The sequence below is a fragment of the Poecile atricapillus genome, chromosome 5 (genome assembly GCF_030490865.1).
Source record: "Poecile atricapillus isolate bPoeAtr1 chromosome 5, bPoeAtr1.hap1, whole genome shotgun sequence".
NCBI classification, from domain to species: Eukaryota; Metazoa; Chordata; class Aves; order Passeriformes; family Paridae; genus Poecile; species Poecile atricapillus.
The window spans coordinates 28732063-28876241 of record NC_081253.1 but is presented as its reverse complement, the minus strand read 5'-3'; positions in this window follow the sequence as shown (position 1 = coordinate 28876241).

Genomic DNA, 144179 nt, shown 5'->3' with positions numbered 1-144179 from the left:
AAAGAAGGCAGTGCCCACTTCCCACATGCCAGCCAGGCCAAAAGCCAGTGATGAAAGTGGAGGTTTTTTTCTTTTTTATGGATGTACAGTCAGGATACTAATCACAAAATAAAAGTGGGGGAATTTTATTGAGTATGCCTGACAACAAAAAAATATGTAACTCCTTCAGGTTATTGTCTCAGTGGAGGTAAGAGTTAATTTACACCATCGAGACGTCCACTGATTCTATCAAAGCTCTGAAAATTTCTTTGAAAAATTCTAGAGTCTAAGAGAAAAACAAAAATAAAAAAATATGAACTTAATTTAGACAGAAATTAATAAATTGTATTTAGCCTTTTTTATCTTAACTTGCAAAAATTGCACCTTGCTGTAGGTCTACTCTAAGTTGCATGTTCTGCCTATCAAAAATCCTTGGAAACTGATTGCCTAAATGTTGGATGCTGCCCACTGGACAGCGGAGAGTGGTACCAGCCCAGAGACTGTGGAACAGGGCACAGACCAGGGCTGCAGCAACAGGTTTTTCTGTGCTGTTTTGCCCCCAGATCCCACGACATTCTGAATGTGTCCACATGGCTATTCAAGTACACCAGAAGCTAATGGAAACACATTTTTATGTTCTCACTCACATTTTCCATGCCAATAATGGTTGCTTCTCGGTCAAGTAATTGTTGGCAGAGCACCATTATTTTTTACCTTCAGAGTGGAAAACAATAGCAGTACCTGATGGCACCTAAACTTTTAAAACTGATCTTTTTTTCTGGAAGTAAGCGTGGCTTTAAATCCAGTATTTGCAAAGGCTTTTTTTTTTTTTTTTTTTTTTGTTCTAATACCTGAGTTATTTTGGCTCATAGCCCCAACTCATAATTGCATCAGCTTCCACTGCTGATAGGCTGAAGATAACGAACCCTCAGTTGGCATACAGGTTGTCACTAAACAAAATATCTGTTTAGCAAACCACCAGAATTTGTGGATGAGAGGAAGCAGATGTATCATTAAGCACTAAATGGGAATATCATTTACAGTAGATGTCATGTTTCATTTTGATAAACTGCAAAAAAACCCATGTGAAAGATGCAGCCCTGTGTATCCACTGCTGAAAGCAGTATTCTGAAAGGTAACATTAAGATACTCTGCTGGGCTGGCAAAGCTAAGATTTATTGGAGAATATGATATATGACCCAAGCATTACCATAAAAGATAATGAAATGTGATCTGATATATGAGCTGGTATCCCATATAAAATGTGCAGAGAAAAGAAACTATAACAAATACAATCTTCACTTTGTGGAAAAGGCACACATGGAGTGCAGGGGCTTGACCGGGACCACCCAAATGTCATCAGCTATTTGTGGACTTTGGGAGGCTGTGACCCAATCTTCCTTCATAGACACTGACTGTCCTTGTAGCTGAAGAGCATTGTTACTGTCATTTTTCATTGTCTGTAATGATCAAATACATATTAATGTAAATAAGAAGAGACAGTGAAACGTTCTTGAAATGGTTCTGTTGTTGAGGGAAAAAATCCTTCTATTTACCTGTCATAGTCCTGTCACCATCTCTTGAGTGACAATTTACTGCTTTTAATGCATCCATCTCTTTCCCTCATTTTGAATGTTTTCCCTCCTTTCTCCTTTCCCTCCTTTCAATTTAATCTCATTTCTAATGCCAGTCTGCATAGGATGCTCATCTTCTAAATCACAAGTTAGTTGAAAGGAATACTTGGAAATGACATGCTTCTTGGGGCTGTTCTAATTCCTCTTCCTGCAGTTAGTTTTGTTAAGGCTTTTTGCTTCAGATTTCTCCAAAATATTTCTCAACAACTATATTTTTATTTCTTTTTCTGGAATCCCTTTTCTTCATGGATCCTTCCCCCCCACTTCCTATTATGCCTTTTCTTCAGGTATTTGCACTGTCTCCCTTATTATCCATCTGAAATATGTAATATGTATGAAGCAAGTGCAAATCATACTACATTACCATCATAATTAACAGTAAAGCTCCTTCTGCAGTGGCTGATGATTTGCTGCTGGAAAGGCACAGAAAGACACCACTAAAGTGTGATACTGGGATGGGTTATGGTTTTCCAGTGTAATTTTGTGTGGATTGTCTATCCCATTTGCTACTCCATTGAAATAAGGTGAATACAGGCAAGAGCACTGAGGCTCTTCTGAAACATTAGGATGATGCTCATTATTAAGACCAGAGCAAATATTTATGATTTGTCATTACAACTCTGGAAAAAACAAGGATTTATATCAGAAGTACCAAGTACCAGCAAGTTGTTACTTTACAGATGAGGCCATACTCTCCATCTGAAATGTAGCAGTGCAATGTCAGAAAGCAAAGTGACAGGCATGGAAGCAGGAAACCATCTCTTCTCATGTGTATCATGTGAGCAAAGGGGACTCCAGGAGGAAAACAAGGGCATTGAAAACTACTGGGAGTGTGAGGGGAAGTGGCAATACAGCCATGTAGTACAGCAGGTTTCCAGATGGGTCACAACATCTTCCCAACAGGGAACCAACCTTGAGGAGAACAGGCACAGGTCAGTGAAACAAGCGTACCACCAACAATTTCCTGTGGTGGTGAGTATTACCTGAGGCTGCTGGGATTCACCAACCTGCCTGTGGAGCTGAGAGAGATGGACTTGCTGTGCTGATGCTCCTCCCATGCAGCAGAGACTGAGCAGAGGAGTGGATTCTGGCTCATTGCTGTCCTGAACTGCACCTGCAAGGCAGGCACATTCCCTGACTGCCAACACCTCTATATGAAAACAGAAAACACTGATTTTTTCCAATGCCTAATGGTCCTAGCTGATAAAAACTGCTGCCAGAGTGACACGGAAGACAGTGGTGAGGACAGGCATGATTGCTATGGATGGTTCATACGTGCAGAATGAGAGATGTGGCTCACTTTTATTCATTATGTCAAAAAATGCTGGGTCCAGTCTGTGAGCCAACCTCCTTCATGCTCTCAATCCCCTCTGAAGCTCACAGCACAATTAATGATAAATGAATAGCCATCAATTTAATTTCAAGAAAGCAATCGGGGCTCAATAGCAGTACAGTGCAAGTGTGAAACAGTTAACTGCACATGACTAATTATAGTCAAAAAATGGGGTGGTTTAGTTCTGCTGACATTTATAAATGGTTAAGCCTTCATTTTCATAGTTTATGATGTCAGATGAATCCCTGGGGAAACTATTTCCTTCCGAATGATGTCTATAATTCTGTGCTGAGTGCAATTTACCAACAATTGTAGAGCTTTAAAGCGTACAGTAGGCTCCCTTATTTCTGTATCAAGCAACTTGACTTTTAAGATAATTTGTTAACTGCAGGAAAAATATATAAACAATGTAATTTTCTTGTAAACAATTGCCGTGTATGACACACAGTATAATTGGTAACCTCTGCTGAAAGCATGAACAATGAGAGACACTTGTGAATGTGGGTGTACAAAATGAAAAGCGCTACCTTAGGCTGCATCTGTACCGGGTCTGCTCAGCTGGAAAAGTAAAACAAGCTACAAAGCCTGCTGCTGAAAAAGGTGTTTTTTGGAAAGGAAAAAAAGAAAGCCCACATCTTTCCTAAGGCTTGTTCATATTCCTTCTGCCAGGATGTGGCAGAAGCTGGTGAGCTTGTTTGGCACATGTCCCCATCAGGTGGTGATGGCAGCAGTGCTGGGGTTCTACAGTACAGCTATTTGGGACTCTGACCTCTGCTTCCATGGGAAATATGGGTGCAAAACAGCCATTTCTTAATATCAAAATGACTCACTGTGCACTAGAGCTGGTCAGTGCCAGAGCCCTGCTAGTTTCACAGTGACGGAGGGCAACAGAGCTTGGGTCTTTCTTCCCAGGATATCAGCATGGAGGACCCTTAGTTAAGTTCTCAGCAGCTCAGTCTGCTTTTTTTGTGCACAGAAAGACCTCTCTTGTCCCTGGTGACCAAATGGATAAGGATACAGCCCTATGCATCTTGGTGAAGCTGTTCTCACATTCATGGTGGGGTCTGTACTGCACTGTACAGCAACTCACAAAAGCTTTGGTCAATAAAGAGAAAATATACAATTCACTGAAAGCAACACATTCAAAGAATTTGCTTAGAGATGTGTAGTGATAGGATTCTTCCTTAGCAGGAGTTTGGAAGATAAATCATAGTTTTAAAAAATTGCTGGGTGCCTCATAAGCTGCACCACTACAGCACATTCATTAACTCACTGCAATCATTAGTACTCTGAGGGCTCTGGTTCCTGAATAAGCTGCTGGGAGAGGAGAAAGAGGATTTATTCCTGCATGTTGTTCTGAGTGCATCCTTCATCTGGCCAGTGAAAAGATTAATTTTCCTCTCCTATTCATTTTGCTTTCTTGCAGGACTGCCTTTTGTGGAACACCTCCCTGTGCAGGCCCAGAGAGGCCTCTCCTGGGCAATAACCTGGCTGCCAAAAGCCTTCCCCAGCCACGTGCCCTCCCTTATTACAGCAGCTCCCCTTTGTGGATGTCCTCTTTACTTCTGTTTCTCTGGACTCCAAACCAAAAGCTCTGTTTCTCCCGATTCCCAGTGGTGGGAACCTGGCTTTCACAGAAAAGATCTGTTATCTCTGGTTCTGCCAGCTCTCTGCTTCCATACTGCGGCCATCATTCCGAGCGTAAATTATGAATCCTGCCTCTATTCAAATTGTGCTTACAGTATATTTAGAGGTGCGTGGAACATCTGCAAGCACCTTATCTTTATTTTAAAAGAAAATAAAATTTGATTCCCTCCTCAAACACGGTCTTTTAGGGGAATAAGGTTTTACATACTCCTTGTGCATAGTAACAGTGTTGCTAGGGGGCCAGTGTTTCTGCAGAATCTCCTTCAGCTGAGGTTTCATCTTAACATTTGTCAGTGTGTTCAGTGAGAATAAAGCAGGGCATTGAAAAAGAAAACCAACACCCCCCCACACACACACATGCACACACATTATTCACATCACTTTAAATTTTCTCCAGATTCAAGGGTAATGGTAGCAAGGCCTTTGCTCTCCTCTCACTTAGACATGGTGCACACCAGTTTTGTGGTGAAGTGAATGAAATCAGACTACTCTTTTGTCTAAAAAATATGTGCAAATGATGTTTTTGTCTTCATGATCAAGCTTTACCAAGTGGAAAATGCTTGCTTAGCACAGCAGTAATGAAATAAGTTGTTTTGAATGATAGAATTTGGATTTATTCTCATTTGGTCAGAGCTGAGATTTTGTAGAAATTGGGGAGTTTTCCTCACAAGTGACCAAGATTCACCATGCGGGATCCTATCTCACCAATCACCACTCCACAGGCTTGACTATGTGCTCACCTTCGAATGCCCAAGGATCTGTGTAAAAACAAACTTTTATGTATTCAACATACCCAGTCACTACCATCAGGGGGAAACAAGTGATTGCACTGAGTAGTTTTATTTACAAAGTTAATCAGAGTTAGTTTCTCTTTTAACCCCCTCAGAAATATTATGACTACTCGTTAAAACCATGAAAGTCTGATCCTCAGGCATGCAAAATGAGCATGGGAATCGGACACTGGCCAGGGCCTGCTATTTACAGCAAGGAAAGGCAAGGGTGGGAAACCTGCATCATCTCATTGCTTCTTGAAGGCCATGTGATGTTCCTATAGTAGGAACCTTAAACCTTTACCTGTTTAAGCTGGAAAACATCTGTATTACTTTCAGCAAAACCCTGACTGCGTCTCAACAGAGATATGATCTAGTTCAACCAAGGTAATTTTCAAACTACAGTCACAACATTGAATTTACTCTTTTATTTAATTGGTTTAGTAGAAGATAAGATGCTGTTGCTCATAAAAACATTGTTGTTTTGTTTTTCTTTAAAAATCCATTAACTTCTATGCAGGTCTTTAAATATTTATAAGATTTAAACAATCTTTTAAAACATCCTCAGAGAAGACATTGACTCTTTAGTTAAATAGTTCTTATTTCTCTGGTAGGGGAATTGTTTAAGTATTCAGCCAACTAATTCCCCAATTTAATCACAATATTTTTATACTCACATGTCTATTTTGTGTAAGCAAAGAGAAATACAAGAGAAAAAGTTGTTATATTTATGTGTAAACTACTTCCATGATGGGGATATTATGCAGTCATTCTGGAGCTGACTGTAAATTGAAGATGCTTTTAAATAAACACCTCAGGAACTCATGCCCCTCTAAATATTTATATTGTAAGGAAAGTTTTGCCACAAAATATTTCTTATCTTCACCTTTCTTCCTTAGAGCCCTCTGAAGTGTTCAGGCTGTTTGCAATACGTGTGCTGAGGAATAAGCAAAATCACCCACGAAAGGAGCCATGAAGTTTGTGGTGAAAGCCAGAATTAGAGCTAATTCCAGGAATGAGCAATATTCCCACCTTTGTTCATAGCTCATGTGCTGTAAGCATGGTCTACAAAAGCAAAGGTATGCATTGCCAATAATTCACATTTTGTGGAGACTACCTTACACCTGACTTCTTGCAGTTGCAGGAGACACTTCTCCACAGAATATATGTTCTTACCAGAGGTCCCTTGCACAGCAAAAATCTGGGAGGGGAGTGAGGGACTGGAGGAATGTAGAGGATGTCCAGCTGTCTGTCTGTCTGTCTCAGATGCTTTTTATCCCTATGCCTGTATTGCACGGGTGAATGAACAAAGGCTCGTGGGCTACATTTGTCCTTTAGTTGGCTCCTGGTTGGCTTTATTTGGTTTGTTCTTTTGCGAAATAGTTTTGGTTTCTTTGCCTGTTTGTGCTAACAGCAGAAGTGCTACGTCTCTGAAGACTTAAATTAAATGCCAGGCTTAGGATGTCTCCTCAGAACAATTAATTGTTCTTTAGAGATACAGCAAAGGCAGTCTCCAGGATCACACAAGCTCAACAGAGTTTTCCTGCACATTTGGCTTGTGTGGAGCTCCTCAGCTGAAACCAATATTTCTTGGGCATATCTTGCTGTGAAGCAAATCTGCCTTTTGCAGTTGAGCCTTGTTTTGCCTGCCCACTGTATTGCCCCTGGCAGCCACGGCAATCAGGCACCAGCAGAAATCTCCTCTCCAGAGGGAAAATAATTAACGAGAAGAAGCAGAACCATCCATGCACATGGCTGCACCCTAAGAAGATGTTCACAAAAGTGATTCATGATAATATTCTTAAAACAACACAGGCACTCTCTAACAGTAGCCAAAAAGAGTGTAAGCACAGGATATTTTCCAGCATTAGCCTAACCCTGTGGTGATAGCAATAAACGATGCTCTGGTTTTTTTAATCAAGAGACAATATTCTTGCTGGCTGATTGAAGTGTTTTTATTGGAAATAGCTTCCAAAAATGACCTGTCTTGTTAGTACTGTAAATTCTGCAGGCTAAAATCCTTTGATTCTCATTAAATTAACTAATTACTGTCTCACTGGATCGATGGATTTAGGAGCACTGACATAATCTTGCTAGGAAAGGAAAGCTGCCAAATTCCATGACTTTGCTTAAACCTCTTACCCTGGTATCTGTGCACTGAAGGAAATTTATCACCATGTAATTAATGGTCTTAGTTGGTTGATTGTCATATCAGAGGGAGGCAAAGATTTAAGGTTTAAGCTAAGCAAACAAAAAAAGGCACCAGAATAACTGCATATGCAGTTTGCTTATTTAAGGTATTTTTTTACAAATATTAAAAAATATTTACGGGGACAAAACCAACCAACCCACATAAGGTTCTACCCAGCACTAGAAGGCAGATGCTGTTCAGGGTGCTCAGCAGCAGCGCTGAGCTGGCTGTGGGCAGCAAAGGCTCCAGGTGGGCTCCAGGAGCTGCTGGGGTGCTTGTGCTGTCTGGCTCCCACCAGCTCTGGACAGCAGGGGTTTGCACTCTTGGCACCTGTCCCAGGGATGCCTCTGCTTGGCACAGCCAGGCCAATGTCAGGCTGAAAACCCTGTGCACCAAGAGAGGGCCCAGCTGACACTCAGGACCTTCAGCCCCGCAGCTATTACTTGTGGCACCATTAAAATTCCACTTATGCATTTTTTCCCCTAGCTTTGCAATGGACTATTTGGGCTCCTGTCCTACATGAGATGTAAAAAACCAGGATTTTATGGTATTAGCAAGCCAATTAATCTCTAAAACAGTTGATCCATAAGGTAGGAGGACTAAATTTTAGAAAGTTAATGGTGCAAATAGGCAAAGCCCTTTCTCAGCTGCAAGCACTGCATTCTGTCCTACTCCTAGCTTAGCTGTCCAAGTGGGTTTATTATGTTTGCTCAGCTTTAATCTATACATGTTTTAACATACTCTAAGCTGTTTTTAATTTTAAACCAAGAAACCCTGGCAAATCTCTTTCAATATAATTAGAATTTTTCCTTTAGTTTGCTGTTTAGCCATTATTTTCTTATTTCCGCTTTATTTTCTGGTAGATAAATCCTCTTATTCATTTGTTTCAATGAAGCTTGAGTAAAGGTCATTTAAATTGATTCACCTTTCTTATCTCCCTTGCTTTTATTCCATAATCCTGCTTTCCATTGTGTGGAGGAGAATAGCTTTCTTTTCTCTGATTGTTTCTGCTAGAAGAAAAATGGTAAACCTTTATTAAATAAATCTTTGAAAGCTGTGCTCCAAATCCATATTATCACTAGCTTGGGGAAACAAATTATTTCACAAACTTAAGAAAACATACAGCACTTTTAGCAGGTTGCTGTTAGATGGCCTGAGCCTACTGCCTCAAGCCTCCTAAGTGAATGAGGGTAATACTTTGGAATAATACGCAAAAGCAAAAAGAAAATCTCAGGCAGCCAAATTCAATTGTGGAGCCCTGTGGAGGTGCAGAGCAGCAGAGACCTCAGTGGGGCTGGGTGCTGGGGCACAGAGCCACCCAAGCTTTTCCCATTAGTCCCAGACATTTCCATGTCTAGCAGCACTGTCCAGACTCACCAGCTTGTCTCTCAGCTCACAGCTCATCTTCTGGAGCTACACGGGGCTTCAGCTTTGAAGGGAATGTTCCTGTTTTGATTCCTACCCTGAAATGCATACCTCTTCAGGGGATAGAGCAAGTTTAGAGACTCTCTGAAAGATAAGATATGAAAATAATAATGAGTGAGTATTCAGTATGCCTTGAAAAATCACCTGAGTGCATACTGTTATTTTCTGTTTATAGTCAGTTGACAAGAATGTCTGCAGGCTCCTGCACCATTTTCTGACTCTGTTTCAGAGAGATGTGTTTGGTTTTTTTCCTGATCAGGTGATGTTCTGCAATGTAGGACAAATCTTATATGAATAAAATGTGGTATTTTCTAATACTAGAATGTTTAAGGAAGCCATACAATTAGGAAAATAAGAACAACCTAAACCAATCTGTTAGCAATATGTTCACATATGTAAGGGTGTATTTTCCCCATTTTAAGCAACTAAATCAGAATTGCTTTTTATTTTGTTGCCAAGGTTACTGAATTTTGAATAGTCTCTAGAGGGTGGTAGTTTTAACTCCTTGAATGGCATCATTGTTTAATATTAAGAATATTCTGATAAAAGCTATCTGAGCTATGGAAAAATCACTTCTTCCTTCAAAAACACCTAAAATTAAGTTGCCACAAGGCTGGTAGGGATGCTCCAGATGCAGTTCAGGTAACCCTGCAGTGAGCTGGGCAATGCCCTGGCTGGGTTGGGAGGCCAAGGGCAGGTGTGTCAGACACAGTCATTTGGCACAGTCAAGAGCAGGGAAAGTGATGTTCAGAGGAGAAGAAACAATCTTTCAGATCAGTATCACAGGCAGAATACAGGTAAATGAGGGAAGGAACAGAAACTGTTTCCAGGATAGGTGATAGGGATAGGGATACAGTAAAATCTTACCTTGAAATCACTGAAATAGAAGGTGGGGAACCCTGACTGCAGTGCAGAGGCAGCCAACCTCACGGAGCAGATAAAAGCTGACAACAGAGAGAGGAAAAAACACTCAGGACGCAGACTTGATCCTCCGTTCCAAAATGAGACATAGGTACCAACATGGGGCAGGATTCCTCCAGAAAGCTGCCAGGTCCTAGAAAGGCAGTGGGAATGAGATCTCTACTCACACCCTAGTAGTCCCAGGCTGCATATAAGGGACTCACTGCCATTTTGGTTTTTCCTTTTTCCCATCTGCCTGCATGAAATGTATTGCAGCATTACACGTTCCCCCTGTTGAGGCACAAATGTGTGAGAATGGGAGGAAATGGCCTTCCCCCTCAGTGCTGGGGGATAGAAATGCCCTCCTGTGTCTCTCCTTGCTCTTTGACTCTCACACATTCACTTGAATCTAATGAGTCAAACTAAGGCTTTGGCAAAAGAGTTGATAAGGAATTAATATTCAGTTTTGGGTATTGAAATACACTGGTAATACTGTGGTTTACTGCCACCCACTCATCCAAACTACAGCTATATACATTGAAATGTGTTGACATTGATATAAGTAATGATAAAGTAATTTGAATTAAATGCTTAATTGAAATATTAAAAAGTATGCCTGTTTGATGCATAGAATGCTAGAAACATTTTATCTAGCATTTATTAATCTTTAAGTAATCTGCACACAGTTTTACTATCATGGAACTATAAATCACTTGAAAAAATGTTTTATACTGCACTGAGAGTGCAAATAGAGTGATGTGAGGCAGGCAACTGGAAGGTCGCTGGAGTTTTTGGGTATTTGAGAAGTGTCATTTACAGGAGGGATGCTGTAATTTTGCATTGGTATGTGCTTGCTTGATAGGGGTAACCTCAGTGCATGTAGAGTTCCTTCAAGCTCAGGTGGCCTGAGGGAGTCTCCAGGAGATTCCTCTAAAATCTCAGCTCTGCATCTAATTTTTACTCCAAGCTCATTTAGCTGCTAGTTTGTTTTACACCAAAAGATTTTTGGTATCATCAAGTTTGTCACCAACATCTGGAGTAGTCGCAGACCACAGCTGTAGAAGAACAAACCTGATCCTTGCACTGTTTTTCAGCCCACTCTTCTCTGAAATTTGGTGACCAGGCTCTTTGAATCCATTCATTCATCCCACTGTCCCCACTTGCCGTGCGCAGCACTCCTCTGGCAATTGAAAAATACAGGTATGCAGCACCTGCCATCAGACTCTCGAGGCAAAATGCCTTTTTAAAATCTCTAAGAAGACAGACACAAATAAGTTCAAAAATTCTTTTCCCCCTGGTAGCACAATAATGTAGGTGAAAACTTTTTTGGTTTCATTAGGTTTCAGAATATTGCTTTCTCCTGACTGCTGAGCTTCTGCGAGTTTGGCTGTTGAGCGCTGAGTGCCGCTGCTCTAAACTGGAGCCACACTACTGGGTGCTGCTATAATGACCTTCCTCATGAATATGTATGGCCAGATAAGTGAAGCAGAATAAAAGATTAGAAACTTTTAACACTCAAAACTCTCCAGAGCTTCAGCCCTGGAGATTGGAAAGGTATTCTGCTTCTTCAGGAGCAAAGCACTGAGCAAGCTTGGGGGGAATCTTTGTGGTCCATTGTTGTGGTTTCTTGGCCTCTAACAAAAAAGGTAGAATAGAGGACCCATTTGTTGCTCTGTTAAATATTTTCTATACAAAAAGCAGTAACATAAAATGCAATAAGAGTTATGCACAAAATTAAAAAAATTAACCATCAAGGAGTCATAGGCTAATTACCAAGAAAAATCTGATGCCAGGATGCATCTGGGTATTAGGAGTTTGAATTCATTTCAAAATAGATCAAATTTAATTCTGTACAAAATGGATAGTATTTGATATAATCATAATGAGCATTATTATATACTGTGCAGTGAGGGAACTCAGCTGAGCTTGCCAAAATTCACTCCTGAAATCACCGCCAACACACAAAAAATAGCTTCCCCCCACAGGCACAATATTGAGGAGTTTTAAAAATACTTCAGGGTGATTTTAGAGTTATGCTTCAAAAGTACCTATTTAAGTTTAGGAAACTATGCCATGTTACTCATTGCCTGGACCAGGACCATTGACTTTCCAGGATCTCTGATGTTATGACTTTGTGTGGTCATTCAGTGACCATCTGTCACTCATCTTGTTTGGCTCCAAATGCCCTCTGCTCTGTTCATCATCAATTTTATTTTATTTTTTTTTCCAACAAGAGAATCATAAAATAAATGTAGCAATTACTGCATTCAGGTCAGGGGGAAAAAAACCCACCTTTTGTCGCTGTAAATTGTTTATGTTTTTCTAAACTGTTGGTTAGAAGCAGCCAACAAAAGGAGAAATCATTTTATAGGTGCCCTTTCACACTGGGATCATTAAATTCAAGTCCACGGTTTCATTATCAGCTTCTATTTTCAGAGAGGTAAAAGTCATCTGCAAAAATTTCCATGTTAAGTTTTAGTACCACAGAGAAGGCTTGACTTTGCTGCCTCAAGTTCCTCGACCTTTCTGAGCTCCATTTGACTGCTTTGTGGTTCTCACAAAACCTCCAAATTTCCCCTAAAAACCACATTGTCAGCAAGTCAGCTGCTCTTCTCTCCCTTTCAAGGCTGACTTAATCACCTGGCATGGCTCACATGCCAGGTTTTGGGCTCCCAGTCCCATCCAGGGGTCTCTGGTGCAAACCCAGGGAGTGCACCCCAACCCCTGCCCCAGGCTCTGTGGATGGCCCCACACCTGCTGATCACTAAACAGCCTGTTTGTCATGCTGCTTCTCTCCTGTACTCCAGCCAAACGTGTTAAAAATGGCAGCCCTGAATTTTCATCTACTCTTTTGACTAAAAAATATCTTCAAACACCTTGCAAAACCACCTTGAGCATATGCTTTACTTTTTACATCATCCTGTAAATTTCAGGCATAGTAATGTTTCTGTTCATTAACAGCATAGCTACCTCTTGAATAAATTACATTTAGCATGGGTATTAGCATTTCATCAGTAATCAATAATTCCCTTCATCAAGCTAGTTCTAAATCTGGGAGGAAATTTACCTTTATGCAGTTGCCTTCATCTTAAAGCAATCGTACTAAATCCTACCCTGAGGCAAAAAGTCTCAATAAATACCTTAGGTGCAGTGTGTCCTCACCTTGGGGAAATCAAGAACTGACATCTGTCTCAGTGGGATTTTTGAGATGTTGCCCTCAATATTGTGACACCTCAGATCCACAAAACTGAGATTTGTAGCTTGCTGTCCTCGCATGTTGAAGAGGGAGGAACCTGTTAATACACAAAGAGATTTGTTCAGGGCCAGGTTGGATGGGGCCCTGAATAACCTGGTCTGGAGGGTGACATTCCTGCCCAAATTGAATGTCTTTTAAGGTCCCTTCCAACACAGGCCATCCTGGGATTCCGTTTTGCAGCATTCAGAACCATGTACAGACAACTGGGTTTGGAAAACAACATCTAGGGCACCTATGCAATGCTAACAGCTTTCTAATCCACAAAATATTTTGTTATACCACCTACTTTTATTTTTTTCAGCTTTAGTGTGCTAATGGAAGTAGTAGCTCCAAGCACTTCTAAGCTGCTGTGAAAAAATCCTGACTTCATTTTGGTTTTTTGCAAAGACATTTTCCTAAGATAGAAGGTCTCAGGATAATGCATGCAAAAATTACACTCGTCTACAAAAATCCAGCTATTTTTTCCCCCTTTAAAGTCCCTTTAAAGAACCATTAGTATTGTTGTGATCCTACTGTTTTTTAGAGGAAGCCGGTATTTTCTGATGGTTTTAGATTATCACTTTAAAGATTCCAAAACACCCAATTAGCACCCAAGCTGAACTAGTTCTTTTGAATCCATCATTTCTCTAAGAAAACAGAAGAATGAATTCTTGGCTGATGTGATTTCAATTTATGTGATGCCATTTTAACATGTATGAAGTTTTACTGTGAGGGTAGTTAGAAGAGTCTAAACATGCATCTTGTGTGAAGTATGCTGCTTTTCCTCTACTATTCTTGAACATCATGGTGCTTAACTGTGAAAGTAAGTCTTGGAGGAGATAACCCTATCAGCTGTGGAAATATATGAAAAATAAATGCTCTCTGGCAATTCTTTTTGCAATATCCATGATTTCCCAAACTAGTAGTTTCTGGGTTGCTGGCTGATCTCCTTGTAAGATCTTGCCATTGCACAGGACCACACACATTTGAGGACAAAATGGGACCTAGCCATTTTTTTCTACAAAAGTCAGTGTGTCTGCCCTAATTAAAGGATTTTCCTCCGCCCACCTTGCAGACTGCTCTTTAGACTTGCTCTCTCATATTTTCAGGTACCATCTTTTCACTTCCTTTGGCCAGAGGTACAAGTATTTTGCTGGACCTTCTTCCTTTCACCAACGGCTTAAAACCCAAGAGATAGTTAACTGTGTTCTGCCAGCTGTCACACTGAGAAACAGAACCCATCTCAGTGCATTTCTGTGACTTTTCCTCATTTTGTTCAAGACAGGACCTTGCTCAGGTTATTTGCAATTACCTTTGTGTGCAGTGAGTCAGCAGCTGCAGGATTTCCTTTACTTGTCACCGAAACTCTTGGGCTCCCAGACAGCTCCTACTGAGGCTGCTTGGGTGGTGACTCCCCAGAGGAGGCTGAGTGTTTTTTAAGAAAAATTATATGCACAGGTTTACAACTGTGAAGTAATGTGCTAATGGAGGTCTTTATTGGTTTTCTATTCCACTTTGAAATGTTTTGCTTGAAATCTACTTTCAAAGCGTTTTCTTTTCATTTATCTCTGCTCTGCCAGCTTTAAAATGTTCTCTCTCAAACTTCTGGGAATTATAGCTTAGTGTGGTGTGTTTCTTTTTTTTCCCTCGAGTAAAGGTTTGCACTAAGAATGTTATTTGCTTTCCAATATTAGAATGTGTTGAATCCCTAATTACAGAAATCAGACTAGCACCTTGTCACCAGAGCAAAAGATAAAAACAGCTTTGTGTGAGGCTGCCCTGGTATCTATGCAGTCAAAACCTCATTTTAAGAGAAATGTTGTTCTGTCTACAGTTTTGCACAAGCAGTTCTGGACAGGGAAAGTGGTGGGAAACATTTTAATGTGTCAAATTAATTTGAGCTGCAGCTTTTCACAGAAAAAATCTCCACAGCTCCTAAACTACATGGATTTCAAACCACACGTACATTTCCTTGATTGTATCCTATTAAGATTAATTTCTTGGAAAGCATAAAGTACAGGCACAAATTCTAAGCAAGAATCCTTAATTTGGAAACAGCTTCTGATTAAAAAACAGCAAAATATGTTGATGCTTCCAATCACCACAGAAAAACAATTAATTGCATGGCTAGCAGTTTGAGGCTAGAGTTCTTCCAAGAATTGTTGGAGTTTGCAGGAATAAGAAGCTATTTATAAATGTGAATTTTGTGTGTCAGCTATGTCCTAATAGAAATTTATATTCAAGCAAGTAAGCAATAATCAAGAACACTCCTACACACTGAGACTAAGACAAAATCTAAGAGTATAAACTACTGTACAGTTGGTTTTCACATCAAAATTATTTTAAGAGTTATTGTCTTTGAAGGTAATTTAGCAAAAAAATAGTTTGGTTTTGGATTTACAGTGTTACATAGAGAATATCATTTCAGCATGCACATTGCTCTAACAGCACTTACTTGGGGTCTCAGTACTTGTTGCTTTCATATACTGTTTCCTTAATGTAGGGTCTTCTAGCTATTTTGCATATTTTGCTACTGTTTTCTTTAGTAATCCTATAATATTTTTTTTCCTTTAAATACCTTTCTAATTCCAGTCCTAGCAGTGAAAGCAAGTTCTAATCCATGGCTTACACAGATGAAGTGTACTCAGGTTCATAATTTGGTATTTATATTTAAAATATATTCAGTGTACTTGATGCCAGTAAGAGTAGTTTGGGGAACACAAAATTAAGTAAATGACAGGTAAAACACTTCACTATCCCAGCTTCAATATATGAAATAATCTCTGGGCCTGATTCTGACCTCATTTGTGCTAATTTAATATTAGTTAAGCTTAACTGACAGGAGGGGAGTTATTTTCCATTTACTAGAAATTACATGACACCAGAGATTCATTTTTATATATCATGTCTTTACATTTCCTAATACAGGATAATGAAGCTAAGCACCTGCTCAGAAAGTGATTGCTTGTTGTGATGACTCCCATGATGTCAAAACATCCCCTGGGAAAAAAAAGTCATTGTTTCCTTTTAATTAGCAAGTTTAGAAAGCAAATGTCTGTTGAAATGTGCCTTTAATCTTTGTTATATAAGCAGGCATGTGGCATCAAGCTAGTATCTGCCAGGAGGTGCAGAGCTTACCAGGAATAGCTGCAACGTGGCTGCAGTGAGCAGCCCTTTCCCCTCTCCTTTCCTTAAGGCCTCCCTCGCTGTCATGCAATGAGACAGAATGGAAATGGAGAATGTCAGTGCATTCACTGCCTTAGGTTGGATAATAAACCCCATGTTCAAGTTTTTCAAAAGTTACCCCCACCAGAGAGGAAGCAGAAGTGAAAATGCAGGCTCCACCTGCTCATCACACCAAATATCTAATGGGTGCTCTTGGTTTCAAGATCTGTGGATCTTGAAAACCTGATCCTGCTGTTGCTCTGTAAGACTGAAAGGACAAGATAAAAAACTCAGTCTATTCGCAGTATATACTGATAGTCATATTTTTCCTAACCTTTATGAGCTTTGTAGAGAAAATAACATTTTTAAAGTGGAAAACAAGAGAGTTATGTGGGAAATAAGGGAATCAAGAAAAATGAAGTCATAATCTCAGGTTTGGCATGCTACTCAACAGTTCAATATGGGCATGACTTGCCTCATTGTGTAGTTTATATATAGCTTCATTATAAGCAAAAGTACAATTTACCGTAGAATTATTTTCTGGAAAGCCTGTTTTATGCATCATGTACTTTCCTGGCACCTTACAACCATGCTTAACCTGTATAAAATTAACTATATTTATGGGTGGTATCTGAACGAGCCAAACATGATTTTTTTTTTTTTTTTTTTTTTTCTCCAGCTTATTTCCTAAATCAGACACAGTAGCTTAACTCAGAATAAAAGAAACCTGATGAATTTCAGCTTTGGTGAGACATCTACAGCCAGCCCAGTTTCTCTCTTGTAATAAGATGGATCACCCACAGAAATTTCCTTTGGACTTGAAAGTGAGCCCTATGGCTCAGCTGGGTTGTGGCCCATGTCTAAGACTGAAAGGATTTTGTATAAGAGCAGAGTACAAGGAAAAATAGCTTTTACTTATAAAAAAGAAAGAGTGGGTAATTTCACAGGTATTTTACCTCCACTGGAACTACGTTTCTTTATAATGCAAAAGATGAATGATAATAATCAAACAAGTAATGCTACTGTAAGTGGTTAAGGTGGGGAGAGTTTTCTGCTGTGTAGGAAATCAGAAATCTTATCTGTTGTCAAAGTCCATGTGCACTTGTCTTGCAGAATTATGCCTTCAGGTGGTAGCTAACCATCCCAGTGCTCAGTAATTACTCTTTGGCTTACTTATCAGAATGATTGTGTTACTGCCAGCACTTGAAGAGCTCTGTGTAAAAGATGTTCACATGTAGTTCACCTTAAGTCTTCTATGCCATCTATTAGCTGGCACTTCTTCACACCACAGACACTCTTCTTCAGGACACATATTGCCCTGAAGAATAAATAAATAGGCAATTTTATTTCTTTTTCAGGATAAGTATTTATCCTGAAATAGAAGCTATTTTACCTACATCAAATCATGAAAAATGTCAATCAATATACAATACAGGGTCCTGGCTCACTAAGATTCACCTGCATTTTCATTTCAGTTCAAGTCAGACATCTTATTCACTAAGTATCCATTTATACTTAAAAAGGAAGACGTGGGGTATACAAAGTTTTCAATTAGAGGCCATTATATACAGCTTAGAACAACCAAATTTGATTGTTCCTTACGATTGTTATATAATATAATCTTTTAGAGGGCAAAAAAGCAACAAAACAAAACTCTGTTTCTCTATTGTGTGATAAAGACATGGCATGGCTGATGAAGGGAAGGTTCCCTGGCTGCCCACGCTCAAAGATCACAGCCCCTCGCCTGAGATGCTCCCCCCAGCCTCTCCCTGGGGATGGTACTGCACTCTGAGAGAGCTGCTGGGCTTCAGTTCAGGATAAGGAAAACTGGTAATTCATTACCATGTAATGACCTTCCAGAGTGGGAGCACATCTCAATAGCATATTAAAGCAATCCATTCAGGTATAACAGAATGGATAGGCCAAACTAGATCAAAAATCCCTGAGCCATACACTATTTACTGCCAATTGAAAGATAAGCTTCACAGGAGAAGCTACTGTATATTTGCCTTCTGGTATAAAACTATGTTTAAATTTCCAAAGATATATTTAAAAATTCATTCAAAGCCACCTGTCACTCTAAGGTCTGTGGGAAGAATGGACTTCTAGCTCAAATCTTCAAACCCTGTGGACAGCGTTAGTTCTCAGTGTAACATTTCAGGATTTCATATATTGAATTTATATACATGTATAGATATATACATATATAAGATATACATTTGTGTGTATATATATAAGAGATTAGACAGATCAATGGATAGATACAGACATTGTCATGGCAAGAGGACTCATTGATAATAAACTTAAGAAAACTGGGGAACATTTCCCAAAGCAATAAGTAAAAAATTCTCTATTTATTAGTATGGTTTGCTCATAAATAGACATTAGACATTTTTTGGATATATACCCTGTTCCTATTAGCACCTTGGGAAGGCAATAGTTAAACTTAGGACCTGAAGCTATAGTCAGAGGTGAGCAATTAGTCAGGGACAAATAGGCATGAATTAATATAATCCAAATATTTTTTAAAAAAGAAAAGCAAAGCATTTGTGCTGTTTCCTGGAACAAGAGAAAGAGCAAATGGCATAATAGAAGTAGTGGCTGTGCTTATTCACTTGCACGCAGCTCTATGCAAACCAGCCTTCACCTTAGTTCAGAAAAATGATGTATCTGCAAAACATTGTATAGAACTCTCCTGTGTTCCTTCAGCTGAGCCTGCTGCTGGAGATGAGTAACAGAATTTAAAACCAGCTTTTGCATATCCAATCATTATAAAGAGAACTAGAGAGCATTATTTGAATTTGTTTTTGCCTGAAACAAAACAGAGCTTTCTCTCTCATTATATTTTAAAAAATAATTCCACTGGTCTTGTAAAATGTCTTTAGAATTTAGGCACTAAATGACTGGGTGGCATAGAGAAGAACAGGTTGATTAAATGCAGAAATGTGTAGGAATGAATGTCAAAATCCATATTTGTTACAGCTTATATTTTGGGAGACATCCTGCAATTTGCCCATATTGTGTTTGAATGAATAGTCTTAAGGTATAGCATAAATTTTTGGAATATATAGTAGAAAGCTTTGTTCATACAAATTCCCAGCACTTTTAGGCAACACTGCTATCTACTGGGACACTTGTTCAGACCATACTGAAGCCCTTAGAAATGGCAGGGAATAAAACTGTCGTGGCAGCAAACTTGGCAACAAGTCCAAGACAATGCCTGACCCCACAGAGGGCAGCGTACCAGAACCCCCACTGGTAAGTTGTGTGAAAAATCAAACCTCGCACTTGTAGCCAGCCAACAGCTAAAAAACTGCCTGAAGGCAATGGGAACAAATACTTGGAAGGAAGGGGATTTCTCCATGTTCTCCCAACAGTGGTAGCACAAGGGTGCAATCAGTGATAAAAGTTGTAAAACTTGTCTGAACTGAGAAACCAATATACTCCTGGTTTTCAGGTGAAATAATTTCAACAGCAGAGCCAGATTCAGTATATCTAGGAGGTAATTCAGTCTTTCTAGGAGGTAATTTTTTCTGCAAGCCCAAGCTTGCTCAAGATACCTGTGGTGTGATTATTTAGTAAAAATCATAGTTACCTGCAGAAGCAAATCCACTGTTATGGAAAGCTGGACATCTTGTCAACATACCACCAAACAAGTGCTTTCAGAATAACTGTATTCACTTTATAGACAATCATAAAAGTTGGAAGTCTTAAAAGTAGGACCTCTTAAAAAGAATATTGATTAAAATGAAAACTACAAATTCTGTAAATTAAAAGTCTGCTTAAAAGCTCTTTAAATTGCAAACTTAATCTAATTTACAGAGAGGGAGTTCTTGTTCCCTTTCATTTGGGGCTGGGAAGCAGAGTGGGCTTGAGCTGCAGAACTTGCCCATGCATTTTCAATTACTCTAGTGAGTAAACACTAGTACTAGACTGCCTGTATCAAATCAGCTGCAAAACAGTGGATATAAAAGCATCATTCTCTTGCCTAGATGATTATACCTGTTAACACAAAAACTTATTTGATGCATATGTGAAGAATTCCAGCAGATGTCTTTTTGATGTCGAGTATGAAAGGGAATACACCTCATTAAATGGCACATCAAAAGGATGAAAATGCAATCATTAATCTATGTTTTATGACATTCTTCTAACAATGTATTGTAGAAATCTATATCGCATCAAATAGCAGAAGGATCCTGAAAAATTCCTTGAGTGGTAGAAGGACTCTTCACACTCTTCATTTTTTCTGTCTTTTAAATTTCCTAGGCCCTCCATTTTATACCTGAAGATATCCATATTCATCCTCTTCTCACTGGTGCAATTTTGAAGTCTGCACAACAGAGGCAAGGTTAGAAGTGTAAAACATAAACACATGTGCTTAAATCCTTAATCTTGGCAATAAATTGCTGCATTTAATCTATTTGACTCTCTGAGCATACTGAGCTGTTGGTGCAGTGTGCATACCCAGCCAGCCCTAAATTAAAGCAGCCTAATTTCTTCCCTGACTCACCCAACTCCTCCTTCTAATGTACTGAGGAACGCTGCTATGTCTGGTGGCACCACCCCAATGTCAGATTTAAATTGCATTAGATACTCTTTCTAATCAGCAGGGAAATCCATAGCTGGCAAGTAGGGAAGATCTCCATCCTCGCTATCAAGATGAGAAATGAGCTGCAGCTTTGGGTCAGGATCTCCAGCCCTGACTTCAGCAAGAAGTGGTGTAGTTGTGGGCAATTTGCCTGTAGCACTCAGCTGATCATCTCTGCTTCTCGTGGAAAGGAAAAGGAGTTATCTGAAGCTTGAAGGTTTTTGGAAAAAAACTGGCAAAACAGGAAGAAATTCCCCCCAGGTAAAACCGACTCAGGCAGTTAAAACTCTGAGTTAATAGAGTGCTGGACCCCTCACCTGCTTTCCTTGCTCCATCTTTGTGCCAGGTCCAGATGACACACTGGAGGACCTCACTCCCCTGTGCCAACCTGCTGTATCTGCCCACAGATATCCAACCTCCTTTGCAACATCTGGGCATTGCCTGGAGAACATCAGCTTATGTGGAGTTTGTTTTTAAAGAAAGCCCCTATTCATCGAGGGATTGTTCTTAAAAGTTCAAAAATAGGATAATATCTTCCTATGGTTCAATACACTAGAGCAAATAAAACTTCCCTGAATGTTTTGTTAAGTTTTCTGGCAAGGATTTTCACTTAAACAGAAGCTGAAAACAAATATTGTAGGGAGTTCACACAAGATTCCTCCTTCTCTAACCTGTAAATGAGAATATTAAGACTGGAAGTACACTTCCACAGAATAATATTTATCCAATAACAGTAATGTTACCTATTTATGCTATTAAAACCAATCAATATAGTCGTAAGTAAACATGTAGATGTTCATTAGACTAGAGAAGGTACTCTTCTGAAAATATTTTCTTTCTAGCTACTGAAAGCAAATACAAAAGCTGGAAAACCAATCTTAAATATGTGCTGACACAGGAGAATTAAGAGAATTTAAGGTTTCAACCTGCAGAATTTGTCAAAGCAAATTTTGTCATTTAGAAACACTCCTGTATTACCTACTTACAGGGACATACATCATTCAGTCATGAAACAAAAGTGATGTCATATGATTTAACAGGATAATTAGCTATCCATATATCCATTATCGGATGCCAAGAAAAATCATGCAATATTTCTGAGATACCTGTCATAGTTGAAAACTTACAAAGAAAAATGTTAGTAATTCTGAATGAAGGATAAATTCAACATTTCTCTAGTCTTTACATGAGCTTTTGAAGAAGCAAAACACAGTTTTCTATGTAATATATGCTTTTGATAACAATCATTTACATACACTACTACAGACTCAAAAAGTATTCGGCAAAGAGGAATTTTGATGTTTTGATGTTTGAAACATCTGCTCTATGTTTGTAGATGGAAACCAAATGTACAGGTGAAAGGCCTGACCAGAGAGCATCAAGGTCTTTCCAGACTCCTCCTGGTAAGCCTGGGGTTGCTTGACACTGAATTGTCCCCAAGACACAGAGATTCCTTTCCCTCACACCTTCAAGGATTTACTACCCAGCAGGTAACTATAATCTTGCTTTCTGTACTGAATTTGACACCAACTTGAGCCCTGAGCTGTGTTTAAACCTGCAGCTGGCTGCAGACACCCACAGAGCAGTGAGGTGTCTGGAGATGAGAGGAAAGACCGCACTGTCAAGGATCCAGAGGCTTTTGTGATTAAAAAAAGGCAAAATAAAGATAAGGGAGATCCTTAAATTGATGGACTTTTGTGGGAAATGAAATCCCATGGCAACAACTTGAGAATACTTGAGATCTATCAGGGGTTGATCTCCTGCTCAAACGTTTTGGTCCTGGACAAACTATTTTTGGAACCTCAAAGTATTAATTGTATTAATTGTCTGTGGCATAAATAACACAAGTGGGTTTTGTTTCCTTGCTAGGCTGGCAATGAGAAGTGACTTCCTGCCTGCTGTTTTTAATCTGACAGGGCACAGGCAGAGGTGTCTGTCCCAGCACTGTCCTCAGGTGTGCTTCACACACAAGCATCCCAGGAAGCTTTCTCTAGCAGTCAAGTCAGAAGAGCACCAGCATGTTGGTTTCTGTCAGGGCAATGGACATGGGCTCAGATCTTGGTAGCCCTCCACACAAGCCTCAGTGCTCTGTGAAACAGAACCTCACTCCTCATGCAGAAAAATGAGGAATTAAACCCTGATGCATGTACATGTAATAGCAATTTTGTTTATTAAACTCAAGCTGAATTCATCCTACACTGCCTTACTGGAGCAGCTGATGTTAAATCATGTGTGCAGGGTTGCAGTAGCACCTGTATGAACCCACTGCAGTGTCTGTGAGCCACTGCTCCCTTCACTATCACGGCAAATGTGAGCTACCAATTGCCAGGTGCCTTGAGCCGTGTCCAACCCTTGCAGCTTGCTCAGCTTTGCTCCTGCTGCAACCCCCCCACTACTGTTTATTTGCATTCAAAAGCCATGCACATCCGATTAGGCATTAAAACACGATTTGACTCAACTAAAACCCGTTTGAAAGCCTAAGAGGAGTGAGAAGGAGGTTCTTTCCAGTAGCACTTCACAGGCAGGGAAGGATAAGCTTTAATATCCTCTGCCTAGGCTTCACAAAGGTGAGATTTTGTCTGCCTTCACCACAAACTGCTCCCAATCTTTATCTCTCTCCCTATCAGCAAATAGCACAAACAGTAATAGAGCTGTCAACAAACCAGCTGAATTGAAAAAGAATTTTTCTGAGTCACTTCTTAAACAATGGTAATTAAAGAGAAAAGAGTACTTCAAAGTTTGTACTTAGACCTTTCAGCTTTCAGCTACGAAAACATCTCTGAACATCCCCCTTTTCTCTCGGGTTTTTCTCCCTTTACTCTGAAGGTCAAAGGTTTAATTTGTATGCTCGTCACTCTCTTTCACTTTCCAACATATCCCTAATTGAAATTTGACACATATACCCATTAGCAGAATTTATTCTTTTTCCATGCTTCATTAACAATGCTCTTTGCTATATTACAAGGCTAATGCTCATCATAAAATGCTCTCCTATGCAATGTGGCTTACAATGGATGGTGATTGACGGTATCACAGGTAGCATGGAATCTAGAAGGTATAACTTTAGGTGCTGAAATTGCAAGCTGTGGCAGGAATCTCAACAGCTACGGACGGATCCTGACTTTGGAAGGTCTGTTAGAGGGTGTAAAATGTCAATAACTTCCCTGATGCTGCAGCATAAGCCCAGCTAAAGCAGAATCCATCCACACCTATGTTCTCTGAACCCAAGTCTGCCACGATGAACTTCTGGCTGAACTAGATCATAATCTACATTATTCACCTGAAATGCTGAATATAATTTTCACTACTAAATTGTCTACAATTGGGTCTTGTAACTAGAGAAGGAAACTCAAAACCATAAATGTAAATGAGCTTTTCATTTAAAACTGCAATTTCCTTCCTGATGTACTGTACCTCTTGTCCATGAAGTTCTGTCTTTTTCGGAAAATGACATTTTCCTATGGTGTATAAGTTTCATTGGGTTGTCATGGAAACTGGCTCTCTCTTTTTCTTTCTTTCTTACTCTCTGTCTCCAAGCCTTTCACCTTGAGAGCAAAATGGTTGTCATTTAGAGCGCATAATTTTGCAGGTTAAACTTTCTATGATCACTCAGATAGTGATGAAATACCATCCCAGAGCTCAGGGAGAGGGGAAGGGGGAGGATGCTCATGTATTTCCAAAGAAGATAGTCAAATTCTTCAGTGTCTTTTACCCCCATCTTCGCAGCAGGGACAAAGGGTGCGGGTGCAACACGTGGAGTGTGAGCCAGGTTCTGTGCTTTGGGCTTTACACAGCGTGGCAAACAGGCACTGGCTTCTCCTGCCCAGCCCCAATGGGCTGGGCTACACCTGCTCCAGGGCTTGCTGGCCCTCAGCAAACCCACACATCCTCCCAGGAGCCAGCCTGGCCCTGGACACATGGGAACTTGTCCTGCCACAGTCACTCTGAGGACTGAGTACAACACGAGGGCAGGGAGCGCACAAAGAGCCTCAGAGAGCAGAGAAATGCCTTTGTAGCCCAGGAAACCGGGCTCAGTTTCACTTAATGATGGCTGAGGTGAAAGCAAACTCTTGTAAGGCAAGGAGAGAGCATCGCCTCAGGAAACAAAACATCGTTTGGAACACTTGTCTGGGTATTTAGTGCAGCCAAAGGAGCACACCGGAGAAAATGGTGGCTGGAGAGGCACAGGGCTTGTTCTTTTGTTCAGATCTTTAGAACTTTCCCCCTTGCCTGAGACTGCAGGGCTCATGTGCCACAAGCTGTATCCTGCAAGGAAAATATCCATAAGCCAAAAGACCAGCACTGAGTGGAAGCTCTTTCAGTGGCTGCGCTCAAGGGATCAGGAACTTGTGACAGCGTGCACACCCATGGGTGCCTTGCCGTGGCCACATGACACAGCTGCATAAGCAAGTCCAGAATATGATGCCCTAAACCCAGGACCCAAAGTCATTCTCAGTCTGCTATCCATTTAGGTAGATTCTTCACCCATATAATCTGAAATGTATGAAAGAAACATTAGTCTATATAGAAAGTATCTTAAGGAAAACTGGAAGGCAGCAGCACAAACAAAAGACCTGCTGCTTTTTATGGCCAACCTGAAATGATAAAAAATGGCAATCCTCACTGAGCTTTTAGCCAGAGGAGGCTGAGATGAGCTTGGGTAAATTTTGGATAATCATCTGAATCTCTGAATGTTGCCAGCATTATCTGAGGTTTTCCAACCCCTTGCTTTGACCCCTGCAAACCACTTAGCTAATGTGTTTAAATGCTTGAGGAATGATTAGTCAGGTGGAGTCATTTTAGTAGCACATATTTAGCAGGGAGAAAAATGGATGCTAAAAAGGAGGTTATTTAGCAGATGAGTGCTTGAAAGCTAAAAGTAGTAGAAAAAAAAAAAGGTTCACTGGGTGTTTTCTGTTTTCTTTTTTGCACTACCAATTTCACCTATGGGCACCTTATATTCTGTGTTAGAATATTCAGGCCAATAGAAGAGGTTTTTTTCAGCTTTTAATAAATAACACTGCTGTTGATGTATGATGTGAAAAGAAGGGGTTTGAAAAAAGCTTTGCAGGAGCACAATGCAGTTTTACCTGAAGAAGCACATGATAGGTTTTCCAGCTGTTTCCTACAGATGTTATACATATGCTTAAAGGTCACTGTTCTTTTGAGAGCATCCATAGCCCCACTTACATTTAGATAGCAAACATCTCATGCCAAGAAAAAGTGCTTTAAATAAATAACATTACAAAAATAAAATGTTTAATTGTCAGATGAGGAACAAAATCATACCTCTGAAGGAAAGCCTGACTAATATTTTGACTGCTCTCTCAGATTTAGAATGCTGGGACTGGTTCCATGGGAAAAGACCTTGGAGATGGCACATTAGGAGCAGGAGAAGCTGCACTGCCACATGGCTCTTGCTTCTCCAGCCAACCTGACAAAGGTTTTAACCAATAAAACTACCTAAGTGTGTTACCCTGCCAAGGCTGAATGCCTGGCCCCACGCAGCCTGCTCCAAGAAAACAATCAGCCTTGTAGGCTACCATGAAATGGGAAAATAGTCATGCTTCCAGAAGAATAATGAGACTTTGAGACATCAAATTTTAAGATTGCTATGATGTTTGGGGGAGGTGGGGAGGGAAGGGAGTGGAGAGGGAGAAAATAAATCAGATTTGGGATGATTTTTGAATTTCTGAGAAACCTAGAATGCAAAAGGTGCTCAATTCAGTGCTGGTTTCTTTAAGAGACAGGGAAGAGAGATACAGCATAGTCTGGCTCTAACATGCTGTCTGCTCTGAGAATTACTACAGATGATTACAAATAAAGTTATAGGTTTCACTGAGGGATTTTTCTTTAATTATGAAATTTGTCCTCTAATTGATAGAGGTATCTTCTTAAAACACAACAAATAGTTCTTTAGGTTGGCCTCCAAATGGCCCCCAAGAAAATTGGTGAGGAAGGTTATAATTTTAGCAGTCCCACACTAATCACTGAAAACTAAATTGCAACTCACAGGAATTTACCTTGTTGTATTTGGTCTTCATATTCTGGTGCAGCCTATCTGAATCTCCATAGTTAAACTAAATGCAGTTTTCCACGAACCTCTGTGTCTGCCTGTGATGTCTGATCCAGTCACCTACAGACCTGCTCAGGAACAGCTTGTACAAAGACACAACTGAGCAAGTTAAGGTACTTTCATAATAGCCCCTTACCCACCTGGCAGTTTATGAGAGGTTTCATCAACGTATTTACTTCAGGTATTTATTCAAATACTAGGAGTACATTAGCAAGCTGTTGCAGTACTTAAAGGTATCTATCAGCTGCATATAATGAACTGCACATAATTACCATTTCTTTCTTTATGGTGCTTTATTACAAGAAAGTAGCACAAATTGTCCTGAGTTCTGTTGCAGAATACAAATTCTTCTCAATATCCTGGTGAGTTAGTCAGAAATGTTTTACAATTCCAGTCTCTTGGTGCACCCATTAAATATTTTTGGGAATCTTTTTCTTCCCTAAGATATCTAGTTCTCCTTAATGGCTTCTGTTCTTTAGATTAAGTACATTCATTTTTCTGCCCAAATTTGTCCACATATGCACAGACTTGTCTGACCATCATATCTAGGTTATGCTTATAGCCAGCTTTCTACAGTCTCAGGGTGACTTTGGGTTTGTCCTTTCATCTTTCCCTCCCTCACGCAGAGACTCAGATTGTCCAGGCTTTTTGTCACTCCCGAGGTATCACTCTACTGTATTTACAATACAGCTTTCCTTCCTGGGTGTGTTGGTACAGAAAAATGAGACCATCCTCTTAGTTAAAATTCCTCAAAACTAGAAGTTTATCAATGAAGGAACACTGCTGAGTATTGCTCCAAGGGGGGCTAATTGACAAGAATTCCACATTTGAATTCTGGTGCTCCCTCAAACGAGGCTGTGTTGCTTTGTTTTGCCTTTCAAAATAACAACAGGAAACCACAAGCAAGCACTCCAAATGAACAAGCTGCATCTGTGTATTGGTGGAGTTTTCTGCAGTCTCTCTGTCTTAGACAGCAATGCAAGATGTAACCAAGAGTATGTATTCTATCACCCTCTAAAACCAGGTGGGGCAGTGTTCTTTATCTCTTCCATGACCCATCCCTCATAACTCCAGGGGTATCTCTTCTGTTAATGGGTCATTGAGTCTCACTGCATGGCTGATAAAATTACAGCATCCCAGTGTGAGATGCTCCACCCAGGGGGAGGAGCCAAGCATTCCCACCTGGATATAATCTGAGATTTGGAACACCACTGTCAGCCTTTGTCCACTGGATTCCCCAAGGAAGACTGGACACAAGTACACCACCACTAAACCTTCTGAAGAAAATTACACCCTGCTACAAAATCACTACTTCAACAGAACCACATCTGTCACTCCAGGACTGCAGCCAACATTTAATCTGTCTGCTACCAACATTCTGACCAACAGGGTGTCATGTTGTATTCTGACTCTGTCGGTGGTTTTTGTACTACTACATTTTTATTTTAATTTTCCTATTAAGTTATAGGTTTGTTTTATTAATTTATTTATACATACTAGTAAAGAACTGTTATTCCTACTCCCATATCTTTGCCTGAGAGACCCTTAATTTCAAAATTATAGTAATTCAGAAGAAGGGAGTTTACATTTCCCATTTCAAAGGAACCTCCTGCCTTCCTTAGCAAACACCTATCTTTTCAAACCAAAACACCCCCTTTCACTGAGTTGAAGGATGAGGACACAAGGAGTGGTGGGTGTATCCTACCAGCCCAGAGAGATCACTCATGTTCCTGATCTGTTGCTGCCCCAGCAGGGCTCCATCTTTTGATAAAAGTGAATGGAAAGCCGTTTCACATAATTACTACGAGCTGAAAAAAAAGGGATCTTAGACTGGGAGTGAAGTGACAAAATGTCTGAACCTTCTAGTAGTCATAAAGAAAATCAGATAAATGCAGTCAGCCAAGAGAAGATAGGAAAAAGGACACTGAATGTCATGCAAGCGTCTGTAGTTTTGTAATGTATCTCACATGGAGAAGCATTCTTTCAGGTTTGAAGACAAGATTTAGGGAAATGCTGTAAAGTTTCATATTAACTTTTGACTTTAAAATACATATTCAAGGAACAGGGAATATTCACTGGACAGAGGAAATTTTCATAGCTATTTCTGGCTCATCATTTCTCAGAGAAATCCAGCAAAAAAGGAATCCTGACTGAGTTTGTGGACACTGGTGTTGTAGTGCAGTACCTACTACCAGCTCTTTGGTACCCTGAAGCAAACTGGAGCATCAGTCTGCCTGAAGAATGAACATGGGGTGCTGGGTTAGTAGAGCTCCCTTTGTCTTCTGCATCGATCCTGAACCTGCATCAGGGGAAAGGCAATTGAGTAGGCCATTCCTTCAGGCTGCCTGCAGACCATATCAATCAGCCTCGTTCACATGAAGCACAGTAAATATTGTGATAACTGCCAAAGTCACTGCACTGGTTTCTGCTGTTCTTCCATACTGAGCTGCAACACCGTGAGATGAAAGGATAAATGAATGGAGACATTAGCTCTGCTTGAGCTATCAACCCCATGTACAGGGTGATTAAATTTTCAATGAGAAAGCACTGTCCATTTGCAAAATTACCTTGACTTGTATTTTAAAAATGCACTCTAGTCACACAGCTGTAATTCTTGGTGGCTTTCCCTTCAAAAGCACCTCTCTGTGGGCATGGTGAGCTAATAAACCATAAAACAAAGGTTTAATTACAGGGAAAAAAAAAAGTTGGCTATGACTGTGAGGCTTATATAACTAATGTGTTCATTTTGGTGTTGTCCACATGCTATTGATCCTACTACTCTCTCCACCTTAATTCAGTTGTGTTTGTAGAGTTAGGCGGTGGTGCCCAGGCCATGGAGTTTATCTTCACTCCAAATCAAACTGAAATCTGTTCCCAGTTTTGGTCACTGTAAATTGATGCTGGAGACTCCCCTTCTCTTGTGAATACACAAATATTTGACCCATACTGTGATTACGATTCTCTGCGTTTGTAGAGAATCTGTAGAGAAAATGGAACATACCCATTGCAATTCCATAAACAGTAAATGTTCGTTTTTAGAATGCTTTTGGAAGAGTTTGTAGAGTGCTTTTGGAAGTGTTTTGTTTACTGCATTCAAAAACATTTTGAATATGGCAAGAAGTGAGTATCTTGGCAAGAATATTTCCAAGCCGCAAAGTTCTTGCTAAATACTCAGAGTCAAGGATAAAACAATGACTGAAATTGTCATTATTTGATTACCTCTAGCTCCATTTTTAGGGTTACACAGCAGTTTAGCAGAAGTGCTCCCCTTCTCCTAACAAACAGTTAAGACATTTGCTTGGGGTGTAGGCAAGGAAACTTTGGGACTTGTCTGAGGACGAGGCAAGGCACAAAAGCTAAGCCACAGCAGCAGGGAGCTGACAAGCCAGGACTGTACATGCTTAAACAAGTTTGACTTATTAAAACAAAAAGGTAAGCTCCTTTCCTGTGGCTTGTACTGCACAGAGCCCTGTGAATACATGGTGTGCCAGTGTACCCTAATCTCCTCCAGCAGAAGGAAGCAGGTCAGCAGAACAAGTGGCCCCAGAGCAGTGTGCAGCCTCCACAGCTGGAATTCCTCACGTGACGCCTGCAGATTGCTTGAGCTTTAGGCACAGGGAAGACAGGCTCTCACCACAGTGTAAAGGAAAGCTGGATCTGAGATACCTCCCAACAAAATTCCAAGCAACTATGACTACTGCTCACAAAACAAATTGTTCTATCTTTTTTCACCACCCATAGCCCACAGCTGTGGGTACTGAAATGTACGGGCATAGTTATGGAGATATTTATTTGTCCTCATCTCCAGTGAAGTAACAAATATCTGAATTTCATTACACTCCTGCTTTTAATACTCAAAATCACATACGTAGCTTAGAATAGGCAAGGAGAAAGCCAGTGGATATTCTTGTATTGAAGATATGACAGTTGAGAAACACAGGAAGGCACAGGAGTGAAAATTTGGAGTAACAACATGAAAACAGGAAATAATATGGAAGTGCAAACTAGTAGATAGAGGAAAAACAGATTGCTCAATGGCTAAAAGCCAGCTAAGGCATGATAATTTGAGTGGGAAAGGAGACTTTCATGATCTCGTAATTAAAAAGAGAAATAATTTTTTATATGGCAAAAACTGATAAGAAAAGGGGAAAAGGAAATTTTCAGCATTCTCTTTAGACTTTTGTTGCAACTTTATATATATATAAAAAATCCTCCTCTTCTAACTTCTTGTAGGGTAATTATGGTAACTAAAGATCCCTACCTCTGATAGCCTTGAGATAAGGAAAACAATCATATTAGTTGGATCTATCTTCTATTAAGCAAATAGCCCAGAAGAAATGTTGGTGCTTTGGTGCCTTCCAGATGGCCCCTCTCACTGAAGGAAGAATATTAAATATGTTAGTGACTTTCATTATGCTGAAAGAGTTCATGGTTGCTGTCAAACCTATGTCTTCACATGGAACCAGAGTTCCCTGAGGCTGATGAGCACACTGGCTGCCTGTCAGTCATGCTAAAATGAAAAAGGCAATTCTGCTCCTAGAATGGCTATGACATGTATGGCTCCTTAAACTAGAGGAGATACTCGCCAGGGTATGAGACCTTTGCAGACAGACATTGACTCAGGTTTCAGAGTGCTGGGTGCTCCCAATCACACGAGGAGAATAGGGTCCATTTTTCTTCTCTGAGCTAGTTTCTGAGGCAGGGGGCTGACAATCACACCTGTGAAAGGTGCAGCTGAGAGGTGCTCCTGTGTGCAGTACTGGGAAGTGGCACACACCCCTTTAGGCTGGTGATGAGTGGGCTGCAGTAAAGCACCAGCCAGGCCCTGAAGGCTGCATGGAAGAGGGAGACAGGGTTACAACTGCACTATTGATGTACTCCTGACAGAGACAATCTAAAATGCTTTGAAAACAGGGAGACATAAAGGAAGGCTATGTCTAAAATAATAATGAGAAGAAATATAAAATGTGGGAATAGAGGAAGTGTGTGAGCAGAGAAAACAAGTGGAATCATCAGAGTAAAAGGAGACCAACCAGAACTTTTCTTTGGAAGCTGTCCCATCAGGATATCTTTGTACCATCCAATAATAAAGTGGAGTCCAGTTGCTTAATTATTTCTTATGATCTCGATGTAAACCATTCCTAATCCTTTCCTAGTTGACCTGGCACTTTTATTTCTTATGTTTAAGCAGGTAATACATCAGAATTCCTGTATTATTATTATAATACTATTATTATTACCAAGACTTCAAACTCCTTGACAATGAAAGAGAAATATTTGCCACCACCCAGAAAGGCTTTCGTACCTTGCAGAATTAGTCCCTCTGTTAATTGCTAAGAGGCAGAAGGTTGCAGAAGTTAACTACTAATGCTTTCTCAGTCTGCTTAATCAGAAAAGGGTCATACTACAGCTGAAATAAGATGTCTTTCTCATTAAGGCAATAAAGTTCAGACCCAGATTAAACTATTGATCTAGGCACAGATCTGTCACAGAGGGCAAATCAATTAAAATTTCTGTTACCCACCAGTAAATTAGATAATTATTTGTTCTCCAGACCTTTTTGTATTTGCCAATTAACCCATGTTTATGTAGCCTACAAGCTCTTGAGGAGAATGCCTGCGCTTAGCCTGAGCACATCTATGATGTTGGGGCCTTTGCGTGCCATTCAAGATTGAACCATAGTTAATGCTTTTAGAATGTGCCAGACAGCAGCACAATATTCAAGCAAAATTAATGTTCTCAGCTATTCCTCATTATATTTATAAAAGCTAAAGAACAGGAATCAGGCTAATTATGGGGCAAAGCAAATCAGAAATAAAGGTAATATTTTACTGATGACTCATGTCAGTGCTCTAGATTATAACTGTAACTATAACGGGCACATGAAAAGAACAGAAACCAATTAATTTTTAATCTGTTTCCTGTTAAATTGTTAAACTATTTCTTAAAACCAGATTTCATTATTGAATTAGACCAAGAAAAGGATAATGACAAGATAAAACAAATACACAGTCTCTAATTTGAGTTCAATAATCTGACATCATCTCAGTAGTGAAAACATGGAAGAGTTTTTAAAAAGGATGTCACAAAACTACTGAGTTTAATACAGAAGGCAAAATCTTTCACTGCAGATCCAGGTTCTGTGTCAAAGCTGAAAGAAGGTAAATTCTCCTAATCAAAGGTATAAAAAATTGACCTAATTAATTTTATAATTAACCTTGATAATTGAAAGGAAAAAGGGTCACCTTCACTGAGTTTGTTCAGTGTTTAGTTTCAGACTATAAGCAAACTCATTCCTGTTAATAAGGGTACTACTCCCAAATGTTGATGTAATAAAGTAGAAATTAATTAGCACATGCAAATGAAGAGTACTTTTATTATAATGTATCATAGTTCCAAATGCATTATTCCAAAACATACAGCTATTTTAATATCAATTTTTGAAAATTCTGTGTCTTAGTCATGTACAAGAAGTAGACTTGTATGAGAAAGCCTAAATAAAGAAATTTCTAATGAGATTAGTATTTACTTGGAACGTGTTTCATACAAAATTAGGGATGCCCTATTTTTATTTGCCAAAGCTGGGAACCATTGTTACTCAAAACACAATATATAATATGCTTTGGCTTTCCTGAAAGGTGGGGAGCAGCTTCTGCTTTCCTGTTAAAACCAACTGGAATAGGAGAAGCTGGCACTTTACCTGTTTAAATCCTTCTTAAACCACAAAGGTGGTAGCTTATTTACTTTATCAGCAAAATTGCTCACAACATTCACAACATTCCCTCAATGTCACTCAACTGGGTAAAGTTCTCTCAGCTAGTGACACCCTGGGAGTTGGAAGTTCAGTTTTATTCTTAATATTGCATAATACTATTTTGACTTCCCACAATAACGAGTTTCACACAAAGACCTCAAAGTCTCTGAGCAACCTTTAATGTAGATAAATACAACTGCATCTATAGAGTGGAAGCTCAGAGGGATTTGCTCAACACACAGGGAAAACTTGCCTGTGATCACTTAAAATTTATTTTATCATTACGCTGGCCAGCTGCAGTAGTGCACCTTTACAGGCTCTATAAACCAGGGAGGTTTTACTATTTCCTGAGACTGTAACTGAACATATTCTATGTATTTTTTTCCTTTACACCCTGCGTACCAATTACAATACCCACACAGAATTCATTACATTTTCTTTAATTCTCCAGTACAAGGGATCACAGAGAAAAGCTGTATCAAATCTGGTAGTATTGTGTCAAGGACCTGTGCAATTTTCTTGGTTAGACTGCTCAGGGAATTATCTTGGCTTGTGCTATAGAAATTTAGAATTATCCTCTAGCTTTTTCAAAAATACTTTAAAATTATCTAGCTACAGCCAACAGCTGGTTCCCAACGTGACTGCCAGCTTCAATGAAGAATCTCTTGAACACCCTGCAGAACCCATTTCTGATATCACTACATCCAGCTTTACTGAAGCAAGTGCAATAGTTTTAAAATATATGTCTGTTCATCACTGAAGGCTCATGGAACAAGAAAAAGGAAAGTGCAGTACATTTCACCTCGTGCACAACAGCAATACCTATCCTATCTATGAAGAACCTGGAGACCTGCTCCTTATTTCAGTTTATAGTCTATTTTAGCTCTTCCTCTGTTACCTTTGAAAGAAAAGAAACTATAACTCATGATTAGCTGTAATAGTGAGAGACTTCACAAGTCACAAACCCCATCCTTTGAAAACTGAATGCCCCGTTCCTTCCAATGACTCCTTCCCAAAACACTTGGCAAACTCATTCCCTTCAGGCACCATCTGATGGGCAGCCCAGGATCCAGGAGCAGAGCACAGGCTCCTGGTCCTGCCAGCTGGCCAGCAGCTGTCTGCAGCCTGTGTCTGCTCCAGGACTGGCACAATGACCCTGGCTTACCTTGCTGCCAGAGGAATAAGTCACAGGGAGTAAAATTCCCATTAGCAAGACCCAAAAGAAGCAGAAGCGTAGAAGGGTTTAATGCTGTTTTATTTCATTTCTGCCAGAGTTTCACTCCTTTTGCATGATCCTGATTTTACTCTCTAGTTTAGCAAGGAGCTGGTGTGGCCAGCTGTGCTCTGTTCTCTTTAACAGGGACTTGTGATGGCAAGAGGGATTACCTGTGAGGGAGCCAATCTCTTCAGCACTCATCTGACAGGTTGCTGCAGAACTGGTATGACTTCTGAGCTCAAAATCACGCTGAGCAATGGATTAAAATAAAGTAACAGAAATTATTTGACTGCACTCATTAATTAATGGTTGGAAATTACTGAGGAAGCAGAATTAATGAAAATAGGAAGCTGGTTCTTTTATTTATCATACAGGAGTGAGAAGTAAATGTTTTAACTCTACAAAGAATCATAATATGGTGATCTATAAAAAGGAGAGTGATCAACATGAAAAGAGACTTTATAAACTACTAGTGGCAAGAAACAAAAGAAGCTTCAAGGAAGGTAGAGAATTAAGGAGATGCTTTAATTAAGCTGAAATATCTTTCTGTTAAAACTATGGGGATGATTCAAAGGATTTCTCAAGCTCATAGCAATTTCATCAAATGAATACATAACATAAACAGAGAGGTAAAAATACCTTACATGTTTTGAGTACAAGAGTCTGGATGTTGTACAACCCCTTTTGCTGGTGTTTTCAAGTCACTTTGGAAAATTTTTGTTCATCTGGGGTTGTACAACATCCTAACCCTTATCCCAAATTTTTTGGAGTCCCAGGCCCAAATTTTTGGTGTTCTCATCCCAAATATTTGGGGTCCCAGGCCCAAATTTTTCAGTTCCTACCCTAACCCTCATCATCCCAAATTTTTGGGGTTCTCGTCCCAAATTTTTGGTGTTCTCGGCCCAAATTTTTGGGGTTCCAGGCCCAAATTTTTGGGTTCCTACCCTAACCCTTCTCATCCCAAATTTTTTGGGTTCCAGGCACAAGTTTTTAGGGTTCCAGGCTCAAGTTTTTAGACTTCCTACCCTAAACCTTCTCATCCCATCTTTCTGGGGTTCCAGGCCCAAATATTTGGGGCTCTCATCCCAAATTTTTGGGGTTCCTACCCTAACCCATCTCATCCCAAATTTTTGGGGTTCTAGGCCCAAATTTTTAGGGTTCTCATCCCAAATTTTTGGGGTTCCTACCCTAACCCTTCTCATCCTAAATTTTTGGGGTTCCAGGCATAAGTTTTTAGGGTTCCAGGCTCAAGTTTTTGGGGTTCCTGCCCTAACCCTTCTCATCCCAAATTTTTAGGGCTCCCATCCCAGATTTTGGGGTTCTCATCCCAAATTGGATGCCGCCAAAGCCCTTGGAGCCACCATTCCCAGCGGCGCGAGCTCGGGAAGCTCGGCCTGAGCACAAAGGCATGGATACAGCCCCGGGAATGCCATCAGGATCCCGGGAAAATGGGGAGAGGAGACAGGAAAAGGGAATCGGGGACCCTGGGACAGAGGGAAAGGGATGAGGGAACGGGAGAGGGGATGGGAAGAGATTCCTGCTGCAACCGGGGGGAAATCCATTGAAATTCCCTCTGAAATGGGGGAAATCAGTGAAATTCCCACTGAAATGGGGGAAATCCAGAGAAATTCCCAGTGAAATGGGGAAAATCCATTGAAATTCCTCCCAGCATTTGGACATCGCTTCTTTGGACTTCCAAAAATTCCCCGAAAAGCCCAGCGGGGTTTGGGATCTCGGGCTGTGCCGGGCAGAGGGAGGAGGAATTCCCGGGATTGCTCCAGGTAGGATCCAGCAGATTTCCAGCTGCCACCGCTGGAATCCCAAATCCTGGGAATTCCAGGGATCCCGGCCCTTTCCCACCCCACAAATCCCGGGATATGCAGCTGGGCTGTGCCCGCAGCTGGGGCCGGATCCCAGGAATCGGGAGATTCCCTCTGGAATTCAGCTCCAATTCCCTCAGCTCCAGCCCGGGACTGGGAAAAGGGAGGAAAAACTTCCCCAAATCCATGAAATCCGCGGGAGAGGATGGAAACCTCCAAAGCCATGACACCACCAGCCTGGAAGAGCTCAGCCTCACCCGTGTCCCACCCCCGGGATTAATGAATTAATTAATAGGATTAATTAGCCGGATTACTCACAACTGAGGCAGCGCTGGGACCGATCCCGTTTTTCACCTGGAAAATCCATCCCTGCCTTTATCCCAGCACTGCTCGGGGGGGAGGAAAATTTCTTTTCCAGCCCAGAAAATTCCATATTTTTCCCACGGAATTGGGGTTTTTCCCTGTCCTGCTGGGGGCTCCTGTCCCCCCCAGAGGGTGCCCGGGATTTGGATGTTTTTCCCCAAGAAAATTCCCAAGATTTTCCCTGAATTCCCAGCTCAGGGAGCCACCAGGCCTCGGACAGATGTTTTCCATAAATAACCAAACAAGGAGCACACGGCAACAGGGAAAGCAGATCCAATTAGGCCGAAGGAATTCTCTGGAAAAGGGCTGCGCTTTCATTATCAAAATACCAGATTTTACCTCTGGATTCCAGGGGTTTTTTCCCAGAAAAAATCTGGCAGGGAGCGCGTCCCTCTCTCCCTAAATCCCGGACCAATCTCCTCATCCCAACCCCTCAGAAAAGAGATAGGGAACAACTGAGCCAAAAAAAATAAACAAAATAAAAGCAGGGAGAAAAGGCTTTTGCCAAGGGGAGGGGAAAAGCTCCGCAATTCACTGGATTTATTTCCTTCCTTCCTTCCTTCCTTCCTTCCTTCCTTCCTTCCTTCCTTCCTTCCTTCCTTCCTTCCTTCCTTCCTTCCTTCCTTCCTTCCTTCCTTCCTTCCTTCCTTCCTTCCTTCCTTCCTTCCTTCCTTCCTTCCGCCACTTCCTTCCGCCACTTCCTTCCTTCCTTCCGCCACTTCCTTCCTTCCGCCACTTCCTTCCTTCCGCCACTTCCTTCCTTCCGCCACTTCCTTCCTTCCTTCCGCCACTTCCTTCCGCCACTTCCTTCCGCCACTTCCTTCCTTCCTTCCTTCCTTCCTTCCTTCCTTCCTTCCTTCCTTCCTTCCTTCCTTCCTTCCTTCCTTCCTTCCTTCCTTCCTTCCTTCCTTCCTTCCTTCCTTCCTTCCTTCCTTCCTTCCTTCCTTCCTTCCTTCCTTCCTTCCTTCCTTCCGCCGCTTCCTTCCTTCCTTCCGCCACTTCCTTCCTTCCGCCACTTCCTTCCGCCACTTCCTTCCGCCACTTCCACCACTTCCTTCCTTCCTTCCGCCACTTCCCTCCTTCCTTCCTTCCTTCCTTCCTTCCTTCCTTCCGCCACTTCCTTCCTTCCTTCCTTCCGCCACTTCCTTCCTTCCGCCACTTCCTTCCTTCCTTCCGCCACTTCCTTCCTTCCTTCCGCCGCTTCCTTCCTTCCGCCGCTTCCTTCCTCCCTTCCGCCGCTTCCTTCCTTCCTTCCTTCCGCCGCTTCCTTCCTTCCTTCCGCCACTTCCTTCCTTCCGCCAATTCCTTCCGCCACTTCCTCCCTTCCGCCACTTCCTTCCTTCCTTCCTTCCTTCCTTCCTTCCTTCCTTCCTTCCTTCCTTCCTTCCTTCCTTCCTTCCTTCCGCCACTTCCTTCCTTCCGCCACTTCCTTCCTTCCTCCCTCCCTCCCTCCCTCCCTCCCTCCCTTCCTCCCTTCCTCCCTTCCCTCCCTCCCTCCCTCCCCCCTTCCACTCTTCTCTAGTTTTTGGGGTTCTAGACTCTGTTTTGAGGTTCCAGGCCCAAATCTTTGGGGTTCTCTACCTGTCGTGGTTTAAACCAGTAATTAACAAAAAAGGGGGAAAAAGAATTACTTATTTCTTGCTGTGAGATATGGATTAAAACAAGAGCAAATCAGGCATAAAATTTTTAAAAGGAATAAAGTTTATTGACAAACTACAGGAATAAGAACACCAGAATAAACTTCCAGAAAAACCTTTTCATTTCTTACTGCCCACTATTCTTTTGTTCACATGACAACAGAGACAGAAACTTTAGCACTTTGATGGTTTAAACAGTTCCAATTCTTTCTACAGTCTTTTCATCAGTCTCTGTAGAGAAACAGAAGTTCCTTTCTGTTAATTTATGGAGTTTCTCACAAGAAAACTGTTTTTGTTATAGTTTTCCGTTTCTCTGATATCAGCTGCCCAGAGCTGCTGTTATCAAAGCCCACCCCTCCCATTTCACATCACACTGAAATGTGTTATGCGTCATGAGTTTGGGGATAGCATTTTTAAGGAGAAGTTATTCAAAGGCAAAAAGTATTCTTCATCTGTTTCTGTGAGCTTCACTAGAAAACAGTTTTCTCATTGCCTCTCAAGGCTTCAAATCTCCCAGCACTTCACTAGACCATAATTACTCCACTTTTTACTCAAATTTACACTTTGAACACTCTAGTCCTCCCCATACTCTATCATGAATTAAAGGAGTTCTTTTCAGGACTTCATTGTCCATCCCCATAGTTTTAACAGAAAGATATTTCAGCTTAATTAAAGCATCTCCTTAATTCTCTACCTTCCTTGAAGCTTCTTTTCTTTCTTGCCACTAGTAGTTTATAAAGTCTCTTTTCATGTTGATCACTCTCCTTTTCTCTCTCTGGATAAAAAGATTAATCCGCAAGTCTCATCTGGATAAGAAAGAGTTAAAATCCTGCCCAAGCTTTTGTAGATGGTTCGGTGATCTCTGCTGAACAGGAGCTGGAGCCGTCTGCGATGGAAAGTTCTTCATAGCTGCTCTGGAGAGCGTGGTCACCGTCTCTGCTTGCTGCAGGCCCAGAGCTTCTCTCCTTCTTTACTCGGCAGTTTCTGGTGAATTCCATCCCAGCAAAACCTGCAGCCAAGCCAGGAACCGGCCTGGCCCGGCTTGGCTCGGAGCAAGCCCCCGCAGGCCCCATCTCCCGGCCGGGAGAACGGCAGGCCCAGCCCGGCCCCCGCCCGGCCGCATGGGCTGGGCAGGGAACCGGAGGCCAGCCGGAGCTCTGCTACCTTTCACAGCCAGGAAACAAAGAGAACAAGAGAGTTCTGGCTTTTTTACTTTAAGGTAGGGTTCACAAGTTGATCCCACTTTTCAATGGCTAAAACTGCTGTCAATTCTCAGCAATGACCGATAATTGGTCATGAGAAAGACTCCAGGCAGTCCCCAGCAACTCCAACTTTCCTTAAAGGTAAAGTAACTCCATGACAACAGCTCTCCATGAAAGAGCTTTGGGGCTCTCAGCTGGACAGAAATGATCTGGCTCAGACCCGTGCTCAGAGGGGGGGATCACACCCTGCCGCAGGTGCTTGGCTTGGTCTGCACAGGTCCAGGCAGATGCCAGAGCTGCCCTTCACGGCCTTCCCCCTTCCCACACCCTCCTGCCAAGTACAGCGGGCCTCAAGGACTGAAAGGAGCACAGGGAGCCAAAGGGAGACAGCTGCACCTGCCTCACGGGGGGCTCCTGGGGAAACACTTTCCTGGAGAAGCAAGGCCCTCTCCTCCAAAGGCGTTTCTCCCAGTTCTGTACATTTCCTGGGGAACACCAAGCCACACTTAAGAAACCCTGGCAAGGCTGAATTACTTCTGATCCTTGCAACACAGGCACTCCGGCTCGAGCGCCTCTTTCTTTCTCCCAAGTCTGTTTCCCCATGTCGCTTTTGCTGCACAGCCCCACGTCCCCTGCAAACACGAGCTGCCCGCTGCCTCTTCACGTGCCTGAACTCCTGCCTGCGGTCTCGGCAGCAAATCCAGGCTGTTCCCAGCCAGAGAGCAGAGCCCTGTTCCCGCAGGAGCTTCTCGTGAGCACCTTCCAGGCTGCTCCACTGTGCACACAGCACTTCCCGTGCCCGCCCAGAACGCTCTGGGGACAACAGAGCACCAGCTGGCCGCCCCTGGGCTCAGCACACCCCAAACACAGGCGCAGGAAGACGCAGTGGTGTTTTGCAGCCATGGCCAAGAGAGATGGGAAGGCTCCCCAGCCTCTGCTCTCACTTGGCTGGGTTTCTGACTGGCTCTGAGGCAGGGGCTGCAATTCCTCACTTGTGGGGAGAGCTGAACCGCCAGAACCACACCCAGCATGGTCGCACCTCGGAGTCTCAGCCACTCTGCTGCTGCTGCTGCTTCATTTGCTTTTAGGAACACCCAAAGCTCACCGTTAGGCCACCATGGCCTCTGGTTCTGCCCTCTTCCTGTGTCTGTGTAGGAATGGAGCATTGCTGTGCTCGGAGGAAGCTCTTTGTGAAAACTTCCAACCCTGCAAGCTCCTTTGCCCTCCATCAATGCTCGCCATGGAATCCCTCACGACTGGGATCAGAGCATACTCAGGTTGGCTCTTCTAAAAGCCAGGGTCCTTGTCCCCTGCAGCGTGCTCAGCATGACCTTGAACTCCACGATATTGTGCTGCTGCACCTGCAGGACAGGGACCTTTGCAGCCTCAGCTCGTTCCTCTGTGTCCGTGCACAAAACACAGCGCGGAAGAGAACGGCAGCAGGGCCCTGTGTGTCCCAGGGCTCAGGTTTTGTGCTACTTCAGCTCCAGAGAGACGTGGGTAAAATGAAAAAACCAAAGTGTTTATTAGGGGAAGGCAAAGCTGGGAGGGGAAAAAAAGTGATGGGCAGGGCCCAAGGGCTGGAGGGAGGGAGCTGCCAACGGGAAAGAGATGCAGGAGCTGCTGGAGCTTCCAACAGGTTCAGCTGGGACCAGCAGCATCAGCTGTATCTGGAGCTGGAGCTGGTCCCCTCTGCTCTGCAGGTGCTCCCATCTTCAATGGGAACTGGAGGTCGCCGAAGGACACTGGTTCAACTGATCCAGCAGACGAAGTTGAGCAGATCTTCTGTCAAAGGTCTGCTGGACAACCTGGCTCATTAAGGAGGGGCTCTCATCTTCCCTGAGGGCTTGAAGGGCTGGGAGAGAGAGGAACAGAGCCACGGTCAGAGGCCGGGTTGTGGGAGTCCAAGGAAAGCCTCCTGGCCAGCTCTTGCCATGGCAGGAGGGAGCGGGAGACAAGGGCATCGGCCGGAAGGTGCTGGCCACGGCTCCGCCGTGTCCCTGCGAGCTGTCCGTGCTCCGCGCACGGGCCCTCGGCCGCACGGGGAGCCGAGCCCCCCCCCAGAGCCCGGGCAGGGACTGGAGCTCCGTGCCCGGCATTGGCAGCTGCCCTCCCTCACTCACCCTCGCTCAGGACCTGGAGCTCCTCCTTGTGCCCCATCGTGAGCACCCCGGCGACCCCTGCCAACACAGAGCGTGTGGCGGCACCAGGCGGCACGGCTGCCCCGCACGGGCGCTGCCAGCCCTCGGCCACACGGCCTCGTCCCCCGGCGGGGCTCAGCGCGGGCCCCCGCCGCATCCTGACGCCCAAGGGCACGGCTGCGGGAGGCCGGCGGCAGCCCCGAGGGCAGGCGGGGCTGCAGCGGCCCGGGCCCGGCTCCCGCTGCCGGGGCAGCGGGCGGGCAGAGAGGCAGGGAGGGACGGCGGGCCCGTGGCTCACCGATGAACCTGATGGCCGCTTCTCGCAGGCTCCTCTGTGGGCTCTGCAGGCACGGCAGGGCCCAGCGCACGTGTTCGGCCGCTCGGCTCTCGTCCTCCAGCAGCTGCGGAGAGCGCCAGCAGGGAAGGCTCGGCGCGGGCTCTGCCCCTCGGCCGGGCACTCCCCGCGTCCAGCACTGGCCTGCCCGGCCCGCACAGCCCCGAGGCCGGGCCGGGACTCCGTGGGCACCCGGCTCAGCGCCGGAGCAGCCCGGGCAAGAGCCCGCGGGCCCAGGGAAGGGAGCGGCGTGTGGGGCGCAGGCCGGCACCCCTGGGTGTAGCGCCGAGCAGGGGGCCGGCTGCCACCCCAGACACTGAGCACCGCGGGCAGGGGGCTTCTCCAGGCCGTGGCTGGGGCTTCCAGACCGTCCTTACCAGGCACTCGGCGAACTTCATCCGCTGCTGCTTCGTCAGCCGCTCCTCGAGATCGCTCCTCCTCAGGAACCGTGCCGCACAAAGCAGTGTTTGGCGAGATGCCTGGAGAGCAGCAGAGAGCCGCAGGTGGCACCAGGGCACGGGACCCGCGTCCCTGTGCCAAGGCCAGGGGGAGGCTGGAGCCCGCGAGGTGCCAGGGCAGGAGGCTGCCGAGCCCCCTGCCAGGGATGCAGCAGCAGCAGCAGCGTCACACAAAAGCTCACCTTCGCCACACGCCAGTTCTCGTCATGCCAGCGCAAGAAGAGAGGGAGCAGGCTCTGGCTCACGATTGTCGTGAGAGGCTTTTTCCCCTCTTCCTTCACCTGCTCCATCACCTTGCAGAAGAGCTGAATGGCGAGCAGCTGCACATGGCTGTTGTCCTGGAGGAAAGGAGAAGACCTCAGCAGCAGCAGCTACTCCAGGCCTACCGGGGCAAAGGCCTAAAACGGCGCACGGCACAAAGTTTGTGGACAGCGTCCAGTGCCCGTGGCTGGGGCACAGAGCCTTACGTTCTCAAAGTGTGGCAGGAGTGGCTCAGCCAGCTTTTGGGCGGTGGCGCTGGGTATCTTGAGGTCTTTCTCCTGGAGCATATGCAGGAGCACCGAGAGGGTCATCGTGACCATCTCTCCGTCGGGGTCAGCCAGCTGCTCCACCAGGTGCTGATACAGGCCGCGTATTCCTGCGCTCTGTGTGCAAGACAAGGCTGTGCTGTGAAGCCGTGAACCGCTGCAGCACCAAGAGCGCCCTGGCCCTGCAGCCCCACCCAGCTGCTGCAGGGCCCCGAGGCCAAAGGCCTGTTTGAGGTAGTTGGACAGCTGAAGTGGGAGGCAGGAGAGCTGGGAGCAGCTGCCTCAGCTCCTGAAGCCCAGCCAAGCCCAAGGGGCTGCGTCCCACAGCCCCAGCTGCCAGCGCGGCTTCAGCCGCTGCCCCCTTTCTCACCATCGAGGGCTCCTTGCTGAGCACCACGAGGCCTCTGAGCTCCAGGCGCAGCCTGTCCCTGCACTCACTTGGCAGGTGCCTGGACATGACCATCATGGCACTTTCACCGTGTTTGCTTAAGTCCAGACACTCCAGGACCTGAAAGGCACAGGGCAGTGACAGGGGACGTGGCCGGCAGGAGCCCGGAAGCGCACAGGGCCGGGCACAGGCAGCAGCACCGAGCGTGGGCACCGTCCCAGGCGGCTGCAGCTCCGAGAGGCCAGAGAGCTGGGAGGCAGCTCAGCGAGGCAGCGCTGGCCCTCAGGCTCACCTCCACAAAGAATGCCAGGGCAGGCAGATCCCAGCGTGGCTTCCTCCCAATGAGCAGGCTGAGCAGGTGCAAGGCAATGCGGGAACACAAGGGGGTCAAGCCACGGCGCATCTCCCTGGCAGGGGGAAAAAGGCAGCAAGGCCATGAGCCGGGTGGGCAAACCTCTCCCGGGACTGAGTCACAGAGGACCGACCTTTTCCCAGCACCCTGCGAGGGGACACGGGCCCTTTGGGAGGCGGCTGCTCCAGGGCACCCTCATCTCCCTGCCTTTTCCAGTCTGCTTGGCCGTCCCTCGGTGATAAGGCTCTCTTGCCCACAACCACGGGGACTGTGCAGGGCAGCCCAGGCACAGGGCACAAATGCTGGCAGTGGCGGGGAGAAGGGTGACTCACCTGGCCAGCAGACCCGCTGCATAGTGCTGGGTGTCGGCACAGAGCAGCGTGTCCCAGACCCGCTTGCGCTCCAGAGCCACCAGCTCCTTCTGCCCGCTCAGTTGGCAGAGCAGAGCCTTCATGGTCTGCACTGCAAACCTGTGTGCCGAGCAAAGGCCAGGTCACGCTGGGAGCCCTGGCCCTGGCCACAGGGGCATGGGAGGGACAGGACAACTGAGACCTGCTGGGGTTGGTGGGAAGGCGGTGTTCCTCCTGGCACATTCTCCAGAAGTTCTCAACATCCTCTGGTATCTGCTGTGTGGTGCTGAAAATTTGGAAGAGCAGAGCCACGAAGAGGTGAGCGGAATGAAGGACGATTGCCTCGTGCCACTCGGGCTCATGAGCAATCACCCACAGCACCACAGTTGCCTGCAAAAGACAAAGCGCCCTGAGGCAGCGCTCACTGCCGAGGTGTCCCTGTGCAGGGACCGAGGGGAGAGGCAGGGGGAGCGCCCGGCCTGCTGCCCCTGAGCCTGCCCCCAGCCCAGCTTTGAGCCCAGCGCCTGAGGCAGGGAGCTGCAGGGCAGGGAGAGCATGGGGAGCTGCTGGAAGGGTGTCCTGGAGGGCGAGCAAAGGCCAACTGCAGAAACTCACAGCCAGGGAAAAGACAGCCTTGTTGTCCACAATGGAGAAGAGCATGCAGTGTAGTGGCCTGCTCTCCATCACAGAGAGCAGTTCTGGAAGCACCTTCTCCATTGCTGGTTCTGACGAGCCGATGGCTCTCCACATCAGTGCGGCAGCTCTGTGGGACAAGAGCTGTGCATCAGTACCGTGCCCTGTGCAGCTGCACGGTGGGGCCGGGTGACAAGAGTCCCAGTGCCCTGAGGACCAGGCAGGGAGCGTGGCAGCAGGCTGAGGAAACAGAGGGGCCTGAGGGGCCCGGAGTGCTCTGCCTGGCCAGCAGAGCCCGCTGGACAGGCTGTACAGGGCGATGGGCCCTGCAGGCCAGTGAGCCCCGAGCTCACGAGGCACTTGTGGCCCGTACCCGTCGCACGATGGGGCACAGCGCAGGAGGCTCATCACCACATGGGCAGGATGTTCTTCAGCCAGCGTCAGAATCTCCGTTCGCAGCCCGGCATCCACAGAGACACAGGACACGAGTCTCTGGTGAATGTCCCTCACCATGGCTGGCACCTGGAGGAGACATGGGCAACATTTGGAGTGCTGTCCATGGAAGCAACTTTCCCAGCTCCCCCCAGGAAGGGCTTGCCTTCCCACCGCACTGTGCTGCCTTCAAAGGCTGAGGGAGGCCCAGTGGATGTGGCTTGAGGGGCCACACGATCCTGGGAGGCCTTCAGCCCTGGCCCCAGGCTGGGTACCTGCTGCGGATAAGAAGCACCCTTCTCCTGGAGAAAATCCACACCTGGTGGAGCGGGTGTGGCATGGGTCTTGGAGATGCCGTGTGTGTGGGTGTTTGTGGTGGCCGTGCCCTCAGTCAGGGCCATGTCAGCCTTCACCCTGCCCTCAGCCATTACCTGGGCAGAGTTGGCTGCGCGCTCAGCGGACGCTGTGCGGGCATCAGGCTTTGCCTGTAGTTTGGTCAGCCTGGAGTCGGGCTGGGCTGAGCCCTTGGTTGGAGCAGCGCTGGTCTTCCTACGCCGAATGCGCAGGAACCCCCGCAACGTCTGCAGCAGAAGGAAGGGCGGGAAGAGAGGGACGCTGCATGCAACGCTCCAAGCGCAGAGCTCGGCCGAGCAGCGACAGCAGGCCCGGCCCGGGTGGGGATGGCCGCAGGTACCTGCAGTGCTCTGCGGAAGCGGCCACGGGTGGCTTCCTGCTCCTGTGTCCGGCCCTTCCCTGCATCTGGCAAAGAGCAAGCGCAGCCAGGGCTGAGGGGCTGCGCGAGAGGCCGGAGAACACAGCCCAGCCCTGCGCTCCGCGGGCAGGGACAGCCCCCGGACACCCAGGGGACAGAGCACGGCCGGCCCCTGTTCAGTCCTGTCTGTGGGCATCTCCTCAGGGGCTGGGCTATGGGGCCAAGCCGGCTGCAGGCCCCAGCCCTGCGGCCCAACTCTGCCACTCACCATCCTGCAGCGGCTGCAGCTGCTCCGGCTCTTCAGGCTGCTGTGCCGGGGCTGCTGCTGGGCCTTTCTTCTTTTTGCCCCGAAGCACCTTGAACAGGCTGAACACTCTGCCCGCCATCCTGCTTTCTGGCCTTGAGGGCACCTTCCAGACAGATGCCTCGGGCCAGTCAAGGAGTGCCGCAGTCGTGCCTTCAAGGCACCTGCGACACAGAAGCCTCAGCAGAGCTGCAGGACAGCAAGTCCTGCACTCTGGTCCCGAGGGCTCCTGCCACAATGACAGGACGCTCCTCGTGAACGACTGAGGCCACCAAGTCCCACGGCCTGGCTACGAGGGCACCGGCCGCAGGGATGGGAGATGCCTCAGAAAGCTCCGAGGCACCAAGTCCCGCGGCGTGGCCGCAAGGCCAGCCGCAGGAGCAACGCCTCGGAAAGCTTTGAGGCACCAAGTCCCGCAGCGTGGCCGCAAGGCCAGCCGCAGGAGCAACGCCTCGGAAAGCTCCGAGTCACAAAGTCCTGCAGCGTGGCCGCAAGGCCAGCCGCAGGAGTAGCGCCTCGGAAAGGCTCCGGGTCGGCGACGAACGAGCTGGCTGTGTGAGGGCTCCGCACAGCACCGCTCTCTCCCGTCCTGTCCCGTCGCAAGCACCGAGCGCTATGGCGTGGCCGCGTCGCCGCGTCGCCGCCAGCACCTGTGTGAGCGCGTGTCACAAAGGGTTGCTTGGACACCCCGTCCCACTGCGTTCCACGGTGACCGTGCTGCCCCGTGTCACCAAGGGCCCTTGGAAACGCTGCCATGTGCCCTGGGGCCACCCCCACCCCACCCAAAGTGCCCCAGGTTGGAAGGAATCCACTGGCCCAAGTGTATAAGACAACCCGGGACACACCAAGACCGCCCAAGTGCTCAGGGAAGGCCTCTGCACGGTGCCTGGCCCGCACTGCCCAGCTCGGGGCTGGCCCTGGAGCAGAGCAGCTTCCAGCAAGCAAAAGGCATACTTCCCACGAAATAAAACACACCAGATAGGGAAGATGGCATTAGTGTGCACGTAAAGGCCTTTGAATTCACAGCTGTCGTGGTTTTAAACCGGTAATTAACAAAAAAGGGGAAAAAGAATTACTTATTTCTTGCTGTGAGATATGGATTAAAACAAGAGCAAATCAGGCATAAAATTTTTAAAAGGAATAAAGAAAGTTTATTGACAAATAAACAAGAATAAACAAAATAACAAGAATAAGAACACCAGAATAAACTTCCAGAAAAACCTTTTCATTTCTTACTGCCCACTATTCTTTTGTTCACATGACAACAGAGACAGAAACTTTAGCACTTTGATGGTTTAAACAGTTCCAATTCTTTCTACAGTCTTTTCATCAGTCTCTGTAGAGAAACAGAAGTTCCTTTCTGTTAATTTATGGAGTTTCTCACAAGAAAACTGTTTTTGTTATAGTTTTCCGTTTCTCTGATATCAGCTGCCCAGAGCTGCTGTTATCAAAGCCCACCCCTCCCATTTCACATCACACTGAAATGTGTTATGCGTCATGAGTTTGGGGATAGCATTTTTAAGGAGAAGTTATTCAAAGGCAAAAAGTATTCTTCATCTGTTTCTGTGAGCTTCACTAGAAAACAGTTTTCTCATTGCCTCTCAAGGCTTCAAATCTCCCAGCACTTCACTAGACCATAATTACTCCACTTTTTACTCAAATTTACACTTTGAACACTCTAGTCCTCCCCATACTCTATCATGAATTAAAGGAGTTCTTTTCAGGACTTCATTGTCCATCCCCATAGTTTTAACAGAAAGATATTTCAGCTTAATTAAAGCATCTCCTTAATTCTCTACCTTCCTTGAAGCTTCTTTTCTTTCTTGCCACTAGTAGTTTATAAAGTCTCTTTTCATGTTGATCACTCTCCTTTTCTCTCTCTGGATAAAAAGATTAATCCGCAAGTCTCATCTGGATAAGAAAGAGTTAAAATCCTGCCCAAGCTTTTGTAGATGGTTCGGTGATCTCTGCTGAACAGGAGCTGGAGCCGTCTGCGATGGAAAGTTCTTCATAGCTGCTCTGGAGAGCGTGGTCACCGTCTCTGCTTGCTGCAGGCCCAGAGCTTCTCTCCTTCTTTACTCGGCAGTTTCTGGTGAATTCCATCCCAGCAAAACCTGCAGCCAAGCCAGGAACCGGCCTGGCCCGGCTTGGCTCGGAGCAAGCCCCCGCAGGCCCCATCTCCCGGCCGGGAGAACGGCAGGCCCAGCCCGGCCCCCGCCCGGCCGCATGGGCTGGGCAGGGAACCGGAGGCCAGCCGGAGCTCTGCTACCTTTCACAGCCAGGAAACAAAGAGAACAAGAGAGTTCTGGCTTTTTTACTTTAAGGTAGGGTTCACAAGTTGATCCCACTTTTCAATGGCTAAAACTGCTGTCAATTCTCAGCAATGACCGATAATTGGTCATGAGAAAGACTCCAGGCAGTCCCCAGCAACTCCAACTTTCCTTAAAGGTAAAGTAACTCCATGACAACAGCTCTCCATGAAAGAGCTTTGGGGCTCTCAGCTGGACAGAGATGATCTGGCTCAGACCCGTGCTCAGAGGGGGGGATCACACCCTGCCGCAGGTGCTTGGCTTGGTCTGCACAGGTCCAGGCAGATGCCAGAGCTGCCCTTCACGGCCTTCCCCCTTCCCACACCCTCCTGCCAAGTACAGCGGGCCTCAAGGACTGAAAGGAGCACAGGGAGCCAAAGGGAGCTGCACCTGCCTCACGGGGGGCTCCTGGGGAAACACTTTCCTGGAGAAGCAAGGCCCTCTCCTCCAAAGGCGTTTCTCCCAGTTCTGTACATTTCCTGGGGAACACCAAGCCACACTTAAGAAACCCTGGCAAGGCTGAATTACTTCTGATCCTTGCAACACAGGCACTCCGGCTCGAGCGCCTCTTTCTTTCTCCCAAGTCTGTTTCCCCATGTCGCTTTTGCTGCACAGCCCCACGTCCCCTGCAAACACGAGCTGCCCGCTGCCTCTTCACGTGCCTGAACTCCTGCCTGCGGTCTCGGCAGCAAATCCAGGCTGTTCCCAGCCAGAGAGCAGAGCCCTGTTCCCGCAGGAGCTTCTCGTGAGCACCTTCCAGGCTGCTCCACTGTGCACACAGCACTTCCCGTGCCCGCCCAGAACGCTCTGGGGACAACAGAGCACCAGCTGGCCGCCCCTGGGCTCAGCACACCCCAAACACAGGCGCAGGAAGACGCAGTGGTGTTTTGCAGCCATGGCCAAGAGAGATGGGAAGGCTCCCCAGCCTCTGCTCTCACTTGGCTGGGTTTCTGACTGGCTCTGGGGCAGGGGCTGCAATTCCTCGCTTGTGGGGAGAGCTGAACCGCCAGAACCACACCCAGCATGGTCGCACCTCGGAGTCTCAGCCACTCTGCTGCTGCTGCTGCTTCATTTGCTTTTAGGAACACCCAAAGCTCACCGTTAGGTCACCATGGCCTCTGGTTCTGCCCTCTTCCTGTGTCTGTGTAGGAATGGAGCATTGCTGTGCTCGGAGGAAGCTCTTTGTGAAAACTTCCAACCCTGCAAGCTCCTTTGCCCTCCATCAATGCTCGCCATGGAATCCCTCACGACTGGGATCAGAGCATACTCAGGTTGGCTCTTCTAAAAGCCAGGGTCCTTGTCCCCTGCAGCGTGCTCAGCATGACCTTGAACTCCACGATATTGTGCTGCTGCACCTGCAGGACAGGGACCTTTGCAGCCTCAGCTCGTTCCTCTGTGTCCGTGCACAAAACACAGCGCGGAAGAGAACGGCAGCAGGGCCCTGTGTGTCCCAGGGCTCAGGTTTTGTGCTACTTCAGCTCCACAGAGACGTGGGTAAAATGAAAAAACCAAAGTGTTTATTAGGGGAAGGCAAAGCTGGGAGGGAAAAAAAGTGATGGGCAGGGCCCAAGGGCTGGAGGGAGGGAGCTGCCAACGGGAAAGAGATGCAGGAGCTGCTGGAGCTTCCAACAGGTTCAGCTGGGACCAGCAGCATCAGCTGTATCTGGAGCTGGAGCTGGTCCCCTCTGCTCTGCAGGTGCTCCCATCTTCAATGGGAACTGGAGGTCGCCGAAGGACACTGGTTCAACTGATCCAGCAGACGAAGTTGAGCAGATCTTCTGTCAAAGGTCTGCTGGACAACCTGGCTCATTAAGGAGGGGCTCTCATCTTCCCTGAGGGCTTGAAGGGCTGGGAGAGAGAGGAACAGAGCCACGGTCAGAGGCCGGGTTGTGGGAGTCCAAGGAAAGCCTCCTGGCCAGCTCTTGCCATGGCAGGAGGGAGCGGGAGACAAGGGCATCGGCCGGAAGGTGCTGGCCACGGCTCCGCCGTGTCCCTGCGAGCTGTCCGTGCTCCGCGCACGGGCCCTCGGCCGCACGGGGAGCCGAGCCCCCCCCCAGAGCCCGGGCAGGGACTGGAGCTCCGTGCCCGGCATTGGCAGCTGCCCTCCCTCACTCACCCTCACTCAGGACCTGGAGCTCCTCCTTGTGCCCCATCGTGAGCACCCCGGCGACCCCTGCCAACACAGAGCGTGTCGCGGCACCAGGCGGCACGGCTGCCCCGCACGGGCGCTGCCAGCCCTCGGCCACACGGCCTCGTCCCCCGGCGGGGCTCAGCGCGGGCCCCCGCCGCATCCTGACGCCCAAGGCCACGGCTGCGGGAGGCCGGCGGCAGCCCCGAGGGCAGGCGGGGCTGCAGCGGCCCGGGCCCGGCTCCCGCTGCCGGGGCAGCGGGCGGGCAGAGAGGCAGGGAGGGACGGCGGGCCCGTGGCTCACCGATGAACCTGACGGCCGCTTCTCGCAGGCTCCTCTGTGGGCTCTGCAGGCACGGCAGGGCCCAGCGCACGTGTTCGGCCGCTCGGCTCTCGTCCTCCAGCAGCTGCGGAGAGCGCCAGCAGGGAAGGCTCGGCGCGGGCTCTGCCCCTCGGCCGGGCACTCCCCGCGTCCAGCACCGGCCTGCCCGGCCCGCACAGCCCCGAGGCCGGGCCGGGACTCCGTGGGCACCCGGCTCGGCGCCGGAGCAGCCCGGGCAAGAGCCCGCGGGCCCAGGGAAGGGAGCGGCGTGTGGGGCGCAGGCCGGCACCCCTGGGTGTAGCGCCGAGCAGGGGGCCGCCTGCCACCCCAGACACTGAGCACCGCGGGCAGGGGGCTTCTCCAGGCCGTGGCTGGGGCTTCCAGACCGTCCTTACCAGGCACTCGGCGAACTTCATCCGCTGCTGCTTCGTCAGCCGCTCCTCGAGATCGCTTCTCCTCAGGAACCGTGCCGCGCAAAGCAGTGTTTGGCGAGATGCCTGGAGAGCAGCAGAGAGCCGCAGGTGGCACCAGGGCACGGGACCCGCGTCCCTGTGCCAAGGCCAGGGGGAGGCTGGAGCCCGCGAGGTGCCAGGGCAGGAGGCAGCCGAGCCCCCTGCCAGGGATGCAGCAGCAGCAGCAGCCTCACACAAAAGCTCACCTTCGCCACGCGCCAGTTCTCGTCATGCCAGCGCAAGAAGAGAGGGAGCAGGCTCTGGCTCACGATTGTCGTGAGAGGCTTTTTCCCCTCTTCCTTCACCTGCTCCATCACCTTGCAGAAGAGCTGAATGGCGAGCAGCTGCACATGGCTGTTGTCCTGGAGGAAAGGAGAAGACCTCAGCAGCAGCAGCTACTCCAGGCCTACCGGGGCAAAGGCCCAAAACGGCGCACGGCACAAAGTTTGTGGACAGCGTCCAGTGCCCGTGGCTGGGGCACAGAGCCTTACGTTCTCAAAGTGTGGCAGGAGTGGCTCAGCCAGCTTTTGGGCGGTGGCGCTGGGTATCTTGAGGTCTTTCTCCTGGAGCATATGCAGGAGCACCGAGAGGGTCATCGTGACCATCTCTCCGTCGGGGTCAGCCAGCTGCTCCACCAGGTGCTGATACAGGCCGCGTATTCCTGCGCTCTGTGTGCAAGACAAGGCTGTGCTGTGAAGCCGTGAACCGCTGCAGCACCAAGAGCGCCCTGGCCCTGCAGCCCCACCCAGCTGCTGCAGGGCCCCGAGGCCAAAGGCCTGTTTGAGGTAGTTGGACAGCTGAAGCGGGAGGCAGGAGAGCTGGGAGCAGCTGCCTCAGCTCCTGAAGCCCAGCCAAGCCCAAGGGGCTGCGTCCCACAGCCCCAGCTGCCAGCGCGGCTTCAGCCGCTGCCCCCTTTCTCACCATCGAGGGCTCCTTGCTGAGCACCACGAGGCCTCTGAGCTCCAGGCGCAGCCTGTCCCTGCACTCACTTGGCAGGTGCCTGGACATGACCATCATGGCACTTTCACCGTGTTTGCTTAAGTCCAGACACTCCAGGACCTGAAAGGCACAGGGCAGTGACAGGGGACGTGGCCGGCAGGAGCCCAGAAGCGCACAGGGCCGGGCACAGGCAGCAGCACCGAGCGTGGGCACCGTCCCAGGCGGCTGCAGCTCCGAGAGGCCAGAGAGCTGGGAGGCAGCTCAGCGAGGCAGCGCTGGCCCTCAGGCTCACCTCCACAAAGAATGCCAGGGCAGGCAGATCCCAGCGTGGCTTCCTCCCAATGAGCAGGCTGAGCAGGTGCAAGGCAATGCGGGAACACAAGGGGGTCAAGCCACGGCGCATCTCCCTGGCAGGGGGAAAAAGGCAGCAAGGCCATGAGTCCTCTCCCGGGACTGAGTCACAGAGGACCGACCTTTTCCCAGCACCCTGCGAGGGGACACGGGCCCTTTGGGAGGCAGCTGCTCCTGGGCACCCTCATCTCCCTGCCTTTTCCAGTCTGCTTGGCCGTCCCTCGGTGACAAGGCTCTCTTGCCCACAACCACGGGGACTGTGCAGGGCAGCCCAGGCACAGGGCACAAATGCTGGCAGTGGCGGGGAGAAGGGTGACTCACCTGGCCAGCAGACCCGCTGCATAGTGCTGGGTGTCGGCACAGAGCAGCGTGTCCCAGACCCGCTTGCGCTCCAGAGCCACCAGCTCCTTCTGCCCGCTCAGTTGGCAGAGCAGAGCCTTCATGGTCTGCACTGCAAACCTGTGTGCCGAGCAAAGGCCAGGTCACGCTGGGAGCCCTGGCCCTGGCCACAGGGGCATGGGAGGGACAGGACAACTGAGACCTGCTGGGGTTGGTGGGAAGGCGGTGTTCCTCCTGGCACATTCTCCAGAAGTTCTCAACATCCTCTGGTATCTGCTGTGTGGTGCTGAAAATTTGGAAGAGCAGAGCCACGAAGAGGTGAGCGGAATGAAGGACGATTGCCTCGTGCCACTCGGGCTCATGAGCAATCACCCACAGCACCACAGTTGCCTGCAAAAGACAAAGCGCCCTGAGGCAGCGCTCACTGCCGAGGTGTCCCTGTGCAGGGACCGAGGGGAGAGGCAGGGGGAGCGCCCGGCCTGCTGCCCCTGAGCCTGCCCCCAGCCCAGCTTTGAGCCCAGCGCCTGAGGCAGGGAGCTGCAGGGCAGGGAGAGCATGGGGAGCTGCTGGAAGGGTGTCCTGGAGGGCGAGCAAAGGCCAACTGCAGAAACTCACAGCCAGGGAAAAGACAGCCTTGTTGTCCACAATGGAGAAGAGCATGCAGTGTAGTGGCCTGCTCTCCATCACAGAGAGCAGTTCTGGAAGCACCTTCTCCATTGCTGGTTCTGACGAGCCGATGGCTCTCCACATCAGTGCGGCAGCTCTGTGGGACAAGAGCTGTGCATCAGTACCGTGCCCTGTGCAGCTGCACGGTGGGGCCGGGTGACAAGAGTCCCAGTGCCCTGAGGACCAGGCAGGGAGCGTGGCAGCAGGCTGAGGAAACAGAGGGGCCTGAGGGGCCCGGAGTGCTCTGCCTGGCCAGCAGAGCCCGCTGGACAGGCTGTACAGAGCAATGGGCCCTTGCAGGCCAGTGAGCCCCGAGCTCACGAGGCACTTGTGGCCCGTACCCGTCGCACGATGGGGCACAGCGCAGGAGGCTCATCACCACATGGGCAGGATGTTCTTCAGCCAGCGTCAGAATCTCCGTTCGCAGCCCGGCATCCACAGAGACACAGGACACGAGTCTCTGGTGAATGTCCCTCACCATGGCTGGCACCTGGAGGAGACATGGGCAACATTTGGAGTGCTGTCCATGGAAGCAACTTTCCCAGCTCCCCCCAGGAAGGGCTTGCCTTCCCACCGCACTGTGCTGCCTTCAAAGGCTGAGGGAGGCCCAGTGGATGTGGCTTGAGGGGCCACACGATCCTGGGAGGCCTTCAGCCCTGGCCCCAGGCTGGGTACCTGCTGCGGATAAGAAGCACCCTTCTCCTGGAGAAAATCCACACCTGGTGGAGCGGGTGTGGCATGGGTCTTGGAGATGCCGTGTGTGTGGGTGTTTGTGGTGGCCGTGCCCTCAGTCAGGGCCATGTCAGCCTTCACCCTGCCCTCAGCCATTACCTGGGCAGAGTTGGCTGCGCGCTCAGCGGACGCTGTGCGGGCATCAGGCTTTGCCTGTAGTTTGGTCAGCCTGGAGTCGGGCTGGGCTGAGCCCTTGGTTGGAGCAGCGCTGGTCTTCCTACGCCGAATGCGCAGGAACCCCCGCAACGTCTGCAGCAGAAGGAAGGGCGGGAAGAGAGGGACGCTGCATGCAACGCTCCAAGCGCAGAGCTCGGCCGAGCAGCGACAGCAGGCCCGGCCCGGGTGGGGATGGCCGCAGGTACCTGCAGTGCTCTGCGGAAGCGGCCACGGGTGGCTTCCTGCTCCTGTGTCCGGCCCTTCCCTGCATCTGGCAAAGAGCAAGCGCAGCCAGGGCTGAGGGGCTGCGGGAGAGGCCAGAGAACACAGCCCAGCCCTGCGCTCCATGGGCAGGGACAGCCCCCGGACACCCAGGGGACAGAGCACGGCCGGCCCCTGTTCAGTCCTGTCTGTGGGCATCTCCTCAGGGGCTGGGCTATGGGGCCAAGCCGGCTGCAGGCCCCAGCCCTGCGGCCCAACTCTGCCACTCACCATCCTGCAGCGGCTGCAGCTGCTCCGGCTCTTCAGGCTGCTGTGCCGGGGCTGCTGCTGGGCCTTTCTTCTTTTTGCCCCGAAGCACCTTGAACAGGCTGAACACTCTGCCCGCCATCCTGCTTTCTGGCCTTGAGGGCACCTTCCAGACAGATGCCTCGGGCCAGTCAAGGAGTGCCGCAGTCGTGCCTTCAAGGCACCTGCGACACAGAGGCCTCAGCAGAGCTGCAGGACAGCAAGTCCTGCACTCTGGTCCCGAGGGCTCCTGCCACAATGACAGGACGCTCCTCGTGAACCACTGAGGCCACCAAGTCCCACGGCCTGGCTACGAGGGCACCGGCCGCAGGGATGGGAGATGCCTCAGAAAGCTCCGAGGCACCAAGTCCCGCGGCGTGGCCGCAAGGCCAGCCGCAGGAGCAACGCCTCGGAAAGCTTTGAGGCACCAAGTCCCGCAGCGTGGCCGCAAGGCCAGCCGCAGGAGCAACACCTCGGAAAGCTCCGAGTCACAAAGTCCTGCAGCGTGGCCGCAAGGCCAGCCGCAGGAGTAGCGCTTCGGAAAGGCTCCGGGTCAGCAACGAACGAGCTGGCTGTGTGAGGGCTCCGCACAGCACCGCTCTCTCCCGTCCTGTCCCGTCGCAAGCACCGAGCGCTATGGCGTGGCCGCGTCGCCGCGTCGCCGCCAGCACCTGTGTGAGCGCGTGTCACAAAGGGTTGCTTGGACACCCCGTCCCACTGCGTTCCACGGTGACCGTGCTGCCCCGTGTCACCAAGGGCCCTTGGAAACGCTGCCATGTGCCCTGGGGCCACCCCCACCCCACCCAAAGTGCCCCAGGTTGGAAGGAATCCACTGGCCCAAGTGTATAAGACAACCCGGGACACACCAAGACCGCCCAAGTGCTCAGGGAAGGCCTCTGCACGGTGCCTGGCCCGCACTGCCCAGCTCGGGGCTGGCCCTGGAGCAGAGCAGCTTCCAGCAAGCAAAAGGCATACTTCCCACGAAATAAAACACACCAGATAGGGAAGATGGCATTAGTGTGCACGTAAAGGCCTTTGAATTCACAGCTGTCGTGGTTTTAAACCGGTAATTAACAAAAAAGGGGAAAAAGAATTACTTATTTCTTGCTGTGAGATATGGATTAAAACAAGAGCAAATCAGGCATAAAATTTTTAAAAGGAATAAAGAAAGTTTATTGACAAATAAACAAGAATAAACAAAATAACAAGAATAAGAACACCAGAATAAACTTCCAGAAAAACCTTTTCATTTCTTACTGCCCACTATTCTTTTGTTCACATGACAACAGAGACAGAAACTTTAGCACTTTGATGGTTTAAACAGTTCCAATTCTTTCTACAGTCTTTTCATCAGTCTCTGTAGAGAAACAGAAGTTCCTTTCTGTTAATTTATGGAGTTTCTCACAAGAAAACTGTTTTTGTTATAGTTTTCCGTTTCTCTGATATCAGCTGCCCAGAGCTGCTGTTATCAAAGCCCACCCCTCCCATTTCACATCACACTGAAATGTGTTATGGGTCATGAGTTTGGGGATAGCATTTTTAAGGAGAAGTTATTCAAAGGCAAAAAGTATTCTTCATCTGTTTCTGTGAGCTTCACTAGAAAACAGTTTTCTCATTGCCTCTCAAGGCTTCAAATCTCCCAGCACTTCACTAGACCATAATTACTCCACTTTTTACTCAAATTTACACTTTGAACACTCTAATCCTCCCCATACTCTATCATGAATTAAAGGAGTTCTTTTCAGGACTTCATTGTCCATCCCCATAGTTTTAACAGAAAGATATTTCAGCTTAATTAAAGCATCTCCTTAATTCTCTACCTTCCTTGAAGCTTCTTTTCTTTCTTGCCACTAGTAGTTTATAAAGTCTCTTTTCATGTTGATCACTCTCCTTTTCTCTCTCTGGATAAAAAGATTAATCCGCAAGTCTCATCTGGATAAGAAAGAGTTAAAATCCTGCCCAAGCTTTTGTAGATGGTTCGGTGATCTCTGCTGAACAGGAGCTGGAGCCGTCTGCGATGGAAAGTTCTTCATAGCTGCTCTGGAGAGCGTGGTCACCGTCTCTGCTTGCTGCAGGCCCAGAGCTTCTCTCCTTCTTTACTCGGCAGTTTCTGGTGAATTCCATCCCAGCAAAACCTGCAGCCAAGCCAGGAACCAGCCCGGCCCGGCTTGGCTCGGGGCAAGCCCCCGCAGGCCCCATCTCCCGGCCGGGAGAACGGCAGGCCCAGCCCGGCCCCCGCCCGGCCGCATGGGCTGGGCAGGGAACCGGAGGCCAGCCGGAGCTCTGCTACCTTTCACAGCCAGGAAACAAAGAGAACAAGAGAGTTCTGGCTTTTTTACTTTAAGGTAGGGTTCACAAGTTGATCCCACTTTTCAATGGCTAAAACTGCTGTCAATTCTCAGCAATGACCGATAATTGGTCATGAGAAAGACTCCAGGCAGTCCCCAGCAACTCCAACTTTCCTTAAAGGTAAAGTAACTCCATGACACTACCCTACCCTTCTCATCCCAAATTTTTGGAGTTCCAGGGCTAAATTTTTGGGGTTCCTACCCTAACCCTTCTCATCCCAAATTTTTGGGGTTCTCATCCCAATTTTATTATTCTTTGGTCCAAGTCAGCATTTGTTTTTCTGAGTTTGAATTATATATGTACCTAATTTTAAAGCATTCAGAAATTCAAGAAAATGCAAGAACATGCTTGAAGAATGGCCAAAAATAAATACCAAGAATGGGAGCCACTGATCAACTTACTCATATTTAGGAGTTCAGTTGAATACAGTGGTCTTTAGATTTCGGACATTAAAAATATATTTACTGACTCCTGCCAGATTTTTGTAAAATATTTTTTCATCCAGGACTGGCTGTGTATCTCACTAAAGAGGAACAGCAGATTTGCTTTCAATAGCACAGATGTATGGAAATGGAAAGCTGGAATAGGTGCACTGTGTTATGAATGGGGTTGCTCTTCTTTACCACAAATCCCACACATGAAGGAAAGGGTAAAAGCTCTTCAATAAATCTGCAGTCTGGGACTTGCTGTATTCCAGAAGGCAGTGCCACTGCATGTGACTGGGACTGGCTTGTACAACCCATTTACAAGTTAAAATCCTCTACCAGACTTGTTGATTCCTTTAGAACTCAGTCTGCAGGATTGCAGTGTCAATTGTGATTGCAATTGTGTCAACACAATTCATGAGCTGGCATTGAAATGATATAAATATACATTCATTTATTACTATCTCTTAATTATTTAACAAAAATCTCCGGGACATTTGAAAACATTTTCTTTTAATAAAAATAACTTTTTAAGAATAGGAAAACTGGAGGATGCAATGGGAGATGAATGGGGGAACATGACAACTTATAAAAAATGTTTGCATCAAGAATACATTTTTAATTGAAGAAACATGACTCATCTATAGCAGATATATCTTCACAAATATTGATACATTTTTATCTATATATCATAGGAATTGCCTTGCGTCAAAATCATATAAATCATCATTTATGGAAAACCCTCGAGGGAATTACTTCCTGTTATTTAAAATTCATCTCCAGAGCAAAGAAATGCCATAAGAAATTTGCTCAAGATTTTCTCTCCAGTACATATGCAAATATCCATACACTCATTTTTCTCTCTTTACTTGACATTTGCTTTGCTCACATCCATGATATGGCCCTTCCTTCTCTGTTGGAGAGGGAGGATATGAAGCCCAACAAGTTAACAGTTTATGCTCCTAGTCTGTAGTTCTTGCACATTTTTCCATTTATGATCAGTGTTTATATTTACATGGGAAGGAAATGGCCTGTCAAGCTCAGCACAGTACTAAATATCCTAAATCTTTCAAAATAATTGTTTTGGCTACTCTCTTGGACAAACAGAAGGAACACAAGCTCTGGGTTATGAGTCTCCTTATGCAAAGTTTGGGTTTCTACTGCTAAACAATTGTCCCTAGCTGAGAACCAACCAGAAAAGTCCTGGGAAATTAAAATTCTCATCCTTAGAAGGCAGCATAACACCCAAGAGTCTAAAGAGTATTCCAGCTTGTTATTGCCTCCCCCAACATCAGCTTTCACTCCGGAGAGTTACTCAGTGCAAGAAGGCAGCCAACAGGATAACAAAGTGTTATGGGTCCAGGCAGTAAAAAGGAAATGCTGCCCCAGATCTATCTCATATAATTTTTCACACACTCAGAAGCACCACACACCCCCCACAAATCCCTTCAAGTGGCTCACAGTCCTCATAACATGCTGGTTAGGAGAGGCAGACTTTCCAATACTTGATGAATCGGTATTTAAAACACCAATTTTAACACCTGCAAAGGTGTTTAGAGCAAAATTTGAATTTCTATTTTAAGATAAACGCAATTTTATGACACAATAAAAGGCAGCAGTAATGTCTTCAGAAGCAGTACACATGGATAAGTATTCAGGATTTAAATGAGATTGCATGCTTATGCAACTTAAAACAACTACAAAACTGCGATGGAAGTACAGTCTACATAGATCATGTGGTTTTGCCCTTCCCCTACCTGCATCTTGTATAAAATTGATCTGATGGCAGTGCCATTGGCAGTGGCTGGATTCCTTACTGAGGGAAGGGGAGCATCTTTGTTTGCATGCAGCCACACACACCCATCCAACCCAGCACACCACCTCAGCACTGGGCAGCACTATCCCTCCAAACAGCACATTCATGGAGGGTTTCAAAAGGGAGACAAAATTCCCACCGTGCTCCCCTGTCCCCTCTTTCACAGCACATCCAGGAAGAAATCTCTGGTTAAAAGCATGCTCTTGGCATATGTGTAGAACTCCTTCCAAGAATTGTGATTATTGGTGCACAGTTCAAGAGGAAAGGGAGAGCAGCTGAAGGGAAACAGGAGATATATCGTGGATCGAAGCTGCAGCAGACACAATTCACTGCAGGAGGCTGGAGGCTATGCCAAAGCACCAGCAATAGAACAGAGAATTTTCTAGTGTGAGCTGTAGCAAAATACTCTTTAAAAAAAAAAAAAATCAGACCTGAAAGTGAATAGGCAGGAAACTGATGTAAAAACCTGATTCACTAAGGACATGGGCTCAGAAGCAGCCCTTTGGTTTATTTTTCACCACTTACTGCTCACAAAGAGCAGGGAACATACCAACATAACTGATAACAGAGCTCATAAAAAGGAATCCAGGAACTGTATGCTTTGAAGGAATTGCTTTAGAAAAATGGAGGCACTGACCAAAAAGCTTACAGCTGCCAATGTGCCTTTTTCACTTGCAGGTTGGTCTCTCCAATGCCAGCAGATGAAAGGATATTCAGTTCATGCTCTGAGCAGCATTTTCATTTCCCCTGGGTCTTGTGGAGCTCCTGCTGTTGACCAACTCATTTTGCAGCCATGCCCCCACATCTTTTGGCATCCCAGACACCTACAGGTCAGTGGATTATGGAATATTCTTTGATGCAAGTTGTTGTTGTTGGTTTTCTATCATACACCAGCCTTTTTTCTAAATGGTGGGGATTGCAGCATTCCTTACACCCCCTTTAGGGTCTGTGAAATGGGACTCAAAGAGTGGTACTGTAGGCGAGGACTAAAATGTGACTCAGTAGCAGCTACTGCAGCCATCCCATAGTATTTTGCATCAGCACTTTACCCAAATTCCCTGGTATCTTTGGTGTGATAGAGCAATTAACTCCATGGTGTTTCAGAGACCTTTTAGAACATTTGGCCAGGCAAGGTAGACCTTCACTGTGTCAGTTTTGTGTGGCCTGGTTCTTAGTACTGGGGAGAGCCATAGAAGTGCTATTTTCCCCTTTGGTAACACTTTTCTTTCTGAGACCATGTCAGAGTTACCTGGAAATACAGTTGTACATTACCCAAAAACATGCCATCACTCTTTTTTTTCCCCTTTGATACAGAAAAGGAAACTCATTAACATCTCATGAGGTTACATGGCTCTGAGCAGTGTTTCCCATCTCATTACAAAAGCTAGCATTTGTGAATCAAGAGCTCAAAGACTGATAAATGGTCAACTGGAAATTAGCTTTTTTTCATAGAAGCTGGTGCCAAACTTTTGAGCTTCCTTATCGTTAGAATGAGTGCTACCTCAGTTGCTACCTTATTTGCAACCTTTATCATCATACTAAGCAGATCAAGATATCCTGAACTCTGTAGAACTTAAAATCCAAGTCCAAATCCAAATATCACACTTCTGCCTGTCTCTGTTTCCTGTGAGTTTGAAGCCATCGGCGTTTGAGATAATTTTTCATGGCAGTGCCAAAGTGAAGCATCAGAGCTGGCCTTTGCAGGAAAACAGAACAGATCTGACTACAGCCAGTGGAGGCTGGCAGAAGTGCTAAGGAGGGACCATCACAGCTCACAGCGTCTGCTGGGACAGATAAAGCAAACCCACTTGCATGAGAACGTGGAGAGGGAGGAAGGGAGGGAGGGAGGGAGACATAAGAAAAGGATTAAAAACTAAGCAGAAGTATATTTATACATATACGAATAAGCTGGCATGTGCAATGCACATATGAAAGCTAACAATACTGAATTTAAACATTTTGTTAAAAGATTTGGGGAGGTCAACTCAGGTCACAGAGCAGAGATATTGTGAGCACAGAATGGAGAAGAAAAGCTCGTAGGAAAGGGAAAGAGGGCATTTAACTTTTTGGGGTAGGAATTCTTAAAAGAGATGGATAAGATAAGAAAACTAATGCAACCTGACTTCTTCATTTCTTATTAATGTGGAGCAAAAAGTGTAATGAGGATATGTGAGAGATTACAACATATTGCAGGGGCACCTAGGAGAGAGAGAAAATCCCTGAATCACTTGCCAAGTAGATAAGGAAGCTTTGATATAAAAATAGCAATGACTATCAGCTACAGATGCTTAGTACCTTTGTTCCTCTACCAAAGAAAAGCCCGTCAAGTGAGAGCTGATATTTCCAGTTTCATGTCTGATAACAGATCTACCTCAAAAGGAGACCTCAGGCACTGGGGCACAGCTCACTGTTCAGGATTTTTCCAGCGCTCCCAGCCTTCATTTTAATACCCTACACTTTAATAGCTGCAGAATCAAATAAAAGCCTCTCAAATGGGAAGTTAAAAAAAAGAAACTCAGGTCAAAAATTCTGGTTTTGGCAATGTTCTTCAGCAGTGGCCACATGCCAAAAGGAATAATCCCTAGGATGCTGTGCTGGGGTGGCAGTGCTTGGCAGGAGCAGAGGGCAGAGCAGGACTGCTCTGTTTGTGACAGCCTGGGACACCCAGGGCTCCATCCCAGCTCACAGAGAAACCCAGGAAAGACCAAGAGAGAAACTGCCAGCAGACAGAAGAGAAAAGCTCTTGGGGGTTTTTGCAGTAACAGCAATCTCCTCTGGACTGTCCCAGGGGCACTGATCTGACCTCCAGCTTCCCACATCTTTAGCAGTGCCAGCCTGTCCCCTCCAGGAATCTCCATGGCTGGCCAAGAGGAGGAGGAGGAGGGAGCGCAGGGTGCTCCAGCAGCCATGGGGTGCCTCTGACCTCTCTGGCAGCCCACGCTGCAGAATCCAACTGTCCCCATGGTGCTGCCGTGTCAAAATGAGAGGGAATCATCTGGAACTGCTCCTGCAGCCGTGTTACCCTGGAAAAAGCCAACAACAAGCTTCTGCTGGGTTCAACACAAAGGTGCTGAGCCTTGAGATCATGAGTGATATGGCATTAGCATTTCCATGAGGCGTTTTCAGAACTTTCACTTTAATAAAACAACATCATCCCCAGAGCACAAGACAACAATTTTCAAGCCAAAGAGAATTAATGAGGCTGAGTAATGTTTGCATCTTGCAATATCCTAAATCCTTTGAGCAGATATGTTTATGTTCAGCAACCTGAATACTACAGAAAACATTAATTTTTACCATATCACTTCAGCTGAGCTTGAGTTAAAGACTAAAAGTTGCTTTACTATAACTAATACTACAGCTGGAAAAGAACCTTAGTTTCATGTTCCCGATTTCTTCATTTTTGTGCACTTTTAAACACATATGCATGTGCCAGCATATTTCACAGGCCTTTTGATGTTTTATTATCTCTGTATGTGGGCGGTTTGTTTCCAGCTATAGCTTGAAGTGCAAATTTCCCTCTCAGTTTTCCTATGTGAAGGTTAAAAATACAATCATGAAATATCTGCCACATATTTTCTTTCCTGGGTTTCCAAAGAAGAAATCTAAAACAAGGTACTTCTCTTCAAATATTTGCATTATTTAAAAATGCAATATAAATATAAATATTTTTAAAATACTCCAACAAATAAATAAATAACAATCAGCTGTTAAATAAACCTAAAGAGATCCAAGGCCCACTGTCCCTAGTTATTTCTCCATATCCCTGAAGAATTAACTGTAATGCCTGCCCTGATAAAAATCTCCTGGGAGCAACAAGCATAGCAGCAAAAGGAATCACAACGGGTTGGAGATTAACTCAGCATCTGCTGTTTGCAGCCCACTGTGTGCTTCTGGGGCTTTGCATCTTATTGTGACTCATATGGAAATGAGGAGATGGATCCCAAACAGAGCTTTGCTTTCAAAATCAGACTTAAAATCATCTATTTCTTAAATGAGCACTTCCCTCTGACAAACTGAAAATGAACATGAAAGTGTTAGCTATGAGTTATTTTTCATTTTTTATATAGTGTTCTTGCAAAGCAGGACAGCATCTTCCCAAATCTGTCGGTCCATTGGTCAATGGGAGCAGCAAAACACTATGACATGGCTCCTGGGAATCTTGCTGTCTAGAGGAGGAGGCAGCAAGTTAAGTATTTTGCTCTCTATGTCTGAAAGCAGGAGTGTTTTCTATGGAAATTGATGTTTAAAAGTAATTGCAGCACCCTCAAGCTTTAAGTGCTGCCACAGATTAGAAAGGGCCAAAGGGAGCTGGCTGACTTTTGAGATTAACACTTTTTTCAAAAGACAAAAAGTTGCATAAGGGTCTTCCCAGCAAGCAGGTCTGAGCAGGGCGGCGCTGCCCCTGTGCCAGCTGGGCTGAGCCAGCCTGCAGCAGCCTGGCAGAAACACTGCAGAGCAGCAGGGAGCAGTCACTTCTGCCTGGCAAAGGGCAGCAGGGAGAAAAGTGGGGTTTGCTCAGACACATTTTCTCCCTATAGCAACCTTGAGGTGCTTTGTGCCCTTTATTACCGCAGCAGCCTTGTGAAGGACTTATGCCTCCCATTGAAACAGTCAGACATTGAGAGAAAATAACTAAAAGGTCGATTTTTAATTCTCAATTTCTTTAACTTCGAGACTATCAAAGGGATCCCTTTTAAGTTTCATGAGAACAGATGGAAATGTGATTTTCAGGTTGTGGATGCTCCTTTTAATGATGCCAGCAGAAGAGAGCTGAAGCAGCAGCTGCAAAGGTGTGGTTCTGAGTGACCCAGCACTACTGACATGCTGCTCCTTTTCCAGGAGGTGGCTGCTCTGCATAAGCAAAATAGGTGCAGTACTGGTGATGATAAGGTGGGGTTTCTTTAATCCATGCTGGCCAATGGTCATAGGATTCTTAATCCACCAAATGCTATGGTGACAGAAGTGAATTCAGTCTGAAGATTGGTCTTTCCTCTACACTTTTGGATTCATTTTGCTTTGTTAATATTCTTAACACTTTCCCCACAGACAGATTTTCTTTTCCAGTTTTGTGGCTGCCTTTCCTTTCCTGTGACTTTCCGGATCCTTTAGCCACTGTTCTGGAGCTAATTTATTGACACCTTCTTCCTCTCTCCCTTCTCTACCCTCCCTTTCAGCATGGTGTGAACTGTGCCAACTAGGCCTAGAACTGTAAGAGTGTGTCTTTTCATTTGTGGGAGAGATGAAATATTAAAACAAACATTTCCCTGCTTCACTCTCAGTAAGAGCTTAAAGGAGCTATTACAGGGATTATTTTTCCTCTACTTACTGGAAAACAAAGATAAAAATGTAGCTTTCAAGTAGGTCATTTAATCTTGGAACATTTAATTGTGAGGTTGCCAGCCATGATTTGATTTCTCATCTTCTATTATTCCAAGGTTACAAACCTTCCAATTCATTTATATTTATAAACAATGTTCCCACTATATTACATGCATGGATTATTAGGAACACCTCCCAGTAGAGTACTGTCAACTTTTTGTACATAATTAATTAGAAGCCTCAAAGCTGCCTTTTATCAAACTTTCACAGAGGTTTAGCATATCAGAAATCTCAAAATGAAAGAACTCTGTTTAGACTAAAGGACTATCCAGCTTACCCAAGTAAGGAAATACTTTGTATTTCATGGGATTAAAAAAAAAAATTAAAAATAATTAAAACCAAAGTGTAAGTCACCTAGGGAAGAATGTGGTTGCAGTGATAACAGAATTATATTTCACAGTAAAGGGAACCAAACCCTGGCTCCAATTAACAGTCCAGTTGAGATAAAATGAGTCAAAGGAGAAAACAGCCTGACCAAAACGATGATCCTACCTTCGAGTAAAAATTGACCCTTAACAGTTAAACTGCTTATAAATCATCCACAAGGTGGGAAAAGACAACAAATGAAGCCCTCTGCCTATTTGCATGGCTTCTGATTTTTATAGTAGCTCCTCAGAAGCAAATTGAGCCTTTCAGCTTCAAATTAACTTGCAAAACTTTGGCTGGGAGGCCAGGTCAATCTCACACAGGCCGTGTGCACATGGGAGCCCACACATTATCATCCTAATTTCGTACTTGCCACATGCAGCATGTGTGAGTAGGTCTGGGATAGCTCTGCAGCACCAGGGGTGAGCTGGCTGAGAGGAGAAATACTCATTTTTCTTTGCATGCCCAGTTCCTTGCCATCCTAGCACATTCTGGATCACTAACTGCGAGCTCCCTGCCAGGGGAAGTGCCATGGTGAACGTGATTTATAGGCAGCAAACATCCCTTTGATTCGAACCATCACCGGCACGTAAAAATCAAACACAAATTTCTCAAATTTCTCAAGAGCTTGTTCTAATGTTTGGCATTTTACTGGGAGTTTTGGGGCTGGACTTTTCGCCTGTAAGAGCAATTATTACTTTGCATAAATTTTGCTATGGAAGTTAAAATGTTTGTGGAACTTGACAACTTATTCCTCTCCTTTCCCTTACCACAGATTACCCTGGGAACCAAGGTGGCAGTGCAACAGGGGGTACTGCTCATGATTTCACAAACTGGGCCCTTTCACAGAGCTGGATTATCTGGAACACAACCAATGGTTACATTCCTGCCATTCTCTCTGATGGCCAGGAGATAACACGAGCTCTGCGTGTGAGACAAGCAAATCCTTGAGCCACACTGCCACCCCTTATTATTTTTAACAGCAGATTGGAACCATTTCCCAGGATCAACAACTTTCTGCTTTTCAAATGCTATTTAAAGCAGCTTGGCAGCAAGGCTAGGAGCTGTATTTTCCTTCTCCTGTTAGGTCACTGCTGGTGCAGCAGCACTTTAACTGAACAGACAGCTTCTCCCCAGAGAAAGTCGTATATTTAGTGTCCCAAATGGTAGGTTAGATGTCAGATTTAATTTGAAACCTGAGATGTTGTAATTCCAGAGAAACTGTTGGCAAAATGTTTGTGTTTAAACAAGAGGACATTGGTTAAATTGAGTTCTCTCATTCTTCTTGGTATTAATTATATTTAATGAGTAGCAATTTACATTAACCTAAAAAAAAAATAAAATTAAAAAGTCAAAGACTAGCAGGCTGCAGAGAAAGTTCCCTGTGGTACTAAAAGACAGTAAAATTCAAAGATCCTGTCAATAGAATCTTTATTCTTATCTGTCCTCTTAACACTGCCCAGGGTACCATTACCCTGGCTACAACAAAGAAAATGTCCTCTTCCCAGGGACTGAAACTGGAATTTTGATTTAATAAGATAGGAATGCAAATAACACACCTTGCAGTGTTCTGAATGAGTAATTTACTAGGTGAACTTTGAACACAGTGATGCATTTCTTACCGCACTTATCCTAAAATGTCTCTGCATCTCTTCTACACGCAAAAGCCAAAATCCACATGACTGTTCTAACAGAAATATCTTGGCCAGCTTAGGCTCTTATCCTTGCTTTACTTCAGTGCATCAGCTCACCATATTTTACACATTCCCATTATATACTTCTATAACTAGGGTCCTCATCCTAGGCCTCACCTATATTCAGAGGAGATCAGTAATTGAGTCTAGAACACAGGCTAAAATCCTTTAACTGTTAGTTATCTATAGCCTTCCATCAAAGCAGTGAAAATTTTCTATCTGTGTAAGTAGCAGAAGGAACTAGAAAAGGCTTGAACCTTGCCAACTTCCTTAGTAATTTTTATAAAACATTGAGATTGTCTGAACTGCAGTAAAAAAAAAGCACTGATTGCGACTTCAAGGCTTGTAGTTGAAAGCAGAGGACATTGCTGTCCTTCTTTGTCCTGTGTAATGACTTGCAGAAATTCTGTAAACCCACTTTCTTAAAGAAAAAAAAAAAATCATTACCATTAGTGTCTTTAGGGACACCTCCCATAAATAGTTAAAATTGCCCTGCTTTACTCAGTTTAATTATTTATTTGGAGAATAATTACTTTAGATGTCAGTTCCATTATCATGGAAGTTGTAAATGATCCTGAAACTGAAACAAATACTCTCTTTTTGAGATCAGTAATCTTAGCATTACAGACACTATTTTAATTGTTGTTTCATTGCAGAACTTATATAGAATATGAATGAATGTGACTCTCAGACTGTCCTAAGATTTATTCTAGAAGAGTTAACAAAACCTGCAGATAACAAGAGGTAAAGTATTTCCCGTTGCAGATGCTTCTCTGTGCCTGTCAAAGTCTTGTATAAAATAATATATCCCTCAGCAGCAGTGGAATAGGTAAAAGAAATAGCATTAATGAGCAGTCAGCATAAAATGTGAATATATTATGATAGAATATTTATATTGAGGCTAGAGTCAATGAGTTTGAATTACTTTTTTTCCATCAAAACCTAATCCTTTCCTATATATGTGTGCAAAGTACATGCCTACCAAAACCAACACTGAAAATGCTCCTATTAATTAAAGAAAGGTAAACTTATTTATTAAATTTATTATATACTCAATTGATTTCCTAAGAGTTTGCACACATCTGCCCAGTTCTGTGAAACATCAACCTTGCCCACCTCCCAGAAGGACACCAAAGTTTTCACTGAACATATCATTGCTGTTAAAGACTTTCACAACATTCATCTCCTGTCAGTGAACAGGAGAAAATGTGGACTGGGTCAGCCCCAGGATCTCTCCAAGCCAGCAGCCAATCTCCAGCAGCAGCTGAAGGCAGATGGCCAGGGGAGAAAATTAAGACCATGGCACAAAGTCTGACACTTGCCCTCGCAGTCCCTCAGCTGCCAATCACCCACAGCCCAGGGGCTGCTGGAGCTGGGTGGGCTGTCTTTGCTCTTAATCACAAACCCTGCACATCCCACAATGTGCTGTCTTCCCCTCCCAGCAAGCTGTGGAAACATTCAGGTCTTTCAGCCCAACACATTCCATGTAGACCCATCTTCTCCAGCCTCTCTGCAGAGGAGCTGGCAGTAATTGTATTCTGTCCAGACAGATTTTCCAGTTGTGACTATTTAACCACTGCAGCCTTCATTTCTAATTCTGTGCCACCCTTCCTTGTCACATCCCCCTCCATACGCGGCATATTTGCACTCATGAATTTATGCTTTGTTATTGTGTTGTCTGGTTTTGTATTTTGGTGCTTATGAACTCGGAGTGGCTCTTTATTCCTGGAATACTAACTCAGAACTGCTGAATTGAAAGTGTCCAAGCATAAAACTGGTTTGTTCCATAGGCTTAAAGCAGGTGTATATACATATGGTATATAAATACCATAAAGCAGGTATTTGCCTGTACCCAGAAAATCAACATTGCCACTGTCTCAATATTATTCCTCAAAAGATGCTTCTATAACACAGAGATTAAGAAGGATACTTTTAGGTACAAACTAAGGGGTTTATTTTGTTACTCAGCAAAGAGCCTACTATCTGCCCTCACTTATGTAAGGTTCACTTCCACACCTACCCTGAGTATCTTTAGCTCAGTTTGGCAGATTAAAACATTTAAGGCCAGGTTTTGTGATATTTCTGTCAGATGCCAACTTTCTAATTTCTGAACATATAAAGTGTTGTTTTTTCAACCATCTTTCAAGACTTACTATATTGGATTTGAAATCTTCTCTACTCATTTACTATATGCCATTTTTCTTTGATTGCAACCACAATACCATCTGTGCTGAGATTTGTTACATGAGGTTTTAGCTTTGGATATCAACTATTTCTATAAAATATCACTTAAATTACATTAGTCACTTTGGACAAAAAGATAAACTAAACAGTTACATCTATCTTCCTATGCCTTTTTTTCCCTTTAGCTTTACGGTATTTTGAGAAACACCAGATTTACTTGATGAACACTTGCCTACTTAATGAAAAAAGATAAAAATTCTGGGAAAAAAAATACAGGGGAAAAATAAATCTCTCTGCTCATCATCATAATCCCAAATGAAAGGAAATATCCTGAAGCTTGGACTAGTGACTAACACTCATCTCTCCATCTGTCTGTGAGGGTGGTGTCAGCCACAGGACGATGACTGATGAGGGTCCCATCCCATTCTGCAAGCTGGTCTGGGGGGCAGGCCCAGATCCCAGCCAGGAGAAGCTCCTGCTGCAGGGATGAGAACAAAGTTACAGACACAGCTGAGCCGAGGGGGAGAACTGGGGAGGTAGCTCAGGGTCTGCATTTGTATTCAGGCAGGAATACAAATTACAGAGTCCAAATACAAGCCTTTTCCTTAAATCAAGTTAGAGATTGTCTTTTCTCTCTGCTGCCAACCTAAATGTTAAAAAATCATAAATCAGGACACCAAGCATGACAAGTCTGACTTCAAAAATCAGGAACTTAAAAGTATTGACCATCTTTGACCCTGAACACCATCACAATAAGGTTTCTGAAGCCCTCAGGAGCATCAGCACTACATGACTGAACTCCTATGGCTGCAACAGCTACAGATTTCATTGGAATTCATCTGGGGTTTTTTACACACATATTATTGGACATATCCACAAGGTGAGCCTTTAATATCACACAATGCCTTGCCACCAGACTCCCAGGGACCCCAGTGACATTAGACAGCCATTCTAGGGTCTGTGGGCTTCTTTGACCTTCACTGGCTATGAAATTATCCAAGGAACACTCCCCCCTCTCCTCCTCCCGAAAACATCTCCATAAACTCCCTGTTAAGATTTACTCAGGGTTGGATATTGCCTGTATGTAAAATGAGAGTTCCATGTGCATACTCACAATCTGATTAATCTCGTTTAAGCATGGATAGCTACTAGGAGGGGAGCTCCAACCTGCCAAGTCCTGGCCCATGTGCAGAGCAGACATTGTGGCTGCAGAGGCAGCTGGGCCAGGGAAGTGGTCTGGTTGAAAAAGTGACCTGACAAAAAATTACCAGATCATTTACAGCACTGGCTCTGTGAGGTGGATCCCTGTACAATGCTTCAGCTATTAAAGCCAGCACAAAGGAGAGCTCAGGGACACAGGGACATCCCTTTAGTCTGCACTTAGACACAGTTAAATTGCAGTCGCGGAGAAAAACATAAATTCCCTGAGGTCATTTGACAGTCCTGCAAGTTTTGCTGCTGTGGTTAGAGCTCAAGCTGTTTTTAAAGAGACCACAAATATGGGATGGGGAAATATGGATATTACACCTTTTTCTTTCATGTTTTTTCAGTTAGATCTTCAGATTACCAAACCTTCAGGGCAGGGCTCACCCATCTTCCTGCCTCTTCAGAAAGAGCCTTACATGGCTTTTCAAAGAAACACTCTGGGTAAGATGAAAAACAGAAGGAGAGGATGGTGTTGCTGCCATCTCTGGCAGAGGTCCAAATAAATTTGCTCCTCTTATAATAGTGAATAACTGCATTTTCCACAAATGGGGGCTAGAAATGGCCCTTTTTAACCCATGGACAATTATACACAGTGAATCCAAAACCACACCTGTTAGCAATCGTAAAGGATCCTTCCTGACTAAATCAGCTTAATCTCACTGTCCCCTGACAGAAAGTTTGTGTAGCCTGCAGGTCACCCTGCATGCTGGTTCTTCTTTCTCCCTGAGTACATGCAGTTTAGACCACTGATATGAACTTAACAGGATTCCAGATTTTAGGGCATACCACTAAAAGTATGGAGTAAAGTAAAAGTAAAGTAAAAGTAAGTATTTGGGAAGTAAAAGAACAAGCCTTGCTGTTAAACAGTTGAAATTCACCTGTTAATTCTCAAAAATCACAAACAGTTGCCCTGAAAAAGTAGAGTCCCAAACAAAGCACACTCTGTGGACCAGCTTTTACTAAATGCCCAGAAAGCAATGATGTAATTTTAAGCAACATGGTGCACATAATGAAACAAAACCTAACTTTAAAATGTTTTTTCTTGAAATCTGACAGAAGATGTCAAGACAGAGTTTTAGTGAGAAGGCCTCGGTCTTGGGTTTTCCCAGCACGTTGTTTTAAGCCACTAAGTATGAATGTAAGGAAATTGCAGCCTCATCTGGGTCCCCCTTGGTCATCCCAAAGTGCCCCAGGCAGAGCCAGAGCAGGGTGTCCTCACAGCCATTGTGCACCATGGCCTGTCCACAGGTGCATCACCTTTCCTTTAGGCAAATATCTGGATCTGTACTTCATGACCAAAGCAAATCAGCAGAGGTCTCAATCACCAAGCCTGTGTTAGTTACTTTTTGCTAGACACCTTACATAAATGAAGATTAAAATTTCTTATGGAGCCTCGAAGCTTAGGCCTTCATTTCAGAGCAACACGAGGTCATACTTTGAAAAATAACTCAATAATTTAAGATTAATTAAATGGTTAGAAGTATCTTAGTAAATGTTTTTCTTGAGAAATCTCTCCAAGTGGCATCTACTCACAAAAGCAGCACAATGTAACCACGTCTTTATTGCTGCTACTACTGAGCAGCTTGGCTTGCCCCGTGCTTTTATTTTATAGTAGCTTTGATTACACTTTTCCGAATAAAGTCTGCATCTGACAGCATGGAACACATTTATCTCAAATATGGAAAGAAGTAACAGTAATAGGATCTCCTGCTTGTATGTGAGAAAGTCAATGAGAACATAACAAATTCACCTACACCATTATCTCTCTGAGCAAAGCCAGAATTTCAGCTGCAGTGACCTTGCGGTCACAAAGATCACAAATCTCAACACAGAAGATGTGGAAAGAAAAGGGCTTTAGTTAGACAGGTGTACATTGTTACAATACATCCTGCAGTTGTTATATATCCAAAACTAGCTCTCTTAAAACAGAAATCAGGCTTCCCCTTATGTTGCTCAATAATTTACAAAATACAGCTGACAATAACTCACATTTTTGTTCAATAGCAGTAAGGGAATTATTATCTCTTCATTTGAAGACCTAGAAGCCAGGAAGAAAATAAAGAAAGTGCCAAAAATACAGACATTACAAACTTGCCCAGATGAATCTGGCACAGCCCTGCACGACATACAAGAGAAGTCTTTTTTAAGGGAGTGGCAGCTGAAGTCCAACAGAATTTAGTAATATTAACAGTAATGTTGTGGCAAACTTGATTGTAAGAAAAATCAAGATTCTAACACATTTAGAGAAATATGCTTTGTGAACTAAACTAATGGAAAATTTCCTATATAACAAATTAGTAATACATCCAATTTTATTTGCTTTTGTCATTATAAACCAAGTTATACTCTGTCTGGACTGAGCTGTGTGAGACCTAAAAGAGATCCCTGTGTTGCAGGGATTCCGAAGCTCCAAAAGAGATCACAACCACATTTAGGTTCTTTCCAGTCTGTAAAGGCACAGATATATCCCCATAGTTTTGAAACTCACAGCTCAGAGCTCCAGCTCATGGAATATCATGTAGTCATCAGCACTACCAGAACTAAAAGTATATAGCTCTTCTCTGAACACCAGTCCAGATCTGTGCTGCTCTTCACATCCAACTTTTTATGCCACCTTGTTAAGGACTATGTGAGTACATAATGTAATTTAGAAGAGCTTTCCTGTTCATAAAGCTATGGCATCTCTTGAGGAGATAATATTTGTTCTGGGGATCAACAGACACTATAACTGAAATTAAAGATGACTTTTTCATCTAAAAAATCCTTCTTAAGCCTCATTGACTTAGTGTCCTATACAAAATCTAGAGTTTGGAGCAAAAACAGAGAACACAGAGCCATGGTGCTGCTGACAGGAAAAGACAGTTATTGGAGGGTTTTATCCAATTTGATCCTACTCACAGTATATATATCTCAATTTCACACCATGTTTTAATAAAAGTAAGCTTTTATGAATATCCACTACAACTTACTGTAATAGATCCTAGGACTGAGAAACCTTCATGCTAAGAAGTAGGACCTAGGTGTTAAAATAATTCTCATTAAGCAACATAAAATTCAGGGAAATATATTTCAAGGCCCACTGAGTGAAAAGAGCTAGAACACAGTATCAGCAGCTAGGAATTTATTAATTTCCCTTAGGTAACAACAGCCACTTTCATGAACAGGTTACAAAGAATATAATTTTGCAGATCAGCCAGATGTATAGGCTCCATGTCATTTGGCCATTTAAGCATCAGAAGTGCCATGAACAGTGTAAAAACTGATACCAAAGTGGGAAGGCATCAGTCATCTTCATGCTGTGCCCTGCCTCTCCCAGGAATTTTGATGTTGGCTATTTTGAATGGTAAGTTTTTCGAAAGCCTCCAGGTCCCACTGCTGTGTTTCATTTCCCTGAGGACATTAGACTGAGGGAAAGTCCAAAACACAGGACTTCTTACTAAACTTGCCTTTATGCAACTTCATATTTCAAAGAAATAATAAACAATGCCAAAAGCTCTATTATAAGAATAAGAAAAGTGTCTCGGGAAGTCTTTTTCCTTTGCAAGGTTAATAAATACAATATTTTAGGTATGCTATCCAGAACACAATCCCATACTATGCTGAAAGGAAGGAAAGAATCATGAAAGGTAGAATGGTGTTTTTATTACATTTTAACTCTTTCAAATAGTTTAACTGTTTAACTTTTTTGGGTTTATTGTTTTGTTTTGTTTTGGGTTTGGGGTTTTTTTTTTGTGATATGGTTTACAGTCCAAATCTCATAAATCAGAATATAATTATATAGTACAGGAATCATCACTACAAACCTAACCAAGAAGACAGGTTTTTTTCGGGGATTATTTCTCAGCAAAGGATCAAAATCCCAGACCCATTAAATTAGGGGGAAATTCATTGTGTGAAAGTGAGGAGGGCTGGATTTTTCTGGCCCATACAATACTGCAAACATGACCACAACCGCTGAGTGCCTGCCTTGGGATGAAAAAAGATTGAGTTTACAAAAGCTACCTATCTTCTTGCAAAAGCAAATACCACAAAGGCTGCTCCACTCCACTATTCACTGTTGAATGTTTTAACTCACGTGGGCTCTGGCTCTCTGTTGTCACTCCTTCACACATGTGCTTAATTTGACATACAGAGCCAAAGATTAGTTCCACTGAAGTCCTGTGATTTGCTTAACGGTAGGATGAGAAAACTCCCTCTGGCTTCAAGTGTGAAAGATCAGACACTGAAGGATCAAACTTTATAGCAAGTAGGGTCAAGCAGCAAGCTCCCAATCCACAATATGAGCACTGGTTTTTATTATCTATTGCTGCTCTGCTCTGAAGGACTCTTTCCAGCGTGACAGTTCCTCGTTTTTTTCTGAATGGCTGTTATCAGATCACAGCTTTACGCTGAAGCTGTTTATAAATGTTCCTTATGACATTGCCTTTTTCTTTTTTTTTTTTTCCAAGCCATTTTTCCACCATGAAACAGGACATTTATTGTTCATATATAAGAGGCAATGAACCTGCAAAAGCAGTGTTCATAAAACCTGGAAACCTCCTCAACAAGCAGAATGAATAACTGTGATGGACACTCATAAATCACTCCATATCATTCCTCATAATTCCTGAAGTTTCATTAATTCCTAGAGGAAGACATAAATCTTATGTGCATCTTAAGGAGCCAGCAGGCTGGCTTGCTCTCCAGGCATAAAATAAATATGATGCTCTCCTCCTTACTGAGGAGATGCAGATTTTGCATGTGTGCACAGCAGGAAATCGATGTCACTCAAAATGTGGGGAAATCCTGGGCAGCCCTACAGGAATCGCTTTGTTTACAGAATGTGCAAATGTTCCATCTTAATCCTGCCCCCACTGAACTCAGTGAACCTTTATCCTATAAGGCTCTGGCAGAACTATATGTATAAAGCCTTTGATCTACCTCTGCTTTTGGACAATCAGGGTAAGAGTGCAGATTTGATTTCCAGAACTGAGAGGCCACCAGAGCCTGGGCCAGTGCTGCAGATATCCTCTAGGAAAGGTCCTGAGCAGCTACACAGGATCTGGCTAACCTCTAACAGCTTGGAGATCACATAACAGCTAGCAGAATCCATCAAAAAAGGACAGCAACAAAATCTTTACTTTTAAAGCAGGCAAGCTGATATAAACAGAAAAAGGAACCTTTACAGCAAAGTCTGGTGCTATGCAAATTGCTCCCTGAAAATGCTAAAGCAAGTTTGACATCCTGTGGCCAGAGTCAGCATGGGAACAACTCACCTTTTCAAACCCCGGGCTTGATCACTCAGGAGATTATCCTGCTCCTGAGGGCATATATTTTTGTCTGAGGTGGGTATGACAGTCTTGTGAGTGAGTGTCCTGGAGGAAAGAATACAAATGTGTGCACTAAATATTTCTGTCAGGGGATGACTAGGGGCTGAAAGAGAGCAATATCACTTGAAAGCCCACAGGATATCAGAGGGTAAACACAGGGTGGGTCCCAGAAAGTCTGGGTGACTCCTCTGCTTGAAGTTATCCCCAGCCCTCGAAGAGGGAGATAAATGGGGGACCAGAGACTGGGGGAAGAAAAACAAAAGAAAATAAACTAGAGCATGGGAAAACTAGTTTCTCCTAAGAAAAATGGGTGCAGTCTGAAATGTAAATATCTCTGAAAAGATAATTTTGTCATAATCATAAAGTCTGTTTAAAAGTCTGCTGCTTTTATTTTTTCCAGCCCACATTTTCCAAAAGAAAGAAAAGCTGTCTTTAAAATATCTCTGCTAATTGTTATGAAACAATCACATGTAGCAATCTTGGCTTATTGATGCACATCCAACGCACCACATCAATCTCTGTAAGCCTTTCCTAAGGTTTGTGCCTGTAGTTCGGAAGAACTGATTGTACAGCAAAGATAACAAGGCAATTTGTTAGAACTTAATTTGTAACAAATTATTTCTGTGGAAAGAGCAAATGATAACGAAAGGATAACTCTAGATTTATGGAATTGAGGTAAGACCCAGCATTCCAGCTGCACAATATCTTGGGATAAGTCATGTCTACACAATTTTTAGAAGATTGGCTTTGAACTTTCAAGATCATTGGCATACATTTTACATAGAATAGATTTATTGATAGGTTTATTAAGATGGAATGAATATTTATATACTCTTCTTTTCTTTTCCAGAGCAAACAAAATTCATAAAAGATATCCAAGGTATAGTATATGCTCAACCGTGACAAGCTTTTCAGGTTACACAAACAGCCTTTGAATCAGGCTAAAAAACGGTTATGTAGGTAAAATAACCCATTTTCTCATAATCTTCAAAATATTCACCCACTGTCAGCTGCTTTCTAGTGCCTATGCTGGGGGCAGATATAAATCTCCTACCATTTTTGAATGTCAGTGAGTTTGATTTTACAAAGCAATTATTTTTATTTTTCAACAACCATTATTTCAACCTTTTAAAAACACTATATTTTATTCTCCCCTAGAATATGCAGAAAGCAGCTAAAAATAAGAGATAAATTCCAATAGTGAGGACACAAGGCAATGAAGCCCTTTGAGGACTGGACTACTGTATCATGTAAGTAGGTCTTGTGGGGTTGTTTATTTGTTTGTTTGTTTGTTTGTTTGTTTGCCTGTTGTGTTTTTTTCCAGTTGATTTCAGAATATCGTGGGTCTGTTCATCTTGTTCTTATCACTCTCTACGACTTCCTGAAAGGTGGGTCTCAGTCTCCTCTCTCAGGACTAGCAACAGGACAAGAGGAAATGGCCTCAAGCTCTGCTAGAGGAGGTTCAGGCTGGACATCAGGAAGAATTTCTTCACTGAAAGGGTGGTCAGGGATTAAAATAGGCTGGACAGGGAGCTGGTGGAATCATCCCTGGAAGTGTTCAAGGAACACTTGGTGCTTTGTGGCACTTGGTGCTGTGGCTTAGTTGACAAGCTGGTGTTTGGTCAAGGGTTGGACAGGACAAACCTTGAGGTCTTTTCTCCAACCTTAATGATTTTGATGTTCAGCCCAAAGCAAATTCCTAACTGGACGTTTTAACTGTCAGAATAAAAAGTCATTAAGGATAGGAAAGAACCTGATCAACTCTATTCCAGGTCAGCATAAAATAGAGTGGCTTTAACTCTTCACAAGGAAGACAGAAGAACAGCACAACTCTTTGTGCTTAGTTTACTCATTGAAACAATACATTCAATAGGGCATTAATCTACACAAAAACATCTAATATATGCTAACTAAAGACAGAGAGATACTCCAGATGTAACAACACTTGTGAAAACGTCTGCTTCTTTGTAAGGTTTTTCACTTATTTTTTTTAATAATTTTTAATTATTTCATATTAGAAAATTATTATGTGCACATCCATACCATTATCCCTACAGTTGAAAATATAGATTAGGGTAATCAGTGGAGACAGGTGAGTCTTGTTTTACCCAGCAATGCTCAGTCACTGTTACTCCAGCTTGTGCAATGATGAATTATTTTGACCCTCTGTAGTTGAAGTAGAGCTTCAGCAGTGCAGTTGGAAATCAGACCACTGTCAGAGCCTGGGTTTCTTTATCAGGTGTGCAAACACACAGGCACACTCTTTACTTTGCAATGGTAGTTGGTGGCAATTACAATCAGAGAGGGGATTGCTGTGCCACTCCAAATTTGTGAGCTGTTATTCATCAATACTTGCAGCAGGAAACATTAGATTATTCTGCAAGATGCTGAAAGTTCCTGTTGATTGAAATTATTTAAGGGTGCCAAATCAAGGCTTTTCTCTCTGCTGTACCACACCTGTTCAATTTCTCTTTCATTGTTATCATAACTGCAACAAAATAAGCACATCATGTACAAAAGGCCCCACTAACACTTTCAGATGAGAATTTGGTTTGCAAACTACCTTGATTTGTGGAGTAAAAATCTCAAGGGTACTTACATGTAACTTTCAAACAGAACCTTAGAACCACCTTAGACAGCTGAAGGACAGCTTAGAACCAAAATTTTGTGCAGGAATGCAGGCAAAATTTTAGGTGAACCGAGATCTTTAAGAAGCAGCCTTGCATCAAATACATGTTCAAATATGCGACCATAAAAGCCACATTTTCTAAAAGGTCACAGTCCTATTGCATGCCATTGTCATTCCTCCTCTCATGACATTCACATTCCCTCTAAAGCCTTGCCCCTCCAGCCTTCCATGCTGAGCATGTCTGGCAGACATTGGCGCTACCTTTGCCACCGAGCACATGCACTGGCTGGTGCCTTTCTCATCCGACGCCTTTCCCCATGACAAAAAAATCCATGGGCAGCAGCTGCTGGACAAGCCAGCTAGCAAAACTGGATGTGAGGGAAGTGGGGTGGACTGAGGGGTCTGTTTTGGAGGGCAATACTCTTGTAGCTCTAGTGGTTATGGTTTAAGTATCTCCTGTAGGAGTACAAAGACCTTTTAAGGCATAATCCAGCCTGTGTCCATTTTGAGAGGCTTGGCTTTATCTATGCACAGAGCTATGCTTGTTTATGGATGTTTAGCTTGTGAGAGACTGCTTCTGCTCCCTGGCTGGGTGACTGAAGTTTTATAATGAGACTGGTGATCACATCCAGCATAAATAACAAAGACCTCTCCAGATGCATACTGAGGCCTGCACGCATTTATGCAATCAAAGCAAAGCATTGAGGGGGAAAAAAAAATCAATAAAAGCTTAGGAACAGTGAAAAACCTGGGCTCCAAATAAACAGAACCATTGCTGTACTAATAGATATTTTCCAGGAGGTCGAATCTTGCTATTATATCATACCCAAAATACAGCAGGAATTGTTTCATGTGCTGACATCTGGCTGTAACAGCATGACCTCTGATACCATGCAGTACATAACCTCAGTGCAGGCTCGGAAGAAATTAGGAACATGACTCCACAGAAAATAGGACTAATATTCATTGGCTTATAGAATGGGAGTGAAGGCTGATTTAAATGCAAAATATCAGCAGTGAAATTTTGGTGTATTTAGAGTTGGCCTATTTAGCTATTTAACTGACAGCTGGTGATTAATGTAGATATAAAACTTTGAAATGTCTTTCTCTTGGAATACAAAGTTGATAGTGGTTTATGTTTCAGTTTTTTTGGTTGCTTTCTCAAATGAATTTCTAGAAGCTGAAGACCATGAATGAGAATGCTGAAATACAGCAGTTTTAAAAGATTTCAGAATAGTCATGATAAGTGGTTTTAGACTTTAATTGAATCAATAGTAACAGTGAGGAACAATTGTTTTGATTTGTTATTCACCATGTTTTGGACAACTTCTGTAACTGAATGATGGATTTGAGTACATTTTTAAAAGTTAATTACCTGTTATCTCCATGATGCCACATATTCTAAATTTTATTTTATTTTATTTTATTTTATTTTATTTTATTTATTTATTTTTAATTTTTTTTATTATTTTATTTTATTTTATTTATTTTCCAGCACCTAGTACAGTTTTCTAATTTAACCACTGTGTCTCTTATTCAAATCACTATTTTTAATTACTGAAACATAGAAAACCAAATATGATGCTTCAGCAATAAATTAGCATCACATTAAAGGGAAATAATCTGAACATGTTCACTGAGATGTTGTTAGTTGATGACTTCCTAACACGACTTCAATCTGAACAATTATGGCTGTTGAAATAACCAGTCCAGGTTTTCCAGCAGTTTGCAGGCAAGTTCAACAATAAACAAAGAAAGGTGGCCAAACAGTCTAAGATGAGAATTGGTCTCCTTTCAGGATCCAGCCCAATGCTCATTTAGGCAAGAGGGCATTTCATTTGTGCTTCCACAGGCAATGGATCAGGGCCTTACTGAGAGATTTAAAGGAGGGAGAAGCCATCCTTTTCTTGGTCATTGAAAGAACTTCCAGTGGAGAACAATAAGGATGATGGCATTGTTTAAATCTGTGAGAAGTTACAGGATATACTGAAAATAAAGCAAAAATACTAGGCTGGAGACACATTGATTGCGTGCATGCTTCTGAACCTTGCCCAAAAAAGCCAGCATCAGGGCTAATCTCCCCACTGATAAACAGGCAGAGCCAGGTTACTGACTGGCACACAACTTTTAGGGCAGGCTACCTGCACAGCTTTTAAAATACTGACCATTCTTTTCTAGAGAGATTAAGGGGATATAAAAGAATTAGGAGATGGGCAGACAGGCTTTGACCTCAGCAGAGCAGACACCAGCTCAGCTGGAATAAAAGGGGGAAATGGGCCAGGGTCTTTCAGTGCTGCAGGTACTAACAAGCACAAGCTCCTGCTGCTGCTGGGTGCCAGCAATGAGGGCTTACACACAACACTGCACAGAGTCAAGACCTTTATCAACTTGCTAAGATAAAACCCTTGAAAAGCATTTGCTGTGTATGATAACACAATTCAAGTTCGTGTGCTCTCTCATATTACAGCCAAACTCTCAGAAAGATGATACATCAGAGCATAATATACAGGGACATCCACTGAAAATGAGGCCTCATGAAATATGCAGGTCTTTGCTGTGTGTTTTGTTCTCCATGCCATCTATTCCCTCTCCTAAGAAATTGCTCTGCTTCTGTTTGTGGGGATGTGAAATGCAGATATCCTGTTTAGCACAGAGCCACTCCGCCTTAGCAGGATATCATGGGTGGCAGCTGAGAGCTGTGCCAGGACACTCCCCTGATCTGCCAGGACCCTGATGCAGCTGCAGGCTTGGTAGGTCAACACTTTTGCAGCCACTGTGAGATGGAAGTTTTAATCTGTTCCAACTCAAATATTCATGTTTTCTCCCCATGCTTTTCAATCATAAACAATTATCTATGAAAAAACAAATTAGGTATGAGATTTCTCTCACCCTTCTGCAGTGTTTTGAAATTCCTTCTGCATTGTCTTTTGGTTTTCTGCTCCATCTTCTGCTCTTCCAACTGCTGCTTGGCAACACAGATTGCTGTGCAAAATATGAGCTCCTGAAGATTGCTCACTTCAATAAAATTTTAACCAGAGGCAAGAATGCAAAGTAATTGAAATGCAGTGTTTCAATAGCATAATTGTGGGTTTGGTTTGATTTTTCCATTGCAAGTGAAGGATTCTGTCTCATTAAAACAACACGGCTTCTGCCCAAGTGGACCAAGCCAGGCATGTGCAAGAACATGCAAGATGAAAGCCTTGCTGTTCTGGGGACTGCTGTGACATCTCCATTGCAAAAGGACACAATTCAGTGTTTGCCTTGCACACTGGCTCCTAAATCCCACCCAGCACCCTGCATGATGTTAACTCACACTGTTTAATGCTAAGCATAGGGGGTGTAGAGGACTTTAGTTAAGAGCTAAAAGTCAGGATACATGAACTGTCCCCTGCAATACTCCTGGCAAATTAATTTGGCCAAGGGAAATTTTTGTCACCATTAGAGAACACAAAATGTGTTGGTTTCAAAGAGTCTTCACTACTCCTTCTGTTATACAAGGTTTTTCCCTTTGCATGATCAGCTTTTTTTTTTCCCCCCCTAAGAAATCAGTTTTTCATTCCATCTAATGAATTACTTTCCAGAAAAAAAGCTGGTTTTCTACTTCTTTTTATTATATAATTTGCCTTTCAGATAGAGCTGGCATTAAAAAATAACCAGGCTTCATATGGGATAAAATAGCTGAGATGTTTTTTTCTTAGATTTTTACATTTTTTCTCCACATATTCTTGTATATTCAACACATTCCTCATTTTGTTTTTTTACAGACTTTATTTTCCACATTCTCAAATTAGCTTACGTCTTCCTTCTGATGTTTTTATATTGTTGCTGTGAGCTCTACAATACAGTGTATGCTAACAGGACCCCAAGAAGGTGAACTGTACTTTCCAGGTTGGAGTTATGAGAGGGTTTCTAGCAGAGTCTCTCTCCCTCCCTTGCCTCTCTCTCTCTTTTTATTAATCTTTGATAACCCTCTTTTTGATCTGCCCACTACACCCTTCTAATTTACGGATGCTTTTAAACCTCAGGCATGGGATTACTTCATTTGATTCATGGAAGACCATGAGCAGTTCAAATTAACCTTTTGCTTCCTTGGGGGAAAAAAAAATTTACTTTGGGGATTTGGCTCACCTGTTGAGAAAGCAGCTGTCTCTTCTTATTTACTGAGATTGCCTCAGCACCACGAAGATGACTCATGCATACCCTGAAGGGTTTAGGTGGCACCATAAATTCACTGCTGGGCACCATGGACCCTGTCCAGAGCAAACTGAGGTCAGAAAAATCATTCCTGTTGACTCCAGTGCCAAACCTACAGTACACTGAGTGCACTTTGTTCCCATGGGAATTAATGGAAGATGGTGTTTGGTGTATCAAAGAACCATCAAAAGGTGGCACCTTATTGGTTCGGCTACAGAAAAACAACAGCATAAAGTGACATCATCACAAGATGATGACAATTGTATCCCCTGACTTTTCCATATCTGTTTACCATCATTTTTTTCAAAAAGCTGCCCAGAAAGAGATGAGATCCGTGTCTAAAATATGTGTTAGCCCTGCTTTTCTACCAGCCCAGTGAGCAGGAACAAAATTTACTGCAGTAAAATAAGTAAAAGGATAACTCCCTAAAGGAAAAAGGCATAGAGACCTCTTGAACAGAAAAGTTACCCAGGACGGCAGGTAAAGATCTACAGGATTGATCTGTTTCTCACTCACTTCTAAGAGTGCAAGGGACTACTTTGTTGGGGTCTGCAGAAAACAGCTAAGGAGAGAATTCACACAAATATCGCTGAAAAGCTGAAAGAGTTTGACCATGAGCAAAACCAATATGGTGACTTCATTTCCTGATACATATATCAAAATTGGTATCAGCCTGCAAGCTCTCAAGCACTGGATGTGCTTGCTGTGTTTGAGAAACAGCTAAATCAGAGGTTTTTCGTCCCTGTCTCTGTCTGTCTTACCATAGTGCTGACAAAATAAAAAAAGGCAAGGGGTGAAAGAAGAGCAAACACTGAATTTTGTTTCTGCTTTTCTAAGCATTTTACAACAAGAACATGGCAATTAGAAAATGAACCCAGAAACTGGGTTAGTATTAGCTTAACACTATTTCTTTCTTCATGAGTTTCTCCTCTGTTCCCTTTAGCATTCAGAGACAAATCTGATTCTTTATATCTGGTCCAGAGCGCTGGCCTAATTGCTTGACTGCAAACTATTTTACATAGCTTGATTGTATTGTTCAAAAACTATCCCTGTGCATACCATTTTACAAGCCTGTAAAAAAAAGCCACAGACCTATGAGGGCAACATCACTTTGTAAGGGTTTAATACAATGCCACATTGTGTGCACCCAGCAGGGCAGATCAGGGCCGTAGCAGAAGCTCTTTCTTTTACAGCTTTTCCACTCAGACCATCCATTTTCTGCTTCCCATAACATAGGTTTCCACTACATTAAAAAAAATCTGAAAGCATGAGAAATGTCAGGATGAATGTTGTCTTTTCATCTTCACAGAAGCTGCTTCCAGGCATTAAATTTGAGTTCTATCCCCTGCATGGCTTACCCTACTGGATTGCTGTGGCCTACCTGCCTCTGCCTCTTAATGAATCAGGACTCAATAAATCCTGGCTCAGTCCATTGTACTTCTTCACTTGTAGCTAATGATAATACACAGGGAACACCTTCACCTGGGGCTTGTTGTGCCAAGGCACAGTGCAGATGAGTAGCTCATCCAAGACTATATAAGATATTTGGGTTATCTCTATTTTCTTGCTCTTGATCCCCCAGGGTGTGGGTGTTCTGCAGCAGGGGGTGTTAAGGTTGAAGCAATAAAGCCTCTGAGGCTTTGTGGAGGACAACTCAATGCTATTTATTAGAGTTGGAGCAATTAGCATAGAAAATCTTGTGTCCTTCTAGACAGTAGGAACCACAAGCAGTTAAACACCCATGGGGCCTCTGCTGTATGTGAAGCACACCTTGTCCATAAAAGAGATTCTACCCTTTGTCATTCAACTTCTTGTGTGACTTCCCTCCACGAAAGTGACTCTATTCATCCCTTCCAGTGTCAAACAGCAAGGGTGCTCTCATGACAGCTCCTTTCTGCACTCCTGGCTAAAGACAAGGCCATGGAGGTGAGGCAGGGTGGAGCAGAGCAGACTCTGCTCGCTGAGCTGGGAGTGTTCATCCTGGGGCTGAGAGGTTTGTGCAGCACAGGCCTGAGGGTCACACTGGCTGTGCACAGCAGAGCACAGCAATACTGGCAATCCACAGACTGCAATTGCATTGGCTCTTTCACATTCAGAGCTGTCTGGGACACAGATCCAGGCCTCTTCCTCCCTTGCTTCCTTCTGCTTTGATACTCTGCAGAAGCCAAATGCCCTCATAAATCAGTCTGCGCAAGTTCTTCAGGAAATGACTCAAATTGCCAAAGGGACTGAAGATACAGCAGCAACCAGTGACACCAAAAGCCACACCTGGACCTGTGCTAGCAGCAAAACGTGCAAGATTTATAGACATTACTGAGCCAATGCAGAAAACACAGCTGAAGTCATCAGCCCTGGGTGAAGCAAACTTACTGTGCTGTGGCACTGGTGGAAGATTTTTCTTCAAGGTCAAATGATCCCAGAGGTTCCAGAGTTTTTAAAAGAAGATGTCTGTAATATAAATGTACAGTCCTAGTTCTATGCTGCTCTTTATCTCCCTACCAGCCCCGTGAATTCCCAGTGAATTAGTGTGTTGAGACATATGAATGGATTATACACAGCCTTAAACTGCCAAACACTTGACTGCAATGAAGAGCATAAAATTTCAGCATGGTGTAGAATGGATGTAAGAAGAAAAAGAAAAAAGAGGGGAAAGAACAAGGTGTAAGAATGGCTCATTCTCTTCTGCAAAATTTGAGTGACTACAGAAGAAGTGTGTTCTACTGTCACCTTTGCTACTTACATTGCCTCTTTAGGTTTAATGTGCATCCCAGCCAGCAAAATCAAGCTCAAGGCCAGTGCAGTTAAAGAAGTGGAGCAGAGTTGAGATGGCCTCCATATTCACAGTCAGATACATTAAAGAAGATGTACAGGTGTTCATTTGTTCCTAGCAAAAGTAGAACACACCAGATGTCTGGTATAAAAGTATTTAGTTGTGGCTGACCTCCCTTACAAAATGCTACACAGCTATGGTTTATGGGGTAGCTGTGGTTCAGCCTTGTGATTCATGACTTTGTTCATTTTTGATGAACAACTGTTGTCTTTTCAAAAATTATTTCAGGAAATGGAAGAACACCATGTCTCTTACAATCCGAAAGCAGACAGTAGTGGCAGTCACATGTAGTCTTATTTTACAGTAAATAGACCAGAAAATAGGAAATAATAACATGAATACTGCCATGTGCACACATAGAAAATTTCTCTTTCTCAGAATTGTGCAACATTGCTAGAGAAATCAAGGCCAGAATGATATAAATCCTCAAAATTTCCAGTAATTTAATCTTACCACTTTCTTAGAACAGTGTGACATTATATGCAGGTGTCCTAGCAGGAGAGACAAAGCAGCAAGACAAGTAAGCTGCTAGTGAGCAGAACTGCCTTTATCATCCACTTAAATGACATTTAGCAATGAACAAGTCAAATTGCCTCTGTTTGACTTCACTGGCAGTGTGCAAACACTAGCACAAGCTGAACAAGAAATGGACTCTGTTGCAGTATTTACAGCACTTAGCACAAGCTGCTTTGCATGAGCACTTATTAATTGCCTGCAAAATCAGGGGAATATGTTCTGTGTGTGTCAGCTCAGCATATATTGTACATAATTGCACATTTGAGCCACACAGTTGTTTATGTCACTTTGTAATCACACTAATAATTACCAAACAACCAAGTAATTCAATGAACAGTAAATGTAACATTTAATTACTTTATTAATTTCCACATAACGCAGAAGAAGGAAAATGACCGGCTCAATCTATAATTTCACTGTGCTCACAAACCTTATCTTCATGCAGATATATGGGAGAAATTATCAAAACACAGCACAGGAGATGCACAAACATAACTCAGCATTTCTTGATGTTTTTCATGTTGGCATCCCTCCTGCATGGAGCTTTGAAAATTTATCCTATAATGTCAGGCAACTTCAAGGCATCCTAAACTTCGAAAATTAAAAGAAAAAAAAAAATCTGTACTGAGATACAAATCCCACCTTCTGTCAGGAACTTACTGATTAAAAAACTCTTTATAGGTTAAGCCAACCATTACATTTTTATGTTGCTATATATTTCACAACATAAAAAATAAAATATTTTCTCCATAAAACCTTTCAAAACCGTAAATACTAGCACACTCCACAGCTCCAGACGAAGTTGCAATTTATTATTTATCTGTTTTTATATTCTGCTATGGTATCTTTTCCTTTTATAAGCCTGGCAAGTTTCCCACAGAAGTTTCTTCGTCAGCAGTTATTTTAAACTATGGCCCTTCATACTCCATGCTGCTCTTATGCTGAACCAGTCCTCAAGAACTAAGTAGTTTTTAGCAGCAACATGTCTTGGTTTGGGGAGACACAACAAACTCTCTGCACTTAATGAGCATTAAGCTCTTTAAAATTCAGGTGCATCATTCTGAACCACACCGGAATTCGTGCTGAGCGTGACGTTTTCACAAACGTTTCCTCATTCACACTGCATTTGGTAAATATAGACCAGGCTCACAAGACCAAGCTCCAGCTTTCAGGGGCAGATTTTGCCAGACAGTTGCATCCACTCTCAGAGGAGAGCATCTCTACCTGGAGTCTCTCTAATCTAGAACAGGAGCCAAGGAGTGGACTATGACTTTTCAAATGCAGAATTACATTTGAAATCTCTGTAGCATGGAAACACAGAAGCAGCTCCTAATGTCCTTAAGGCTGGTCCTGCAAGGAAGTTCCCCTGGAGGTACCTGAGCCCTGCCAGAACACACAGTTTTTCCTGGTGTCAGCTGCCCATCTCCAATCAGTCACCACATCATGTGTTTGACTGTCAGTGACAATGGCAAAAGGCCCAGCCAGCTCGCACAGACAATGGGCTGGGATGGTCAAAGGAGTCAACCAAACTCTCCTTTGTCCTGGCCTGCAAGGATCAGGAAAGAACTGACTTCTTGTGCTTTCTGGAAATTGCATAAATGTAATCTTTTACTGGGGTTGCTATTTAATAACAGGGCAAACAGGAAGGGGTTAACACCTCCTAAACTACAGCCTAGACCTACTGTGAGAATGACACACCCCAGATCAGAGCTGAGGCCCACCTGTGCCCACACCAGAAAAGTTACTGCAGATAAGCCTGGAAGCTATCTCCTCTCAAAATAGAATTAATATAAATAGAATTAATATAAAAAAGGCTTTAGTGTAAAGTGCTTTGATTTGTCCTTGATGCTTCATACTCATATCTTTTAGCTCATCTACTTTATTTATTATACTTTCACCTTATCCTTCACATTTACTCTGGCACTCAGAAATTCTTAGTTCAGAGGATATAGTGCAATGCAAAGGGGTATGAACATAAAAAATGCATTATAGAAAAATGTAAATGCTCAGCTTTTTCTTGATATTTAATACTCATGCCTCTCAATTTATCCAGTGTATTTGTTAGACCTCCATCTTATCCCTCACCATTGCTTTGACAGTAAAAACTTCTTGTTCATCAAGAGGTATAACTGTGCTGAGTATTGAATCCCATTCATGCTGGAATTGCTTAACTTACCATGGGGCTTGGAGCTGGAGAAACTGCTTCTGAGGGAAGAATCAGGATTTTGTGCTGTTACCAGCAACCATTCAGCTGACTTTAGGTTTTAAGAGCTAATTTTCAAGGTTCTTTGATAATGTATGTAAAGATACTTTATTACTGATCTAAAACCAAAGCTGAAACAAAAATCCCACTAATTTCCTGAAAGAGAGAACAAGAAGGGTCCCTAGGACTGAGACAGTTAATAATAAGTACTGCTACTCCTATGAAAAAGAAAAAGTAATGAAAAGATAATAACTTGACTAAGACAGGGTGTTGAAATGTTGATAGAAATCTAACTTACATAATACAAAGACAAATGCAAAGGATTAAAATACCATATAATTTTGAAACCATTACAATATGCCTGAGTGATTCTTTATTAGGGAGCCTCAAAAAAGCATGTAATTTCATCTCCCACAAAAGCTGTAATCTCTCTGCTGGGTGTGTTAAAAATGGCATTTCAACCTCCCCTGTGAAAGTCTTTGATTTTGTGAGTTTCTGTCAGGCTGGTCTCATTACTTTAATGCATTTTGTGTATATTGTAATAACATAAATGTTTTAATGCATTTCTTCTCAGATCAATCTGGACAGTTATCTTTAAATCAGTCTTGTGTAACGTTAGGTAAAGAAGTTATAATTGGATCAAGGGGAACTATTGGTAATGAAGAAGCATTAAACTTTATTTTGTTCATTTCCCTGTAGAAGAACTTGTAGTAATAGACTTCTGAAAACTACTCCTAGTTATATTTTTTAGTTCTTGACTTTTAGAAAACACTTATGTGAGATAAATGAATTTGGAAATGAACATGAAGTGCAAGCTATAATGCATATCTCACTCACAAATCACTTGCAAACCATTTTTATAAAATGCAATTAGCCATGTACAATGATGGCAAGAGACATACTTTTGAACAACTGGAAGCCATTATACTCAACCTGTCAAGAAATAGCCTCCAGAGAGCATGGAGCTGCAGAAGAGAAACCTCACTGCTCTTTAAAAACTGAGGCTGATTTCCTAGAATTATTAGAATGAGGAATTTTGTTTGACAGGTGGCATTACCACCCTTTGTACAAAATTTCTAACTCAGTATGAAGGGCTTGAATCTAGGCAGAAAGATAAAACTCTGTGAGGTCTTGGGAAGCCTCAAACCTGCAAATTTTTGTCATCAAAGCCTGGTCCCCTCCACTGAGGTAGCAAAAATATGTCACTGAGTACCAGAGCACAGTGTTGCAAGCGTGACTTGGGTCCTGAAAACAACTCATCCAGCACAATGTCCATGTCACCAGCAAGCCATTAGCTCTGCTTGGGAGCAAATATCACCCTTCCAAGGGTCTCTCCAATTCATATATACTCTTATATATAAAGGTGATGATGACCCAGCAATATTTAACCTTCTATTTTGAGAATATAATTGAAGGTATAATAATAAATTACTGAATATAAGAAGGATATCTTGAAGTACCATTATAACCACTCACATGCCATTTTACTGCCATGTGAAAACTCTACTTCTGTAAGCTTACCATCATTCTAATGAAATAAATAGCTTATTCATTAGAGAAGAATAAAAGCTTGAAGCTTTTAGACTTCAGCTGGGCATAATTTACTGATAGCAGCAAAAAAAAACAGAAAAGGTCAAATTTTCTACTTAAGCAAAACCATCATTTTTTACTTAGTGGTGCATCAAACAATAGCACCACCATTGTCTCCAGAAACAGAAGGGTTTACAAGTTTGTATGTATTAGCTAACACCCTTAAATTGGGTTGAAGATGTAAAAACAGAGTTATGGGTTTGACCCTTGGTCGTTTCAGAAGCTCCTTATTCCAATGGCCACCACCTGCAGGGCTGTAATGAGCTGAATACTCAAATCTGAATTTAGACCCCTGAATGCTCGATGCTCACCCACACCAAGTTCCTTTTTGTGTTTTTTTGCCAGTCGTTTATGTAACCCCTTGAGTGCACCCTGAAAGGTTCTGGGATTAATGCTGATCAATAACCATAAAAGGACTTTTAAAGAGATAACACTATCACTGTCTCAGAGCTGGCAGAGAAAGCCAACACACACCAAGGCCAGTGTTCAACCTGATCTAACCACAGTAATTAGACACTTCAGCTGTGAGCTGAATGCCTGTGACCTCCTGCCCAGTAAGGACAAGTTTAGCCTTTGGCTTAACCTCTGGCTAAAATCAATCTGAAAACTGTCATTTAATTCCATAGATTCATATTTCCTATCCTTAGGGATATGCTGTATAATTTACAGGAAGTATCACTTGCTGAATCTCTGTAGTTCTGACTTTAGGAGTTTTCTCATGTTGCCAAAGAAGTCTTTCTTTGCCTGGGGGCTGGCAATAGGTTATCAAACAAGAGTCCTTTTGGATCCACTATTTAGCTCTGATGACTTGGCCATCTACACCATTTATCAGAACAAGGAACTGGCTTTTCCTTCACTTGAAAATTGGTTTATCCAAGATAAAATTTGTACTATGGGCGCAAATGGACTCCTGCCCAGTTCTATTGCATTAAATGTACCAATCCTAATTGGGAAAAATCATTATGTGATACCTGTGGAGCCAAAGAAGAAAAAAACTACCAGAAACCATACTTCAATATCAATGAGACAAAATCAAGAAAAAAATTTTAGTGTGTTTGTGGCATTTATTATTGTTGTAAAATAAAAGATATCAGGCTTGCAATGGCAGGCTTCAGACTGAGCTGAAGGAGCTCAATGCTTAAAATGCCAGGATAGTCTAGGAGATGCACAAATACAGGCAGATGCACAGGGAATCAAGTACCTTTAATGCACAATTTAAGCAACTGAGCTGCTCAGCAGAAAATTGTTTTAAAGACTAGGTAAAAGATTTTTTTAAATTTTAAAAAGAGGGGGTAAAAAGAAGGGGGCTGGAATACACAGTCTGCTTCTTATCTCTTTCTTTAAGACAAGAGTGTCAGGTAAAAACTATAAATTGTCTGGGAGCAGCTGTGTGTGTGGTGCTCAGAGCTGGGCAGGAATGATTGACCCATCCAAATCTGCTGGAGTCAGCACCTGATCTGCTGGGGACCTTTCAAAGCACCTTTTCCAAATTACCACATATTGATGCATCTGGCCACTTTTTGACTCGGAAAAAGTCTACCTAAAACTTTTGAAAATGGAAGCCAGCTCCTAAAACATTAACATCCTTGAGTGAGCAAAGTTTTACTTTCCTTTGTGTTGCTGAACACAAAAGATTTGCCTTTGTAGTGTGCCTACTACATCCATAGGTTCTCTGCCCAAAATCAAGCTAAAATTACTTCTGGACAGAAAGCTTTTTCTTCTTGTTGTATCTTATACTTAGCCAAGATTATGACTCCTTTATATATGTGCTTTTATTTGTACAGCTGCTGGCATAGCAGGGAATCTGCAGCCACTGCTGGTTTGTTGGTACATTTTCATGTACATTGTACCAATTTCATGTTCATGTAACAATCCACAGGGGAGAAGATAATGGTTTTGGAGTTACATCACTTCTCTCTTCCATTTCTAATATGAATTGAAGTGAATTCATTGGAGAGAAACTGGGCTCAGAGCAATAAGTTATGGATCAGCAGAGCCAAGGGCCTAAAAGCAGAAGATCAAACTGGGGAGAGTAGCCCATATAGAAGTTTTTATTTTCTTTTCTAAGCTAGAGCATTTCCTAGATCTCCCTGGATGGCAGAGATGCTGGAGGTGAAGAGGAAGAGAAGACTTTAGCAGATCCCTTAAATCATCCATGAAACTATGGTCTTAATTTTGCTGAGTGTTTAAAAGGAAAAGATGTGATTGAACGTGGAAGGAGGAAACATCACAGATTCTTTGTGTGCACTTCCACAAGAAAGTGGATACATGTATAAGTGAGATATTTTTTTCTTTTAATATTTACATCAATTAATAAAAAGAGCACTCTGGATCCTACCAGCTTGCTAGGCAAAACATTTTTCCTTTTGCCATGGATTAAACTGTAGCTTTACACACCTAGGGAATTTTTTCATTTTGCTGTATTTCACAAATAGTTTAAGAGTAAGCACACATTACTATCCTTGAAGAATAGAGATTGTAATTACAAGAAATTTGAAGAGTCCTACTTGACCTTTAAAAAGTGCACACTTAACAGACATAATTATGACTGCAGACACATCAAAAATTCTACACCTTGCAGGTATTTATGAAAACTGTGATCACACCAAAAACCTTTTATTTCTTTCTGCTCTAAATTGGGACAATGCCTAAGAGTGTGTGTGGGCATTGCAAGATATGAACACTTTGCCTGGTTTCTTTTGAAGTGTCAATGTATCCTGCTACTAAAACATAAGCAACTAAGATTATCAGTATGTAAGGCAGCTGTTAGTGCTAGTTAAAAGAGAAAGGTGGGAGTTTGGACAGATTTTTCTAACTTTCTTAGCCAACAAACCTTCCTGCAGGGAAAGTGGGGGGGAAGAAACCCCTGTGTCAATTCCCTGAGCATAAGCTCATTCAGTCCATGCTATCTATTCCTTGAGCAAATCAGCAACACTGACTCCTGGGACAAAGTGGTGGACCTTGGCAAAGTCCAATCCCTGTCCAACTGCAACGTTCAAACTTTGGGACACAGAACTGCACCGAGCAGTGGATGTGTATTTTCAGTCTTCTCAGCAACACAGAAGACTCTTTCGTCATGCATTAAAATGCTGACGTTGGCATAAATCCAGGATGAAAATTGAAGCACAAAAGGGAGATGTTTCATAAAGCTATAAGTGATTGAAAACAGGGAATTACAATGCTAACTACTTTTGGATGTTAATTATAGAAGCTGCTACCAGGCACATTCTATATATACCCACCCTCTTTTCTAGAAGTAACAAGAGCACTTTCTGTGATCCTGTTATCACACTGAAACAGGAATTTGCCTCATTTTGCATTGTTAACTGTATTTTGATACAGAAATTTGTCTCACATAGGGAGCATTTACAATTCAACAGACCAGAAGGGGCTTTTTCTCTTCATGACTGCATAATATATCTGTATTGTAAATATAGCAGTGTTTTACTTATTTGACCACCTCTTGACAGCCAAAACTGGAACTAGTTATCTTTCTTGCACCACTTACCCACAAAACACCAAAACTTGGGAAGCTGCACACATTTAAACTAATGTTTTTTTCTGACTTTGGGGACATTGCTTGAGCACAATTTCATATTTTGATATAAAGAGAAAATTGCATTCTACATAAGCACAAGGACCCAGCAGCAGAACAAGAATACCAGCACACAGAGGTGGTACCCATGTTGGTGTCAGACCACAGGCAGGGCTCTGAACTATCTAGACTGAGTTTTCCTCTTTTTCTTTGCAGCCTTGGGCAGCTGGTTCATCAGAATTTGAATATTCACTCAGGATGAGTGAATCCCTGCTAGGATCACATCCAGGTGTGCTGTGGCGCCAAGGGTGTGAGGGCAGCCCGTGGCCTTCACAATACAACATTTTTCATTATTCTAGAAGCCCAAATGGCCAGTTCAATCCATGAATTTCACAAATCAGGAAAATAATATTTTGTATGCTCTTGTTTTGTATTTCCAAGCACTTGGAATTATAAACATGGAAGAGTAATTTAGGAAAATGAAATTTTGATGGTGTACTGGTAAGTTCAGTTTAAAAAGTATGAAGAAGAAATATTAAGCTTACAGTAGAACTTCACTCTCTAATCTTTAGCAAGAGAGTCTGAGGTAAGTTATTTAACAGCTATCTTATTTAGACTCTTAATGAAAGCTCTATAGTCTGCTTGTTGAGTATATTCTCATTTTTCCGCCTTCCTTCATACAATCCATTCAGTGTGATATATGTTGGCTGTAAATATCTTAATGTCTTGCTACCAATGGAAAAACTTACATAAGGGTGATTGATCAAAAACTGATAACCATTTCAGTCTGAAGACATGTTCTTTTCCCTCCCCCTATCATAAAAATCTTATATTTACTTTCCTTAAAACAGTAAGTGTGGTGGCTCCCATTGAGTTGGAGAACCCTATTTGAAAAAGTCATTATTAAATAAGTGAACCCTTCTCACATTGCACTCTAAAAATGTCAAGAGATATTTCTGATCAGCTCATAATTGGTCTTTCACATATTTCCTATGTCAAACATTTATAACTAGCATAAAGCTCTTTTGGAGACTATTTCTGCCAGAATTAATATCACACTTTTGAAGCACCATAGCATAAAAACAAGATCTGTTTTTTACTGTATATTCTAATCTTACATAGCACAGAGGGGGAAAAAAATCACTTTGAATTGCTGTGATTTAATGAAAAGGTATTGACACATACACAAAAAGTAAAAGTCAGCATGAATTATGTTCTTAAGCCTCTTTATAGCTTTTTTAAGTTTTATTCTCAACATGTAACTGTGTTACTGGAAAAATGTTAATAGCAACATGCTCTGAGAAACCTGCAGCTCTGGGATGTTGGACACAATCTCCCTGATGGGTATCAAAGATCTGACTAGAAATCAAAGCATGTGCATATACTTTAAGTTTAAATATCAGTTAAAAACAAGGTTAATTGCTGTATCAGGCTTCTCATGAGGTGGGAGGTTAACCAGAATTGAACTAATTTTGTTTCATGAAGGGTTCACTTTTTAAGGGATTTATTAGAATGTGGTTCTCAGGATACATATGAGAACAGTTTTCTGGTTGGACTTCCATTGCAGGTGATGGTTTCTCAACTTCAAAATTCACTGCTTTGAACAAAGCAATGACTTTTTTTCTTCACAGGGGTGATTAAATGTGACCTAAAATTATTAGAACCCCCAAAATGTGGCATTTTTGAAATGTCAGTGAAAGAATACACACACTGTATCATGGAGAACTTTCATGTTGTTTCCTTCTCCCCTTTCTAACTACCATCCTTTTACATAAAGAATTTTGTGGTTTCCATTTCCAAAAGGAGATAGTAGGGATGCACCTGTTCGTGTTCCCAAAATTTTACTTTTTGAGCATTTCCATATACTCATAAAACTGAGAAGATGATAGAGTTAAAGTTACTGTATACTACCAGAATAATCCCCAAAACCTATTTTAAATCAATGTCTGTTCTGATTTCTCCCTAATCAGATATTTTTTTCCCTTTAACTTTAGGCTGTAGATCCATGAAGAAAAACATTAGCAATTGCTCCCTGGGGTTAATACAATGCTTTAAAGATGGAGCATTTAATTCCCATAAGTAGAGAGATGATTTAAAGAAATCCTGTAAATGATGAGCTGAAAAGAAAGAAGCATTTAACAGTGCAGAAATAACAGGTTTCATTGTTCTGGCACCAAGAAATTGTGCTGTGCAGTCTGGAGCTCCATCTCCTGGTGCTTGTCAAAGAATTAAAATAATTTCCAAGCATCTCTAATCCAAACAGTGGCACCTCAGTGCACCTCAGGGAAATTGTGAGGTCCCTCACCCCACAGCAAATCCAGATTTAGGTTTGTAAACCCTGTGGCCACAGAAACACAGATTTGAGAATGCTTTTCCAGGCAACTCCCGACCCATAGGAGCAGTTCACCAGCTCCTTAACTGTGGGCTGTGCTTAAATAGAATTATCCTGCATTCAGTGAAAATAGGGGAGTTTGTGCACATCACCTCACTCACAAGTTTTGGGGCGGTGGAGATTGCAACTATGCCGAGCACTGTGCAAAACAATAAAATTTAAGCACTCTGAGGTATTTCTTTAGTTCTTCATTTGTGAGACGCTGAAGGAACTGTCATTTGAGGATCAGAGTTTTGTCTAGTAAATTAATATCTGAATTTCTCAGTTAAATTTCTTACTTAACATCCTTTTTAAAATATATGTAGATAGATATATAAATATGTATTATTGTATAATTCTACTTGCCGGTTTTACCAAAGTTGTCAAAACATGATTGCTACTTTATAAAACATCATGTGGCATAGAGAAACACCATACAGGTGAGCCAAATATACAATAAACAAGTGAATGTTATACAGGAGGGAACAGATGGGTCAAGGTTAGGATATCATTTGGAACAATGTCACAAGTGGAGGTTAAGTTAATTAATTTTTTCTTTGCATCACCCACAAAAGCATCTTTAATAGGAAAAACATTTCTAACAATTCATTTCATTTCAGGAATATTTCTGAATAGGAAAATTGACATTATTATGAGTATTGCTTATTGCTTATACCCTTCCTCTGTCATCTGGCTGGTAAATGTACCCATTCTTGTTATAGTTGTATTAATTTTTCCTCATGAATAGATTCAGAAGTGAATATCTCATCATTTCATAAGAAGGATCATTATGTAAGTCACTTAGGATGTTTTCGTTTCTATTTAAGTATTTACAAGTAAATAAGCTATTTTATTCAGCCATCAAAAAATCCTGTAACTAAAATACGTTGCTGCTGCTGTATGGTAGCTGGATCATTAATTTAATATAATGGCTTCATTTTAGAGACAGGCTTTTTATCAGCAAGCCTAGTCAATCCAATAGTAAAGGTCACAACTCATCTGTTTTTGTTTTATTGCTTCACCATTTGCCAGCTTACAGGACTACATGGAAAGCTAAATCTGTTCAAGAGAAGACTCTCATGAGAGAAAAAGAACGTACAATGTGGGGTGGAGGTTTCTTTGGGAATGAGTGGTAGCTGTGAGCTGCCTTTAGCTCAAGTACCTGTCACATGTGCACTGCTGACCACATGCACATTGCCCTTCCCATTTCATTTGCTGTGACAAATTATTGAATTCCAGTAATTCTGCTTTGTTGTCCCAATGCAAAAAGATATTAACATAACCAATTTGCGCCAGTTTACTCTAGATTTATCCCACTGTAAGAACAGACATTAACCTGTAATTTGGTGTAGCTGCACCCAGCTGCTCAGTACAGTAAGGTGCATCCATTTCTCTTTCAGAAGCTACTCTTAAATTTCATTGACTTAATAACACATATGTTAAACATAGAGAGGAAAGAGTAAATATGAAGGGAAATATGAGGGGAAAATAATAAAACCATGAACAAATATTATTAAAAAGCTTTTGAATTATTTCTTTAGAGTGGGAGTAGCATGCACTTGTATCTACTCAAGTTTAATCACATGTAGTCTTGATCCTAAAAAGACAGATAAGAAATTATTTGGGATTATAAATTGCCTTTCTTGTGCATCATTATACAGCAAATTCCCACATGTCCATCCTCCCACATGGAGCAGAAAATACTAGAAATCACTGGCACTATGTATGTGTCAATTCTCTAAGAAACCATCATTGTTACCCAAATTATTGCAGATTCTTGTAACAAGGCACATGCTGATGCCTTAAGTTTTAGATTTCATATTTTCATATACTGCCTTAGTGTGTAACTCTGAACTTCATATACAGTGTTAGCAAGCTGTCTTCACAGGGTAATTGGACAAAATAACTCCTTTTCCAGATTGAGAACCAAGGACACCGTTACAGCTTCAGGCTCATAAAGTATAAACAGCAAATTGAGGAGAGCAATCTGGGAGGATGGGACTTCATAACCTGGAGCTGTAATTGGACAGTTGACCCCAATATGGAAATGGACCAAAACTCATAGAAGTGTGAAAACTCATGACCCATTGTCCATCTTGTATCTGTCTTGGATCTATCTTGGGCAGTGCCCCAGCCAGGCTCCTGTACTGCCCAGGGTGTATCCTTGGAAAACCTTTTAATAAATACCTGCTTTATTCCTCTAACTCTGTCCAGCCTCTGTTCCAGGTCACCTCTTTAGGCATCAATGCCTGATCAATAGCAAGCTTTTATTACTTCCCTTACCAACCTTTCAACATATTAGACATGACTGATAGTGTAACTTAAAACTTCTCAGGAACAATGCTGAAAATACTCAAAGCATGGGTTTGAGTGGGAAAATCCACGTAGCTGTGCTTTTCTGTTCTTTTCTTGGAGCAGTCTGACAATACTTTAATGAACTCTGGCCTCAGACTCCAACGGCACACCAAAACATAATAATTCTTGAGGCTGAGCTTGCAATTCCACCCTAATATTTCTGGAGGCATTTGTCTCTGTGACTTTGCATGCATCAAATTTAGCCCAGGTACTCACAGATGCAGGTGACAGAGCAGGATGGTTGATCTCTATCAGGTTAGTTACACAACCTGTAATGATTTTCTCATGTGAGGGTATAATTACAATTTATGATTATTTTTGTAAATTAATTATTGCACAGCCTATATTATTTTGCCTGTTGGTGCAGCTGTGAGAGAAATACAAAAGGTTTCAGATTTCCAGCTGTGATTTCCTACATCTCAGCAATGCAATTGAGGAATGCAATGAGCTGGACCTGAAGGTCATTAGGCCTGCATCCTAAAAGTGAGAGGAGAGGGCTGGCTCTCTGTTCTTATTGAAGGAGGGTCTGCTGGTGCAGCTAGGGCTGTGTGTGCCTGGTTCCCAGCAAGGGTGTGTTGATTCTTACAGTGGTAGCTTGTGCCTATTTTAAAATAACTTTGTGCTTCAAAATACTAGAGCCAAAGCCCTTCTAGGTGTTTTTGGTCCTGAACTTTTCTGCAGTGCAAACACCAAACTGAGCAGTCCTGAATGACACAATCATTTTGCTAAACTTTCTCTAGGATGGACAGAAAAGCCTTTCATAATACAGGATCCCCTAAGCGTATTCCTTACCCTCTTCATGTTTACTTCCCATTTCAATGAAGATTTCCAACTACACATCATGAGCAATTTCAATAGCATGTTCTCATTTTCTGTCACATAATTGATGAAAATATTGACTGATATCTAATGCCAGGTCAACATTTTCATTAATAAGTGACTTATCATTACCTTCCCAGTAGCCAGAATATTACCTTCCTTACTATCCTTGTGATGTTCTTCAGCTTAAACCACACAATCTCATGAGATGGATCAGTTTCATTTGTAAGACATAGAGAAATTAGGCCTGTCATTTCCCCTAAGCCCATAGAACAGTTCTTCTGCCCAAAGAAAGGCAGTGGCATGTTTTGCCACTACTGCCCTTGGTGAATCAATTGTGTACTCCATTAATCATATTTCAATGCTTCTAATTAATCATTCATTGAAACTGCTTTAAATCTATATGGTATTGAGTAAGACTCAATTCATATATCAGTACATTCACTGATGCTAAAAACCCTCCAACCGTTCTTTCTTTTAGGTTCAAACTTCCAATGTCAGACTTGGGGAGAACCTAGAATTTCTACTAAGTATGCAGTTCACCTGCAGACTTAACAAAATAAGTTTGTGTTGTGGGTTTTCTTCTAGTTCCTGTTAAATTGGCCTTCTGAAGACTAAGGGCTTGTGAGCTTTGCATGTTAAAGGCCAAACTCTTGTTATAGTGAAACTGATTTTTTAAAGGCTTGAGGGAGTTTGAAGGGAAATTGAAAAGGAGCGCCATGGAGTCCTTGTGCAAGTCATTCACCTTGTAGAGCTCTAGGCTGAGAGAGCTCAAATGCCACTCTACTTAACAAGCTCAAAACCAACTCATTTGAATAACAAGCACAAACTCCACTTGGGATCCACACCGAGGCATTTGTGCATTGTGCAGCCTGAGCTCCCAAACAACATTATTTGAAGAAAAAGAAAGGAGTAATTCCTTTTTTATAGTGGTAATTCAGGGATCAAGTCTCAAAAGCATTTGAACATTTCAAGGACTATTGCTATACTAAATTGTTCTTAACTACAAGTATTAAACTTTAAAAGGAACAGAATACTGTTTTCAAATTCAAATTATTAGCTTCATGTCTCACAAGGATAATAAATCTATGCATATTCTTGTCACTTCAGCAGAAAGTACAATATTTGTGCTTTAAACCTGGAAAGTTAATTCTTGCTAACGAGTGATGGAGAAGATGTTTTGATGGCTCAGAAAAGATACACAAGAGCAAAACCTAAAACTCCTATATCCAATACTGACCTAGTAAAAATATTTTGCAGAGTTAATACTCAAATTTCATGGACAAAGGTACAACATGAATTGTTAACAAAAAATTATCACATCTTGCCAGTGAAGTCCTTTGGTTCAGACCTTTGCTAATTGGAATGCCCCTCCAAGTGCTGCTATATATTTGTTCTATTATTATAACTTTCTCAGGTCTTTGAAAATGTTGTAGTTAAATTTCAGTGGAAGTGTTTGCAGCTTGTTTGGACATCACTTCATATTTCAAAAGTTTATCATTACTAAAAACCAATGTATTTTCAACAATGTGAAAGAATATTTGCTAATGTTCACAGAACTTTGCACTTTGAACAAAAAATATTTTTTCATAAGACCATTTAACCTCCTGTTAGAAATTCAGGTATTTCACCTGATCACCGTCAAGTTTGAAGATTTTTAGTTCACAGAAAAAAGCAAGATGTTAATTTTTTCTTATTTAAAATGAAGAAAAATACATACTTTAGAATGTATCCTGTGGCCTCTAAGATGACAAATTTTACAAATGTCTCTCTTTTAAGTCGAGTTCATAATTTTGTTTGTTTTAGTAGAGTTTTTATTGATTCAAAAATGATTTTAAAATCTGTTTTTAGATCTTAACGGTATTCTTGCTCAAAAACTAGATCAAATTCAAGAAACAAAATCTGAGAAAGATCCCCAGGGATATCTTAGCTCCTATGATGACTTTTAGAGCAGTTATGTTAAACTGAAATTTCATTAAGTTAGAACTAGGCACCTCCTTTTTAGCTGCTATACAACGATGAATGTTGCAGGAAATATGTGCAGCTGTAGTGCAAGTATATGACTTAAGGCAGAAGCAATAGGTAAGAACTGAAATGTCTGTTTTCAAACTCAGCTTCAGCACAGTGTAATTTTTTTCTTATTAGTTTTTCAAACTAGTTTTGAGACAAGTCCAACAATTCATATACAGTTAAAGCTCCCAATCAGGCAATGGGAACTCTGCCCACTTCCAGGAGCACAAGCTGCAGCACTTGGCCCTAAGAATTTAATATAGCTGTAATGACTCATTATTGAATGTTTAGTTTAATAACAACTGCTTATTAAGTGTATTAATCTCAGCTGATGAAAGCAAAATTATTTAGTGAAAAGCTGGTTTTCTTTACATTAGCGTGCAATTATTTAACTGAAAGTTTCAAAGAGACACATCTAATTGCAGTGCTGCTTTAAAAGTATTTAAGCATCAGTTATTAAAATATCATTTGAAATACGCTTATGGACCTCCTGTAGGGTTGTTAAAAAGCAAAATTCTGGTTTCAGATTATTTATTACTTACAATAGGTTTCCTTTCAATACTTTCCAATTTCTTACAAAATCTGCTTAATGTACAGGATTGAACTGTTTTCTGTAAAACAGAACAAGATGCAAGAATTTTTGTGTGTGCAGAATGTATATGTCTATGCTCAGGCTGAGATTACTGACTGAAAATCAAAATTAGTGATGCACATTTACAAACTAAGAATCTCTTTGCTGAATTAGCATTTATGCAGAAAGCATCTATTAATACTAAAAGAAGGCAGCCAGTCAGTTCTCTGTAATTAAATAAAGACATTTATATGTAGAAAAATTACTTCTGCTTGCCATTTAGCATCTTCAAATATTTGTCCTCAAACTACACCTACTTGCCTATAAGAAAGTATCAAAATTATCTTGAGTGTTTACTTGTGTTTTAGTCACTGGGGTTTTTTTAGGGATACTTGTTCTTCCACCACGTGTTTCCAGCAGTTTATGGATGACATATAAGCAGTGCTCAGGAATCCCTGCCAAGCTCTGTACACCTGGCAAGTATGAAAAGAGCACAGAAGGTATCTTTGGTGAGTAATGTAGCATGTCAAAAGCCTACTAAAACTCTGGTTGGTCAAAGACACGTTAAGATATTTGGATAAAAGCAGGCAAAGCCCTGAACAGGCATGTGGATGAGAAGAGCCAGGTACTTTTCCAGCAGCTTTATCCTGCAAAGAAAGGGTGATATGATAGAGGTGTTCATCTGCTGAACCTGTGCAGGGACTGTAGGAGTCTGACAGTTCCCAGCCTCTGAAAAAATTCTCAGCCCTATGCCTTAGACACATAATGACTGTCCTTGCTGAACCATTGAAGTACAGCTTTTCAGTCTTTCACGCATCAAGACATTGACTGCGCCACTCTGTGCCATGCAGGCTCAGCCAGTCCTTCCCTAGGCTGGAAAGTTCTGACCCCAGGGATGCTCCCTGCTCCTGCCATGGCTGTGGCTTGTGCAGGTGTCTGCAGGGCTACTGTGCTGGAGCTGCTGTGATGGGAGGGCATCCTGAGCTTGACATCTTTTATACCTTCAGGAAGAGGAATTTTCCTGCTCTGATGCCCCTTCCTGCAAACCCACTCTTCAACTCCCCCACACCCACCCAGAGGACTCATGGTCACATAGTCAAATGGGCCTCCCTTCCTCCCTTCCTCCCTTCCTCCCTTCCTCCCTTCCTTCCCCCCTCTTGGTATTAACGTTATCATTCTTTCTGACTCACACAGTAATCCTGTCACTTTTTATCCTTCTCCACCCTCAGCTCCTTATTTCTCCTGGGGAGATGCCTGTCCTCCTTGCTCAGGGCTCATGTTGTGTACCTGTGTGCCTCCAAGGTCAGTTCATACCCTGGTTGCTCCAAATACCGACAGGAGAGTTGCAGACAAGGAGGGAATGCAGGATGGCTGCAGGATGGCTGGGGTACTTTGAGTTAATTAGCCATAAACCTCCCTGGACTGCTCAGCCCGGGGACAGGCCATCGGCTTGTTCTTTAAGATCTCTTGTCATGCTGTCAGCTTTGTGTGAGTAATGACTAAACTGCAGAAGCTCTGAGATTGTTCACAAACTGTCTCCTTGATTCACTTTGCTCTATCCTCCATTTTTGCAGCCATTTGTTTTTCCCTGCTGTAGGGAGGAATGTGGATTGCATTTTGTCCTGTGTTTGTATTGCTCCACCAGAATCTGGGCATCAGGCTCTGACAAGTATCAGAGTTTATCAGTGGGGCTGTGGGTTGCTCCTTCTGAAGAGAAAAGCAATGATGTGTCACAGCATTCATCTTTTACTTTACCAGGATCAGCATCTCTGGAGCAAGACCCCCTCCAATGACAGGTGAAATTCTCAGCTACACACACATGACATTTTGGACTTAGTTTCCCCAAGTAGAATAGTCATAATACAAACACACAAAGTATTAAATATCACATGTGAAAATTTCAGTGTTAATTTTCCAGTCAAATAATAGCAGAGCAGAAATACAGATCCTTTTCTGTGCAGGAGAGCTAATACAAAAGTGGTGACCGGTGCAGGAGGCTCTAAAATTCATTGTGGCCCAAAGGCTTTTGTGGCTTTAGCACAGGCATTCTGGATTCTAAGACATTATCATATCAATTTAAAAGTAAACCTCCCTAGTTTGTGATATAATTGTAGATTTATTGGATTTCCAAACCTACAGCTGTATCACTAGGCCTGGAGAAGGTTTCTTTGAATAAAAAAGAAACACAGAAAAAACAAAACAAAAAAATAAACAAACCAAAAAACACAGAACTAAGTTTTTAGTAAAATCATTGTAACACTTGCTTTCCCAGTAAATAATTGTTAGCCTTCTGCTCAAGGTTGCCAGGGGAAGAGCAGTTGATGTTGAGGCAGCTCCATGGCAGGTGTGCTTGGGAGCCAGCTGTCAGACTAGAACCACAGTTGCATTCTATTTTCTTCCTCCCAAATGTATCTAGATACACGAATGCTGTACTTCAAAAGTTACCAGATGCTAGTTTGCAAGAGATGTGTCAAACATAGCCCATAGCATAGCGCAAATTCAGAATTACGGGGGTGTGAATTCCACGCTTGCTTTGCCAAAGAGGCCTTTCTGATTCCTCGCCTTTTGTCTCCTGGTTCTGCCTTCGGCACAAAAGGACTCAGAGAGCCCTTTCTTCTCTCTCAAGAGACAGAGAGATCCTTCCTCACCTGGGAATGGTGAGAGACTTGCAGTCTCCTATAAAAATCCCAGGCTAAGCGGAGCGCTGGTGCCTGCCAGGACCCCTGCAGCAGGATGGAAGGGGCTCTGGGAGGTGATGATGGGCAGCCCCTCCACGGGAGGAGCAGGGCAGCAGCAGGAGCCCTGCTCCCTGCTGTGAGACCTAAGCAGGCCTAGCACAGCTATCAGAGTCTCTGCATGGCAACCCAGCAGGGGAATGGCAACAGCTCTTCAACCCCTCCACAGGACATTAGAGATGAGTACTAAAAAATACTAGGAAATCACGCAGGAGTACTTAAATATGACTTGATCATTAACATAGTAATTACATCAGTGCTGCTCCTGCCTGATGCCATAATTTAAGAGGTCTCAGCATTTTCATTATAATCAGTAGCAGTTATTTCCTGTGGTTCATTGCCCATAAAATGTTAACCATAGGGGAAAAAAAAGGAGACAGAGACTTTGCCATGATGGCAATTAACATCCACTGTGGTGCTTGTGCCTCCCTGAGCTACAAATCACTCTGGTGGGTGCTTCATCAGGCTTCAGGGGGCCACACAAGGCACTTTTGTTCCTAAAAGTTTTAATGGAGGCTTTTAACTAAGATTTTTAATGGAACCTGTTCTAAGGAAGTAGGATGCCTTTCAAGTAGGCCTATGTCTATTTTTCTTTTTCTCTACGTTTCTTGTTTTACCAGTATTTTAAAGACAAAGTTCTGTATTTAGTGGGCTATGTGGGATATGCAGTAATGCTTCTACAATAACGTAGACTCAGCTACTGTGCAAAATGCATTTCTTAAGAGGCTATAATTTCTGACCTAAACATATAGAAAATGAACTATCAAGTTCTAGTGCCATCAAAATGAAACTTCAAAAAAGTTATCGCATATGAATTTATCTAACAAGCTCTCACACATTTTGCAAATGGGAATGTAAATGATGGTTCCTATATACCAACCAGATTGCCTGATTAATTAATGCATTACAAGGGAAAAAAGTTTTATGTTTAAAGCAAGACTGGGTGACTACCTCAGTGCATTAGTTTTTATGGTTTTGATCTGATCTGGGCAAAGAATTACGTTCAATCAACTTGAACTGTTTGTATTGATCTTCATAGAAGATTGGGGGGGAAAAGATATATTGTCTCACTATAAACTTTTTCCTGGTTTTATTTGCTTTACAAGAGAGCAATATTTTTCTGTGCACAGATTGAGTGCAATGGCTCCATAAAACTGCCCAGGAGGCTTCTACAGCACCATTAGAAGTGCCTTGTCTCTGCTCAGAAGCTGCTGAGAAATACTGTTGAGGAAATGGGGTCCCCTGGAGTATTATTCCTAGAGCTGCCATGATGTACAAGCACTTTAAATTCACTTGAAATAATTCTGGGATGTGGTGACTAACATAGAAGTGTAGTGAATTTCTCCCCTAAAACATGCCTTGCTACATGTATGACTGCTTTACAAATTAAATATATTGGAAAATCACTTGAGAGAATTAACATTAGGATTATTATTCTTTGGTTTCAATTTCATTACATACTGGGGGTATTTTTTTCCCTTTTTCTCCCTTTTTTTTCTGTCTCTTTCTTTCTGGGCTCCAGTTTTCCACAGCCATATTGTGGTTGCCTTGAATTCATCTGTTAAGTGAAATTACCCTCCAATCACTGAAAGGAGCTGTTGGACTCAACACAGATACGTGCTGTGGCACACAAGGAGATCATTTGGGAGGAAACTGTGACTTAGGCTACAGTTCCTCCTGCTCTCCCTTCACTCACATGAGCTCGGGAAGAGGTGGGATGCAAAGTGCATTCTCTCACTCATTCTCAGGATGAAGCTGGCCCAGGCTACCTTAGCAGACTGGGTTCCTTTGTCCTGATTTGAAGAGAGTTTCAGTAGATAGAAAAGATCATGTTAGTGAGAGATAGGCCTAGCATGGAACTAAATCTGTCGCAGTCGCCACAGAAAGCCCAAGCAGTGAGAATTCACAGGCCATTTATGCAACCCTCTTTGCATAAGAGCAGAGGTGAGCCTTCCCAAGAGTATGAAGGAATCTCCCCTCAAATTAATCCATGCCATCGAACTGCTGTAACTGAGAAGGCTGTTTGTTCCCAGCTGTTTAACTTTGCCACATTTTGTACCACCTGCAATGACATTTCATTACTGTGGAGTGACAGCAGCAGAACCGCCATGCAGCTATCAGCAGGAAAGGAAATTAGTGATGTTATGATTAACAAAATAGCTTTGACTTAGCCAATGCTGAGAGGACAAGCTCCAAAGGAATCAAATACTGCAAGTATCAGGAATGAACTATCAGCACCACCCTGTGGTTCCCTTGCTCTCTTTCCTCCTGGTGTGGGTCAAAAGGGAAAGGATGAGGCCAGGCAAACTCAAAAGGAAGAGCTTCTGGATTTTGGCCTCTCCTGTTTCATATGACTGATATTAAAAACTTACCCTCCTGCCCTCATGACATGAAAGAAGCCCAAAAAGATATTCAGAAAAGAAGGGTGGTTTTGTGGGATTGGAGGCGATGATAAATATGTCCATAATGCCAAGGCTGTGGGTTTGATCCCAGAATGGTCCATTCACTTAAGACTTGGACTCCATGGTCTTTGTGGGTCCCTTCCCGCTCAGAATATTCTGGTATTCTATAACATCCTCATCTGCAGCCAACATTCTGCCCAGTCTTCTTCATGTCTGCAGCTCTTTAAATTGTTCCCACAGGACACTGCAGTCTGATGGAAAGCTTACGGAAACAACTGAAATTTAATCATGGCTCTGTCATAGCTTTTACAGGTTTCCTTGTTCTTATAATCTCTGATTCAGGTAATTAACTGAAAAATGGATGTAAGTGTGGAAGAAAACCTCTCCTGTGAAATTCAACATATGCACCAAGTCCTGTCAAAATTAGAGTGGTTTGGTTGTGCAAAGCAATACACAAATGCTCTCCTTATTTTAGCAGAGTCTTCATTAAGGTATCAAATTAAGAAAAGAATTATACTAGTTGCATATCCTTATAGTGTAATTTTCTCTGATACAGTGACTGCTGATGGAATTTCACCTAAATTAATGGACTCATATGAAAACAATAAATGCCATTCAAGATGATATTTATGAGGCATCAACAGATGTGAGGCTATCTGTGCCTCCCCCTATACAGTTGATCAGTTAAAACAATCAACAAAATACAGACTGAGCTTCCATACTGGACATTTTTGTTTATAAAGAGGAAAAATCCCTGTATATATTGGCCACTAAAGTAAATTCAAATGTTCTTTCATTAACAAGTCTTTCAAGGATTTGACTTATTTCTGTATGACATTCTGTTGATTTTGGAAAACATCAGGATGATGAAATTTATCACCAAAATGTGTGTTACCACTTTACTAGTTTAATATGAGAGTAATGAAGGAATTCATGACACCATGTGGAAATGCAACTACCACTTTCCCTTGATTACAAGATGCTGACTGATATTTGAGGCTTGTTTTTATAGCAAACTGGTTATGTATATCAAAACCAGTAATGTCCTTCTTATTTTATTTACACATTTTAAGCTCTACATTGCTTCCTTCAAACTACTGCAGATCAGCTTTTGAAGTGCAGTAAAAAGAAATAAAAAATGTAGTAAAAAGGAATAATTAGCAGTTAATCTAGAAAAAATACATCTAGAAAAATAAATTCAGCTCAAGGTTTACATTTTTCCATGCCTTCTAACCTTAAATTTGTGGAGAGAAAATTAATGATTTCTTGTTGCTATAAGTTTATTTTAATGTGTATAGAAAACATCTGGCTGTTCAATGACATCTATTTTATGCCTTCAGAAAACCTCCTGGGTATTTTGAGTGCAGGTGTAAGTAAGTAACTGGAAATGCAGAGGCTGAGCATGACCCTTTCTGTATTTGTCAGAAGCATGGAATTTGGGGATGTAACCAGATCCCTTATTAGGACAGAAAAAGTATAACAATTTATAAAATAAAAGTATAACAATTTAAAAGTATAACAATTACATCAGAAGTAGTTTTACAATTAATTTCATCATAGAACTGGGTGTATTTATAAAACCATATAAATTATGTGTAGGAAAATAACTTATGTACATTCACTCCTAAGGCTTACACAATTTAATGCCATATCAAAACCAGCCACTCAAATCTGAGGAGAAAAAATGGACATAAATACTTAAAAAGAGAAAATACTCTAGTCCATGGTGCTGTATTCTACACACAACTTATTCTTTAAGTGAAAAACACTAGAGTGTCTCAGTTTCTCCTTCAAGGAAAATTCCAATATAACCTGTGAGAGTTCTAGCCACCTAAAAGACAAAGAACTGAGTAGATGTGAGCCACATACAGAGCTTTTTGTCATCAAAAATTGGTCAGTTTAGTTGAATTGGCTCAAGAACCCCAGTGGAAATAGCAGATCAAGTTGTCCTCTGGGCAGAGAAAATCATCCATCACCTCTTTAAACTGGTCACAATCCTGAGTTTAAGGAGGGTCTTTATCCCTCTGTTTTGTTCTCATTATTCTCACCTTTGGAGAAATTGTCTACTGTATTTCCCATTCCATGGAGCTACACCATGGTTAAAGGATGGGGTGCTACAGGAGCATGCAGGTCTATAGAGCCCTAAGCTTGCATTTATCCATTTCCTTGCTGTATGATTCAGCTTATTACAAAAACTCTTCCTTTAAAAAAAAGTTCTTTTTCTCTATTCCCCCTCTTCTTTCCCTTGATGTATTCCATGTGTTTAGGAATGGTGCCACATTCCTGCCCTGTACACACGGTGCTGTGTCTACAGTGAGAGCAGACTTTTGATTATGCCCAAAAGTAATCTTTTCAGTAATTATTTCACACATCTATGCATATGGTTATCTAGCCAGCTGAAACCCTGTTCTGATCAGCATTATTCTTCTTTCTCTGGCCATAATGGAAAGATGGAAGGAAGCAGCTTTCGACTGACTTTCAGAAACGAGTTAAACTTACAAGGAATTAGTGTTCTGCTGAATTTTGCCAACAGGGCTGATGAAGTTTGAAGAACATGAGATGCTACAAAGCAGACAGAAGAAGCATGTCAAGGCAAAAGGTGGTGGGGGCCTCGTCTAGTCTGGTGTGATTTTCAGCAGGTACATAATATTTTGAATGGAGGGGTTTGTATCATTCAGACACATTTGCACTGGTTCCCTCTGGAGCTGAAAACAGAAACAACCAACCAAAATATCAGTCAAGAGCTAATCAATTCCTGTGTTTGGGAAGCCTGGCTATAATCTTGAAAAGGTTTATTTTAGAGCTGTTTATGCCCAAATCCCAGTAAGGAGGATGGTGCCATTTGATGAGTGCTATACACCAGATGGGAGCCCCAGGTTCAGTCTCAGGGTTTGTTCTGAAAGCTCCCTCTCCCTTAACAGATTTGAAGGACTCAAGTATTGCCACACTCCAGGGACAGAATGAAATCTGAATCTTTTGAATCTTCACCTGCCACTGGACCAAACGCATTAGTGGAGTACTTTGACTCCAGCAGCTCCTGGTGCTTGCACTTTCAGAGAGAGGAGATTATTTCCTTCACAGAAAGCAAGAGTTTATTGAGCACTCCTGAATTAAGCTGGAAGTCCAGCCCAGGCTTGGTGCTGCTGAGGGGTGCTAAGGAAACACCAGGCTCTGTAAAGTGGCTGGGCTCTCCTTCCAGCTGTCTGGCACCAGCGCCAGGGAATGCTCAGCAGGCAGGAAAGCAGCACAATTCCATTCAGCCTGTACTCAGGGCCACCCTGTACCCTCAAGAGGCAAACAGCACTGACAGTGCCTGGCCATGTGTGGTTCAGAATCACTTCATTCCTTTAGATAAACAGAGATTTAAAGGAATTACCTATTTCTCAACATAACTAAGCTAAGCCTACCATACTCTCTGCTTTCCAGAGACATGACAGCAAGTTTCCCTAAACCAGAAACACGGAAGTATGTGCAATGTCATAATGGTAACTTCCACTGTTATCCATCAGTCTGAGACTCCCAGACCCATTTCCCATTTAGTGAGAAAAAGCAAAGAACCAACGCTTCACTTTGTTCTCCCCTTCTCACCTAATTTTCTTTTAAATTTCATTTTCAAGCCTTTCTGCATTGCCAAGAAGTATGTGTCAACAGACCAGAATTAAAAAGGTGACAAACTGTGAAGAATTAAAACTTCTAATTTAACAGATGAGCAACTGCAAATAACAAAATCTCAGACAAACACAATTTTAATGAAAGGTGACATGCTGGAGACAGAAGTTTTCCCCCTCTCTCTTCATCATGTAACAGCAAATTAGTTTAGGAACCCATACAATAATGCTGTGAATGCAATAACAAATTCATATCCTGTGCTGTTAGTTTTGTTTGCTTGTTTGCTTTCTGAAACCATATATGACACTTCTTTCGTAATAGTATATTTTCTTCATACTAAATGTGTCAACATTTGTTCATGTCTGGACTCGCTCTCATTCTTATTACGATCAGGTACAGCTCGTATTCTTCACCTCCTCAGTGGAGCTTTACATTTCAGCTGCTGAGGGATGAGGGGAGGGCTGGCACTGCAGCATCCTTTCTGGAGTTTTCTAGCACCTTGTGATGTAGAAAAGTGATGGAATACATGTTTCCCTCTTGCTTCTAATGAAATTTTCCACTGTGATAAACACCAGAAGGAAAAGTAAACATGGATATAGATGAACATACTGAACAACACTCCTTTACTGCTTTTAGGAGGGCTATGTCCAGGCCAATCATTCAGGGAGTGAGTTCCCTGAAATCAACCATATCCAATGTAAAGTAACAAACTTTTGTAGAACTTATTGAGTAGCCGCACTGATTTATGTCAGTTTGGGATTTTGGCCCAGTCAAATGCATTCTACCTATCTAATAGATGAATGCAGTACTCTGAGTACAGCCAGCAGTGGTTTAAAAAGCCAGCAGAGTGTTAAAAACTCCTTTTAACTAAATATCACGGCTTCCTTTACTCCAAGGGTGTAATTAGATCAAGGGGTTTTATAGGCAGTTCACCTAGTGTTGGTGAGCATCACTCAGCTGCCTCCCTGAGGATCACACTGGAGTAAGTTTTCAGATGTATGCAATTAACCTCAAGTAAGCACAAAGAGAGGCTGAATAACTTCAAATGACTTCTTAACAAAGTAGTGTTTGCTCCACAGCAGGTGGTCACTACGTGTAGTCTTAGGAAGGGCCTAACTGAGAATGCATTCTCATATTCAAGGTCACTGAAACAGCTCTTTTTACTGTGCTTGAAAGAATAAAGAATATCAAGGATTTTCTCAAGTTATTGTTATTATGTGAACCAAATAACAAAAATTTTTATCCAGATTCCATGAATGAGTTTTCCAGCCCAGTGCCTGGGAGTCTTCCCCCAAGAGTTCAAAACATGTGTGGCATAAATTCCCCTAGATAGCAGAGTACTCTAATTTTTGCCTTTCCTCTACTCATGTACTTAAAAATAACTCTTTCCTTTATTTCCATACCCGTGGCAGGTGCCACAGTAAATCAACCAGTGGGAATCTCTCCTATGCACCTCTGCCTTACTGGGTATTAATGAGGTTTTCCATTTGACTTCCATTAGGGAATGATTTCAAGAATTCAGCATATGGGACTTTCTGTTTAAACTGTTTACAAGTGACACTTTGGCTCTGGAAATATAAAGTATAAATGACAATGGGGGCTGTTTCCCCATGTAACCCATCTGTGATTAATTGTGTATTTTATGCAATCATCTGAATTTAAAGCAAAAACTACAACTTACATTTTTCTCTCTTGAGGCATAAAATATGTTACAGAATAAACCAGCTGCATGTTTTTTGACTGCAGTGAAATTTCATCATGTTAGTCTGTTTTATGTATGTTTGGGGAAAAAGGACCTTAACAGTTAACAACATCATAGAATAAATAATGGAACTGGGGGGTCATTTTGCTTATATTATACCTGACAATTGAAATTCCAGAAAGCATTAGCGAGCAAATATTGGAAATTATTAGAAGAAAAAGCTTAGAGGGGTCCAATGTAAAAAAAAGGAAAATTATCACTTACAGCTTCACATTAAGTCAAATAGCAGCCATTCTTTTTATATCACAGTTGAACTAAGCACAAATATTTCTCACAGCAGTGGGAGCCAGTGGTCTGGACTGTTACCTCATTGTGCTGACTTGGTACAAACACAAATCAGAGAGAGAAACACTTCTCTAATAATTACATAAAAGAGAATTAATGATTTGGAGGAGAACATGAGAACTTTACAGTTCTATTTTAATCAGCAAGATAGGCAGCTGTCTTTGCACCCAGGGAAAAATAATGTCAGGACCTTTCTTTAAGAAATTAACTATGACACTGCCTTTGTCAGAAAGAAGAAAAGGATAGATATCCCACTTGTTGCAGCTTCCTTCTGTTGCACAATATATTAAATAATAAACCTGAGTATTAATTCAACTGGGACAAAATGTAATGCAGAAATGATGTAGAAATTAATACATTCATTTAAATTTAGCAAAAAAAAGATACTATGATGCAGAACCATCTGTACTGTGCCATATGTCAGGTAGAAGGACAAATAAAAATCAAGTAAGATCATTAATAATCTTTCTGGGAATAGTTAAATATTTTCAGCATATTAAATTACAGAGATCATTACATTTTTTAAACAGGTACATACTGTTGCCATTATTTATGTGTGAGACACAGACTTAATGGGGAATATGTCACATAATTAACTTAAATAATATTTCAGTATTTTATTAAACCTTCCCTATTATTTAGAAAATTTATAAGCCTGAGGACAAGCTATCCAATTTCCTAACTCTCTTAACTTTGACCTAAAGGGGAGATAGGAGCCCAAGTGCAATTTAGGATATGGAATTCTTGTAGATGATGTTTCTCAACTCAAAAATTCTAAAGGTAAAGGGAGAAGCAAGGTTGTGAGTCATATAAGCCATGAGGATTTCTCTGTGTTGGTTCTGTGGACTCACAGAAAGCTTGGAAGCAAGCAAGATCTTCCTGCACAAAACCTTCCTAAAAATCAGGTCTGTTCACTATAGCTAAAAATAGAAAGTGCCTTCATTTTGATAAGGAAATCCTCAGAGAACCTGAACAAGGCAGTCAGGCTGCACAAGTTTCCAAAAAGTGTTTTGGGAAGAAACCATGAAAAATGGTTTACAAGCACCTGCAGAAGATAAGATAGAATCACCAATGAGACCTTTTCCAGCCCAGGCCCTTGCCTGCCTCAACAAGGCTCTAAAAAGCAGTGTAAAATACCCAGTGAGGAAAAACTTTGTTTTAAATTTTCTGCATTGTCGTTAATATGAGGTTTCCATTGATTACTTTACTTCCTAACTGATACATCTTAATGTACTGGAGACTTTCCCAACAATTTACTCTTAATCACAATTATTCTTTTATAAAAGAACTGTTCCTGTTTTGTTCATGCACATTCAGCATTACTAGTTTCTTGCCTCTCAAATAAACCATGTTTCCATATTTTACTTTTCATCTTAAGTAAATCCCTCCAACTATAATAATGACTCTATGGCTCATCTTTGATCTTCACTTAATTTGCCCAGACATTTATCTCCAATGAAGATATCCCTACATCTAAAAAGCCACAGAAAAGAACCTTATTTTTTTTTGCTCCATGACATAATGACTCTGCATGCTTCCCTAACTTTGCACTGCTAAGCTGCAAAATCATGTCTAATTTCTGATCTGTTATCTCCCTGAACATTGGTAGTGCTGTGCTGTCCTAGATCTCTCCCTCCTACTGAATTTCTTTTCTGTTAATTTCCTCTAGATATATTTTAATTTTCAATGGCTCTAAGGCTTCTAAGGCTTGCCTGTTATTTTTGGTCTATACTTTAAGCTCTTTTTAATTTGGTTTGGTTCTCTGATATTTGCAATTCATCAAAAGTTAATGTCATCTATGGATTTCATTAATTTTATCTTTTTGTCATTAAGTTTATTTCCCGCTCTTTTTAAAAGTATAAAAAAATGACACAAGTATCCTCTAAGATGAGATTAAACACAAGAAGCATTCCTGTGGCAGCCTGTACACCGCCACTTTATCATTCAGGAATTCATCCTTCTTCAGGATTCTAATGTATATTGCACGTCCACACACAAAGCAATTGCTGTGGGGACACATTTTCAGATCTATGAAGAATTAATGTAATTCATATTATACCCATCACACTCTCCCCAGTGCCTAATGCTGTTATATGTTTGCAAGGACAGCACTGGAGTTGGAGCAGCGATCCTCTGTGAACCCAAATCACTTCTTGTTTATGTCTCTAGATCATCAAGGGCTTCCATCACTATCCTATAGAAATTCACTGTGGAATGGCTAATTCACGGTGACATTCAGAGCTGACTGCGAGATCAGGACCAGAGTCAGATGCTCTGAAGACAAAGACAGCAGGAAGTTCAGCCACAGAAAAATGGGTATTGGCTGTTGAGCACATCACAGGATCAATCCTGCAAACATCTGCACCTGGGACATGGAGAGACAGCAAAACTCTAAAAGCTGAGTTGGGCATTTGGAATATCCCCACCTGATGAAATTGTCTAAAGAGCAAATTGCTTCCTAGTAGATTTTCAGAGCAGTCCTAGAACCTACTTTCCCTGTCTTTTTAGCCAGGTAGATAAGGCCACAAAAACTTGTGGTTAAAAGCAGCTGACAAAACATAAGCCCACAAGGGAGTTTTCAGCTCTGGAACATCAGATGCTGGACTAGCATCCATTTCCCATCTCCTGCAGAAATAAGAGACGAGGGGAGTTACAAATACAGGAGTTCCCCAGGAACTGGTCACTACTGATGAGCACAGTGAGTTCAGCACCCCAGCCTGAGGCTCCAGCTCTCAGCCTTGCAGCAGCACCCCAGTTCCCATGTGCACTCACACTTTGGGGGCTCTTGGTTCTTCCCACCCACCTTGATCCTGCTGGGAGAGAGGAGCTGCTGTCCTTGGCAAGAGCTGTGGGACAAGGTCTCAGTTTCTGAAACAAGAATCAGGATAGAGCTGTGGAAGTGAAGACTTCCTGCTTATTACATTCCTGGATATTTCATGAAGTCCTGCGAATAGAGATATTTTAGAATTTAAAGTGTGAGTCTCAAAGATTCACTCCATCTATGTAGTTTCTCCCTAGTGTTTATTTTATCTAGCTTGGAAAAGCAATTTTGTGTTTTCCCTCTGAATGTATATACCTGTGTATGTGTGTGTATATATAAAAAATGCACATATTTATAAAATACATATATACTACTTCCCTCAGTTTCAAAATGTCATTCCCTGTGGCCTTACCTCTATTACACACATCATTCATTAGATTATGAAAACCATTAATGTCAGGCAGCAGAACCAAAGGAATTCACTTAGGGAGCACCATTAGCATATCAAGTAGCTATTTCTCAGCTAAATATTCCTGACAGCCCTCATTACATATGATGGATGGGCTTTATAAGAGGTAGTATTTCCAGAAGAAAATAAAATCTCAGCATTCTACCACATGTGGCCCAATAACTAGATATCATTTTTTGACTGTCTGTTTGTGTTTCTTTCTTTTTTTTTTATCCTCTCAGAATGAAAGAGTCGTAAAACTCACAAATGGATTAACCACATAATTCAAAATTCATTAAAAATTGTGAGCCTAATTTAGCCTGGTTTCTGAATTCTGCACGTGCTTTAGTCATGGGATCAAACACTGTGTGTCATCCTAGCTGGATTGCCAGCAGCCTGTCAGAAATAAAAATATACATAACTGAAAAAACAAGTAAGGCTGGCTTTTAAAAGACCTTGTAACGCCAAAACTTTTTATGAGTTGAAAGCCAACATTTTCTGAGGTAAGAAATGCAATTTTAAAAGAAAAAAATTACTGTAGCCATGTCTTCAGGTGACAAAGAATAGTTCTTTCAGCACCTCGAGGAATGGGCACAAGGAGCCACAAAGAGGAGCAGTGGGCACACACGTGGCACCTGACAATGCCCTGGTGGGGGAATGCAGACCCAGAACTTCTTTAACATGGCACAGGAAATAGTTTCAAATTTTCTGCTGTGCACTTTTCTGTAAGTGTCACTAGTGGAGCCCCTGTACCAACAACAAATTTACTCCCTGCACCTCTTGTGGTTCTCTCATGCACTGATTTAAGTTTGGGGTTTTTTTTCTAAATACAGCAATACAATTTGTCTAGCATGATTTATTATCAATACTGCTAAAATTTCATGGTTCTCTGACCCTCTAAATCTGAAGTGATTTGACTTCAATGAGGCAGTGCACTCATTGAAAACTAAATTATAAAACAGCAGGGTATTAATTTTATTATTATTCAGAAATGAGCTTTATTGCACAATCAGGAAATTGACTGGACACCTACTGCACAATGATCTCCAGCACCACATGCTGATGAGGCAGGAGGATATTTTCAGCCAGTTTCTTTTCCCAAATTTCCCTTCTTCCTGTTCAGTTGTTAGTTCCCACTTGTTAACCTGTTGCAGGGGTTTTTTTCCCCCACTTTTATTTAGAGGAAGAGTTTCACCAGTAAGGGAAAGAGGTTCATTATACAAGTAATTTAAAAACAGAGAGGCAGAGAAGCCATTCCTTAGAAAATTGCTAAAATCACTCAAATAACATTTTTTTAACTCCCCCAAGAAACTTTCTTCCTACCACATCCCTTCTAATTCAGCATATTCTGAGACTCTGTGATCCTGTATAATTCTTTAGCATTTGAATGCACGAGTTCTGAGGTGTTAATAACACTCTTGTGGTACTTCCAACCAATCCAGAAAAGAGACAGAAGGTTTTATGAATGTCTCAGCATTTTAAGAACTACTTTTGTGGGGTTTATTGGTGTTCAAACTCTATGAAGTGTGTGATACTTAATGTGTGATACTTCAGAAATGCAGAGTGCTCATGTCTTGAAAATAAGTGCTCTAAAACAAATTAAATTTGCCACACAGATATTAAAGGTCCCAAAATAAATTCTCACCTTTGCCAACTCTGTCTGATGCAATTATAACCAATTATAAAACTATTGGAAACCAGTTAGTTAGCATTTTCAACACTGTAGGAGGACTCCTGGCCAAGATGTGTATTGAGATATCTTAGATTTTAATGGAGTTGTAATGAAATATAATGACAGTAATACTTACTGCCTATGAAAGCCTTGAAATGCTCACCATTACCTTTCTCACACAATTAATTTCAACATGATATTAACACAATGCTGGTATTTATTATACAAAAATAAAACTGTAAGGGCATATTTTCAAGACATGCTCTGAATATTACTCTTCAGACTACTTCACATTTATTCTAGTATCAACAGTTAGATTTAAATGAAAATGAGCAATTACTCATAGAATGTCAATGCAAGAAAATCAACCCTGCCATGTGTACTTTCTCAAATGTTAGTTTAAATATTCAGTTCTCATCAACAGCGTGAACAATAAATCACAGCACACTTCATGGATGATGTAAACTGTCAAGGGTAAATGTATTCATTGTTTCAGCTTCAATAATTATCTCTATGTCCTATTAATATATAATAATATATTAATTCTTGTAACTCTCATCACCCAGACAATTTTTTAAGCAGGAGTTTATATACAAAGATATTATATATCCTGAGAATTTAGAGTTGAGAATTCATTCAATAAAGCTAAAACCTTAGTGTTCCCTAGCTAGGTATTACTTCAGAAGACATTCCACTGAACTTTAGGAGTCAATAGATCTGGGGCAGAAGGTGCATAAGATACACCAGAGCATTGGCCTAGTTCCTCCACTGGAAGGAATTTCATGTGCTCTTCTTTGTGGTATTTCATTTATCATTTCATTTCCCTATCTACAAAAGAGGGACCCTAATGCTGTCTTCTTTTGAAAAATGTTGTCAGGATTACATGCAAGAAAAATATTAAAGTCAAATCCAGAAATAGTTATAGATTAGTAGATAGATAGATTCATTTTTGCAAATCTTGAAGAGCAGAAGAATAGCAGTTGTTCTGTATTATTAGAAAGAAAAAAAAAAGAGAGATCTGACTTGTTTCTTCTCTTTATAAGTTTCTGTATATCTTTCCACAAGGAGTGGCTGATGATTCAGTCATCACCATGCTTCTGGACCTCAGTCTTGACAAATGTCATTCACCCTGTATTTCATTCACAAGAATGTCAGAAAATATTTGGACATTTTTAATATATAGGCATTTCTGCAGCACATCTCCAGACTGTAGACAGAGAAACGTACAATACCACTGAGATAGACCTGGGAGTATAAAATGGCTCACAGAATATTTTCAGTGTGGTTTACAAATATTCTCAGGTTGTAGTGTATTGTTTTAAAATTAACACATTAATAAGAAGCAATAACTGCAGGGTCCTTGATTTCACAGGGTGTAAGTCAGCAGGCAGAACACCTTACTTCCATCTTGGGCTGCTTCCTCTCCCAGACCTCTGCACACACACAGGAGCAGTGGATGTGAGCAGGAGCACGCAGCCTCAGTGGGGCACTCCCTTTTGCTTTTATTGAAGACAGGCTGGAAGCAGGGCAGTGTTTGCAGGTCCCCTGGGCCCCTCCATCTCCCCACTGCACCGACAGCCAGTGGGCTCTGCAGACACACAGCAGCATCCTAGAAAATGTTTGGTGGCAGTGCTGCCAGTGGTACTTCACATGGATTTACACCTGCACAGTGAATAAAAACAAGAGCAGTTCAGGTATAAGTGGCACGTTTGCACATTAAAGCAGCAGGAGCCTGTAACACATGAGCAGACTACCTTCAAGCCAGCCCTGATCATCGTGGTGCTTGCAGTGAAGATCTTCAGGAGATGCTGTTGCCTGCTCGCTCTGACTTTTACCGGCCCCCTGCCATTAAATCCCAACTGAATCCTTCCCCACTCGTAGGACTGACTACTTCGTGCTCAGGTCAACAGACCAACACAATCTGCATTTCACTGCCATAGGGGGTAGTGGCAGGAAAAAGCAACAGAAGCAGATATTAAATGTCTTATTCTTACCTTCATCTGCATTCGGGAAAACATGCAGTGCAGCTCCAGAACACATAATTTCCTTCAAACATAGGTCATTGTCTGGGTCAGAATTGTTCTCAGCTTATTCCAATGTCTCTTTTACAGGTGAGAGTGTACCTGGCAATGTCAGGCTGTGATATCTTGACATGGTATCTGCTTTGTGGGTGGATATGTAAAACAGGAGTCTCTGCTGTGAGTTCTCCCCTGTTGAGAAAATGACTAACAATTTTCTGTACATCTCTGTGTTGCTTTCTCTCTCTCAAGTTTATAAAAAGCAGACATGTATTAGGGCCCTCAGAAGCACTGCTTTTTAGGAGATTCCTATTTCTTGGTGAAGTTTTTCACACTGGCAGTTAGGAGGAAAAGTAAAGAGCAGCATAAAGGTACTTCTAGGAAGAAAGTAAAGGAGGTAAGAGATAAATGTGAAGGAAGGAATGGGGGAATGATAAAAAACCTGGAAAACAGAGAAAGACAGTGACAAATCCTGGTAGGGATTCATAAGGAAAAGTTGAAAACTTATATGGAGGAGAAGAATGTAAAGGAAAATGCTATAAACCACGGCCGGTGGTGGAGGTGGGCAGGGAGAAAAACAAAAATGGAAAAAGTATATGAGAAGGGATAAGTGAAATAGTAAAGGTTTCTTCAAGGCTGGGTTCTGTAAATGAGGAAAGCAAACAAGATATTGAGAGAGTGATTGTGCACAGACTGAAGAAGGGTCTGGGAAGCAGGGATGTGTTGCTGCCTTCAGCAAATACACAGCACTCTAATCCTAAGCAGACACTGCCCAGAGCCTTTACACTTGTCTGAAGTAAAGCTTCAGGCCAGATGATGGAGAGAAACCAGTGCAGGTACCAATTATGTACGATCTTCTTTTAACTGTAAATGACAATGCAGAGTTGATCCCCTGTACAGCACCTGAGACTGCAGCTGTAGAAATCTGGTAGCCTGCCTCACCAATTGAACACTGAGATTATTTCATCGCTTCTTTACCAGTGATTTTTAGGCAATTATCCTTCTATTTCTAAACCCTTCATTTGCCTGATTACCATAAATTTCCCACAGCACCTTCCATAATAACCTAGGATAAACAGAAGCACCAGCACATGAAAATTATGGAAGAGAAACAGAACTGGAATTATATAATAACATCCTCCCCCCCTACAGAGAGCCAAAAGGAAAATTAACCTTTTGTTGTGTGCATCTGGGAACTTGAATAATATGGTAAAAATAAAAAATGTTTTTACATAAGTCCATCTCTTAATTCATTAAGTAATACAGCAATACCATATTGCATAGGGAACACTGTGTTTAAAAACAAAAGCCAAAGCTAATAAGATTTAAACCAGCAATTTTAAAATAGTACCAATATCCTCTAATTCTCTGTGATGTTTCTCTAGCTATAAATGGGCTTTTTCCACTAAATATAGTAGGTCTTTTCCAGTTCTTCCTCCCTTTTTCTAACCCTCTCCTCTCCCAAATGGGAGTGGAGAGATACAAGCAGAAAAAGAATAAATGTCTGTATGCAGAGATGTGCTTTTATCAGAGCTGACATAAGGAAATGAATTGTCATTTTCCTCCTAAAAAGAGGTAGGAAGTATAGAAGGCTCCTGCCTCAAGTTTGCAAAAAAGTATTCGGCTGACCATATCATAACATTGAGAATGGCTGAATTTAATTGTTAGGAAAATTTGCCTTTTTTCTTCCCCTTTACTCCTTCCTTCCTAGTAACCGTGAATCCACCATTATCATGACTTGCACGTAAGTCTGAAGATGAATTAAAAAGCATGGCATGATTACCAAGCACATCCATTCCACCAAAACACATATTTCAGATTTAGGATTCTGCCTGGGAGAGAAATAGGTATCTATCAATGGCTGTGAATTTGAGCAAGAGTAGCTGACTAAAGATTCAGGTGAAGAAGTGCAGAGAAATATCTTGTGGATCACAATGATTAATTGCTCTGTGTTTATAGACTTCCAATACATTAAAATTATTTGCTTCCCTGTATGTGCAAGTAAAGACTGTTCACCATTTGCCTTTGAGAGAAAGGGCTGGAATAAAAAAAAAAAAAAGGAAGACAGACTGGTACTAATTCAGAAATACTGGACAAGTAAATGGGCCTCCTTTTTTTCCCAAATAATACTTCCATGCAGGGATATATGTTGGTGCAGTTTGCCCTTTGCAAGTGCTATATTTTTCTCTACATGCAATTACCCTCTTCCATACACACTTCAGTGAGTAATGGCAAGCATAAAGCCAGCAGGTTGCATGACACACCATGCTTCTACTGCTCTGAAACTGCAACAAACCCACAAGGCCACTTTTAAAATCTTGTAAACTCCTTGAAGTCAACTTATATCGATTTCTTTACTATGCACCAAAGATGCCTTATATGACAAACAGAATATCCAAGTTTTTCTCACCCTACCAGCCAAAGTCACATGAAATTCAAAGAGTAAAAATTCAAAAATCAACTTCTTTTTTAGCAGTCCAGGGCAGTTATGATTTGGATAAATTAGCAAGAAATCTTGTCTTCTCTCATTCTATAACACCGTTCAAGCAAAAATGAGCTATTTACCAGTCATATGGGTCAAATTCTATGTCCTCTCCAGTGGAAAGATACTACTCTAAATCATCTTTTGGTTCTATAGAAAACATAAAATACATTTAAAAATAAAAATTTATAAAATTTCTGTTATTGATGTACAAGTGGTAAACATGCCATTTATATTGCCTTATTGTAAATTTTACATTATTCAACACATTGAATAGAAAAATAAACTGCAGCTTGATTTCCTATATGGCTCATGACTGTTTGCTGCCAGGGTTTTCCTTTTGAAATGCAGTCATCTCTAGAGACATGCTCCATTCAATTACACATCACAGTTTTCTCAAGGCATGAGATACTTCCTTGTTGTACAGAATGTGAGAGCTGAACTGTGCCCCTTTCTTTGAAGTTGATTCAGAGTGTTTTTCCAAACATCTAATCTTGGAAGTAGTATCCAAAATTACAATTTAGCTATTTAAATGACAGAATGAATGCCAAACTCCCAAGGCTCAGCCTAAATCAACTTGTTAATTTTATTTTTTTTTGGTCCTCAGAACTGGGGAGTAAATAACACACCTTAACCTATTATTTTTTATGAAATATTGTGCCTGAGGAAATCTTTTGAAAACATGGGGTATTCAAATGTTTGCTGCATGAAGATGTGGTAGATACCATAGAGGCGCTTGCCACAAGAGATGAATCTTTAATTTGTCCCTCAGTGGCTGGATTTTCTCTGGAGGAGGTACAGAGAAAATATCCAAGCTAATTAAGCAGACATCCAATATTATTAAGCTTTGTCTTACAAGGCACAGAGAAGAGCAGCCTGATTTTAGCACTGCACAGCAACTGGGAAAGAGAGCAGCTCTGCCTCAATCCCTTCCCTGCTCAGCAGTGTCTGACGGGCTCTGGGGCTGGCTGCTCATGGCATCTCTCATTAAATGGGTCAGTTGGGCACCCTTTAGAGAATTACCCATCTCACATAAATACTCTGGAGGGATAGGAGTCTCACCGTGTGCTCTGGTGTTTTCTGTCTGGGTTGAGTGGTCCATACTACAAAATCACTTTCATAACTACAGTTGTGTTGACAGCCTGAGGAAAGACAAGGGACTGAAAAAAATGGGGTGGAATTGTCTTATGGTGATTCCTGTAGGTCAAGATAGAGAGGCAGGGGAAAATTTTCTTTCCTCCTAACCTGCTCACATGCAGATTTATCAATTCATTTTCCACAGCCAATGCATTTAATTAAGGAAGAAGTTATATGTGGGGAAAAAAACCCAAAAAAACCAACTCAAACTGGAAATAGAGAAAGGAAGCTTTTCTCCAGTGTGGAAAAAGGGCAAAATTTACCTACACACAGGTCCTCATAGTTGCACAGAATCACAAGTATGAAAAATGGCAAGGGAAAGAGATTGGGTGGTGGAATGGGCCACTACCATTCATTGTTTGTTTAGGGCCTGGTTTCAATTTGTATAAAATTTCCTTTCATAGGACTGTAAAAATCAAACATATTAAGTTAATGGAAATAATTTTATTACATTTTGTTAGATTTTTCCATTAACAGTATTGACTTTTAGTGGCTTTGTTAATTAGATATTAATGGGAACATAAAAAATTAGCAACAGCGTGACCAGTTTAAGGTCAGGAGGCTTAGGGACCTGACAGCTAAGAGTAAAACCAGTTCTCAGACTGGGTTGGGAAAACATTTCATTGTGTCTGTGGAGAGGAAGTTAAAAAATGCTCTTATGGGTTCCATTCCCATCTTCATTTAAACTTCAATATTCAAATGCATCTCTTTCATGTTGGATTTGCTACTGCAAACAGGCTTGAGACATAACCCCATCTTGTGTGTGTTTTTTATTAAAATTGAATTCTGATGAAAACTGAAAATCACAACTAGTTCCTTAACTGTTCCCTGTCAACATCAAAGACTATTTCAGTTTCAGCAGAAGTCACTGTGCTTTCCCTCAGCAATAATGCCAGTGATGTTGAGCTTCCCTCAGAAAAACTTGGAAGCTCATATACCAATGTGAGAACTGTTTTAGATAAAAACACACCTGCCCACCTTTCTTGCTGATCTCTTCCAGGTTCTCCATATCTTTCCCAAAGCAATATTGAAAATAAATGAAATTTTCCTGCTGTTGCTGCAGCTGTAGTTTCTTGCAAGGAACCTTGTCTTCAGCACCCAACCAAAAAATCCAGTTTGGCAAAGTCTATTAAAAAAACTTTCAGCCTCCCTAGACATGCATGAACTTTATCAGAAACACAGCTTTTAGGACATAGGGCACTATGAGTTTTGCTGCACCAATATGCTTAGTGCTTTTCCTTTTAATATTAGCATATAGATATTTCAAGTTCACTTATGCATAGGCATAAATCTGAAGTAGCAGGCAGGATTATTCCTCACCTTAATGTGCAAATGAAGCCTAACAGACTCCTCTTTAATTACTGATGTTCTTCAAGTCAAGAAGTGCCTAAAGAACTGTATCTGAAATTGGCCTGCAGGAATTCTGGTAGGTGTCTCATGGTTTAATCTTTTTTGGACACAACTATTTCTAAATGCATTAACAATTTCTTTATTCCATACACGTTCTGCCAAGTCTTACTTTTAAAGTTATGAGAATTATGTACTTCTTACTACAAAGCCTAACTCTTTTGAGTTAGGTTGTGAAATTGTCCAGAATATTGTTTTTGAACTTGATCAAGTAGTTGTTCATTGTTTTCATCAACTCACTTCAGCAATCTTTTTTGTTTGGCATCATAAAGCATTTTTCATAGCTTTCAGGGCCATTTTTGTACTTCTTTTTCACTCTTTCTCCTATTTTTTAAAAATATATGAGCCTGAAGTTTTGATCACAACTGAAGGGCTGACTCACCAGGGCCATATGAGACCAATCTTTCCAAATTATTAAGTCATGTTTTGCTTTACATTTCCATATAGCATAAACCAGAATGCCACTCAGAGGGGTATGCTAAGTTCTTCTGTAGACCAAGACATCCTGACTGCTACTTTTTGATACCTGGACAAGCAGATTATGTGTCCTGTTGTTCCTATGAATATCCAGGCTGATAAGGTTTCACAATAAAGGGAGAAGAACCTGTTCTTTAATTTATGTTCATGTAGTTTCAGTGAAAGTACCATGGATGAAATACTTCTCATTGACAAGAATATAACTAATTTTTTTTATATAAAGGATGATGAGGGAAGGAGGGAGAAAAATTTAGTCACCATCCATGACTTTACTGTCTTAAGTGCTGAGGAAAAAAAGACACATTGTACTGTTGTTTTCTGCCTCCTGATTTGTTAACTTGAGTTAATTTTATTTGCTCTTGAGTAGATTTTCCACAGCTGTCTCTTTTTACACTTGATCTTCCTGCTTGATAGAGTCCCATCACAGGCAGACCCAGCACACATGCTGCTCAGCTGCTGTGTGTGTCCTTCAGTCCTCTTTAATTGGTACACAGTTTGCACTCTTTACAGGGATTCCACAAGGACAAAATTTGTGCAGGCAAAATGCCAGGGCAATCTTCACTGGAAAGCCAGATGTTCCATTTCATCAGTCGGAGGGCTGGTGTGGTCCTGCCGGAGGAGAGCAGGAGGGATCTGTGCCTCTTTCTCAAATCAGACACAGAGTTAGTTTGCCACTAAGTTAACTGCCTCAGATTTTTGAAGTGAATTCTTGTTTTCACCATTCATTCGGAAGTAATTTGAAAGCAAAACAAGCAAAGCACATCAAAATAATTGCAATCCTGGGTAAAAAAAAAAACTCCACTGAGGCTTCGAACACTTTATAAATTGCTTCTCAGTTAAGACATTCTTGAAAGACACATACAGCAAAATGCTGTCATCTGAATTTAAAAAAAAAAAGTATGATGATTGTGCTTGTTAATTGTGTTTGTTTTCTTATGACTAATTTATTAAGGACAATTGAGAAAGCTAAAGCGTTTGAACTGATTTTCCATTTGTTTGGCTATTAAAGTTCCTCTGTGAAATGTATGTTTACTTAAAGTATCTCCAGCTACCCATTTACAATGCATTTGTTAAATTAGTTAAGAGACTTTAATTGGGCATGGGGGATTTGTTGTGCTATTCCCCTTTCTGTTTACTAAAAATACATGAGAACAGTGAGCAATTTATTTATAACCTTGTTATATTAGGCCATTACCAACACCAGATTTTTTTCCATAACGTATTTTTAATTTGCATTGACAGAATTCAAATCATGTTTGCTTTTTTTCTGTTTTTATTAGAGCAGCCCAAAAAGTGTTTCTAGTTAAATACGGTGGAACCACATATTTTATTTGGAACAGTGTTCATAATGCTTGGAAAAGCAATCATAGATGTGGACCCCCCAAAAAAGCATCAATATTGAATCAGCATAAGACAATGCTTTCTTTTGCATCCCATTAAGGTAAATAGTTTAAACAGTTAACTATATTTGAGATTAAAAATGCACTGTACTTTATTGGTATTATCATGAAATAGACATGTCCTTATTTTGATCCGATCCTAGCCACTGCACACCAATTAAAACACAGCAAACCAATAAAACTCCAATGGCAAGGCTTTGGTTCCAGTGCTCCTCTGAGACAAGGGTGTCTGCACACCTCTTCAGACAGGCTATTCAGAGCCAGGATCAAATCTCTTCTAAAGCTGTCTCACTGCTAGAACCATGTCCAGGCAGACCTCTGTGCTCACCCACTGGGGAAACTCACTGGCCTGCCACGCCAAGGAAAATGGTTCATTCCCAGGAACAAGCACTTAATTAAATGTTTCAGCTTTCCAGAACTAATTTTTTCTGTCTTGTTAAATGCAGTTGCTTTAACAGAATTTTCACTCCAGCTGACAGAGATCTGTTGTGATGGGATGAGTGAGTAAGTTAACAGCTGTAAATGTTAACAAGTTATTTAAGCTGTTTTAGAAGTAAGACTGCTTTTATGGTAGGGGAAATCAACACCATACTCTCTATGCCAAATGTTTTTACTGAACATAATGTTCTTTGAACTTGATTTGTTTTCCATAGCCCAAAGAACAATGTTCTGTTGTTATAAAAAAAAATTGCAGTAATTTTTCAAAGGACTGTGTAGCCCTGGAACACGAGGCTAGTCCTGAACTGGTGTGAATTAGCATAAATGTCCATTTCAATTGGGCTATTCCACTTTACACTAGCAGACTTCCCAGACAAATATGTATTGTTTAATGGAAAAGAAAACCTTAAGAAAAACAAAATACTTCAGAGGGGAACATAAAAGAGAGTATGACCATCACAGACACACTCCTGTCATCCTCCAAAATGCATGCAAGATAACGTTTCTTCCTCTTTTCCTGCAAATTATTCTAATCTGCAGAAATTATTATATGTCACAAAACTTCAGATTGTGCATCACTTCATCTAATTTAAATGTGGGAGTTAATCTACCTTTCTAGCTATGTTAACATCAGAAACTTCTCTTTGAACCTGCCTTTAGTTCTACTTTTTGATTAGAGCTATCTTTGGTTGGCTATGGAATGCCAAACCTTATCTCTTATTCTAAGAGCCTAAAATTAATGACAGTTTGTGTGCAGAACCAAGGACTTCTCGTAACACCACAAATTCTTTGTGCTGAACGAGGACCTGGTTTGATTTTTAAAATGCGTTCAGAATAGTTTTACTTAGGTTAACACTTTTTTTTTTTAAGAGTGCTCCAAAAACATGGAAATAAAAGTGAAAAAACTTAATGAGTCCTTTTGGGGTTTATGACTGCAATCAAAAGCTTAGAAAGAATAGAGGCAATAAACCAATTGATGGTACTGTACATCCTGGCATAAGCAGCACAGGGGAGGGTATTTGCCTGACTTTGATGGAAACTTACTGCTAAATCTTATGTTCAAGAACTAGAAATAAAAGTTAATACACTTATATGATTTTTCTTAATAGACTATATATTCAAAAATGTATAATAGCAGTAGGAAAACATGGAGACAGTTTTAGTGAAGATGTTGTTTGAATCGCTGAGTTGATTTTTATGTTGTTTACTTACATGTTATTTCACATAGCTTAAAGCAAATGTAGTTTTAAATGCTGGGCAAAATAAACACTGGTTGGAAATTTGGGGGGGGGGGGGAAACAAGTAAAAATGACAAATATTTCACAGAGCTTATCAGGAAGTGTCAAGAGCAGCCTTCTTGGTGAACAAAGAGTTTAGCAGCCAGCAGCTAATATTCTCACAATGCCATCTTGACAAATTTAGCACTCCAAATCCTGAGAGCCCAGATTTATACCCATCTGGCAATACTGAGAGACAAACACTCATCTATCAGATGTGCTGCAGAGCTCACGTTCCCATGCAGAGAGCAACAGCCATCCTGTTTTCATCTCGAGCTATCTCCAAGCATCGCGCGTTTCCTGATTTCCTTGTCCTGAGCATTGTGCTCTGCCTCAACAGGGGAGACACATCCAGCCACCTGAAGCTGCTGAAGAGCACTCACAGAAATCCCATAGGAAATGTGGGGAAGAGAGCTCATGCCAAAAATATTGAAAGATGCCTACAAAGGACATGAGAGTGCATTTGCTTTTGTGGCACGAGTGAACAAATGCAGCTTATAAACAGAGAGCAAGCAGAGATGACAGACACCTGTAGGGCTGGCTAGCACAACTTCAAGGGATGAATCTGGGGTTACATTTGAGTTCCAGGATGTTTCTTGCACAGGAAATGTATTTGCAGTTAAGGAGAAAAATGTTTCTTTTCTAATGTAACCAGTGTTGGTTCCAATCTTTCCCAGGTTCATCATTTCATTTCTGTACTAAATGCAATGGCAGAAGGTCAAAAAACAGATAGGATCTGAGCTGCTCATTTTCTTCCTGTAGTAGGAAAGCAGGGCAGCAGAACACTCCCTGAGCAGGTGACTTCTTCTTGACTAAAACTGATCTTAGCAGAAATTAGTAGTGTATCAGAATTCCCACTTTATTTATCCAAGAAATGGGAATAATGCCCTCCACATAGATTTGGGTGTTTACTGATTACATCCTTGACTAGAAGTTTCTTTAATGCTTCCAAAGTGCCTAAAATGAATGGCCTATTTTCATATAAGAATTACTCCTTATATTTCTCGTGTTGTTCACAGGAGATCTGTGCCACTTAAGAGCCATTTTTATCATAACAAGAAAGCCCTGTAATGAAAAGAAAAAGTATCATTTGCCATTGTATTAATTTCTTCAAATAAATATGCCCCTTTTTCAGTGTAACTAGAACTCAGGCTCATCTCAGGCTCTCAGGAAGTTTTCCTGAAAAGGAAACAGAACTACAAACAACTTATCCACCAGACTACACAAAGAGCCACAAGGCCCAGTTAAATGATGTCTGGTTACTTTCTGCAAAGGTTGATCTAAACTTTTGGCCCTGGAATGGCAGGAATGAGGAAGGAAATAAGAAAAAAGTAAAGAAGGCAGAAAAGAAAAGATTGAGGCACACAGAGAATATACATGAGAGGTACTACTGTACAGATGTCTAACTTAACAAAAATGTGTATTACCAAGGGAAGAAGTGAACAGAACAGCCAGTAATAATTACCCAGAAAGAATATTAATAAAATAATAATAACAGCAACAAGAATGTTATAGTCTCAGCGTTGATTTTGGCAGCCTTCACAATATAAATTGTGTTGTTTCAAGTGGCATCCTTCCCCAAAATTCAATATCACCCTAGAACAGGCCTTGTGTAATACTGCCATGCTATGAAGTGGAAGTATGCATTCCATTATACATTCATTTGACTTCTATTATACACATGTACCTGCATTTAGAGGAGCAGTTCAGTCATGTATAAGAATATGTAGTTAAAGAATTCAAGTCATACTTATCTAAGCATGAGTAGCTAGGTTTTCAGAGGAACTCAGGCTATAACCTCCTTTTTATTTCAACATGAACTAAACAGAAATGTCATATTTAAGTTTCTTGCTTTACATACAGGACTTCAGTCATTAACTTCCTCCCTCAAACATACCAACATATACCATGCATATACAATATATATGCCTTTATATCTCTCTATCAGTCTGTATTTCACAGACTCACGCTTTCAAATAATGAGGTCTAATGAGCCCTTTTGGACACACAAATGATTGAAAATATGTAACACCAAATTCTCATGTTAATGACACCTCTAAAGGGAACAGCAGGTATTGGAAAATAAAACTAGACCAAATGTTCAACCTAACAACTCCCCGGTGAGGTATGGCTGTCTAGGAGAGTATAATAATGAGATCAAATACAAATTGCAATATGAAAAGTGAAGATTCAATATGCAATATGAATAATACAAAATTACATTAGCAAAGTGACATTTTCCATTAGTTACTATCCTACAGTATATGAATCCACCTACTTTATGCAACATACCCAGGCTCTTTTATATTTCCTAAATTTATCTTATGGTAGTTATTTTCATGTGAACCAGAGCACTTCAGAGGCAGTAAAAAAAAAAAAAAAATTAGCAGAATAGCTAACATCCACCTTCATTCCTTCTCTTCAGAGCTGGCTGCAGAGTGTGGCTGCACAGACACTCTCCATAGAGCCCACACAGGCCCAGACCTCCCTTGAGCAGCACCACATTTGAGTAACCAGTACAGGGGAGAAACAGCAGTTGAGAAGGAAATTCAACCATCATCTCATTGCAGCTGACAGCAACACTATCCTGGCAAAGCAAACATGCACAGGCTACAGCTGCTGATGAATAACGTAATGATGATTCACATAAATAAATTTAATCCCTGTGGTATGCAGATACCTTTTTTATTTGATATGCCATCCTCCAAAGTCCCCTAAAACCATATTGTAAGGAAAAAATATAATAATTCCATTTCCTTCTGACATATCAGGAAGTAAAACTAAGGGTTCATCATGTATTTTTTGCTTCTGAAATGAAGGCCAAAGAACATGGCAGTAGTACACCTTAAATCAGCAACAACACTTGACAGGATGGGGTGTCTGGCCTTTATGGATACCAAGTCTCCTCCTGCTTCTGTCTAGAGACATTCTGTGCAGCACAGCACTGGGAGGCTTTGGCTGCTCTATTTGCTCTCATTTGTATTTCTGTATTGGATTTGGCACAGTAGGGAGCAGTCCTGAGCAATTTATTTTCTCCAGCGATGCTATTCAGCTCCTCTCACCCCTGGGGACTGAGAGGAAATCTTTGACAGGTAGACAGCTCCCTGTGTATAAAAAATAATTCCCAATGTCAGCCAGAAATCAGTAGTTGGCCAGCTGCAGTAAACACAGTGAAGTAAGAGAGGGGGCAAAAAAAAAAGATATTTGAGATGAATTTGCATCCAGGGAGAGCAGAAGAGACAAGTGGCTGCCGACCAACACACCTGAGCGTGCAATAGGGACTGAGAGGTTGCCATATTGGTATTTATATCTTAGGTGGGATTTCCTGCTGAGATGACCAAAGCTGTACTTTAATTGCCATTAGCTGGAATAATTTATTCTAGTCAAATAAAAATGTCACTGACAAAAGCTGCTGTTGCTGACATGCTGATTGTTTTCAGCACTGACACGTGCCAACACCAGCTTTAATGGAGTCATTTGGTTGTTTCTGAAAGAAATGTTGCTCAAAATGATACATCATTCCAAAGCTACCAAGCACCACAAACAAGAATCCTTTCTGGAAGAAAAATGTTCACCCTTGTAAAGAAGGCAGAAAAACACCAAGACATTTAATTTCCAAATATTTACTTTGGCCAAATGGTTACACACAAGCAGCAACAGAAGACATCATAATCATCATTCAAAACTTTGCGTCTATTCCATAATGCTTTGCTCAAGCACTAAATTCCCCATGGACATGAAAATAAAAAATATATACCTGGGCATAAAAAAAAAGAGAAATTATTATATTAAACTATATAGTTCAGTACAGGAATAGCTAACAAACAGGTAAAATTTCCTACATAAGAATTTATTATAAGGAATTGAACAGTAAATCTGGAGGGCTTGAACTTGCAGGCATCCCAGTAATTTCAAGTTTTGCATTTGAGAAACAACACTGCCTTCATTATTTTCTACTTCAGTGATTCTGAGCAGGAAGAATTTTAGGTCAGCAGTGAGTCTGAGTTACTGCTGATAACTCAACAAATAAAATTCTGCCCTATACTTCATTCTAGGGAAAATAAGGGAGCACAGGGCAAGGAAATTACCTATCTTTAAAGACAGGTAGGAGACAAGAATCTGTTAGCCATTGAATTTGAATTTTGAAATTACTTTTGAAGACACAGTAATGGACTTTCCACATTGAGCTTGAGACACGCAAGACAACATCAGAGACCTGGCCATTTTTGCCTCTGTTGGTCCGTGGCATGTGAACCTCATATTCAGATAAATCAACAGGTATATTTGGGAGATCTGGTATAAGAATTAACTAAATGGTGATAAGAAATTGCTTTAAGTCTGCTAAATATGGCAGTGACTTAGAAGAGGAAGAATTCATTTTCCTGTCGTAGTGAGAAGAAAAATTTTAACCATTTGTTGTTTTTTGTCCCATAAGTTCAGTACAGTCATATATGCGACTGGTTTTACAATATATTAAAAATAAACATCTATAATAAAACATTCCTGAATTTAAATTATACTGCTGTAATTGTGCAGTCTCAGAACAACTGTAAGTGGACTTAAAAGTCTCCTCTCACTGCTCAGTGCTCTAGTCTGAGAAAATAGTTTGTTGTTCTCTGGGGAATACTAATATATGTGAATTAACACATGCTCAAAAACATTATTTTAGTCCATCCTTAGCCCTGGTGGCACCTGTCAGCTTTTCAATTGTCCACATCCCAGTGAAACCACCAGGATTTAGGCACACTCTTCTCTGCATGTCATTCAGCATGGATGAGCATAAAAACTAGGGACCCAACCATGAAGAAATCAGGACTCACACTGTAGTAAATTGCCTTTACTACACTTTACTACTGCCTTTAATATGCCTTTAAGTTTTATTGGCATTTATACTTCTATTTCTTTCTTTTACTGTCTTTCACCACATTTTTTTTTCTTATATATAAAGTACAGAGATTTATCTTTTTTGACTGAGTTTACCTAAGTGCTGTTGTTTGACTGTACAGGAGATAAACAAAACTGTAAGGAAAAGCCATTACTTTTCAAGTGCTTCTTCCTTTAAAAAATCCAAGGTATTCAATATGTTAATTAAATTTTAATTAGCCATTTCCTTTGTGCTAAGAAAATGCCTATTTTATTGCTAGAACAAGCAACTTAGGACTGCATGGCATTATCTTTAGAAAGCAGGCTACTAGTTCTTCTTTACAGGAGAAAATTTCTGTGAAAGGCACTTTCACATTAGGAGAGGAAAGTTATGCTGAAGTGTTTAGAACTGCAGAATGTACCTCAAACTGCAACAGAGCAAATAAAGGCTTTGATGTTTTAATGTGTGTTCCTGCTACTCAGTGTTCTGTGTTGCCAGACAACACAAACACTTAAGAGGAGAATCTCTGCACTTTTAGTCAGGGTGAAATCCCAGCCCCATCAAATCAGCAGGTAGAACTGAGGATTACACCCAAAGCATTTGTCCAGCCTTTCTTCTTAACTCTTCATGTCTGCAATCGTTTTAAATCACTCAGAAGAGACCTCAACAGAAATTGAGTTTTGGCTGCCACAGTCAAAAAGTCTGAAATTGAACAGAGGTAATCCTCATCCCCTTCCCTAAGCCTATCATGTCCAACCATTAAAGATGGTTAAAGAGATCTGTTCCTCAGTTTCTCCTGGACATGAATTAGAGTTCACACCTCACCTTTCAGAACACATTCCTCACCCAGCTTGGTTGTACATCAGTCCTTACGCTGATATCCACTCAGTGATCCTGAAGTTCTCTTCCAGCCTAGTGATTCTGTGTGATGCTGTGATCTGTCATAGGAATCATTTCCCTCCCCTCTGAGCATATCACTTGACCTGCTGTGCTTCTTTCCACTACATCTGGAAAGAACATGGCTGTGCAGAGCTTTCCCAAACCTGTATGAAGTTAGCATGCTACAACCCTACCTGCATCTTGTCCCATTTTCTAGTCCTCTCCCTGCTTTTAGACACAATTTGCTTTAAAATGTGTCTGAATTTGCCATCATGCTAAATTTACATTAAAACACCTGCTGCTGGTGAAATCACTTTTAATTCAGACATGATAATGTTTGTTGCCATATTTGCAGTGAATAATGAGGTTTATAAACCCAGCTGAGGGTGACATAAATCCTTCATTCAGCACAAAGGTTATTCCTACTTCACTTATGATCTCTGCCCAATTTCACAGCAGAAAGATGGCAGTTCCCTCAATTTTCTTCTAGGTGAAGCCACATTGCCAGTCATATATTAAACATTTGAGGTGCTTAATTGTATTTGATTTAAAATTAAGTGCTTTGAAAGGTTTACTTTTGAATTTCCATCCACCAAAAGCAGAAGATTGCATAATTCTGCATTTATAGTGTATAAGAAAAGAATTACTTCAACAGAAGCAAGGTTCCTGTCTCAATCCTTACATCCTTATCACATTAAATAAAAATAAATTTGTGCTTTATGGTAGTATTGCAAGAAAACCAGATAGAAAACCAGACTCCACAGCTCTCAACCAGCTAAAATACAGTATTACAATGAGACTAATTTTACAAAAAAAAAAATATGTGAAATCATTTGATTATTGAAATAAGATGGTAGAAATTTTCAAAGTTGGAGTAATTAAACATACTTTATTAGAATGCCTTAAAAGGACATGGCCAAGTGAAAAGGCACATTTCTGGTTTTGTAAAGTGAAATAATTCCATGAACCACTGGAAAGAATTGATTTTTGTGTCTTTTGTTACAGAAGTGTAGTAAAAGCTAAAAGAGTAAAAAGGCCTATTATTTCATCCAATACATAGCAATATTTTCACAAAAGCTTTGTTGAAGAAAATTTCAATCAGCTCATGGAATAGCATTTTCAACATTTCTCATATCAAATATTTTGCAATCTGCTAAATTTTAGTGTAAGGAATTTTTCTTTTCCTAAGTCTACCTACCCTCTTTCATCCAGCAATTTTGAATCTTTTCAAAATTAAATCCTGAGAATTTTGTTACTGACTTCAAAGTATCTGTGTTTTCCCCTTTAAGTTTTGGTGACTTTTTAATTTTTTTCATTTATAGCTCTTTACAGACAAAGAACTACTCTGTCAATACCTTCTTCCCATTGTTGTCTGCAGGGCTATAAAGTCAAAATGTTCATTCATATTCATTCCCATTTTCAGCCCATTCTCCCCCTTACTTGCTGACGTATAAAAAGTCAATCTCCCTCTTACCGACATCAGGATTCACCTCTCCCCTGTGGTTTTAAAACCCATGACATCTCTCAGACACACAGAACCATGAAGACAGTGCTTTGGTGCACATGTAGACACATCTGCTGGAAATATGCCAGGAATTAGCAACTTTAAATGGTGCTTTGAGGTCCTTGTCTGAAAAGTTTGACTGAAGTACAAAGTGCCATTATTTTTCCATGAACACAATTCAAAGCAACAGTACAAGAACAAGCACAACAAATTATCTAAAGAGAAGGCAGAGGAGGAACAGGAATTCTTCTTCCTAAAATACTGTTATGCTTTCTGGCTCACACTGAACACCTGACCAAATATTGTCAAATCTGTTCTCCCATTCATCATTGGTTTGAGAAAGGAGTGAATGGCTGAAAAAATCATAACCTGGTCTCTAAACCTCTGATCTAAGGATAGAGGTAGAATATTTTTATCTGATTGTTTCCGATATCATCTGCATTTCCCATATTTCTGGCACCATTACTCACTGCTGGCTTCCATTCTATACATCAATGAAGAAGGATCTTTAAAAAAGGGAAGAAATAGCAGCAAGCTGGGAAAGCAGAAGCAATCAGTCAAATCTGTTTGGGGTCTCCTACAATGTAAAAACAATTATTGTTCAACTTACCACAGCCAAAACCTGATGCATGTTTATATAGATTCTGCCTCTCTGATGCCTTGCTTGAGTGTTGTTTTAATGCATTTTCATGGTTGGCTGATCATTTTCATCATTCACTTCAAATGTGCGCTGATGTGTCATTAATTAATATTAATGACAAGTTGTCATATAAGTGCAAAGACTATGGGAGCCTATACATGCTTCATTAAGCTAATATAGCTTAAGAAATTAACTGGACTTCCAAACATGTTGGCTATTGACTCCAGTAAAAGTGAGTACTTAACACTCAACTAACTTAATGTCAAGTATACTTTAAAGATGGAGTAAAATGAATTTGGAAAAATCCTTCACATTCCTAATGAGAAATTTTAATGTATCTGTTAGTGCTGAATCTTCTGTAAGTGTTTAAATTTCTAGATATAGGAATACACATAGAGCTGTTCCTCCCAAGAATCTACCCTATATGTATTAAACTCAAAGGCTGCTTTGTCTCTATTGCAGAAACACTGAGATTATAGTCCAAAAATATATGCCTTTGGTATCTCCAATTTAATTGCAAGATGTTTTGGAGATATCTTTGAACAGGGTATAGAGCTCATGTTGGCCATTGTGTAAAGATAGAAGTTGTCTGGTGCCGTGAAGGCCTAGAATTAGCCTTGATTTCTGTTGCTAGAGTAGATAGTTAATTGTGAATAGAAACATATGGTTTGAATCTGCACATTTGAGTTTGCAAAGGAGAACAGCATGTAGTTAAAAAGTTAGATTTTATATGTGATTTCCTATATAATTTTTTGCTTGGAAATTACATTTTGTCAGGGACCTCAGCATATGGAGATGGCAATAGAGGATTCCACTCTGGAAGGGGGCCCCTAGAATATCAAGTCAGTCTCAGCTATTATATTTAACCATGATCATAAACCAATCAAGCTTAATACCTTAGGTTTATTACAAAGCTTTATTAGAAAGCTATTCTCACATCTGATCCCTCTGAAGATTAGAATCATGCTTTTAATATATTCATATTATTAATATATTCCTATTCATGGCCATTTGCTGCTGTATAGTCAGTCTTTGGCTAATGCACCAATTCCATTTCCCTGGTGTTTATCCACCGATGTAGTTAGAAACAATTCTCCAGTCAGTTCTCACTTGACTGTATTTTTAAAATGTGTGTATTTTATTCCTCTTTATCCTGATCATAGGAAAGTATGAACATTTAAAATAGATGGAATAGATGGAATAAAAGGAGAATTTCAGTGGGTTTGCTTTTTCTTTTAATTTAAACCACTCAGGTATCAGTTAATGCTAAACTTTCTATTTGCCCAGGCTGAATCAGTCCTTCTGAGCAAGCTGTGTTTCTCGTGCTGACCTTTTCAGATGAGTGGACTGACTGAACAACTGATAAAGCCACTTCATCGTCTTTGGGTGTGTAGGCAAAGCAAAATCAAAGCTATAGGAAGGACCTGATTATATTGATGGAGAAGTCACACTTCTGCCTAAACTGATATCCTATTTAGCTGTGAAGCTACTTTTCAAACTAGAATCTTGGATTAGCACCACATAACTATAACTATAGCATCACATAACACAATATATAACGACACTGGATTTTTCCTTCTACACTGGACAACTAGCAGCACTAGAATTATAGCATGGTGGCACCTCAGAGGGAAGTAGCTGAACTAAAAGCTCCTGAAAACTGTGCTGCTAATGGCATCAGGAGAACCTAGGTCAAGTGATACTACGAAGGCATCATTTTTCCAGGAACTGACAAGATTTTCTGGCTGGGTAATCAAACCATGTTCCACAATGGCAGATGGAAAGGAAATTACTCTTGCATAGGCTTGAGAAACTTTCTTTAGCCAGCTCTATCTCTTGCCAACGTCTGGCAAGTTCAGCTGGATGGCAGCTGCAGGCTGACTGCCCAAGTCCTGTTTAGCAAGGCAACAGAGGCCTTTTCCTGATTTAATCAGCACTTGAATGTCACTCGGCTTCAGAATGCAGAATATTCATAAGAACTCAGTCCTGCTGTGTTAATCAGAGACTCTCGTTGTTGAATTAACATGCATTGTCTGAATAAGTACTTTCTCCCAGTGACTTTGACTTTTCCAGGATAAGCAGTTCAGTAAACTGTAACGGCAGTGCTGCAGATATCTGTAAGATAATATATGCAGGGTGGTGTGATAATAGAGATGAAATAAACAGTCACTACAGTCGATCTCCCAGAAGGATGCAGCACCACAGACACTTTCAGCAGGAACATCAAAAGTCAGTCAGCCAAGCTGAAAATTAACTACAAGCAAGTACAGACTTCAGTGTCGTGGAAAACACAGACAGCATGCTACAGAGTGATGCTTTAAAACACAGGATTAAAATGTCCTTGAAAGCTATGAATTGCTTTGGTTCTTTCCATAAATTGAGGCTAATAAAATGATGACACTTAATAAAAATATTTGGACTATAAGAATGCACTTTGTTTTCTGTTATTCTACACATTTCTAGGAGTAAAGATGCTTTGGGGGAAAGGAGGAGAAGGATTTTTCCACAAACATAATCAGGATCCTTCTGGCACATATTAACTCTCTCCACATTTTCTCAAGATGTGGTCAACAAAGAGGGCAGTAAATGGAATTTTAATTTTGCTAACTTTGCCAGCTTCAACTTAGAGATTTTAGCTCTGATCTAATGACACTTAGGAAGATAAGGATTGACCTTTATGAGACTTCTATCATTCCAGAGAATTGTTTGATGCAAGAGGAACCTCATGGAGCTCAAATGGCCAGTGAACATGTGAAATACCAAGTTTTAAGTGGAGTTTGCAGAGCTTTCATGCTGGTTTGACTTCAGCCATAACTCTGAATAACAGGAAAACAGAACTTTGCATGGAAGCTGCTTTTCTGACCTTTGGCAGAATACACCAGTAAGTCACTTTCCCTTAACTTTGGCTCTCCCTCCTGTTCATTCTTCTATTTTTTTCTGTTCTCTCATTCTTCCTATGCTTTGTATATTTATTTTTTTAACAATAATTATTTAAATTACTTAGCATTTTTAAAAACATTAAAGTAAGAGTTAATATCTTAGGTGCAGGGAAAGGATTCCAGCTCCAACATTAAGCTGAATTGGTTATCTTGTCATTTGATTCATGATATAGGAAGAGCTGTAAAACACTTGCACCAAAATCAGGGTTTATTTGGATTTTTGTCACTGATTATAGATGCAGATCAAGCAGGTAAAAGTTTTGTAAGAAATACAAAACACTGCAGATTATAAACATTAACAGCACCCAAACTATTTCCAAGCTGCTATTACATAAGTCAGAGGATACTTGTGGATAGTTTATGTAATGAGACTCTAAATATAAGATCTCTGTTTTGTGCCTTGAGCAATACAATACTTTTCATATCTCTTTTGCTGTATTTTGGACGCCACTTCCTTTGTTGTTAGCACTGTTTTGGAGCAAAAATACACCTAAAAAGCAAAAGGAGTCTTGGTACCGTGATTAAGATTCTGAGACATATCAGTGTGAACTTCTTCTTGAAAAGGAGATTTAAGTTATGGGATCCCACAGAAGGTGCCAGCAATACTTTCCCCAAAAATCTATTGCACAAGGCATAATGGTGTCTCATGCTACATTTATGTCTCAGGTTAGGCACAAATCTTGTTACTTTCTTAGCCTGACTAATATATTTTACTTTGTTGAGGCTCTGTGATACTCTGAATCTCTGAAAATTAAACCAAAACAGTGTTACCTTCTGCTTGTATACTGGACAAGAAGACTTTGCCTGAGATTTGCAACTACACAAACAAAATTTGCAATGTGAAGTGTAAAAATATGTGAGAAGAATACAATATAAATTCGCGAGGAGATAGAAAGTGAAAGGTTTTTGCTGCTGGTGACAAGAAAAGAAACAACATGTTGGACATGAATGTAAGCAAATGTTTTAAGGTAAGCACATGTTTCTAGGGAGAGCCTGGTGCTCCCATCAGGCTTTACAGATTGATTCATTTCAATCCAGTTGACACAACAGAGACTAAATCCCTCATACTTTGGTTTGAATTCACACATTTACCTCATATTTACTCATTTGAAAATGCTGATTCTAACACAAAGCCCTGAAATTGCACTTCTAAGAGATTCAAAGACGACAAAAAAAAAATCAGATTTTAGATATATTTTAATGTGTTCAGGATTTCCTTAAAGGATTATTGTCAGCTTTATTCCTCACTATACCTGTTTGTTTGGCAACCATGAGCAAAGACACTGTGTAGTCAATCCTGCTTTTTTTCCATTTACTCTTATCAAATGGACTGGTTGCCTTTATAGCAAAATAAGACTATATAAAATAGTCTCTAATGTTTTACTTCAGAGACCTAATATGTAAATAGGGTGTAAAATTAAGCTTCTTTGATTATAAGAAATATAACAAGTCTTGGCTTTCTTGCATATCCTTAACTGAAATTAAGCTGAGACAATCAAAGGAAAAAATTTCAGCTTTAGCAGGATATGTTGATGAGATCAGATTTTTAGTGGTTTTGAACCACAACTACTTAGAATTTTATCAACTGTGATGAACATCATAATTAATGTCTTGTCATTCATGGTGATATCTGAAATTTTATTTCAAGTGATGTTGACAATTCACAGAAATGTAGAGCTTTAGCACACAGATCATCTCATTAACTTAAAGGTGGATGTTCACTTGCTTAAGCTGTCACACACTGAGTCCTTGGGTGGAAAAAATAAGATAATATTTTACTTTAAGAAAGATCAGGAAAAAAACACTTCTCAAAACCTCAAAATCAAGAAGTACAAAAGATTTTTAAAGTAATATTAAAAATATTTGTTACAGGAGCTTAATCCAAAATTTACTGATGCTATTCAGATATATTTAAATTACTTCAGTGCGGTATTGAATCAAGCCCATATTGCTGAGCTATGTAAAAAAATTTCTTTACCTATTAACTGATTCATAACTTAATTACAACTTGGTTAATTTCTTTGCTGTTAGATAGTTTCTCCTGATTTATGCCAGCAGATCAACATCCCATATCATTACTGTTTTGGTCTGTGTGTTCTAGTTATGTGTAAGTACATGAAAAATCAACCATAGCTTAAAACCACAGACATTACAAATGGAATCATAACTTTTAGGAGCAGTAGAATCCATAGATTGTGCTTTGCCTTCTCTTAAAGACAAACTGGGTTTAAGCTCTTCTGATGAAATTGTTTAGCACTCTTGAATCACCTTTCCTCACCATCCTTTGCTACAGTACCACCATTTGTGCTGCTGGTGCTATTGAATTTGAGTTATTCTTCAGTCATACTAGCAACTGGATGAGTTAAATGAAATCAATATTCCTCTCCTTAGAGATGAAATTAATTTAGCAATTCATAACAGTTGTAGACATTCTTTTCTTTGTCCAGTTCTATACTACAATCCATCAAAGTATTCTGCTTGGCATTTGAATTAATGTAACTTAATTTGGAAGCAACAACTCCTTCTGTTATAATGAAATCTTTCAGTCTTTGATTTCAAGTCTATTCCATAGTCTGAGCATTTTTACCCACTACCAGTGAACTTTGCTTTAGATATCAAAATAGAGCATAAAAACCATACATCCTAACAGTGTGTCACTTGTAGTTCTAATGTCTAAATGAGTTCTTTTGATTACTTTTTAAGAAATACTGTCTTTAGTTAATTAGAATTCAAGTTTATGCAAAATATTTTCATACCATTTTGTTTGTACTGAATGAAAACACAAGGGCTTTTTTCTGGCTGAAAAGATGCCAGCAGGAGCAAATTAATGAGCCCCAAAAAGAGAACATTTGTACAGCTGGAGTCTGAATGTTAGCAAGCTGCTTGGTTTTGATTGACACTGCAACAGTCATGGTGGTGGAAGGTGATCAATAATACTCCCTCTGTGACAATGTAAATAATATCATCCAAGAGTGATTGCCAAGCAAAAATATTCAGAGACTCAGCTCAATTTGGGTAAGCATCCAAGACCTCAGATCTTTCTTCTAAGTGCCTTACCCTTTTGGTGTCTCCAAATTTCATTCAAAAATAAGTTGATCAGTGCCTTGTTTCGAGCATTCAGGGTTACTCTGGTAGGCAGGAAGCATGATAATAAATAACAGTTTTTAGAATTAACAGCTATTAAGCTTTTAAAATATAAACTTCAGAAAAGGAGTTTTTCTCCCACTGTTTACTTTGAGTTAGATCATTCTTCACATCAATTTCAACCTGTTGTGTATTTAATACACAGAGCAGCCACTGTTGTTTTTCATGCTGATATATGCAGCAATGTACATAACCCAGATTATTCAAAAATTTTACAGGATGTGTCTACATGCTCTTAATTCAACTCCAACAGAGACAGACTTCCTTAGAAATAAGTAAAATAGGACCCCATCTGAATACAGAGGGCAAAGGTTTGCCAAAACTGTGTTTTTTCTAACCCATGCAGGAGTACTCCTGGAGTGAGAGGCTTCAAAAAGAAAAGGAAAAAATATGAGCACATGTAAGGTAACTTGAAGATAAGATAGGGATACTTAGAAAGATGGATGCATCAAAAGGGCAGAAGATAAGTAAGATTATGAAGGTATGAAGGCTACAGATATAGACTATGTAAGCAATGTTTTTTTGTGTTTTTCCCAGGTAGTAGGAGTGCTTTGCCCACAGCTGAAGCAGTAAGATTCAATAGTTTGGAGAAGTAGAGGTTTTTTTCATTTTTATTGTGCTTTTGGAGTATTTAATGCCTCACTAGACCTAAAAAACCCTAGGGTCCCATGCTCATTTCAATTCAATTAAGATATACAGGCCGTGCAAAATATATATCGATAGGGAGCCACATTTTCAGAAATAACTGCTTATCTGTGCACTTTTTAGCTCATTATAACAGGCACATGCAATCCAACTTTAAATAAAGGCTGTTGGTGGACTAAATTACAACACAGTATCAAGAGACTTCATGAACTAGATATATTCCATTTTATTAAGCTTTCATTATATATACTATGAGTCAGCAAAATATTCAGGCCCTGCTAACCAGAGTCCTGCTACTTTAAATCTTGAAGGCAAATTGTTTTCGCCAAGAGCATCCTGTAAATGAACCGTAGGTTTAGGCCCACTCCCTGTTAGAACAGACTTGACAGAGTGTCTGTCTCACTGGCATTTTGAATCTCTTTGCAGAAAGCTGCCAAATGCCCAGGGAGACAGCAGCATCCTTGCTGCCATGCTGTAGGCATCGTCCTTCCGTGACAGTACCTTTGCATGCAAATACACCAACTCCCTAAAGCTTTATTTTCAAGATGAAAAAGTGCTTTTTTTAAAGTTCTGAAAGAGTGAACAAGTTATTTCTCCTATTAGATTACTAACTCAAGTTTGAGGTGAAAAAGGGGGGTTTGTCCCAAAGACCTTCCACAGTGAAGTAATGATGCTCTGCCTCTTTCCCTGCATATGGCCTCACTGTCTAAGGGACTGTCGCTCAACATGCAATGGCTGGTTTATGTTATAAACATGCTGGTGTAGCCAAAAAGTGAAAAAAATCCTCCAGCTCTGTTTATACCTGTGGGAACTCAGTACTTTTTTAGATTTCTGCCTCTGTCGAGATGCTTGAAATTAGCCCAGATTGGCGAGGTGCAGGGAGGCCTGTCAGAGAATGACAGCACATCTCCTCAGGCAAACAAACACAAGTAGTGTCTGATATGGGTTTTAGTCCTTTTCCCCATTGGATCTTCTCCAGCCATGAGCCGGCCAGTCATCAACATTCCAAACAGCCCTCAGCACGCGAGGTCAGGGAGATCTGACACCCTTGTGCCAAAATGGAACAAGGCCCCCCAGCCCCTCAGCCGGGCGGTCAGAGCGAGCGGGGCGGCATTTTGGGGAGCAGCATTAAACCCCCAGCAGGCAGAGGGTGGGTAACCCTTGGCTGGGGTTTTTGGGGAGCCCCTGAAGCAGCAGGGAGAGTGGAACCTGCCCGGAGGAGCAGCCATGCGAGCCCCCTCACGTGAGGGGGAGGGCGTGAGGGGCCTGCAGGGAAAGGGACGCCGAGGTTTAAGTGGGAAAAAAAGCCTTGATAAAAAGGGTGAAAAAGATGGTAGAGTGAGGGGAAACAGCATTTTCAGAGGGAGCTGCCAGGCTGGCTTGGGTCACTGTCCCAGCTGGTGGAAGCATCTACACCTCCAATGACAGGA